The 144,179-nt window shown below is 47.4% G+C and overlaps 5 protein-coding genes and 3 pseudogenes across 11 annotated transcripts; 6 read left to right on the top strand and 2 right to left on the bottom strand.

The window, feature by feature from the left end:
* Window positions 1-22,723: 22,723 nt before the first annotated feature.
* On the bottom strand, window positions 22,724-29,523 carry LOC147978454 (putative trehalose-phosphate phosphatase 4). Its single transcript, XM_087514757.1, has 9 exons — window positions 29,485-29,523; window positions 29,190-29,261; window positions 29,040-29,105; window positions 28,903-28,959; window positions 26,207-26,308; window positions 24,083-24,160; window positions 23,402-23,551; window positions 23,232-23,324; window positions 22,724-23,141 (listed from the first exon to the last, which is right to left on the bottom strand). The coding sequence occupies exons 1-9, from the start codon at window positions 29,521-29,523 to the stop codon at window positions 23,082-23,084; spliced, it is 717 nt and encodes a 238-aa protein (XP_087370883.1). The 3' UTR covers window positions 22,724-23,081.
* On the top strand, window positions 26,362-28,775 carry LOC147978455 (uncharacterized; annotated as a pseudogene).
* A 664-nt stretch (window positions 29,524-30,187) lies between the features above and the next one.
* On the top strand, window positions 30,188-31,111 carry LOC147978453 (uncharacterized). Its single transcript, XM_087514756.1, has one exon. It carries the CDS (start codon window positions 30,218-30,220, stop codon window positions 31,109-31,111), a length of 894 nt encoding a protein of 297 aa, XP_087370882.1. The 5' UTR covers window positions 30,188-30,217.
* A 15,174-nt stretch (window positions 31,112-46,285) lies between these two features.
* Window positions 46,286-87,814, bottom strand: LOC125542747 (uncharacterized). Of its 7 annotated transcripts, XM_087546303.1 has the most exons (17): window positions 87,439-87,814; window positions 87,145-87,215; window positions 79,689-79,772; window positions 79,118-79,171; window positions 77,964-78,047; window positions 77,754-77,837; window positions 74,958-75,686; window positions 74,784-74,875; window positions 63,953-64,093; window positions 52,749-52,820; window positions 52,599-52,664; window positions 52,462-52,518; window positions 49,769-49,870; window positions 47,645-47,722; window positions 46,964-47,113; window positions 46,794-46,886; window positions 46,286-46,703 (listed from the first exon to the last, which is right to left on the bottom strand). In XM_087546303.1, the coding sequence occupies exons 6-17, from the start codon at window positions 77,773-77,775 to the stop codon at window positions 46,644-46,646; spliced, it is 1,662 nt and encodes a 553-aa protein (XP_087402429.1). In that variant the 5' UTR covers window positions 77,776-77,837; window positions 77,964-78,047; window positions 79,118-79,171; window positions 79,689-79,772; window positions 87,145-87,215; window positions 87,439-87,814; the 3' UTR covers window positions 46,286-46,643. The 7 variants fall into 7 exon arrangements, 3 of the variants coding, with proteins under 3 accessions (XP_087402429.1, XP_087402431.1, XP_087402432.1); XM_087546305.1 differs by lacking the exon at window positions 77,964-78,047 and having other exon boundaries at window positions 87,439-87,813; XM_087546306.1 differs by lacking the exons at window positions 77,964-78,047; window positions 79,118-79,171; window positions 79,689-79,772 and having other exon boundaries at window positions 87,439-87,813.
* LOC147978452 (uncharacterized) lies at window positions 49,924-52,441 on the top strand (annotated as a pseudogene).
* Window positions 53,771-55,043, top strand: LOC147978451 (uncharacterized). Its single transcript, XM_087545748.1, has one exon. It carries the CDS (start codon window positions 53,771-53,773, stop codon window positions 55,034-55,036), a length of 1,266 nt encoding a protein of 421 aa, XP_087401874.1. The 3' UTR covers window positions 55,037-55,043.
* Window positions 66,163-67,037, top strand: LOC147978450 (uncharacterized; the record flags this gene model as incomplete). The annotated part of the gene is made up of 1 exon (XM_087545747.1): window positions 66,163-67,037. A coding segment is annotated over one exon (867 nt), but the record flags the coding sequence as incomplete, so codon positions are not given.
* On the top strand, window positions 81,592-82,911 carry LOC147978449 (uncharacterized; annotated as a pseudogene).
* Window positions 87,815-144,179: the final 56,365 nt, after the last annotated feature.

Raw genomic sequence — 144,179 nt, 5'->3', positions numbered from 1 at the left:
ATTATCAGTTTGGTTTGGCCTACTAGATTGATCTTTCTTGCTGACGGTGTCCTGGACTAGGGGGTACTCACCACGTCATCTCCCGATCTATTAGATTGGGCCGAGGACCCCCGTGGCCGTATACTCATGGGCCAGTTCGGACGGCTCCGCATACAAGGAAGATTTCACAAGACTTGGCGATCAAGACAAGGACTTCTCCCCACCGGCGTATTCGGCTAGAACTCTTGTTATCCTAGGCCTCCGGTGCATTATATAAACCGAGGTCAGGCTAGTCGATAGAAATACAATATATACAACAATCATACCATAGGCTAGCTTCTTGGGTTTAGCCTCCTTGATCTCGTGGTAGATCTACTCTTGTACTACCCATATCATCAATATTAATCAAGCAGGAGTAGGGTATTACCTCCATCGAGAGGGCCCGAACCTGGGTAAAAACATCGTGTCCCTTGTCTCCTGTTACCATCCGGCCTAGACGCACAGTTCAGGACCCCCTACCCGAGATCCTCCGGTTTTGACACCGACATTGGTGCTTTCATTGAGAGTTCCGCTGTGTGATCGACAAAAGGATCGATGGCTCGCATGCAGATCAACTGCGACTTCGGCATCTTCGTCACCAGCTCGACTGGTCACCTTGGTTCGACCAAGAATTGCACCCCGTGTTCGGATCACCATGTTTGGACGAGGGCCTTCATCAAACATCAACTCCGATCTCTATCAAGATCACGGAGGAATCATCCATGGAGCTCAGGGGCTCAACGTCAACATTGCCCTCAAGCGACCGTGCTGTTTTTCTGGACAGCGAACTCGTATCTGCTGCCACCACCTCCTCAAGTATCGCTTTGACGATCGCTTTGGTGGAATTATGTGGAATTGAGTCTACAACAACCCTGGAAAATTTCGTCGAGTTCCGATGGAGGAATCTCTGGCAATCCACGATATACCAGAGCCCTGTCAAATCTGGACGGGAATTTGGATGTGTTTAGGGCGTGGTGTCCAGCTTCTAGCTCGGACATTTTTTGGAAGATCCAACCGTTGATCAGCTGCGGAATTCCTGTACCTACCACCTCTCAAAATTTCAGCTCGATCCGACCGTCCAAACTCCGGGAACCTTCCGATTAGTGCATCACTTTTCGGATCTGTTTTCTGCGCGAAAACGAATCTGATCCGAGTTCATCTTTTCTATGAACGGGATTTCGGACATCCCTTTTGAAGGAAGTTTTGTATGGGGTATTGTGTTTTGTTTCCGAACACATCCCACTAACTTTAAAATCTTTTGAACATGATCTTCAACATCATGCTGGTGTCAAACCAGTCCGGCAATATTACTCCACGGCTGCCGACCTGCGCTAAGACACGGCGTCACTTTGTTGAGCCGAGCTCAACTTCTTCGGATCATCATCTCGGCAAGCCGAACAAGAGTCCGGCGTCGCGAAGGATAAAACATCACCAACATCACCACCCCACGGATTACACGGAGCTGGCATACCGGCATCGTCGCACGGTCGCTTCATCAAGCCGGCATCGACCACGTCACAACCTGCATCGACAGGGCCGCACTATTGCTTCTTCAAGCTGGTGTCCATCACGCCGACCTACTTCGACTCATCGGCTGACGTCGAGGCTTCGACATCTCGGCCGAACCGGGGGCTTCGCCATCTCTTCATCAACCTACTCCGGACACTTCGGCGTCACTAGCCGACCAGCTCCGTCACGTTAGCTGGGCCGAGGGCTTTGCCTCGGCGAGTTAACCTTTACCAGCATTGCCATGCCGTCGTTTTATTGCCCATCAGGCAATGGGTGTGCGGAGGGAGTCCCAATTTTGGGAATCACCTTCCTTCGGATTGCTACAACAAATAAACCAGGTGCTATTAATCCCAGTATTTTTTGCTTGTTTGGGTTCATTTTTCCCAAGGAATTATTACTCTGGTTTGTCCATGATATGTACACAGGTCTATCAAATGGTGACCGCATTAACGACGGTCACGTGGTGGTTCGATCAGTTTCCGTACATAGTTCGGCAAACGCCGCATCCGGAGCTCAGACCGACCTGTGAATTCAGGCTTTGCCACACCTTTACTACATCACGCCGACGCCCTGCATCGACATTGACTTCGGCGCCAGGCCATATTTCTTCTATTCCTCACTTCGCATAAATTATTTATTATGCAACACATTTTTTTAATTATCATTATTACTATTATCTCCGGTTTGCACTATTTTTTGTGCACAGGAAAATGATCCGGGGACTTCGGCGTCACTCTGCCGGTCTGCATTGACCGTGCTATGTCACCACTTCGGCGTGTCGAGCTCTCCGCTCCGCCACCTCAGGACCAACTTGGGGGATGGAACCTTGCCCCGCATCAAGCTCGGACCGCGTCATCAATACCGAACACATTAACCAGCTAAGTCGCTTTCATGCTCAAAGCTTTAATTTCTAACTTGTGTTCGGTTCGACCAAGCATTATACTTTTTTGGAAAAAAGTTGCTTGTAAAAAATTTCCTTGTCCAAACTTTGTTTGTGACACACAAATTCAAGGACCCAATTCACTTGGGGGCTTCATTTATGAAGCTTTTCCACTTGCATATGATTATACTTGTACGGCTTCGTTCCTTGTTCGTGTACTATGCCACAATATGCACCACATTGACTTAAGCGATTTGCAAGCTGGGTTGCCTCGCTCCTGTGTTTACCCCTACGTTCCCGATTGTTCGGCTAGGGAGTAAAGGGAGCACCTCTGCGATTGTCACGATCGGGTCGCCCGAGCCGGACCTCAGACTGGGTGAAGCCGAAAGCTAGCGCTCTTATAGTTATTCAATGATGGTCGGCACACAACGGAACTCATGAGTACAAAAAATCTATTGCACAAGTCTCATAATAACAATGAGCACCGAAGAAAGGTATCGGTGTGGGGTACTATTTTCTTCAAAGATGCTTCTTACACCTCACGGTAATATAGCATAAGTTCCCTGAGCGCGCTTTGTCTGTTATAGCCTTATGGCCTGATTGCCTGGTTATTGGAAACACCATCGATATTCTTGAACCGATGGAGTACATAACACTTTTCGGTCCTTGACCGAAGAGGGAGAAGCTGACGGTCGGTTAAGACGCGTTTAAAGTTCGGTTGAACATAGATATGATATAAGTACTTCGGTACATGCAATCATTCTTCTACCCAAGTCACTTGGGGGCTCTTAAGTTTATTTGAGCCATTTTGTAATAAGTGTTCTTCTTCTTAGTCGTTGCAAAGTTTTATTATTATTTACCACTCCTTTTTCGACACGAGTGTGCGGTCACTAGCCGGGGAGCCTAATTTCTCTCTCAAAGCCGCTAGAGTTTAGTTTGCTAAACTGGCCTAATGAGAAGTACTCCGCCCTCGGGATAGGAGGTTGAAGCTGTAGGCTGACCCGCTCGAAGTCTTGAGATAGGATGTATCATGTTAAAGCACGACAGAAGCACTTCTTTTTTCTCAGACCAACTTTCGGATTGGCACCGAACACTTGATCTTGTTCGGACGTCATGTTTTTACTGACATTTCTTGGTTTTCCAAGCTTTTGGGCACTTTTAAACTATTTATGCTTTTCTAGCATTAGTCTCGCAGTGCAACGCCGGACACCTTTACGGATTCGGCAAAAACATTCTCAGATATTGCTATATATGCATCGGTTTCGAATTGTGTGTTCGGCCAATAGTTGGGTTGCCCGGCTCCTGCACTTGCTTCCTACGTTCCATTTTGTTCAGCTAGGCGTGCAAAGGGAGAACCACTGCGATTGTGCTTCCAGCTCACATGGTTAAGCACCTTAGTGGAGAAAGCCGAAAACTGACTATCACAATAAGCATAAACTGGTCAGCGATCCGATGACTATGACGGGCCGTTCATAACATTGGCCGAAGTGTTTACGGCTTGACCCCGACTGTCGCCGAACACTACCAGGGGCTATTAACTGGCCTCCCAAACTAAATCCTCAATATTTTGCTCTTACATTAGAGCTGAGGTTTAATGATCATGCTTAGCATGACAACCGAAAGAAAGGAACCGATAGCGGGACTATTTTCTTTGGAAGACATTTCTTCTGTTAAACAGTGATATAACTCTCTGCGTACCTTTGTTTATAAAACCGTATGGCCAGATTGCCTTGTTTGTTGTAAATCTTTGCCCTTATAAAGGCTTTATAAAGTAGGACAAACACTCCTCGGCTACTGGCCGAGGAGGTGGAAGCCGATGGTCGGTCAAACAAAGTTTTGTACAATGCGGATCCGAGCATTAATGACGTAAAGTACTTGGATACATAGAGTCATTACACATAATTTGTGATTTTACTATGGATATTGATCCTTAATTCGGCCACCCGTGCCCGCATTAAGGCTCGGGGGCTACTGGGCTTCGGGCTTATTATTTACAAATATTAAAGGGGCACATCGATCCCCTGATCTGGTGTTGCCACCCGACCAGTGTCTCGGGGGCTACTGCATTGCCTGTTCAATGCAGAAAATTTTAAGTGCAATACAGTTGCCGAGGAGATTTTGATCCTCAGGTTGGTCGGCCGCACCCAACCTGAGTCTTGAGGACTGAGCACGCCACTTTTAGTGTCCCGAAGTATTCTGTCGAGCTTGGACTTGATCCTCAGGCTGATTTTGCAAATCAACCTGAGTCTCAGCGGCTACTAGGATCAGCGGTCTTACGTCATCCTTCAGGTGCATCTTGGGTTTTAGACCGATACACACCTTGAGGGCTACTGGCTATATATCTCGGCAGAGAATAAATTGCACCGATAAAAAATATTGATGAAAAATCGGCCCATAGTCGGGGTGGTGCACCACCTCGGAAGCAGCCCGGCATAAAGCTCGGGCGCTAGTGGCTGGCTCCATAGAGGGCATTTCCGGCATTAAGCTCGGCTAAACTCCTTCAACTTTTTTTGAACCAAGGTGATATGACACCTGCGGATATAGTCCGGCATTGAAGCCTGGACACAGTCCGGTGCTGGAGCTCGGATATATTTCAGCGTTGGAGCTCAGATATACAGTCCGGCGTTGGAGCTTGGATACATAGTCCGGCGTTGGAGCTCGGATACATTCCGGTGCTAGAGCTGGGAAGCGGTCCGGCGTTGGTGCTCGGCTGCAAAAGATACCTCGAATGCAGTTCGGCGTTGGGAACAATTTCAAACCCGAGGTGTGGCATAAAAATAACAAGGCATTGATAAAGGCCAGAAACTTAAAGGGGCTCCTCGGATACCCGACGTGTAAACTCACCGAATGCATTTCGGCGATCCTCAAGATCGAAGATAAGAAGATTTGTTGAACCAGTTTTCAAGACCGTCAACCGAAGATGAAGAACAATTCGGAAGAATCGAGGAGCATCCCTAACTTGAAGACCGGTTCAGGGGGCTACTGACGGTGTCCTGGACTAGGGGGTACTCACCACGTCATCTCCCGATCTATTAGATTGGGCCGAGGACCCCCGTGGCCGTATACTCATGGGCCAGTTCGGACGGCTGCCGCATACAAGGAAGATTCCACAAGACTTGGCGATCAAGACAAGGACTTCTCCCCACTGGCATATTTGGCTAGGACTCTTGTTATCCTAGGCCTCCGGTGCATTATATAAACCGAGGCCAGGCTAGTCGATAGAAATACAATATATACAACAATCATACCATAGGCTAGCTTCTTGGGTTTAGCCTCCTTGATCTCGTGGTAGATCTACTCTTGTACTACCCATATCATCAATATTAATCAAGCAGGAGTAGGGTATTACCTCCATCGAGAGGGCCCGAACCTGGGTAAAAACATCGTGTCCCTTGTCTCCTGTTACCATCCGGCCTAGACGCACAGTTCGGGACCCCCTACCCGAGATCCGCCGGTTTTGACACCGACACTTGCCATGGGAGAAGTGCTTAGCTTTGGGTTCAATCTTGTGGTGTCCTTACCCAGTGACAGAAAGGGTTGCAAGGCACGTATTGTATTGTTGCCATCGAGGATAACAAGATGGGGTTTATATCATATTGCTTGAGTTTATCCCTCTACATCATGTCATCTTGCTTAATGCGTTACTCTGTTCTTATGAACTTAATACTCTAGATGCATGCTGGATAGCGGTCGATGTGTGGAGTAATAGTAGTAGATGCAGGCAGGAGTTGGTCTACTTGTTATGGACGTGATGCCTATATACATGATCATGCCTACATAATCTCATAATTATTCGCTTTTCTATCAATTGCTCGACAGTAATTTGTTCACCCACCGTAATACCTATGCTATCTTGAGAGAAGCCACTAGTGAAACCTATGGCCCCTGGGTCTATCTCTTATCATATTTGCTTTCAATCTACTTTTATTTTCATCTTTACTTTTTGCATCTATATTATAAAATACCAAAAATATATTTATCTTATCTTACTATCTTTATTAGATCTCACTTCCGCAAGTGGCCCTGAAGGGATTGACAACCCCTTTATTGCGTTGGTTGCGAGTTCTCAGTTTGTTTGTGTAGGTGCGTGGGACTTTTGAGGAGCCTCCTACTGGATTGATATCTTGGTTATCAAAAACTGAGGGAAATACTTACGCTACTATTGCTGCATCACCCTCTCCTCTTCGAGGAAAACCAACGCAAGCTCAAGATGTAGCAGTGCGCCCGTCCCGCCGCACGAGGCGGTGCAGTGATGAGGCCTGCTGCTCATTCCCCGCCGGGCCAGTGGCGGCGTTGGCAGCAGATGATGGAGAACGACGTGGAGGCCCGCCGACGGGCGTCGTCTAGGCGACGCGGGCGTTGAGAGCGGCTCGGCACTCGGCGCGGGCTCGGCGAGCGTCGGCCATGGAACTGGTGGAACAGTGGAGCGTGGATCAATGGAGGGAAAGCTTTGGCGCACCCCTACCTGGCGCGCCAAATGTCGGATTTCGGGTTCCGGCAAACCTTTGAGGTTCGAACACTAGGGTGCGCACAAAGAACTCTCTCTCTCACTAGCTCGCTCGCTCAACGATCCGCGGCCTAGCTCGACGAACCCGAGGAACAAGAGACACGAGGGTTTATACTGGTTCGGGCCACCGTTGTGGTGTAATACCCTACTCCAGTGTGTGGTGGTGGATTGCCTCGTGGGTTGAGGATGAACTAGTACAATGGTCGAACAGCCTCGGGAGGAGAGGTGTTCTTGGGCTCAGAGAGCTGGTGAGAGTTCGGATGGAGTGGTTCCAATCCAAGATAAGTCACCCCTTCTATGGTGGTGGCTAGTCCTATTTATAGAGGCCCCGGCCCTCTTCCCAAATATCAGGCGGGAAGGGATTCCCCAACGGCCAATTTGAAGGGGGGCAGCTAGTACAAGTTATCCTGACAAAAGTAGTCTTCTCCTGCCAAAGGCTCTGGTAGTGACGCCGCCCTGGGCTCCATGATGACCTCCGTCCTGTCGTCCTGCTGGTCTTGGTCTTGTTGCACCGATATGGAAACCTTTCCCTGATGCCTCGGGACTCCGCGCCTACGCTTGCCCCTTGGCACCGAAGGGAAAGCTGGTACACTACGCCTGCTGGCGCCCGCCTGGCCTTGATCGTCATGTCTCAAGTCACGTGAACCTTGCGAGGTGCCCCTTACATAGATATCTCCGCTCCTCGGGAGCCAGCCTAGCGAGGCTACCCCTAGGGAGGTCTTGGTGTCGTCCGCCTCGCGAGGCTTGGCCCCTCGCGAGGGTCTTGAGCTGCTACTGTCGATGTTGGGCCGTACCAGGCCGTTGGTGGAGCCACGTCGTGGGCCGCAGGCAGGCAAGTCTGGGGACCCCCATTCCCAGGACGCCGACAAATGTGGCCCTGCTTGGCATAGAACAAATTAACTCGTATTACAAGGAATAAGGGTACAAGGGTCTGACGTTACAAAGGATCACATCAACACGGCGACACTACGCCTGCTAGGGTAGCTCTATGCCAGCAGCAGAACAACTCGTAGTAGCGGAATAACTTCTAGCAGCAGAACAATGGCGACGGTGGTGAACTCCACTCCGCAGGGACTCTGGCTGGGACACAGTCTAGCTCGCACGATCGGACTCCTCGACAAGCAATCAATCACGGCATCACCTGCAAACTGGCATGGCACACTAGGTGAGTACTTTGAATGTGCACATTACCAAACTTGGGCTCACAAGGTTATAGTCATGGGTGGCCCCGGATGCCACTCTGGACATCAAACGGCCACCGTCGTGGCAAAAACAAAAACAGTCCCAAACAGGGACATGTGCACATTACCAAACTTGGGCTCACAAGGTTATTGCCACCTACCGGGCCAGGGCAGCACGAGCACATAACCTGTTGGGTTTCGTAGTAATTTCAAAAAAATTCCTACGCACACGCAAGATCATGGTGATGCATAGCCACGAGAGGGGGAGAGTGTGATCTACGTACCCTTGTAGATCGACAATGGAAGCGTTAACTTGGTTGATGTAGTCGTACGTCTCCACGGCCCGACCGATCAAGCACCGAAACTACGGCACCTCCGAGTTCTAGCACACGTTCAGCTCGATGACGATCCCCGGACTCCGATCCAGCAAAGTGTCGGGGAAGAGTTCCGTCAGCACGACGGTATGGTGACGATCTTGATGTTCTACTGTCGCAGGGCTTCGCCTAAGCACCGCTACAATATTATCGAGGACTATGGTGGAAGGGGGCACCACACACGGCTAAGAATATGATCACGTGGATCAACTTGTGTCTATGGGGTGTCTCTTTCCTCCGTATATAAAGGATCCAAGGGGGGGTGCGGCCGGCCCTAGTAGGAGGCGCGCAGGAGGAGTCCTACTCCTACCGGGAGTAGGACTCCCCTCCCTTTCCTTGTCCAAGTAGGAGAGGGGGAAGGAAGGGAGAGAGGTGAGGGGGGCGCCGCCCCTCCCTCCTTGTCCAATTCGGACTAGGGGGAGAGGGGGCACGCGGCCTGCCCTGGCAGCCCCTCCTCTTCTCCACTTTAGGCCCATGAGGCCCATTAACCCCCTGGGGGGTTCCGGTAACCCCCCCCCCCCCCGGTGCTCCGGTTTTATCCGAAACTTCCCCGGAACACTTCTGGTGTCCGAATATAGCCGTCCAATATATCAATCTTTATGTCTTGACCATTTCGAGACTCCTCGTCATGTCCGTGATCACATCCGGGACTCCGAACTAACTTCGGTGCATCAAAACTCATAAACTCATAATATAACTGTCATCGAAACCTTAAGCGTGCGGACCCTACGGGTTCGAGAACAATGTAGACATGACCGAGACACGTCTCCGGTCAATAACCAATAGCGGAACCTGGATGCTCATATTGGCTCCTACATATTCTATGAAGATCTTTTATCGGTCAGACCGCATAACAACATACGTTGTTCCTTTTGTCATCGGTATGTTACTTGCCCGAGATTCGATCGTCGGTATCCCATACCTAGTTCAATCTCGTTACCGGCAAGTCTCTTTACTCATTCCTTAATACATCATCTCACAACTAACTCATTAGTTGCAATGCTTGCAAGGCTTATGTGATGTGTATTACCGAGAGGGCCCAGAGATACCTCTCCGACAATCGGAGTGACAAATCCTAATCTCGAAATACGCCAACCCAACATGTACCTTTGGAGACACCTGTAGAGCTCCTTTATAATCACCCAGTTACGTTGTGACGTTTGGTAGCACACAAAGTGTTCCTCCGGTAAACGGGAGTTGCATAATCTCATAGTCATAGGAACATGTATAAGTCATGAAGAAAGCAATAGCAACATACTAAATGATCGGGTGCTAAGCTAACGGAATGGGTCAAGTCAATCACATCATTCTTCTAATGATGTGATCCCGTTAATCAAATAACAACTCTTTTGTTCATGGTTAGGAAACATAACCATCTTCGATTAACGAGCTAGTTAAGTAGAGGCATACTAGTGACACTCTGTTTGTCTATGTATTCACACATGTATTATGTTTCCGGTTAATACAATTCTAGCATGAATAATAAACATTTGTCATGATATAAGGAAATAAATAATAACTTTATTATTGCCTCTAGGGCATATTTCCTTCAGTCTCCCACTTGCACTAGAGTCAATAATCTAGTTCACATCGCCATGTGATTCAATACTAATAGTTCACATCACCATGTGATTAACACCCATAGTTCACATTGTCATGTGACATATACCCAAAGGGTTTACTAGAGTCAGTAATCTAGTTCACATCATTTATGTGATTAACACCCAAAGAGTACTAAGGTGTGATCATGTTTTGCTTGTGAGATAATTTTAGTCAACGGGTCTGTCACATACAGATCCGTAAGTATTTTGCGAATTCTATGTCTAGAATGCTCTGCACGGAGCTACTCTAGCTAATTGCTCCCACTTTCAATATGTATCTAGATCGAGACTTAGAGTCATCCAGATCTGTGTCAAAACTTGCATCGACGTAACTTTTTACGATGAACCTTTTGTCACCTCCATAATCGAGAAACATATCCTTATACCACTAAGGATAATTTTGACCACTGTCCAGTGATCTACTCCTAGATCACTATTGTACTCCCTTGCCAAAATTAGTGTAGGGTATACAATAGGTCTGGTACACATCATGGCATACTTTATAGAACCTATGGCTGAGGCATAGGGAATGACTTTCATTCTCTCTCTATCTTCTGCCGTGGTCGGCTTTTGAGTCTTACTCAATTTCACACCTTGTAACACAGGCAAGAACTCCTTTTTGACTGTTCCATTTTGAACTACTTCAAAATCTTGTCAAGGTATGTACTCATTGAAAAACTTATCAAGCGTCTTGATCTATCTCTATAGATCTTGATGCTCAATATGTAAGCAGCTTCACCGAGGTCTTTCTTTGAAAAACTCCTTTCAAACATTCCTTTATGCTTTGCAGAATAATTCTACATTATCTTCGATCAATAATATGTCATTCACATATACTTATCAGAAATGCTGTAATGCTCCCACTCACTTTCTTGTAAATACAGGCTTCACCGCAAGTCTATATAAAACTATATGCTTTGATCAACTTATCAAAGCGTATATTCCAACTCCGAGATGCTTGCACCAGTCCATAGATGGATCGCTGGAGCTTGCATATTTTGTTAACACTTTTAGAATTGACAAAACCTTCTGGTTGCATCATATATAAGAAATCCATTAAGGAATGCAGCTTTGTTTATCCATTTGCCTGATTTCATAAAATGCGGCAATTGCTAACATGATTCGGACAGACTTAAGCATAGATACGAGTGAGAAACTCTTATCGTAGTCAACACCTCGAACTTGTCGAAAACCTTTTTGCGACAATTCTAGCTTTGTAGATAGTAACACTACTATCAGCGTCCGTCTTCCTCTTGAAGATCCATTTAATCTCAATGACTTGCCGAACATCGGGCAAGTCAACCAAAGTCCATACTTTGTTCTCATACATGGATCTCATCTTAGATTTCATGGCCTCAAGCCATTTCACGGAATCTGGGCTCATCATCGCTTCCTCATAGTTCGTAGGTTCGTCATGGTCTAGTAACATGACTTCCAGAACAGGATTACCGTACCATTCTGGTGCGGATCTCACTCTGGTTTACCTACGAGATTTGGTAGTAACTTGATCTGAAGTTACATGATCATCATCATTAGCTTCCTCACTAATTGGTGTAGTAGTCACAAGAATAGATTTCTGTGATGAACTACTTTCCAATAAGGGAGAAGGTACAATTACCTTATCAAGTTTTCTACTTTCCTCCCACTCACTTCTTTCGAGAGAAATTCCTTCTCTAGAAAGGATCCATTCAAAGCAACGAATATCTTGCCTTCGGATCTGTGATAGAAGGTGTACCCAACAATTTCTTTTGGGTATCCTATGAAGACGCACTTCTCCGATTTGGGTTTGAGCTTATCAGGTTGAAACTTTTTCACATAAGCATTGCAACCTCAAACTTTAAGAAACGACAGCTTAGGTTTCTTGCCAAACCATAGTTCATACGGTGTCGTTTCAACGGATTTAGATGGTGCCCTGTTTAACGTGAATGCAGCTGTCTCTAATGCATAACCCCAAAACGATAGTGGTAGATCGGTAAGAGATATCATAGATCGCACCATATCTAATAAAGTACGGTTATGACGTTCGGACACACCATTACATTGTGGTGTTCCAGGTGGCGTGAGTAGTGAAACTATTTCACATTGTTTTTAACTGAAGGCCAAACTCGTAACTCAAATACTCTTCTCTACGATCAGATCGTAGAAACTTCATTTTCTTGTTACGATGATTTTTCACTTCACTCTGAAATTCTTTGAACTTTTCAAATGTTTCAGACTTATGTTTCATCAAGTAGATATACTCATATCTGCTCAAATCATCTGTGAAGATCAGAAAATAATGATACCTGTCGCGAGCCTCAATATTCATCAAACCACATACATCAGTATGTATGATTTCCAACAAATCTGTTGCTCGCTCCATTGTTCCGAAGAACAGAGTCTTAGTCATCTTGCCCATGAGGCATGGTTCGCAAGCATCAACTGATTCATAATCAAGTGATTCCAAAAGCCCATCAGCATGGAGTTTCTTCATGCGCTTTACACCAATATGACCTAAACGGCAGTGCCACAAATAAGTTGCACTATCATTATTAACTTTGCATCTTTTGGTTTCAATATTATGATTATGTGTATCACTACGATCGAGATCCAATGAACTATTTTCATTGGGTGTGTAACCATATAAGGTTTTATTCATGTAAACAGAACAACAATTTATTCTCTTACTTAAATGAATAACCGTATTACAATAAACATGATCAAATCATATTCATGCTCAACGCAAACACCAAATAACACTTATTTAGGTTCAACACTAATCCCGAAATTATAGGGAGTGTGTGATGATGATCATATCAATCTTGGAACCACTTCCAACACACATCGTCACTTCACCCTTAACTAGTCTATGTTTATTCTGCAACTCCCGTTTCGAGTTACTAATCTTAGCAACTGAACTAGTATCAAATACTGAGGGGTTGCTATAAACACTAGTAAAGTACACATCAATAACATGTATATCAAATATACTTATGTTCACTTTGCCATCCTTCTTATCCGCCAATCACTTGGGGTAGTTCCGCTTCCAGTGACCAGTCCCTTTGCAGTAGAAGCACTTAGTCTCAGGCTTACGACCAGACTTGGGCTTCTTCACTTGAGCGGCAACTTGCTTGCCGTTCTTCTTGAAGTTCCCCTTCTTCCCTTTGCCCTTTTCTTGAAACTAGTGGTCTTGTCAACCATCAACACTTGATGTTTTTCTTGATTTCTACCTTCGTTGATTTCAGCATCACGAAGAGCTTGGGAGTTGTTTCCGTTATCCCTTGCATATTATAGTTCGTCATGAAGTTCTACTAACTTGGTGATGGTGACTAGAGAATTCTGTTAATCACTATCTTATCTGGAAGATTAACTCCCACTTGATTCAAGCGATTGTAGTACCCAAACAATCTGAGCACATGCTCACTAGTTGAGCGATTCTCCTCCATCTTTTAGCTATAGAACTTGTTGGAGACTTCATATCTCTCAACTCGGGTATTTGCTTGAAATATTAACTTCAACTCCTGGAACATCTCATATGGTCCATGACGTTCAAAACGTCTTTGAAGTCCCGATTCTAAGCCATTAAGCATGGTGCACTAAACTATCAAGTAGTCATCATATTGAGCTAGCTAAATGTTCATAACGTCTGCATCTGCTCCTGCAATAGGTCTATCACCTAGCGGTGCATCAAGGACATAATTCTTCTGTGCAGCAATGAGGATAAACCTCAGATCACGGATCCAATCCGCATCATTGCTACTAATATCTTTCAACACAATTTTCTCTAGGAACATATCAAAATAAACACAGGGAAGCAACAACGCGAGCTATTGATCTACAACATAGATATGCTAATACTACCAGGACTAAGTTCATGATAAATTAAAGTTCAATTAATCATATTACTTAAGAACTCCCACTTAGATAGACATCCCTCTAATCCTCTAAGTGATTACGTGATCTAAATCAACTAAACCATGTCCGATCATCACGTGAGATGGAGTAGTTTCATTGGTGAACATCACTATGTTGATCATATCTACTATATGATTCACGCTCGACCTTTCGGTCTCCGTGTTCCGAGGCCATATCTGTATATGCTTGGCTCGTCAAGTATAACCTGAGTATTCCGCGTGTGCAACTATTTTGCACCCGTTGTATTTGAACGTAGAGCCTATCACACCCGATCATCACGTGGTGTCTCAGCACGAAGAACTTTCGCAACGGTGCATACTCAGGGAGAACACTTCTTGATAATTAGTGAGAGATCATCTTAAAATGCTACCGTCAAACAAAGCAAGATAAGATGCATAAAAGATAAACATCACATGCAATCAATATAAGTGATATGATATGGCCATCATCATCTTGTGCTTGTGGTCTCCATCTTCGAAGCACCATCATGATCACCATCATCACCGGCGCGACACCTTGATCACCATCGTAGCATCGTTTTCGTCTCGCCAATCTTATGCTTCCACGACTATCGCTACCGCTTAGTGATAAAGTAAAGCATTACAGCGCAGTTGCATTGCATACAATAAAGCGACAACCATATGGCTCCTGCCAGTTGCCGATAACTCGGTTACAAAACATGATCATCTCATACAATAAAATTTAGCATCATGTCTTGACCATATCACATCACAACATGCCCTGCAAAAACAAGTTAGACGTCCTCTACTTTGTTGTTGCAAGTTTTACGTGGCTGCTACGGGCTTAAGCAAGAACCAATCTTACCTATGCATCAAAACCACAACGATAGTTTGTCAAGTTGGTGCTGTTTTAACCTTCGCAAGGACCGGGCGTAGCCACACTCGGTTCAACTAAAGTTGGAGAAACTGTCACCCGCTAGCCACCTTTATGCAAAGCACGTCGGGAGAACCGGTCTCGCGTAAGCGTACGCGTAATGTCGGTCCGGGCCGCTTCGTCCAACAATACCGCCGAACCAAAGTATGACATGATGGTAAGAAGTATGACTTATATCGCCCACAACTCACTTGTGTTCTACTCGTGCATATAACATCAACATATAAAACCTAGGCTCGGATGCCACTGTTGGGTTTCGTAGTAATTTCAAAAAAATTCCTACGCACACGCAAGATCATGGTGATGCATAGCAACGAGAGGGGGAGAGTGTGATCTACGTACCCTTGTAGATCGACAATGGAAGCATTAACTTGGTTGATGTAGTCATACGTCTCCACGGCCCGACCGATCAAGCACCGAAACTACGGCACCTCCGAGTTCTAGCACACGTTCAGCTCGATGACGATCCCCGGACTCCGATCTAGCAAAGTGTCGGGGAAGAGTTCTGTCAGCACGACGGTGTGGTGATGATCTTGATGTTCTACTGTCGCAGGGCTTCGCCTAAGCACCGCTACAATATTATCAAGGACTATGGTGGAAGGGGGCACCGCACACGGCTAAGAATATGATCACGTGGATCAACTTGTGTCTATGGGGTGCCTCTTTCCTCCGTATATAAAGGATCCAAGGGGGGGTGCGGCCGGCCCTAGTAGGAGGCGCGCAGGAGGAGTCCTACTCCTACCGGGAGTAGGACTCCCCTCCCTTTCCTTGTCCAAGTAGGAGAGGGGGAAGGAAGGGAGAGAGGAGAGGGGGGCGCCGCCCCTCCCTCCTTGTCCAATTCGGACTAGGGGGAGAGGGGGCACGCGGCCTGCCCTGGCAGCCCCTCCTCTTCTCCACTTTAGGCCCATGAGGCCCATTAACCCCCCGGGGGGTTCCGGTAACCCCCCCCCCCCCCGGTGCTCCGGTTTTAGCCGAAACTTCCCCGGAACACTTCCGGTGTCCGAATATAGCCGTCCAATATATCAATCTTTATGTCTCGATCATTTCGAGACTCCTCGTCATGTCCGTGATCACATCCGGGACTCCGAACTAACTTCGGTGCATCAAAACTCATAAACTGATAATATAACTGTCATCGAAACCTTAAGCGTGCGGACCCTACGGGTTCGAGAACAATGTAGACATGACCGAGACACGTCTCCGGTCAATAACCAATAGCGGAACCTGGATGCTCATATTGGCTCCTACATATTCTACGAAGATCTTTTATCGGTCAAACCGCATAACAACATATGTTGTTCCTTTTGTCATCGGTATGTTACTTGCCCGTGATTTGATCGTCGGTATCCCATACCTAGTTCAATCTCGTTACCGGCAAGTCTCTTTACTCGTTCCGTAATACATCATCTCACAACTAACTCATTAGTTGCAATGCTTGCAAGGCTTATGTGATGTGTATTACCGAGAGGGCCCAGAGATACCTCTCCGACAATCGGAGTGACAAATCCTAATCTCGAAATACGCCAACCCAACATGTACCTTTGGAGACACCTGTAGAGCTCCTTTATAATCACCCAGTTACGTTGTCACGTTTGGTAGCACACAAAGTGTTCCTCCGGTAAACGGGAGTTGCATAATCTCATAGTCATAGGAACATGTATAAGTCATGAAGAAAGCAATAGCAACATACTAAACGATCGGGTGCTAAGCTAACGGAATGGGTCAAGTCAATCACATCATTCTTCTAATGATGTGATCCCGTTAATCAAATAACAACTCTTTTGTTCATGGTTAGGAAACATAACCATCTTCGATTAACGAGCTAGTTAAGTAGAGGCATACTAGTGACACTCTGTTTGTCTATGTATTCACACATGTATTATGTTTCCGGTTAATACAATTCTAGCATGAATAATAAACATTTATCATGATATAAGGAAATAAATAATAACTTTATTATTGCCTCTAGGGCATATTTCCTTCATTACCTTCCTAGTTGGAGGCACCGGCGCGAGGCATGACAATAGACCGCATTAGGGCCTTCCCATAGAGGCAAATGTGACTGCACTGGAAAAGCCAGGTTCGGTGGCACCTGATCAACGAAATGACAGAATTTGTCGCCAAAGTATAACGGTGATAACTGATACTCCGATATCAAATATCCACCTGCAATCCAAGTAATATTAATATCCATCGAATATTCTATGAATAATATAGTTGCATCGAAATAAACTCCAAGGGTAGCATAACTAGTATCCTGATGAATCCAAAGACTACAATGATGCTACTATCAGGATGTAAGCCCACTATCAGATCCAAACAATATCAATCAAATCCAACATAATACTCAAAATCAAAATATCCCATATGATCATGATGAAAATAAGCATTACTCCTAATAATCCAATGGTAATATAATATCATCAAACTAGCAATGCATAACCCTTAAAGAATCCAAGCATAATCATGACAGTAGCAAGAACAAAAGTACTCCAAGAAATGCCATGAAGAAATCATTTCTAAATAATGCAAAATTAAGCAATTGAATTAAATAAGCCATATCATTGCATTGCAATCATGCAAATGGAGGGTGTGTCTTGCCTGGGGTGGGTGGATTCACCGAGAAGAGATGTGAGGAGTTCGCGGAAAGATTTGCCGGAAAGGTTCTCTCTCGGAGGAGTTGAATATAGGGCAGGGGCAAAATGGTCATTTTTAGAATGTTACAGCATCATGAAAATGATACCAATGGAATGGACTCGACGAACAGAGAACGTGGGCTTTTGAATCACCTGAATCGGGGTTGCGGTTGCAAAGATACGGCCGTTCGTTTGTTAAGTAGAAGGAGACTTTAATGAGATCTTGTTCGCAAATGAGAAGGAGGGAGGACCGGCTCAGGCCCAGCCTTGTATGGATGCTTTTCAGAACACCTTGGAGGGTTGTGGTCTCGAGGATTTGGGCTTTGTTGGGGACCCGTTCACGTGGCGGAACAATTGGCACTCACTGGAGGGGTATACTAGGGAGCGGCTGGATCGAGCAGTAGCAAATGCGGGTTGGCGTGGTCTCTTTCCTTTGCACAAAATTATAAATGGGGACCCAAGACACTCTGATCATCGGCCTATAATCGCAGAGCTGAATGGTATGTCTGATCGATATGAACATATGGCAGGCCCAAATGTATTCCGGTTCGAAGCCCGCTGGTTGCAAGAGGAAGAATGTGTGGGAAGGTTGTAGAGGAGGCATGGAATAGTGCTTTTCAGGAGGGAGGACGAACAATGATGGAAGGGTTAAGGCGGGTGGGGACCGAGCTGTCAAGATGGGATAGGGAGGTGCTGGGGGAGTTGAAGGGTCGTATAAGGAATGCTAGGAGGGATCTGGAGAGGTGTCGGAGGAGTCCTTTGAGCCAGTACCATGTAAATCGAGAGCATTTGCTGTGATACAAGTTGAATAGACTAGAAGATCAATATAACCTGTATTGGAGACAGCGTGCACATGCTAATTGGTTGACGAAGGGAGACCGTAACACAAAGTTCTTTCAAGCCTATGCATCAGAGAGGAGAAGGAAAAACATAATCACAAGGCTGCGGAAGGAGGATGGGAGTGTAGTGGAGGGAGAGGAGGCGTTAGGGAATTATATAGCTAACCACTACAAAAGTTTGTTCACATCCTCTGCAGGTATTCTCACAGATGATCTCTTATCAAGGGTTCCCGCCGTGGTCACCCCTGAGATGAATGTGCGGCTCATCAGGCCTTATTCAGGAAAGGAGGTAAAAAAAGCTCTTGAGTCAATTGGTGACCTGAAAGCACCAGGACCGGACGGTATGCCTACTGTGTTTTATAAGAAGTTCTGGGAGCTGGTGGGAATGAAGGTGCAAGAAGAGGTGTTGGGGGTGCTTAATGGTAATCCTATGCCCGAGTCCTGGAATGAAACCACCATCGTATTAATACCAAAGAAGAATAATCCTGATAGGATAACGGAGTTCAGACCGATCAGCCTTTGCAACGTTCTGTACAAGATGATCTCCAAGGTCCTAGCAAATAGACTGAAGGAAATGCTCCCGGAGATTATCTCACCGACCCAATCAGCCCTTGTACCGGGAAGGTTGATTACTGATAATGTGTTGTTGGCTTATGAGATCAACCACTTGATGCATAAGAGGAAGGGGGGGCGTGATGGGTTTGTGGCGGTCAAGCTTGACATGAGCAAAGCATATGACCGTGTTGAGTGGGAATTCCTGGAGTGCATGATGCGCAAGATGGGGTTTGGAGAGGTGTGGATTGGCACTATTATGAAGTGTGTTAGATCAGTAAAATATAGAGTGAAAGTGAATAGAAACCTCACCGATCTATTCGTGCCAGAGAGAGGGCTGCGCCAAGGGGATCCTTGGTCCCCATATCTGTTCATCATGTGTGCTGAAGGCTTCTCAGCCCTGCTGCGACAAGCGGAGGAAGATGATATTATTCAGGGCATCCAAATCTGTAATGGGGCGCCAAAGATAAACCATCTCTTCTTTGCGGATGATTCCCTTATAGTGATGAAGGCAACTGCTCAAGGTACAGCTAGACTGTAGTCTATCTTGGCTTTATACGAGTCCCAATCAGGTCAAATGATAAACAAGAATAAGTCCTCGGCAACCTTCAGCAAGGGCACAACATCAGCAGTTAAAAGTGAGGTCCTACATATCCTCGATATCCCCCACGAGTCGTGTTGTAAAAGATATTTGGGGTTACCAGTTCACATTGGTGCTGCCCCAAGTAAGGAATTTGAATACATCAAGCAAATGATATGGCAGAGAATGCAGGGCTGGATCGAGAGGTTACTATCTAAACCGGGCAAAGAAACCTTGGTAAAATTGGTAGCCCAGGCGATCCCTACATTCGCGATGTCATGCTTTGATCTAACAAAGAAGCTATGTGAGGAAATTGGTACCCTAATTAATCGATATTGGTGGAGCTAGCAAGACAAGATGGACAAGTGCCATTGGATAGGTTGGGATAAACTTACGAAATCCAAGGAGGGCGGCTTGGGCTTCCGAGAGCTGCACATCTTTAACCTCGCGATGTTAGCACGACAAGGTTGGCGTCTCCTGCAGGAGCCGGATACGCTTTGTGCACAAATCCTAAAGGCTCGCTACTACCCAGAATGCTCGGTACTTGATGTTGTGGCAAAGACAGAGATGTCCTATACATGGCACAGCATATTAAAGGGGATCGAGCTGCTGAAGGAAGGTATTGTTTGGAGGATTGGGTCTGGTGAGAATGTTAAAATCTGGGACGATCCGTGGGTTCCGAGGGGAGAGACGAGGAGGCCGCGAACTCGTCGGGGCAGCGTGTTGATTGATCGAGCTAGCGATCTAATGGATCCAGTCACTGAAAATTGGGATGAAGAACTAGTCAAGGAGCTGTTCTGCCAGGAGGATGCAAAGGAGATATTGGCAATCCCAGTGAAGCATGGAATGGATGACCAAGTTGGCATTTTGACTGAAAAGGAGTGTTCTCTGTTAAGTCTGCCTACCACTTGGGGATCAAGCTCAGGGAGACAAAGAAAAACAGAGATGCGAGCCCCTCGGCACCGGCACCCGCGGATGCGCAGAAGTGGAACAGGATTTGGAACTTAAACCTCCCTCCAAAAATCTGTATGTTTCTTTGGAGACTTGCGTATAATAGCTTGCCTGTGAGGATGAATATTAAACGCAAGCATGTTGAGCTGGATACTAGGTGCCCGATGTGCATGCGTCTTGACGAGGATGGCGGACATCTCTTCCTTAAATGCAAACAAGTAAAACAAGTCTGGAGAGCCTTACTGATTGAGGACATCAGGTTGAACCTCCTCTAGTCAAACAATCCCATGGCAATGTTTGACCAATTGTGGGCTCTAGAGAGTGAACGACGTGAGCTAGCGCTCACCATGTTGTGGGAGTGGTGGAATGTTCGAAATAAAACTAATGCAAGGGAAAGTACTCGTACATGCGAGGAAATCTGTTTTACTGTCAGGAAGCTTGTGACTGATCTTGCAACACTAGGAAGCAAGGCTGGCGTGCAGGTAACACCAGACCCGGCATCTTGGAGCAGACCAGAGGAGGGATTCATTAAAATCAATTTTGATGTAGCTTTTCACGTGGCTGTGGGGCACGGGGCTTGGGGCTGTGTTGCCCGCTCGGACCATGGTGAGGTTATCTTTGCTTGTGCTGGAAAACTTGAGTTCCTTGCCTCACCACTCTAGGCAGAAGCTACTGCATGCATCAAGGCCATTGAAGCTGCTAGCGAACTGGGCATCCATCAGGTTATTTTTGAGTCAGATTCGCTGCAGCTGGTTAATGCTCTGAAGACAGGCGAGTATGACAGGTTCTCCATTGGAGTCCTGCTACGAGAAGTTCGAAGCATCTGCTGTGCGTCCTTCGACGCCTTTGATTTCACTTTTTGTAAACGTTCTTGTAATAGGGTTGCCCATAGCCTGGCTGCTTTCGGATTCAGGGCGGGCGTGCCTAACTCCTGGTGGATGGAGCAGGTCCCGGACTGTGTTGTTGACTCGGTTGCCATCGACAACGCGTGGTTAAGTAAATTGGAACGTGTGTTCCCAGCTCAAAAAAAAAGTATGAGGTGTGAATTGCTATGGCCTGGAAGTGGCATGTGACTTGTAGTTTCTATTGCTCTGTTGTTTTGGTTCCAATGACATCTATCTAGCTACAGTGCAAAACACGCTGACCCAGAATAATAAGACAACATCAAACATTATCATAAATAAGAAATAACTATATGCAAGTTCAAGAAAAATCGGATTGGATGCAGTTTCAGAGGCTTACAACTGAGACATACTATTTATTAAGAGGCATGCGGCGGCGTGGGCTTGAAGGAGAGGTGAAATTTGTGCTAGGCCTCTCCACCTCCACAACACTGCAAAACAACTACTAGCACTCGTGGAAATGGACTGGATCCGCAAAAATGCTGATATTCCACACATATTCAGATTAACTTTCTTGAATCTCTTACCTGAATAATTGATGTCTGCATATTTCTGTCAAAAGAAAAACAAAGGGAGATGGTTGTGAAATCCGGTAGTTTTTTTTTGAGAGTACGTCAATGGGGCAAGTATGAAATTCCAAAATAAGACGAATGATATGTGGCAGCTGACGGTAGTACCATGGTTATAGATCTAAAAGTAGCAAGCAAATAGGGGCGTTCCTTGTCCTGAACCGCGGCGGAGTACCATCCACGCGCGTGCCGAGCGAGAGGGACGCGTGTGACGAAGAGGAGCTGCCAGCCACCGCAGAATAGCCAGCCATCGCCGCCGGCGGACTAAGAGAAGTGAGCCGGCCGGCGGCAACCCGGTTTGGCTACGGGGGTTTGTTTTTGCCACGCTGGACAGACAAAGGTCCACTCCCCTCCGATTTTGGGAAACAGAGAGAGAGGGGGGGGAATGGGCCCAATGTGGTGGGTGCCGCGACCGGACAGGCGAGTGTGTGGTTCGGTCGGCGGCGCGGCGGCCGGCGGAGGCGACGAGACTGGGGTTCGGTCGGTGGCTCGGCGGCCAGCGGAGGCGGCGAGACTGGGACTAGTCCTCCCTCGGAGGACATCCCCGCCCCACTGTCTCTCTCTGCTCCGAGGGAGGGCCACCCCACCCGACCGGGGGGCGCCAGGAGGGAGTGCCACGCCCGCGCCCGGCGGCTGGCCTCAGCTACTTCCGGCCGATAGGTGACGCTCGCTCTCCTCCTTTTTCCCTCCCTTCTCGCTTAGTCCCCTTCACTCTGGCGTGGCACATTGCATTGCACTGCATACTGTATTTTTTTTTTGTAACTTCCCCAAAGAGAGGGCATTCTGAACCAAATTCAGAAATATTTGCAGGATTTATTTGATAACTTCTTTAGCGATTTAGCACATTGCATTGCTTCTTATCTTAGGAGAGCAGAAAAATTGTCACACAAAAAAGAGCACAACTGTCCTATAGGCAAAGCCAAAGGGCTTTAGATATCGGACGGATAAGTAACTTGCCATGTGTGGAGAAACAAAGAATCCACACAGATCCAACTCAATTATGTACTTATTACACACAAAAGGGCTTTATTTTATTTACTAGTGCTTTCTCGCTTCTCGTTTAGGTTCTCACGGTTTTCTGTTGGGTTGCATCTCTAGCCTCTACCCAACTTGCTTGGAACATAAACTAGTACTTGTTATTCAGAAGTTTTATATAACAAGTTAACAACCGAATGACATGTATCAAAGCTGCGCTCAAACTTCAGCCTCTGCCTTCTTCTTCCAGCTCAGGAGCATTTGAAGAAATTTTTGCACCTGAATCAAAGTTAAAATATTAGTAGTTATTTTACTGGGTACAACTAACAAGACTACACAATGCAATGCATTTGAGGTTGAATACATTACCTGAGCCGGGTCTTCAAGGGAATACGAGGCTTTGGTCCACTTGCATTTCTTGTTGACAAGGATCCCCAGTCCGCCAACTCGTTTCCAAAGCACCTAATCGCAAAATAAGTGGAGAGATTATTTAAATAATGATTTAACAAGATTGGGTTTCCGCGTTTAGATGATATTACCTTGAATGCATCTTCATCTGTCTTATCGTCACCGATAAAGATAGCGACCACCTGAGAACTGTCCCAGTTGTTTTTGCGGGCTAGCTGCTCGAGTATATACTTGACTGCAAACCCCTTGTTGAATTCAGCCTTAGGACGAATTTCAACAACCTATATAATTGCATACAAGTGTAAATGTAATGAATATGATCAAAGTTAACCTTCATGCACTAGCCAACGCAACCAAAAGTCCGAACTGGTGGAAAGGGCTAGGCAATCCACATATGCACTTCAACACCACCTCTCGCGTGTGACGCGGGAAGTCAACACGTGAATAGACTTAGAGGCCTATACGTGGACACAGAGTGAGGAAGCAGCAATTTTTAGATAAATTGCGAAAGCCAGGACTTGCACTCAAGCTTGACATGGTATCAGGGTCTTGAGTTCAAGTCTTGACTTTCGCAGTTTATCCAAAAATTGATGTTGCCCCGCTCTGTGTCCACGTTTAGGCCTCTTGAGCCATACCTCTGAGTCTATTCATGTGTTGACTTCCCGCGTCATACATGAGAGGGGGTATTGAAGTGTACATGTGGATTGCCTAGCCATTTCCATTAGTTCAAAATTTTGGTTGCATTAGCTAGTGCATGAAGCTTGACAATCAAAACATTTAAACTTGATTGATGTCCAACCAAATCTACTTACCTTGTCACCCTTAGTTACTGTGAGCTCAGAGAAACCTTTAATGGTTTGCTTGGCAAGCTTCTTAACCAGTTCCTGTTCCTGCAAAATAAAAAAACGAACGTTAGGAAAATTATTTCAATATAGCAAAGAGGTGGAAGAACTCGAAATCCATGCTTATTCATCGTGATCAAGTCCTTTCTTATAGGTGAATTAACTTGGCCATCAAGGCAAAACTAAACTGATTACAATCCGGACTCTTTATCTCTTTACCTAAACTGACTCTGCAATCTTTTAACTAATTTGATTCTGACTCAAACTAAAGGCTTTGGTAAACAGTCTCCCTGCTACTCACGCCTTAAAGGAGATATTAAACATGATGTCTGTGGGCAAAAACCTACTGGAATGATAGAAGCCTATTGGTACTCAAAGATATATGAAAAAGCAGCTGCTGCCAAAAGAACTCTAACCACAAATCAATTTAGGCCAAGAGGACAATACAATCAGCCCTTCAGAAATAATTTTCCCTTGGCTCCTCTCCCACAGCAAGTTCAACAAGATAAAGTGAACAATCCCCTACCAAATGCTAGGGCCTGCCGGTATTGCAGAGAACCTTGGTCCAGACAACATAAATGCAGAATTTGGGAAAACCCTCCATATTCTACAAGAAGTGGAAGATGACAGTGACACTGATACTTCCCTGGAAGAAGTGCAGTCACCTGAGCAAACCTTTCATACAGCCCCTAATACCCCTGAACAGGAACAAACAAAACAGGCCATGTATATTTCTTGCCATGCAGCAGAGGGAACTACTGGTCCTAGCACATTTTCCCTTCTGCTAATGATTGATGGCAAACAGGCTGTTGCCCTAGTGGACAGTGGATCATCTGATACTTTCATGAGCAATACATTTGCAGTTAAAAGTAATTGCCACCAGAAAGCTATGTCACCAAAGAAAGTTACAGTAGCTGGAGGTGCTCAACTAATCTCCAACAGTATAGTACCTCACAGAAATTTCTCTATACAGGACAAGTCCTTTTTCTAGTTCCTTCAAGCTACTAGACCTGGGCAGCTATGACATCATCCTAGGAGCAGATTGGATTTACAGCTACAGTCCTATTTGTTTGGATCTGGTGGAAAGAATACTGACTGTCACTAAGAATGGGTCTCCTGTTACATTATTTGATCACACTGTTCCAAAGGAGAAGTGTATTATCTCTGTTCTCAAACTGGACAGGATGCTACAAAAGGGTGTAATGGGATACATTCGACACTGAAACACTACAGACAGCACCAGCAGTTCCTGCTGAACTTGCTCCCTTACTGGAAAAGTGTAAGGCAGTATTTACTGAATCCACAGTCCTTCCTCCTTCAAGAGATTGTGATCATCAAATTCCTCTTAAACCAGGAGCACAACCTCCATACCTGAGACCATACAAAGTCCCTCACCACCAGAAAGCTTTTAATAACTTTGTGAAAACTTTTGCTAAGACTATATGGAGCAAAGCTTTCCAGATCAGAATGGCTACTGATGATATTCCTAAGACAGCTTTTAAAACTCACTTAGGCCACTATGAATACACAGTGATGCCTTTTGGGTTGACAAATGCTCCAGCTACTTTTCGAAACCTCATGAACTGGATATTTGGGAAATACTTGAGGAAATTCATCTTGGTTTTCATTGATGACATTCTGATATTCAGTCAATCAATAGAAGAACACATTGAGCACTTAGACCAAGCTCTGAAAATTCTGCAGGAACACCAGCTCTCTGTTAAACTGTCCAAATGCTCCTTTGCTGTTCCACAAGTCTCTTACTTGGGCCATGTCATTTCTGAGCAAGGAGTTTCTACTGACCCTAGCAAGATCCAAGAGGTGTTAAACTGGAAAGAACCTGACAATGTCACTAAACTCAGGATTTTTGGACCTCACAGGGTATTGCAGACGATTTGCTAAAGATTATGGCAAAATCTGCAGACCTCTACATGATGTCCTTAAGATTTTGGATCTGACAAACAGGAAACAGTCTCCCTGCTACTCACTCCTCCTATGGTCGTTCCTTTGCTGTACTGTTGTGGGCCCTACGGCTATAAGTCTGACCCCACATAACAAGAGGCAAAAACAATGAAGCTTTAGCTTTAGTTATACCTCCTCCTCAACACACCGGTAGTGCACGGAAATCCCGAATTTCTTATGTTCAATGCTTGCACCCTTTATTTCTTTGATAGCCTCCTCCAAACGCTCTCTTGCCTGTCATGCAAGTAATGCATTAGCATTTCTGGAATGTAATGAAATTGATGTAATGAAATTGACTAACAGATTGTTATAACCGGCATGTTAGGGGCTTAGCCCAGTGGGTTGTGACCCAAGTTATCTTATTGTTATTAGGGGCTTAGCCCAATTATCTTATCATTATTAGGATCGTTTGCTTAGGAGTCAAGTAAACCTCTCTATTTAAGGAGAGGAGATGTATCAATCTAATCAAGCAAGAAGCAATCATTATTTGCTCGGCTTCCCGAAGGGAGTCGGGAGACCTAACCCTAGCCGCCTCTTGCGCAGCCGCCGCCTCCTCTCCCTCGCACGACGGCGCCCTGCCACCGGCGACCGCGAGCAGCACCACGCCCAGCCCCTTCCTTCCCCTACAACCTACGCCCTAGACAAGGTAGGATCATAGCTCCTACCAATTTGGTATCAGGTAGCTCGGTTCCGATCATGTCTGCACCACCACCCAACCCGTCACTGCCCGTCACGACCGCGCCGCTGCCCGTCACCACCACGTCGCTGCCTCTCTCCACCGTGCCGCTGGCTCTCCCCACCGCGCCGCTGGCTCTCCCCACCGCGCCGCTGGACTCCGCCGCCGGCGCCTCCACCGGCCAGACACCGCCGCCCTCCACCGCGCCGCCCGTCGCCGTCTACTCATTGGCGGATATGACCGGGATCCTCAACGACCTCGTCATCGCCGTCCAGGGCATACACCTCTACCTGGCCGGGCCCTACAGGCAACCCCCCCTTGCAGCCAGCCACCGTGACCGGGCCAGTTGCCCTGCCCTGGTACGCGGCCACCACGGCGCCGATCGGGCCTCTACACCACCACTGGCCCGGTCAGCCTCCGCCCGCCGTCGCCCCCCACTGGCCGCAATGGCCGGCTCCGGCGATCGCCGCGCCCCCGACGCCTCCCAGGTCCGGGCAGCCACAGCCCCAGCTGCCGGCCCCACCGCCGCCCGCTGCCGCGCCTCAATGGCCACAGTGGTCGGCCCCGGCCCTCGCGGCGCCCCCCACGCCACCCGGGTTCGTGCCGCCACAGCGGCAGCTGCCGGCCCCACCACCGCCCAGCACGGGGCTCGGGTCACCCTCGCATGGAGGCGTACTGATCCAATAAGTGCGCTTCCCGCCGTCGCCATCCCCAATACCGGCCTGGCTGACCGGATCATCACCGCCACCCGTCTACACGTCGGCTGGAGACCCGCCGGCACCCACTCTGCAGTGCGGCGATCCCTCCGGCTCGGCGGGGCACTCCACGGGCCACGGCCATACTGACCGGGCGCCCCAATCATTGCTGATTCGCACCTTCGAGCCAGCCGGCCACGACACTCCGACTCAGACACCTCCGCGGTTTGCCAAACTGGACTTCGCCACTTATGACGGCATGGAGGACCCCCTCAACTGGCTCAACCAGTGCGAGGAGTTCTTTCACGGGCAGTGCACCCTCGCCTCGGAACGTACCTGGCTCGCCTCTTACCACCTCCGCGGCGCGGCACAGACCTGGTACTACGCCCTCGAGCAGGACGAGGGCAGCATGCCCCCTTGGAAGCGCTTCCGCGAGTTTTGCCTCCTTCGTTTTGGGCCATCGATCCGCGGGAGCCGCCTGGCAGAGCTAGGCCGCCTTCCCTTCACCTCCATGGTTCAGGACTTCGCCGGCCGTTTCCAGGCCTTGGCATGCCACGCGTCGGGCGTGACGGCACAACAGCGGGCCGACCTCTTCGTCGGTGGACTTCCGGATCACATCCGCGTGGACGTGGAGTTTCGGGGACCCCAGGATCTCCAGACGGCCATGTACTACGCCCGCGCGTTCGAGCGCCACGCGGTGGCCATCCAGCAGGCATCACCGCCCCGAGCCGCTGGGCCGTTACCCTGGCCGGATGTTCCCGCGAAGGGCCAGCCTGCTCAGGCTTCCACGGCAACCCTAGCCGCGACCGCGGCGCGCCCGTTCCGCCAGCTCACCTCGCCCGAGCTACTCGAGCGTCGCCGCTAAGGGTTGTGCTTCAACTGCGACGAGCCCTACACGCCCGGCCACGTCTGCCCGCGACTCTTCTACCTGGAGGTTGCAGACCACATTGAGGAGGACGCCGTCGCCGCTGACCTGGCCGCCCCAGCTGTCGCGAAGGTGTTTGACGCTGGTTGATCAACTTGAGGAGTTCAGCAAGCGCTTCCCCACCTTACAGCTCGAGGACGAGCTGTTTGTGCAGGCAGGGAGAAGTGTTATGACCGGCATGTTAGGGGCTTAGCCCAGTGGGGTGTGACCCAAGTTATCTTATCGTTATTAGGGGCTTAGCCCAATTATCTTATCATTATTAGGATCGTTTGCTTAGGAGTGAAGTAAACCTCTCTATTTAAGGAGAGGAGATATATCAATCTAATCAAGCAAGAAGCAATCATTATTTGCTCGGCTTCCCGAAGGGAGCCGGGAGACCTAACCCTAGCCGCCTCTTGCGCAACCGCCGCCTCCTCTCCCTCGCACGACGGCGCCCTGCCGCCGGTGACCGCGAGCAGCACCACGCCCAGCCTCCTTCCCCTACAACCTACGCCCTAGACAAGGTAGGATCATAGCTCGTTGTATTTTATACCTGATTTATAACAGGCACATACTCGCGGGCAGGTTCGTAGGCTTCTGTTTCGTCAATCTGCAGATTAAATATTTAGAGCGCGTCAAAGAGGAAGAATAAACTACATATAGGCATTGCTAAATTTAATAATGGCTTACGAGTTTGATTTCTGCTCCGTGGCTCCCTGCATAGTGCAGGTTTTCGATCATTATGAAACTTTCCGCCTGCAGATGAATAGCAAAACAAGTGAGTCGCTAATTACAAATGTATAGAACGTCCAAATTAAGATACCCATTAGTCGGTAATACCTTATCGCGAGCCCTTCCACTGACGACTGAAGTGGCGCACAAGGAGGCAAGTTCTTGAACAACTTCGCGCATCTGAATATATGGATCAGGGATAAGAAAGATGTTATGACCAGCATCACTTATAGCCGGAGAAGGCCCAATGGGCGCGTCTAGTTAGGGGCTTAGCCCAACATTATCTTATTTTTATTAGCAAGGATTATATAAACAGTTGTAAGGCTACCTTTTGGAATTAAGCAATAAGTCATAAACTATTGCCCGGCTCCCCCTAGGAGCCGGAACTCTAAACCCTAGCCACCTCTCCCTCACCGCCGCCGCCTTCCTCCCGCGCGATCATGGCGCCGACGCGCCCCCGGCCGCGCCAACCTCTCGCCACCCAACCTTCCACCCCTACAACCTGCGGTCCAGGCCTGGTAGGACCCTAGCTCCTATCAATCTGGTATCAGGTAGCTCTGGTTCGATCATGTCTACGCCGCAGCCCACCCCGTCCCTCCCGCTGTCGACCACCTCATCGCCCCCGGTGACCACCACGGCCGTCGCCCCGCTCCTGCCCGCGCCAGGCTCCTCCGTCGCGCCCGCCCCCGCTGTCCTCACACTGGAGGAGGTGACCGAGGCGCCGCGGGATCTCACCCAGGCGGTCCAGGGTATCCGGCTGTTCCTGGCCGGGTCCTACGGGCCGCAACCGGCCGCGCCGCCACCACGCCGTCGTGGCTACCGTGGCAGTCGCCGCCCCTGGCGGCCTCCGCCGCGTCCGTTGGGCCGCTGCAGGAGCCGCCACCACCACCTACCAGCTCCGGGCCGGCCCTTACTGCGCCGGCGGGGGTCCTGATTCACCAAGTCAGGTTTCCACCCTCGTCGTCCCCGTTACCGGCCTGGTTGGCCGGGTCGTCGCAGCCGGTCTACACGATGGCTTCGGGGCCGCCGCACGTGTAGTCACCGCCGGCGCCACCCCCACAGTACGGCGGGCCCTCCAGCTCCGCCGGCCCTTACGCTGGCCTCGACGGGCCTCCGTTCCACGGGGGGGGGGGGGCATGACCACCGACCTGGCGCCGCCCTCCTTGCTGCTCTGCGCTGACGAGGTGTACCCCCACGGCGGCCATAACCACACGCCGCCGCGCTTCGCCAAGCTCGACTTCGCCACCTATGACGGCATAGAGGACCCCTTGAGCTGGCTTAATCAATGTGACCGGTTTTTCCAGGGGCAACGCACGCTCGCGTCAGACCGCACCTGGCTCGCTTCGTATCACCTCCGAGGCGCCGCACAGACTTGGTATTACGCTCTCGAGCAGGACGAGGGCGGCATGCCCCCATGGGAGCGTTTCCGCGAGCTCTGCCTCCTACGCTTCAGGCCACCGATACACGGGAGCCGGCTGCCGGAGCTGGGCCGCCTACCCTTCACCTCCACGGTGCAGGACTTCATCGACCGCTTCCAGGCCCTGGTGTGCCACGCGCCCGGTGTGATGGCTCGCCAGCGGGCTGTGCTCTTTATGGGCGGTCTGTCGGATCATATCCGCGTGGACGTTGAGCTGCGGGGACCTCAGGACCTCCAGACGGCCATGTATTATGCCCGCGCCTTTGAGCGTCGCGCGCAGGCCTTGCAGCAGGCGTGGCCGTCTCGGGGTGCCCGACAGGCCGCCAGACCGCCCCTGACACCACGCGTGCCGGGGCGTCCGCCTCCGGCCTCTGCAGCGACCACCACTCCGGCCGCGACGCGGCCCTTCCACCGGCTCACCTCGGCCGAGCAGCTCGAGCGCCGTCGCCAGGGGTTATGCTATAACTGCAACGAGCCCTACGTGTCGGGCCACGTCTGCCCACGGCTCTTCTACTTGGAGGCGGCCGACTACATCGAGGAGGACACTGCTGCCGACGGGCTCCACGACTTGCTCGCCCCAGTTGATGCGGAGGTCGCACCGGAAGTCACGTGAACCTTGCGAGGTGCCCCTTGCATAGATATCTCCGCTCCTCGGGAGCCAGCCTAGCGAGGCTACCCCTAGGGAGGTCTTGGTGTCGTCCGCCTCGCGAGGCTTGGCCCCTCGCGAGGGTCTTGAGCTGCTACTGTCGATGTTGGGCCGTACCAGGCCGTTGGTGGAGCCACGTCGTGGGCCGCAGGCAGGCAAGTCTGGGGACCCCCATTCCCAGGACGCCGACAAATGTGGCCCTGCTTGGCATAGAACAAATTAACTCTTATTACAAGGAATAAGGGTACAAGGGTCTGACGTTACAAAGGATCACATCAACACGGCGACACTACGCCTGCTAGGGTAGCTCTATGCCAGCAGCAGAACAACTCGTAGTAGCGGAATAACTTCTAGCAGCAGAACAATGGCGACGGTGGTGAACTCCACTCCGCAGGGACTCTGGCTGGGACACAGTCTAGCTCGCACGATCGGACTCCTCGACAAGCAATCAATCACGGCATCACCTGCAAACTGGCATGGCACACTAGGTGAGTACTTTGAATGTGCACATTACCAAACTTGGGCTCACAAGGTTATAGTCATGGGTGGCCCCGGATGCCACTCTGGACATCAAACGGCCACCGTCGTGGCAAAAACAAAAACAGTCCCAAACAGGGACATGTGCACATTACCAAACTTGGGCTCACAAGGTTATTGCCACCTACCGGGCCAGGGCAGCACGAGCACATAACCTGTTGGGTTTCGTAGTAATTTCAAAAAAATTCCTACGCACACGCAAGATCATGGTGATGCATAGCCACGAGAGGGGGAGAGTGTGATCTACGTACCCTTGTAGATCGACAATGGAAGCGTTAACTTGGTTGATGTAGTCGTACGTCTCCACGGCCCGACCGATCAAGCACCGAAACTACGGCACCTCCGAGTTCTAGCACACGTTCAGCTCGATGACGATCCCCGGACTCCGATCCAGCAAAGTGTCGGGGAAGAGTTCCGTCAGCACGACGGTATGGTGACGATCTTGATGTTCTACTGTCGCAGGGCTTCGCCTAAGCACCGCTACAATATTATCGAGGACTATGGTGGAAGGGGGCACCACACACGGCTAAGAATATGATCACGTGGATCAACTTGTGTCTATGGGGTGCCTCTTTCCTCCGTATATAAAGGATCCAAGGGGGGGTGCGGCCGGCCCTAGTAGGAGGCGCGCAGGAGGAGTCCTACTCCTACCGGGAGTAGGACTCCCCTCCCTTTCCTTGTCCAAGTAGGAGAGGGGGAAGGAAGGGAGAGAGGTGAGGGGGGCGCCGCCCCTCCCTCCTTGTCCAATTCGGACTAGGGGGAGAGGGGGCACGCGGCCTGCCCTGGCAGCCCCTCCTCTTCTCCACTTTAGGCCCATGAGGCCCATTAACCCCCTGGGGGGTTCCGGTAACCCCCCCCCCCCCCGGTGCTCCGGTTTTATCCGAAACTTCCCCGGAACACTTCTGGTGTCCGAATATAGCCGTCCAATATATCAATCTTTATGTCTTGACCATTTCGAGACTCCTCGTCATGTCCGTGATCACATCCGGGACTCCGAACTAACTTCGGTGCATCAAAACTCATAAACTCATAATATAACTGTCATCGAAACCTTAAGCGTGCGGACCCTACGGGTTCGAGAACAATGTAGACATGACCGAGACACGTCTCCGGTCAATAACCAATAGCGGAACCTGGATGCTCATATTGGCTCCTACATATTCTATGAAGATCTTTTATCGGTCAGACCGCATAACAACATACGTTGTTCCTTTTGTCATCGGTATGTTACTTGCCCGAGATTCGATCGTCGGTATCCCATACCTAGTTCAATCTCGTTACCGGCAAGTCTCTTTACTCATTCCTTAATACATCATCTCACAACTAACTCATTAGTTGCAATGCTTGCAAGGCTTATGTGATGTGTATTACCGAGAGGGCCCAGAGATACCTCTCCGACAATCGGAGTGACAAATCCTAATCTCGAAATACGCCAACCCAACATGTACCTTTGGAGACACCTGTAGAGCTCCTTTATAATCACCCAGTTACGTTGTGACGTTTGGTAGCACACAAAGTGTTCCTCCGGTAAACGGGAGTTGCATAATCTCATAGTCATAGGAACATGTATAAGTCATGAAGAAAGCAATAGCAACATACTAAACGATCGGGTGCTAAGCTAACGGAATGGGTCAAGTCAATCACATCATTCTTCTAATGATGTGATCCCGTTAATCAAATAACAACTCTTTTGTTCATGGTTAGGAAACATAACCATCTTCGATTAACGAGCTAGTTAAGTAGAGGCATACTAGTGACACTCTGTTTGTCTATGTATTCACACATGTATTATGTTTCCGGTTAATACAATTCTAGCATGAATAATAAACATTTGTCATGATATAAGGAAATAAATAATAACTTTATTATTGCCTCTAGGGCATATTTCCTTCAGTCTCCCACTTGCACTAGAGTCAATAATCTAGTTCACATCGCCATGTGATTCAATACTAATAGTTCACATCACCATGTGATTAACACCCATAGTTCACATTGTCATGTGACATATACCCAAAGGGTTTACTAGAGTCAGTAATCTAGTTCACATCATTTATGTGATTAACACCCAAAGAGTACTAAGGTGTGATCATGTTTTGCTTGTGAGATAATTTTAGTCAACGGGTCTGTCACATACAGATCCGTAAGTATTTTGCGAATTCTATGTCTACAATGCTCTGCACGGAGCTACTCTAGCTAATTGCTCCCACTTTCAATATGTATCTAGATCGAGACTTAGAGTCATCCAGATCTGTGTCAAAACTTGCATCGACGTAACTTTTTACGATGAACCTTTTGTCACCTCCATAATCGAGAAACATATCCTTATACCACTAAGGATAATTTTGACCACTGTCCAGTGATCTACTCCTAGATCACTATTGTACTCCCTTGCCAAAATTAGTGTAGGGTATACAATAGGTCTGGTACACATCATGGCATACTTTATAGAACCTATGGCTGAGGCATAGGGAATGACTTTCATTCTCTCTCTATCTTCTGCCGTGGTCGGCTTTTGAGTCTTACTCAATTTCACACCTTGTAACACAGGCAAGAACTCCTTTTTGACTGTTCCATTTTGAACTACTTCAAAATCTTGTCAAGGTATGTACTCATTGAAAAACTTATCAAGCGTCTTGATCTATCTCTATAGATCTTGATGCTCAATATGTAAGCAGCTTCACCGAGGTCTTTCTTTGAAAAACTCCTTTCAAACATTCCTTTATGCTTTGCAGAATAATTCTACATTATCTTCGATCAATAATATGTCATTCACATATACTTATCAGAAATGCTGTAATGCTCCCACTCACTTTCTTGTAAATACAGGCTTCACCGCAAGTCTATATAAAACTATATGCTTTGATCAACTTATCAAAGCGTATATTCCAACTCCGAGATGCTTGCACCAGTCCATAGATGGATCGCTGGAGCTTGCATATTTTGTTAACACTTTTAGAATTGACAAAACCTTCTGGTTGCATCATATATAAGAAATCCATTAAGGAATGCAGCTTTGTTTATCCATTTGCCTGATTTCATAAAATGCGGCAATTGCTAACATGATTCGGACAGACTTAAGCATAGATACGAGTGAGAAACTCTTATCGTAGTCAACACCTCGAACTTGTCGAAAACCTTTTTGCGACAATTCTAGCTTTGTAGATAGTAACACTACTATCAGCGTCCGTCTTCCTCTTGAAGATCCATTTAATCTCAATGACTTGCCGAACATCGGGCAAGTCAACCAAAGTCCATACTTTGTTCTCATACATGGATCTCATCTTAGATTTCATGGCCTCAAGCCATTTCACGGAATCTGGGCTCATCATCGCTTCCTCATAGTTCGTAGGTTCGTCATGGTCTAGTAACATGACTTCCAGAACAGGATTACCGTACCATTCTGGTGCGGATCTCACTCTGGTTTACCTACGAGATTTGGTAGTAACTTGATCTGAAGTTACATGATCATCATCATTAGCTTCCTCACTAATTGGTGTAGTAGTCACAAGAATAGATTTCTGTGATGAACTACTTTCCAATAAGGGAGAAGGTACAATTACCTTATCAAGTTTTCTACTTTCCTCCCACTCACTTCTTTCGAGAGAAATTCCTTCTCTAGAAAGGATCCATTCAAAGCAACGAATATCTTGCCTTCGGATCTGTGATAGAAGGTGTACCCAACAATTTCTTTTGGGTATCCTATGAAGACGCACTTCTCCGATTTGGGTTTGAGCTTATCAGGTTGAAACTTTTTCACATAAGCATTGCAACCTCAAACTTTAAGAAACGACAGCTTAGGTTTCTTGCCAAACCATAGTTCATACGGTGTCGTTTCAACGGATTTAGATGGTGCCCTGTTTAACGTGAATGCAGCTGTCTCTAATGCATAACCCCAAAACGATAGTGGTAGATCGGTAAGAGATATCATAGATCGCACCATATCTAATAAAGTACGGTTATGACGTTCGGACACACCATTACATTGTGGTGTTCCAGGTGGCGTGAGTAGTGAAACTATTTCACATTGTTTTTAACTGAAGGCCAAACTCGTAACTCAAATACTCTTCTCTACGATCAGATCGTAGAAACTTCATTTTCTTGTTACGATGATTTTTCACTTCACTCTGAAATTCTTTGAACTTTTCAAATGTTTCAGACTTATGTTTCATCAAGTAGATATACTCATATCTGCTCAAATCATCTGTGAAGATCAGAAAATAATGATACCTGTCGCGAGCCTCAATATTCATCAAACCACATACATCAGTATGTATGATTTCCAACAAATCTGTTGCTCGCTCCATTGTTCCGAAGAACAGAGTCTTAGTCATCTTGCCCATGAGGCATGGTTCGCAAGCATCAACTGATTCATAATCAAGTGATTCCAAAAGCCCATCAGCATGGAGTTTCTTCATGCGCTTTACACCAATATGACCTAAACGGCAGTGCCACAAATAAGTTGCACTATCATTATTAACTTTGCATCTTTTGGTTTCAATATTATGATTATGTGTATCACTACGATCGAGATCCAATGAACTATTTTCATTGGGTGTGTAACCATATAAGGTTTTATTCATGTAAACAGAACAACAATTTATTCTCTTACTTAAATGAATAACCGTATTACAATAGACATGATCAAATCATATTCATGCTCAACGCAAACACCAAATAACACTTATTTAGGTTCAACACTAATCCCGAAATTATAGGGAGTGTGTGATGATGATCATATCAATCTTGGAACCACTTCCAACACACATCGTCACTTCACCCTTAACTAGTCTATGTTTATTCTGCAACTCCCGTTTCGAGTTACTAATCTTAGCAACTGAACTAGTATCAAATACTGAGGGGTTGCTATAAACACTAGTAAAGTACACATCAATAACATGTATATCAAATATACTTATGTTCACTTTGCCATCCTTCTTATCCGCCAATCACTTGGGGTAGTTCCGCTTCCAGTGACCAGTCCCTTTGCAGTAGAAGCACTTAGTCTCAGGCTTACGACCAGACTTGGGCTTCTTCACTTGAGCGGCAACTTGCTTGCCGTTCTTCTTGAAGTTCCCCTTCTTCCCTTTGCCCTTTTCTTGAAACTAGTGGTCTTGTCAACCATCAACACTTGATGTTTTTCTTGATTTCTACCTTCGTTGATTTCAGCATCACGAAGAGCTTGGGAGTTGTTTCCGTTATCCCTTGCATATTATAGTTCGTCACGAAGTTCTACTAACTTGGTGATGGTGACTAGAGAATTCTGTCAATCACTATCTTATCTGGAAGATTAACTCCCACTTGATTCAAGCGATTGTAGTACCCAAACAATCTGAGCACATGCTCACTAGTTGAGCGATTCTCCTCCATCTTTTAGCTATAGAACTTGTTGGAGACTTCATATCTCTCAACTCGGGTATTTGCTTGAAATATTAACTTCAACTCCTGGAACATCTCATATGGTCCATGACGTTCAAAACGTCTTTGAAGTCCCGATTCTAAGCCATTAAGCATGGTGCACTAAACTATCAAGTAGTCATCATATTGAGCTAGCTAAACGTTCATAACGTCTGCATCTGCTCCTGCAATAGGTCTATCACCTAGCGGTGCATCAAGGACATAATTCTTCTGTGCAGCAATGAGGATAAACCTCAGATCACGGATCCAATCCGCATCATTGCTACTAATATCTTTCAACACAATTTTCTCTAGGAACATATCAAAATAAACACAGGGAAGCAACAACGCGAGCTATTGATCTACAACATAGATATGCTAATACTACCAGGACTAAGTTCATGATAAATTAAAGTTCAATTAATCATATTACTTAAGAACTCCCACTTAGATAGACATCCCTCTAATCCTCTAAGTGATTACGTGATCTAAATCAACTAAACCATGTCCGATCATCACGTGAGATGGAGTAGTTTCATTGGTGAACATCACTATGTTGATCATATCTACTATATGATTCACGCTCGACCTTTCGGTCTCCGTGTTCCGAGGCCATATCTGTATATGCTTGGCTCGTCAAGTATAACCTGAGTATTCCGCGTGTGCAACTATTTTGCACCCGTTGTATTTGAACGTAGAGCCTATCACACCCGATCATCACGTGGTGTCTCAGCACGAAGAACTTTCGCAACGGTGCATACTCAGGGAGAACACTTCTTGATAATTAGTGAGAGATCATCTTAAAATGCTACCGTCAAACAAAGCAAGATAAGATGCATAAAAGATAAACATCACATGCAATCAATATAAGTGATATGATATGGCCATCATCATCTTGTGCTTGTGGTCTCCATCTTCGAAGCACCATCATGATCACCATCATCACCGGCGCGACACCTTGATCACCATCGTAGCATCGTTTTCGTCTCGCCAATCTTATGCTTCCACGACTATCGCTACCGCTTAGTGATAAAGTAAAGCATTACAGCGCAGTTGCATTGCATACAATAAAGCGACAACCATATGGCTCCTGCCAGTTGCCGATAACTCGGTTACAAAACATGATCATCTCATACAATAAAATTTAGCATCATGTCTTGACCATATCACATCACAACATGCCCTGCAAAAACAAGTTAGACGTCCTCTACTTTGTTGTTGCAAGTTTTACGTGGCTGCTACGGGCTTAAGCAAGAACCAATCTTACCTATGCATCAAAACCACAACGATAGTTTGTCAAGTTGGTGCTGTTTTAACCTTCGCAAGGACCGGGCGTAGCCACACTCGGTTCAACTAAAGTTGGAGAAACTGTCACCCGCTAGCCACCTTTATGCAAAGCACGTCGGGAGAACCGGTCTCGCGTAAGCGTACGCGTAATGTCGGTCCGGGCCGCTTCGTCCAACAATACCGCCGAACCAAAGTATGACATGATGGTAAGAAGTATGACTTATATCGCCCACAACTCACTTGTGTTCTACTCGTGCATATAACATCAACATATAAAACCTAGGCTCGGATGCCACTGTTGGGTTTCGTAGTAATTTCAAAAAAATTCCTACGCACACGCAAGATCATGGTGATGCATAGCAACGAGAGGGGGAGAGTGTGATCTACGTACCCTTGTAGATCGACAATGGAAGCATTAACTTGGTTGATGTAGTCATACGTCTCCACGGCCCGACCGATCAAGCACCGAAACTACGGCACCTCCGAGTTCTAGCACACGTTCAGCTCGATGACGATCCCCGGACTCCGATCCAGCAAAGTGTCGGGGAAGAGTTCTGTCAGCACGACGGTGTGGTGATGATCTTGATGTTCTACTGTCGCAGGGCTTCGCCTAAGCACCGCTACAATATTATCAAGGACTATGGTGGAAGGGGGCACCGCACACGGCTAAGAATATGATCACGTGGATCAACTTGTGTCTATGGGGTGCCTCTTTCCTCCGTATATAAAGGATCCAAGGGGGGGTGCGGCCGGCCCTAGTAGGAGGCGCGCAGGAGGAGTCCTACTCCTACCGGGAGTAGGACTCCCCTCCCTTTCCTTGTCCAAGTAGGAGAGGGGGAAGGAAGGGAGAGAGGAGAGGGGGGCGCCGCCCCTCCCTCCTTGTCCAATTCGGACTAGGGGGAGAGGGGGCACGCGGCCTGCCCTGGCAGCCCCTCCTCTTCTCCACTTTAGGCCCATGAGGCCCATTAACCCCCCGGGGGGTTCCGGTAACCCCCCCCCCCCCCCCCCCCCGTGCTCCGGTTTTATCCGAAACTTCCCCGGAACACTTCCGGTGTCCGAATATAGCCGTCCAATATATCAATCTTTATGTCTCGATCATTTCGAGACTCCTCGTCATGTCCGTGATCACATCCGGGACTCCGAACTAACTTCGGTGCATCAAAACTCATAAACTGATAATATAACTGTCATCGAAACCTTAAGCGTGCGGACCCTACGGGTTCGAGAACAATGTAGACATGACCGAGACACGTCTCCGGTCAATAACCAATAGCGGAACCTGGATGCTCATATTGGCTCCTACATATTCTACGAAGATCTTTTATCGGTCAAACCGCATAACAACATACGTTGTTCCTTTTGTCATCGGTATGTTACTTGCCCGTGATTTGATCGTCGGTATCCCATACCTAGTTCAATCTCGTTACCGGCAAGTCTCTTTACTCGTTCCGTAATACATCATCTCACAACTAACTCATTAGTTGCAATGCTTGCAAGGCTTATGTGATGTGTATTACCGAGAGGGCCCAGAGATACCTCTCCGACAATCGGAGTGACAAATCCTAATCTCGAAATACGCCAACCCAACATGTACCTTTGGAGACACCTGTAGAGCTCCTTTATAATCACCCAGTTACGTTGTGACGTTTGGTAGCACACAAAGTGTTCCTCCGGTAAACGGGAGTTGCATAATCTCATAGTCATAGGAACATGTATAAGTCATGAAGAAAGCAATAGCAACATACTAAACGATCGGGTGCTAAGCTAACGGAATGGGTCAAGTCAATCACATCATTCTTCTAATGATGTGATCCCGTTAATCAAATAACAACTCTTTTGTTCATGGTTAGGAAACATAACCATCTTCGATTAACGAGCTAGTTAAGTAGAGGCATACTAGTGACACTCTGTTTGTCTATGTATTCACACATGTATTATGTTTCCGGTTAATACAATTCTAGCATGAATAATAAACATTTGTCATGATATAAGGAAATAAATAATAACTTTATTATTGCCTCTAGGGCATATTTCCTTCATTACCTTCCTAGTTGGAGGCACCGGCGCGAGGCATGACAATAGACCGCATTAGGGCCTTCCCATAGAGGCAAATGTGACTGCACTGGAAAAGCCAGGTTCGGTGGCACCTGATCAACGAAATGACAGAATTTGTCGCCAAAGTATAACGGTGATAACTGATACTCCGATATCAAATATCCACCTGCAATCCAAGTAATATTAATATCCATCGAATATTCTATGAATAATATAGTTGCATCGAAATAAACTCCAAGGGTAGCATAACTAGTATCCTGATGAATCCAAAGACTACAATGATGCTACTATCAGGATGTAAGCCCACTATCAGATCCAAACAATATCAATCAAATCCAACATAATACTCAAAATCAAAATATCCCATATGATCGTGATGAAAATAAGCATTACTCCTAATAATCCAATGGTAATATAATATCATCAAACTAGCAATGCATAACCCTTAAAGAATCCAAGCATAATCATGACAGTAGCAAGAACAAAAGTACTCCAAGAAATGCCATGAAGAAATCATTTCTAAATAATGCAAAATTAAGCAATTGAATTAAATAAGCCATATCATTGCATTGCAATCATGCAAATGGAGGGTGTGGCTTGCCTGGGGTGGGTGGATTCACCGAGAAGAGATGTGAGGAGTTCGCGGAAAGATTTGCCGGAAAGGTTCTCTCTCGGAGGAGTTGAATATAGGGCAGGGGCAAAATGGTCATTTTTAGAATGTTACAGCATCATGAAAATGATACCAATGGAATGGACTCGACGAACAGAGAACGTGGGCTTTTGAATCACCTGAATCGGGGTTGCGGTTGCAAAGATACGGCCGTTCGTTTGTTAAGTAGAAGGAGACTTTAATGAGATCTTGTTCGCAAATGAGAAGGAGGGAGGACCGGCTCAGGCCCAGCCTTGTATGGATGCTTTTCAGAACACCTTGGAGGGTTGTGGTCTCGAGGATTTGGGCTTTGTTGGGGACCCGTTCACGTGGCGGAACAATTGGAACTCACTGGAGGGGTATACTAGGGAGCGGCTGGATCGAGCAGTAGCAAATGCGGGTTGGCGTGGTCTCTTTCCTTTGCACAAAATTATAAATGGGGACCCAAGACACTCTGATCATCGGCCTATAATCGCAGAGCTGAATGGTATGTCTGATCGGTATGAACATATGGCAGGCCCAAATGTATTCCGGTTCGAAGCCCGCTGGTTGCAAGAGGAAGAATGTGTGGGAAGGTTGTAGAGGAGGCATGGAATAGTGCTTTTCAGGAGGGAGGACGAACAATGATGGAAGGGTTAAGGCGGGTGGGGACCGAGCTGTCAAGATGGGATAGGGAGGTGCTGGGGGAGTTGAAGGGTCGTATAAGGAATGCTAGGAGGGATCTGGAGAGGTGTCGGAGGAGTCCTTTGAGCCAGTACCATGTAAATCGAGAGCATTTGCTGTGATACAAGTTGAATAGACTAGAAGATCAATATAACCTGTATTGGAGACAGCGTGCACATGCTAATTGGTTGACGAAGGGAGACCGTAACACAAAGTTCTTTCAAGCCTATGCGTCAGAGAGGAGAAGGAAAAACATAATCACAAGGCTGCGGAAGGAGGATGGGAGTGTAGTGGAGGGAGAGGAGGCGTTAGGGAATTATATAGCTAACCACTACAAAAGTTTGTTCACATCCTCTGCAGGTATTCTCACAGATGATCTCTTATCAAGGGTTCCCGCCGTGGTCACCCCTGAGATGAATCTGCGGCTCATCAGGCCTTATTCAGGAAAGGAGGTAAAAAAAGCTCTTGAGTCAATTGGTGACCTGAAAGCACCAGGACCGGACGGTATGCCTACTGTGTTTTATAAGAAGTTCTGGGAGCTGGTGGGAATGAAGGTGCAAGAAGAGGTGTTGGGGGTGCTTAATGGTAATCCTATGCCCGAGTCCTGGAATGAAACCACCATCGTATTAATACCAAAGAAGAATAATCCTGATAGGATAACGGAGTTCAGACCGATCAGCCTTTGCAACGTTCTGTACAAGATGATCTCCAAGGTCCTAGCAAATAGACTGAAGGAAATGCTCCCGGAGATTATCTCACCGACCCAATCAGCCCTTGTACCGGGAAGGTTGATTACTGATAATGTGTTGTTGGCTTATGAGATCAACCACTTGATGCATAAGAGGAAGGGGGGGCGTGATGGGTTTGTGGCGGTCAAGCTTGACATGAGCAAAGCATATGACCGTGTTGAGTGGGAATTCCTGGAGTGCATGATGCGCAAGATGGGGTTTGGAGAGGTGTGGATTGGCACTATTATGAAGTGTGTTAGATCAGTAAAATATAGAGTGAAAGTGAATAGAAACCTCACCGATCTATTCGTGCCAGAGAGAGGGCTGCGCCAAGGGGATCCTTGGTCCCCATATCTGTTCATCATGTGTGCTGAAGGCTTCTCAGCCCTGCTGCGACAAGCGGAGGAAGATGATATTATTCAGGGCATCCAAATCTGTAATGGGGCGCCAAAGATAAACCATCTCTTCTTTGCGGATGATTCCCTTATAGTGATGAAGGCAACTGCTCAAGGTACAGCTAGACTGTAGTCTATCTTGGCTTTATACGAGTCCCAATCAGGTCAAATGATAAACAAGAATAAGTCCTCGGCAACCTTCAGCAAGGGCACAACATCAGCAGTTAAAAGTGAGGTCCTACATATCCTCGATATCCCCCACGAGTCGTGTTGTAAAAGATATTTGGGGTTACCAGTTCACATTGGTGCTGCCCCAAGTAAGGAATTTGAATACATCAAGCAAATGATATGGCAGAGAATGCAGGGCTGGATCGAGAGGTTACTATCTAAACCGGGCAAAGAAACCTTGGTAAAATTGTTAGCCCAGGCGATCCCTACATTCGCGATGTCATGCTTTGATCTAACAAAGAAGCTATGTGAGGAAATTGGTACCCTAATTAATCGATATTGGTGGAGCTAGCAAGACAAGATGGACAAGTGCCATTGGATAGGTTGGGATAAACTTACGAAATCCAAGGAGGGCGGCTTGGGCTTCCGAGAGCTGCACATCTTTAACCTCGCGATGTTAGCACGACAAGGTTGGCGTCTCCTGCAGGAGCCGGATACGCTTTGTGCACAAATCCTAAAGGCTCGCTACTACCCAGAATGCTCGGTACTTGATGTTGTGGCAAAGACAGAGATGTCCTATACATGGCACAGCATATTAAAGGGGATCGAGCTGCTGAAGGAAGGTATTGTTTGGAGGATTGGGTCTGGTGAGAATGTTAAAATCTGGGACGATCCGTGGGTTCCGAGGGGAGAGACGAGGAGGCCGCGAACTCGTCGGGGCAGCGTGCTGATTGATCGAGCTAGCGATCTAATGGATCCAGTCACTGAAAATTGGGATGAAGAACTAGTCAAGGAGCTGTTCTGCCAGGAGGATGCAAAGGAGATATTGGCAATCCCAGTGAAGCATGGAATGGATGACCAAGTTGCCATTTTGACCGAAAAGGAGTGTTCTCTGTTAAGCCTGCCTACCACTTGGGGATCAAGCTCAGGGAGACAAAGAAAAACAGAGATGCGAGCCCCTCGGCACCGGCACCCGCGGATGCGCAGAAGTGGAACAGGATTTGGAACTTAAACCTCCCTCCAAAAATCTGTATGTTTCTTTGGAGACTTGCGTATAATAGCTTGCCTGTGAGGATGAATATTAAACGCAAGCATGTTGAGCTGGATACTAGGTGCCCGATGTGCATGCGTCTTGACGAGGATGGCGGACATCTCTTCCTTAAATGCAAACAAGTAAAACAAGTCTGGAGAGCCTTACTGATTGAGGACATCAGGTTGAACCTCCTCTAGTCAAACAATCCCATGGCAATGTTTGACCAATTGTGGGCTCTAGAGAGTGAACGACGTGAGCTAGCGCTCACCATGTTGTGGGAGTGGTGGAATGTTCGAAATAAAACTAATGCAGGGGAAAGTACTCGTACATGCGAGGAAATCTGTTTTACTGTCAGGAAGCTTGTGACTGATCTTGCAACACTAGGAAGCAAGGCTGGCGTGCAGGTAACACCAGACCCGGCATCTTGGAGCAGACCAGAGGAGGGATTCATTAAAATCAATTTTGATGTAGCTTTTCACGTGGCTGTGGGGCACGGGGCTTGGGGCTGTGTTGCCCGCTCGGACCATGGTGAGGTTATCTTTGCTTGTGCTGGAAAACTTGAGTTCCTTGCCTCACCACTCTAGGCAGAAGCTACTGCATGCATCAAGGCCATTGAAGCTGCTAGCGAACTGGGCATCCATCAGGTTATTTTTGAGTCAGATTCGCTGCAGCTGGTTAATGCTCTGAAGACAGGCGAGTATGACAGGTTCTCCATTGGAGTCCTGCTACGAGAAGTTCGAAGCATCTGCTGTGCGTCCTTCGACGCCTTTGATTTCACTTTTTGTAAACGTTCTTGTAATAGGGTTGCCCATAGCCTGGCTGCTTTCGGATTCAGGGCGGGCGTGCCTAACTCCTGGTGGATGGAGCAGGTCCCGGACTGTGTTGTTGACTTGGTTGCCAGCGACAACGCGTGGTTAAGTAAATTGGAACGTGTGTTCCCAGCTCAAAAAAAAAGTATGAGGTGTGAATTGCTATGGCCTGGAAGTGGCATGTGACTTGTAGTTTCTATTGCTCTGTTGTTTTGGTTCCAATGACATCTATCTAGCTACAGTGCAAAACACGCTGACCCAGAATAATAAGACAACATCAAACATTATCATAAATAAGAAATAACTATATGCAAGTTCAAGAAAAATCGGATTGGATGCAGTTTCAGAGGCTTACAACTGAGACATACTATTTATTAAGAGGCATGCGGCGGCGTGGGCTTGAAGGAGAGGTGAAATTTGTGCTAGGCCTCTCCACCTCCACAACACTGCAAAACAACTACTAGCACTCGTGGAAATGGACTGGATCCGCAAAAATGCTGATATTCCACACATATTCAGATTAACTTTCTTGAATCTCTTACCTGAATAATTGATGTCTGCATATTTCTGTCAAAAGAAAAACAAAGGGAGATGGTTGTGAAATCCGGTAGTTTTTTTTTTTTTTGAGAGTACGTCAATGGGGCAAGTATGAAATTCCAAAATAAGACGAATGATATGTGGCAGCTGACGGTAGTACCATGGTTATAGATCTAAAAGTAGCAAGCAAATAGGGGCGTTCCTTGTCTTGAACCGCGGCGGAGTACCATCCACGCGCGTGCCGAGCGAGAGGGACGCGTGTGACGAAGAGGAGCTGCCAGCCACCGCAGAATAGCCAGCCATCGCCGCCGGCGGACTAAGAGAAGTGAGCCGGCCGGCGGCAACCCGGTTTGGCTACGGGGGTTTGTTTTTGCCACGCTGGACAGACAAAGGTCCACTCCCCTCCGATTTTGGGAAACAGAGAGAGAGGGGGGGAATGGGCCCAATGTGGTGGGTGCCGCGACCGGACAGGCGAGTGTGTGGTTCGGTCGGCGGCGCGGCGGCCGGCGGAGGCGACGAGACTGGGGTTCGGCCGGCGGCTCGGCGGCCAGCGGAGGCGGCGAGACTGGGACTAGTCCTCCCTCGGAGGACATCCCCGCCCCACTGTCTCTCTCTGCTCCGAGGGAGGGCCACCCCACCCGACCGGGGGGCGCCAGGAGGGAGTGCCACGCCCGCGCCCGGCGGCTGGCCTCAGCTACTTCCGGCCGATAGGTGACGCTCGCTCTCCTCCTTTTTCCCTCCCTTCTCGCTTAGTCCCCTTCACTCTGGCGCGGCACATTGCATTGCACTGCATACTGTATTTTTTTTTGTAACTTCCCCAAAGAGAGGGCATTCTGAACCAAATTCAGAAATATTTGCAGGATTTATTTGATAACTTCTTTAGCGATTTAGCACATTGCATTGCTTCTTATCTTAGGAGAGCAGAAAAATTGTCACACAAAAAAGAGCACAACTGTCCTATAGGCAAAGCCAAAGGGCTTTAGATATCGGACGGATAAGTAACTTGCCATGTGTGGAGAAACAAAGAATCCACACGGATCCAACTCAATTATGTACTTATTACACACAAAAGGGCTTTATTTTATTTACTAGTGCTTTCTCGCTTCTCGTTTAGGTTCTCACGGTTTTCTGTTGGGTTGCATCTCTAGCCTCTACCCAACTTGCTTGGAACATAAACTAGTACTTGTTATTCAGAAGTTTTATATAACAAGTTAACAACCGAATGACATGTATCAAAGCTGCGCTCAAACTTCAGCCTCTGCCTTCTTCTTCCAGCTCAGGAGCATTTGAAGAAATTTTTGCACCTGAATCAAAGTTAAAATATTAGTAGTTATTTTACTGGGTACAACTAACAAGACTACACAATGCAATGCATTTGAGGTTGAATACATTACCTGAGCCGGGTCTTCAAGGGAATACGAGGCTTTGGTCCACTTGCATTTCTTGTTGACAAGGATCCCCAGTCCGCCAACTCGTTTCCAAAGCACCTAATCGCAAAATAAGTGGAGAGATTATTTAAATAATGATTTAACAAGATTGGGTTTCCGCGTTTAGATGATATTACCTTGAATGCATCTTCATCTGTCTTATCGTCACCGATAAAGATAGCGACCACCTGAGAACTGTCCCAGTTGTTTTTGCGGGCTAGCTGCTCGAGTATATACTTGACTGCAAACCCCTTGTTGAATTCAGCCTTAGGACGAATTTCAACAACCTATATAATTGCATACAAGTGTAAATGTAATGAATATGATCAAAGTTAACCTTCATGCACTAGCCAACGCAACCAAAAGTCCGAACTGGTGGAAAGGGCTAGGCAATCCACATATGCACTTCAACACCACCTCTCGCGTGTGACGCGGGAAGTCAACACGTGAATAGACTTAGAGGCCTATACGTGGACACAGAGTGAGGAAGCAGCAATTTTTAGATAAATTGCGAAAGCCAGGACTTGCACTCAAGCTTGACATGGTATCAGGGTCTTGAGTTCAAGTCTTGACTTTCGCAGTTTATCCAAAAATTGATGTTGCCCCGCTCTGTGTCCACGTTTAGGCCTCTTGAGCCATACCTCTGAGTCTATTCATGTGTTGACTTCCCGCGTCATACATGAGAGGGGGTATTGAAGTGTACATGTGGATTGCCTAGCCATTTCCATTAGTTCAAAATTTTGGTTGCATTAGCTAGTGCATGAAGCTTGACAATCAAAACATTTAAACTTGATTGATGTCCAACCAAATCTACTTACCTTGTCACCCTTAGTTACTGTGAGCTCAGAGAAACCTTTAATGGTTTGCTTGGCAAGCTTCTTAACCAGTTCCTGTTCCTGCAAAATAAAAAAACGAACGTTAGGAAAATTATTTCAATATAGCAAAGAGGTGGAAGAACTCGAAATCCATGCTTATTCATCGTGATCAAGTCCTTTCTTATAGGTGAATTAACTTGGCCATCAAGGCAAAACTAAACTGATTACAATCCGGACTCTTTATCTCTTTACCTAAACTGACTCTGCAATCTTTTAACTAATTTGATTCTGACTCAAACTAAAGGCTTTGGTAAACAGTCTCCCTGCTACTCACGCCTTAAAGGAGATATTAAACATGATGTCTGTGGGCAAAAACCTACTGGAATGATAGAAGCCTATTGGTACTCAAAGATATATGAAAAAGCAGCTGCTGCCAAAAGAACTCTAACCACAAATCAATTTAGGCCAAGAGGACAATACAATCAGCCCTTCAGAAATAATTTTCCCTTGGCTCCTCTCCCACAGCAAGTTCAACAAGATAAAGTGAACAATCCCCTACCAAATGCTAGGGCCTGCCGGTATTGCAGAGAACCTTGGTCCAGACAACATAAATGCAGAATTTGGGAAAACCCTCCATATTCTACAAGAAGTGGAAGATGACAGTGACACTGATACTTCCCTGGAAGAAGTGCAGTCACCTGAGCAAACCTTTCATACAGCCCCTAATACCCCTGAACAGGAACAAACAAAACAGGCCATGTATATTTCTTGCCATGCAGCAGAGGGAACTACTGGTCCTAGCACATTTTCCCTTCTGCTAATGATTGATGGCAAACAGGCTGTTGCCCTAGTGGACAGTGGATCATCTGATACTTTCATGAGCAATACATTTGCAGTTAAAAGTAATTGCCACCAGAAAGCTATGTCACCAAAGAAAGTTACAGTAGCTGGAGGTGCTCAACTAATCTCCAACAGTATAGTACCTCACAGAAATTTCTCTATACAGGACAAGTCCTTTTTCTAGTTCCTTCAAGCTACTAGACCTGGGCAGCTATGACATCATCCTAGGAGCAGATTGGATTTACAGCTACAGTCCTATTTGTTTGGATCTGGTGGAAAGAATACTGACTGTCACTAAGAATGGGTCTCCTGTTACATTATTTGATCACACTGTTCCAAAGGAGAAGTGTATTATCTCTGTTCTCAAACTGGACAGGATGCTACAAAAGGGTGTAATGGGATACATTCGACACTGAAACACTACAGACAGCACCAGCAGTTCCTGCTGAACTTGCTCCCTTACTGGAAAAGTGTAAGGCAGTATTTACTGAATCCACAGTCCTTCCTCCTTCAAGAGATTGTGATCATCAAATTCCTCTTAAACCAGGAGCACAACCTCCATACCTGAGACCATACAAAGTCCCTCACCACCAGAAAGCTTTTAATAACTTTGTGAAAACTTTTGCTAAGACTATATGGAGCAAAGCTTTCCAGATCAGAATGGCTACTGATGATATTCCTAAGACAGCTTTTAAAACTCACTTAGGCCACTATGAATACACAGTGATGCCTTTTGGGTTGACAAATGCTCCAGCTACTTTTCGAAACCTCATGAACTGGATATTTGGGAAATACTTGAGGAAATTCATCTTGGTTTTCATTGATGACATTCTGATATTCAGTCAATCAATAGAAGAACACATTGAGCACTTAGACCAAGCTCTGAAAATTCTGCAGGAACACCAGCTCTCTGTTAAACTGTCCAAATGCTCCTTTGCTGTTCCACAAGTCTCTTACTTGGGCCATGTCATTTCTGAGCAAGGAGTTTCTACTGACCCTAGCAAGATCCAAGAGGTGTTAAACTGGAAAGAACCTGACAATGTCACTAAACTCAGGATTTTTGGACCTCACAGGGTATTGCAGACGATTTGCTAAAGATTATGGCAAAATCTGCAGACCTCTACATGATGTCCTTAAGATTTTGGATCTGACAAACAGGAAACAGTCTCCCTGCTACTCACTCCTCCTATGGTCGTTCCTTTGCTGTACTGTTGTGGGCCCTACGGCTATAAGTCTGACCCCACATAACAAGAGGCAAAAACAATGAAGCTTTAGCTTTAGTTATACCTCCTCCTCAACACACCGGTAGTGCACGGAAATCCCGAATTTCTTATGTTCAATGCTTGCACCCTTTATTTCTTTGATAGCCTCCTCCAAACGCTCTCTTGCCTGTCATGCAAGTAATGCATTAGCATTTCTGGAATGTAATGAAATTGATGTAATGAAATTGACTAACAGATTGTTATAACCGGCATGTTAGGGGCTTAGCCCAGTGGGTTGTGACCCAAGTTATCTTATTGTTATTAGGGGCTTAGCCCAATTATCTTATCATTATTAGGATCGTTTGCTTAGGAGTCAAGTAAACCTCTCTATTTAAGGAGAGGAGATGTATCAATCTAATCAAGCAAGAAGCAATCATTATTTGCTCGGCTTCCCGAAGGGAGTCGGGAGACCTAACCCTAGCCGCCTCTTGCGCAGCCGCCGCCTCCTCTCCCTCGCACGACGGCGCCCTGCCGCCGGCGACCGCGAGCAGCACCACGCCCAGCCCCTTCCTTCCCCTACAACCTACGCCCTAGACAAGGTAGGATCATAGCTCCTACCAATTTGGTATCAGGTAGCTCGGTTCCGATCATGTCTGCACCACCACCCAACCCGTCACTGCCCGTCACGACCGCGCCGCTGCCCGTCACCACCACGTCGCTGCCTCTCTCCACCGTGCCGCTGGCTCTCCCCACCGCGCCGCTGGCTCTCCCCACCGCGCCGCTGGACTCCGCCGCCGGCGCCTCCACCGGCCAGACACCACCGCCCTCCACCGCGCCGCCCGTCGCCGTCTACTCATTGGCGGAGATGACCGGGATCCTCAACGACCTCGTCATCGCCGTCCAGGGCATACACCTCTACCTGGCCGGGCCCTACAGGCAACCCCCCCTTGCAGCCAGCCACCGTGACCGGGCCAGTCGCCCTGCCCTGGTACGGCCACCACGGCGCCGATCGGGCCTCTACACCACCACTGGCCCGGTCAGCCTCCGCCCGCCGTCGCCCCCCACTGGCCGCAATGGCCGGCTCCGGCGATCGCCGCGCCCCCGACGCCTCCCAGGTCCGGGCAGCGACAGCCCCAGCTGCCGGCCCCACCGTCGCCCGCTGCCGCGCCTCAATGGCCACAGTGGTCGGCCCCGGCCCTCGCGGCGCCCCCCACGCCACCCGGGTTCGTGCCGCCGCAGCGGCAGCTGCCGGCCCCACCACCGCCCAGCACGGGGCTCGGGTCACCCTCGCATGGAGGCGTACTGATCCAACAAGTGCGCTTCCCGCCGTCGCCATCCCCAATACCGGCCTGGCTGACCGGATCATCACCGCCACCCGTCTACACGTCGGCTGGAGACCCGCCGGCACCCACTCTGCAGTGCGGCGATCCCTCCGGCTCGGCGGGGCACTCCACGGGCCACGGCCATACTGACCGGGCGCCCCAATCATTGCTGATTCGCACCTTCGAGCCAGCCGGCCACGACACTCCGACTCAGACACCTCCGCGGTTTGCCAAACTGGACTTCGCCACTTATGACGGCATGGAGGACCCCCTCAACTGGCTCAACCAGTGCGAGGAGTTCTTTCACGGGCAGTGCACCCTCGCCTCGGAACGTACCTGGCTCGCCTCTTACCACCTCCGCGGCGCGGCACAGACCTGGTACTACGCCCTCGAGCAGGACGAGGGCAGCATGCCCCCTTGGAAGCGCTTCCGCGAGTTTTGCCTCCTTCGTTTTGGGCCACCGATCCGCGGGAGCCGCCTGGCAGAGCTAGGCCGCCTTCCCTTCACCTCCATGGTTCAGGACTTCGCCGGCCGTTTCCAGGCCTTGGCATGCCACGCGTCGGGCGTGACGGCACAACAGCGGGCCGACCTCTTCGTCGGTGGACTTCCGGATCACATCCGCGTGGACGTGGAGTTTCGGGGACCCCAGGATCTCCAGACGGCCATGTACTACGCCCGCGCGTTCGAGCGCCGCGCGGTGGCCATCCAGCAGGCATCACCGCCCCGAGCCGCTGGGCCGTTACCCTGGCCGGATGTTCCCGCGAAGGGCCAGCCTGCTCAGGCTTCCACGGCAACCCTAGCCGCGACCGCGGCGCGCCCGTTCCGCCAGCTCACCTCGCCCGAGCTACTCGAGCGTCGCCGCTAAGGGTTGTGCTTCAACTGCGACGAGCCCTACACGCCCGGCCACGTCTGCCCGCGACTCTTCTACCTGGAGTTGCAGACCACATTGAGGAGGACGCCGTCGCCGCCGACCTGGCCGCCCCAGCTGTCGCGAAGGTGTTTGACGCTGGTTGATCAACTTGAGGAGTTCAGCAAGCGCTTCCCCACCTTACAGCTCGAGGACGAGCTGTTTGTGCAGGCAGGGAGAAGTGTTATGACCGGCATGTTAGGGGCTTAGCCCAGTGGGGTGTGACCCAAGTTATCTTATCGTTATTAGGGGCTTAGCCCAATTATCTTATCATTATTAGGATCGTTTGCTTAGGAATCAAGTAAACCTCTCTATTTAAGGAGAGGAGATATATCAATCTAATCAAGCAAGAAGCAATCATTATTTGCTCGGCTTCCCGAAGGGAGCCGGGAGACCTAACCCTAGCCGCCTCTTGCGCAACCGCCGCCTCCTCTCCCTCGCACGACGGCGCCCTGCCGCCGGCGACCGCGAGCAGCACCACGCCCAGCCTCCTTCCCCTACAACCTACGCCCTAGACAAGGTAGGATCATAGCTCGTTGTATTTTATACCTGATTTATAACAGGCACATACTCGCGGGCAGGTTCGTAGGCTTCTGTTTCGTCAATCTGCAGATTAAATATTTAGAGCGCGTCAAAGAGGAAGAATAAACTACATATAGGCATTGCTAAATTTAATAATGGCTTACGAGTTTGATTTCTGCTCCGTGGCTCCCTGCATAGTGCAGGTTTTCGATCATTATGAAACTTTCCGCCTGCAGATGAATAGCAAAACAAGTGAGTCGCTAATTACAAATGTATAGAACGTCCAAATTAAGATACCCATTAGTCGGTAATACCTTATCGCGAGCCCTTCCACTGACGACTGAAGTGGCGCACAAGGAGGCAAGTTCTTGAACAACTTCGCGCATCTGAATATATGGATCAGGGATAAGAAAGATGTTATGACCAGCATCACTTATAGCCGGAGAAGGCCCAATGGGCGCGTCTAGTTAGGGGCTTAGCCCAACATTATCTTATTTTTATTAGCAAGGATTATATAAACAGTTGTAAGGCTACCTTTTGGAATTAAGCAATAAGTCATAAACTATTGCCCGGCTCCCCCTAGGAGCCGGAACTCTAAACCCTAGCCACCTCTCCCTCACCGCCGCCGCCTTCCTCCCGCGCGATCATGGCGCCGACGCGCCCCCGGCCGCGCCAACCTCTCGCCACCCAACCTTCCACCCCTACAACCTGCGGTCCAGGCCTGGTAGGACCCTAGCTCCTATCAATCTGGTATCAGGTAGCTCTGGTTCGATCATGTCTACGCCGCAGCCCACCCCGTCCCTCCCGCTGTCGACCACCTCATCGCCCCCGGTGACCACCACGGCCGTCGCCCCGCTCCTGCCCGCGCCGGGCTCCTCCGTCGCGCCCGCCCCCGCTGTCCTCACACTGGAGGAGGTGACCGAGGCGCCGCGGGATCTCACCCAGGCGGTCCAGGGTATCCGGCTGTTCCTGGCCGGGTCCTACGGGCCGCAACCGGTCGCGCCGCCACCACGCCGTCGTGGCTACCGTGGCAGTCGCCGCCCCTGGCGGCCTCCGCCGCGTCCGTTGGGCCGCTGCAGGAGCCGCCACCACCACCTACCAGCTCCGGGCCGGCCCTTACTGCGCCGGCGGGGGTCCTGATTCACCAAGTCAGGTTTCCACCCTCGTCGTCCCCGTTACCGGCCTGGTTGGCCGGGTCGTCGCAGCCGGTCTACACGATGGCTTCGGGGCCGTCGCACGTGTAGTCACCGCCGGCGCCACCCCCACAGTACGGCGGGCCCTCCAGCTCCGCCGGCCCTTACGCTGGCCTCGACGGGCCTCCGTTCCACGGGGGGGCATGACCACCGACCTGGCGCCGCCCTCCTTGCTGCTCTGCGCTGACGAGGTGTACCCCCACGGCGGCCATAACCACACGCCACCGCGCTTCGCCAAGCTCGACTTCGCCACCTATGACGGCATAGAGGACCCCTTGAGCTGGCTTAATCAATGTGACCGGTTTTTCCAGGGGCAACGCACGCTCGCGTCGGACCGCACCTGGCTCGCTTCGTATCACCTCCGAGGCGCCGCACAGACTTGGTATTACGCTCTCGAGCAGGACGAGGGCGGCATGCCCCCATGGGAGCGTTTCCGCGAGCTCTGCCTCCTATGCTTCAGGCCACCGATACACGGGAGCCGGCTGCCGGAGCTGGGCCGCCTACCCTTCACCTCCACGGTGCAGGACTTCATCGACCGCTTCCAGGCCCTGGTGTGCCACGCGCCCGGTGTGATGGCTCGCCAGCGGGCTGTGCTCTTTATGGGCGGTCTGCCGGATCATATCCGCGTGGACGTTGAGCTGCGGGGACCTCAGGACCTCCAGACGGCCATGTATTATGCCCGCGCCTTTGAGCGTCGCGCGCAGGCCTTGCAGCAGGCGTGGCCGTCTCGGGGTGCCCGACAGGCCGCCAGACCGCCCCTGACACCACGCGTGCCGGGGCGTCCGCCTCCGGCCTCTGCAGCGACCACCACTCCGGCCGCGACGCGGCCCTTCCACCGGCTCACCCCGGCCGAGCAGCTCGAGCGCCGTCGCCAGGGGTTATGCTATAACTGCGACGAGCCCTACGTGTCGGGCCACGTCTGCCCACGGCTCTTCTACTTGGAGGCGGCCGACTACATCGAGGAGGACACTGCTGCCGACGGGCTCCACGACTTGCTCGCCCCAGTTGATGCGGAGGTCGCACCGGCGCCCGCTTCGGTGACGGCTCTCATGGTATCCCTCCATGCCCTCCCGGGTATACGAGCAGAGCAGACTATGCTCCTGCCAGTGATGATCCACGGCGAGCGCCTCATGGCCCTCCTGGATACGGACTCCACCCATAACTTCCTGCCCGAGTCGACCATGCGCCGCTTGGCGCTTCAGCGACGGGCGGGGAGCAACTCCGGGTCACCGTGGCTAACGACGACCGCCTCCGGTGTCATGGGATTGCGTGGAACGTCCCCGTCACCATCGGCGACGAGCACTTCACCATCACGTGCGTCGACATCGACTTGGGCTACTTCGACTTCATCCTCGGTGTCGACTTCTTGCAGACCCTGGGTCCCATCCTCTGGGACTTCGACGCCATGACGATGACCTTCTGGCGCCTGGGCCACCGCGTCCGGTGGGAGGGCGTGGGTGGCGCCTCACCAGCGACGCCGCATCTGCAGCTGATGGCGACTGCTGCAAGGCCCGAGCACCCCCTGTTGGACCATCTCTTGCAGCAACACCGCGACCTCTTTGACGAGCCACATGGCCTTCCGCCAGCCAGGGCGTACGACCACCGCATTCACCTACTGCCGGGCACAACCCCTATTGCGGCGCGCCCCTACCGCTACCCCCAGCTGCAGAAGGACGAGCTGGAGCGGCAGTGCGCGGTCATGCTAGCCTTGGGCATCATCCGGATCTCTACCTCGCCATTTTCGGCGCCGGCGGTCCTCTTCCGCAAGGCGGACGGCACGTGGCGTTTCTGCATCGACTACCGTGCTCTTAACGCACAGACGCTACTACCGTGCTCTTAACGCACATACGCTCAAGGACAAAATTCCCATTCCAGTTGTCGACGACCTCCTGGACGAGCTACATGGGGCACGCTTCTTCACCAAGCTCGACCTCCGTTCAGGCTACCACCAGGTGCGGATGCACCCGGACGATATCGCGAAGACGGCGTTTCAGACTCATCACGACCACTTCAAGTTCTTGGTGATGCCCTTTGGTCTATCCAATGCACCAGCGACCTTTCAGGACTTGATGAACGATGTTCTCCACCCCTACTTGTGTCGGTTTGTGCTCGTTTTCTTTGATGACATTCTTATCTACAGTGCCTTGTGGGCGGAGCACCTTCAGCATGTCGCCATCTTCTTCCACGAGCTTTGAGCGCACCATCTTCACCTCAAGCGCTCGAAGTGCTCGTTCGCACGCCTTCGGTCGCCATGTACGCCGACAAGGTGGCGGTTGTTGCGGCCTGGCTGATGCCACACTCGCCGTGGGCCCTACGAGGCTTCCTGGGCCTCGCGGGGTACTACCGGAAATTCATCGGGGAGTTCGGCCTCATCGCGCCCCCGCTCACGCGACTTTGCGCCGCGATGCCTTCGCCTGGGATGCTGAGGCGACCGAGGCGTTCGAGAGCCTCGAGCAGGCCCTCACTACGAGCCCGGTCCTCCAGATGCACTTCGACAAGCCGTTCATGGTGGGTTGTGATGCCTCGGACGTTGGGTTTGGCGCCGTCCTTCATCAGGGCGACGGGCCGCTTGCGTTCTTCAGCAGGCCCTTCGTCGCGCGCCATCATAAGCTCGTGGCCTATGAGAGGGAGCTCATTGGCTTGGTGCGGTCGTGCGCCATTGACGGCCGTAACTCTGGCGGAGGCCGTTCCGTATTCGCAGGGATCACTACAGCCTCAAGTTCTTATTGGACAGAGGCTCTCCACCGTGCCGCAGCATCAGTGGATCAGCAAGCTCTTTGGCTTCGACTTCACCATCGAGTATCGTCCGGGCCGCCTCAACACCGTGGCCGATGCCCTGTCGCGCCGCGACGCCGACCCCGACTCGGACGCCATCGACCCCGCGGGCGCGGCCCTCTGCATCTGCTCGCGGCCCTCCTTCGCCCTCATTGACGACATCCGCAGGACCACCGCGGACGCTACGGATGCTCAGCTCCTTCGGCAGTGCCCCGACGCTGGCGACCTGGAGGAGCCATGACGCTTGGCGGATGGCTTGCTCCTGCATGGGCGCCGACTTTTCATGTCGGATCACGGCGACCTCTGTCACCAGGTCCTGCTGCTGGCACACTCAGCCGGCCACGAGGGCGTGCAGAAGACCCTCCACCGTCTCCGCGCCGATTTCTACATCCTCGGTGACCAGGCCCTGGTACGAGATTGGGTGCGGTCTTGCCTGACGTGCCAGCGCAACAAGACGGAGACGCTGCGACCGGCCGAGCTGCTACAGCCCCTGGAGGTTCCCTCTCAGGTTTGGGCCGACATCTCCATGGACTTCATCGAGGGCCTTCCCAAGGTGGGCGAAAAGTCTGTCATCCTTACGGTGGTCGACCGCTTCAAGTACGCGCACTTCATCGCGCTCGGCCATCCCTACACTGCCGCCTCTGTGGCGTGTGCCTTCTTCGACGGCATCGTCCGCCTCCACGGGTTCCCCTCTTCGATCGTCAGCGACCGGGACCCGGTGTTCACTGGGCATGTCTGGCGCGATCTCTTTCGGATGGCGGGCGTGAAGCTGTGCCTGAGTACGGCCTTCCATCCCAGACGGACGGTCAATTTGAGGTGGTCAACAAGGTGATTGCCATGTATTTGCGTTGTGTTACAAGTGATCGTCCCCGTGCTTGGGTGGACTGGCTCGCGTGGGCGGAGTACTGCTACAACACTTCATACCACTCTGCCCTGCACGCCATGCCTTTTGAGGTGGTCTATGGCCGACCGCCCCCGCCCATCCTACCGGTTGACCCCGAGATGGCTAGGACGGAGGCGGCTGGCGACCTTCGCAGCAGGGATGAGATGCTTGCGGAGGTGCGCCAATGACTTCTCCAGGCCCAGCAGCTGTCCAAGCACTACTACGATGCCCACCACCACGAGGTGGAGTTTGCGGTGGGCGACTGGGTGTGGCTGCGCCTCCTTCACCGCTCCACGCAGTCCTCGACCCGCGCTCGAAGCGCAAGCTGGGTCCTCGCTACGCAGGGCCGTTTTCCGTGCTGGAACACATCGGAAAGGTGGCCTGCCGTCTTCAGCTTCTGGCCGATGCCCGCATCAATGACGTCTTCCATGTGGGGTTGTTGAAGCCCTTCCGCGGGGAACCGCCGGCAACCATGCCGGTGCTCCCTCCGACCTCCGACGGGCGCCTTCTTCCAGGACCGGCGAAGGTGTTGCAGGTCCAGCAACGTCGTGGGGTGTGGCACTTGTTGATCCAGTGGCAAGGCCTTCCGGAGGAGGATGCCACTTGGGAGCAGCTTGACGAGTTCCGCCAACACTTTCCAGACTTCTAGCTCGAGGACGAGCTGTTTGCGCAGGCGGGGAGAGATGTTATGACCGGCGTCACTTATAGCCGGAGAAGGCCAATGGGCGTGTCTAGTTAGGGGCTCAGCCCAACTTATCTTATTTTTATTAGCAAGGATTATATAAACAGTTGTAAGGCTACCTTTTGGAATAAGCAATAAGTCATAAACTATCGCCCGACTCCCCTTAGGAGCCGGAACTCTAAACCCTAGCCGCCTCTCCCTCACCGCCGCCGCCTTCCTCTAGCGCGATCACGGCGCCGACGCGCCGCCGGCCGCGCCCAACCTCTATGTTGGATAAGTCTTTGTACTAGGGTCTTTGTGGGGCTGCAGCACATGGTCCTTGTGGCAGTTAGGATAGAGTTCCTGACCATAAGGACTGGCAGTTAGGATAGCATCTTAGACCAGCATCTTAGACTAGCATCTTAGACCGGCATCTTAGTAGCATCTCAGCATATGCTTGGCTGGCTAGCAGCCTATAAGTATGTATCCCCAACCCCTCAGGTTGGCATGGCATTGTGTGAGAAATAAACCAATGAAAATTGTCCCAACTCTCCTAGTGTCATCCACAACTATCAATGCTCAGGTTCAAAGGTCTAACAAGATATTGTCCCAACTCTCCTAGTGTCATCCACAACTATCAATGCTCAGGTTCAAAGGTCTAACAAGTGGTATCAGAGCCTCGTTATCTTGTACCCTGAGCATTTCCTGTGAGCAGCCCAAGTCGGTAGCAGCAGCTGCTCCGTCTGCCTCTGGTTACATTCCTCCCTCCGGACTGTCGAGCAACAGTTCGTCTTCAACAACCTCCTCTTCACGCAACAGCCCCCCTGCAGCGAGCCATGTCTGCAGGTCGCTCTCAGCACACGGCTACCTCGAGCATGCGGCGCCGGCAGGAGTCCGAGCGCGCCGTGGCTGAGGAGCGTGAGCGAGCAGCTGTAGCAGCAGCTGCAGCGGCAGCAAGGGTGTCGAGGCTGGCTGCAGCGGAGCTGGCAGCAGCCAAAGCGGAGGTAGAAGCAGCCAGGGCGGAGTTAGAAGCAGCAGCAGCAGCGGACGCAGCACGTGAGGCTACGGCAGATGCCAAAGCACTCCGCGGCGGCTCCGGCAGCTCCAACAGCTCCGCGCCTGCGGACGACGGCGCTGACGCAGACCGCGCCAAAGTGGCGCAAGAGCGGACGGCGCAGTGGGCAGTCGAGCACGCCCGCGCTCCAGGTGGAGGTGTGCACCGCGACGGCGGCTGCAATGACCAGGACCGCGGCCTCTACGAGGTCCGGACTGTGGTCAGGGATGTTGGTCCCAGTGCTGGGTGGCCTACCCTCACTAAAACCAACTACGTCGAGTGGGCCGGGATCATGAAGGTCAGGCTCCAGGTGCGGCGCATGTGGGAGGCAGTCCAGGACAGCAACGTCGACCACCAAGAGGACCGACGGGCGCTGGACGCCCTCATCGCCGCAGTCCCGCCCGAGATGCAGTTCTCGCTTTCCAGCAAGCGGACTGCCAAGGAAGCTTGGGACGCCATCGCCGCGGCACGCATCGGCAGCGACCGTGCTCGGAAGTCCACTCTGCAGGCACTTCGTAAGGAGTGGGAGAGCCTGGCTTTCAAGCCAGGTGAGGACGTTGATGACTTTGCTCTCCGTCTCAACATTCTGCTGCAGAAGTTGGTGAAGTTTGGTGATGCCACCTACACCGAGGAGAGAGCTGTCGAGAAGCTCTTTCGGTGCATCCCCGAGAAGTACAAGCAGATGGTCGGTCGATCGAGTCCTTGCTGGCCCTCTCCACGATGACAATCGAGGAGGCGATAGGTCCCCTCAAGGTCGTCGACACCGATGAGCCACATCCTTCCTCGGGGCCCATCACCACCGGCGGGAAGCTGCTCCTAACTCGGGAGCCGTGGGATGCCAGCCTTGGTGACAGGAAGAAGGGGGAGCCTTCTTCCACGACGGGCGGCCGCAAGCGTGGCAAGCAGCGTAAGACGCGAAGAGGCCCCCCGGGCAGGGCACAAGGACGTGCCGAAGGGGACGCCCGCGGAGGCGCCAAGGACGGCGCCGCTGGCAAGCCCAAGCTGGCACAAGACAACAGCTGCCACAACTGTGGCCGGTTTGGCCATTGGGCCAATGAGTGTCGGCAACCACGACAAGGCCAGGCTCACGTCGCACAGGCGAAGGAGGAGACGGCTCTATTCATGGCGCATGCAAGCATTGAACTATCTTCAGCGACACCAGTCGCAAAAGCTCTCATCCACCTCGACGAGCCAAAGGCGCACGCTCTTCTCGGCGATGCCTCCGGGAAGGACAAGACTACGGGGTGGTGCCTCGACACCGGCGCCACCCACCACATGACCGATCGAAGGGAATTATTCGCCGAGCTCGATTCCGATGTGCGAGGCTCCGTCAAGTTTGGGGATGCCTCCGCTGTGGAAATTAAGGGCGTCGGCTCCGTCATCTTCACCACCAAGACGGGAGAGCACCGGCTGCTCACCGATGTCTACTACATCCCCGCGCTAAGGAACTCCATCATCAGCTTGGGACAGCTAGATGAGAACGGCTCACGCGTGCTGATTGAGCATGGGGTCCTACGCATCTGGGATCGCCAGGGTCGCCTTCTCGCCAAGGTACCCAGAGGTGGAAATCGACTCTACGTCCTTGATGTGCAGGTGGCACAACCGGTTTGTCTCGCTGTCCGTCGGGACGACGAGGCGTGGCAATGGCATGAGCGCTTTGGGCATCTTCACTTTGAGGCCCTGAAGCGTCTAAGTGCCAAGGAGATGGTACGAGGCCTGCCATGCCTCGACCATGTGGAGCAGTTCTGCGACATCTGCGTACTGACGAAGCAGAGACGACTCCCCTTTCCCCAACAGGCGAGTTTTCGGGCCAAGGAGAAGCTGGAGCTCGTGCACGGAGACTTGTGCGGCCCGGTGACGCCAGCCACACCAGGAGGTCGACGCTACTTCCTGCTGCTCGTCGACGATCTCTCGTTACATGTGGGCGATGATTCTCGGCAGCAAGGGAGAAGCGGCGGACGCCATCAGGCGGAGAGCGGCCGCAAATTGCGCGTGTTGCGCACTGACAACGGTGGCGAATTCACGGTGGCTGAATTCGCGTCGTACTGCGCCAATGAGGGCATCCAGCGCCACTACTCCGCGCCGTACAGCCCGCAGCAAAACGGAGTCGTCGAGCGGCGCAACCAGACGGTTGTGGGGATGGCTCGGGCTCTCCTCAAGCAGCGAGGGATGCCGGCTGTTTTCTGGGGAGAGGCGGTGCTGACGGCCGTCTACATCCTCAACCGCTCGCCTACTAAGGCACTCGACGGCAGGACATCGTATGAGGCCTGGCATGGGCGGAAGCCGGCGGTCTCCCATTTGCGGGTCTTTGGCTGTCTTGCGTTCGCTAAGGAGCTTGGCCACACCGGCAAGCTCGACGACAGGAGCACTCCGGGAGTCTTCATCGGCTACATGGAGGGCTCAAAGGCCTACCGCATCCTCGACCCAAAGACACAGCGTGTGCGCACGGCGTGAGACGTTGTGTTCAACAAAGGGCGAGGGTGGCAATGGGACAAGGCGGTGGACGACGGCGCGACGCCGACGTATGACGACTTCATTATCGAGTACGCTCACTTCAAGGAAGCCGGGGGAGCAAGCAGCTCCTCTCCGCCGGGCACGTCTACCCCGGCCCCCAAAACTACATCGACTGCGGTGCCCGCTACGCCGACGGCACCACAACTGGCGACGCCGCATACTCCAGCCCCGGCGGTCGCCACTCCGGGTTCGTCTTCATCAGCACCAGCTCACGCAGAGCACAACCCGATGAAGTTCGCTTCCCCGCTCACTCACGACGAGGAGCGGGTCGACGCGTGGTATGGAGGTGAACAGCTGCGGTATCGCACGATGGATGATCTACTCGGTGACCAGCCGGTGCCGGGACTGATGCCACGTGACCTGGAGGCGCAGCTACAACTCGCGTGTGAGGACGGCGAACCACGGTCCTTTGCAGAGGCCGAGAGAGATGCGGCATGGCGCGCCGCGATGCAGTTGGAGATGGATGCGGTCGAGCAAAACCGCACCTGGGAGCTCGCTGACCTCCCCCGTGGTCACCGCGCAATCACCCTTAAGTGGGTGTTCAAGCTGAAGAGGGATGGAGCCGGCGCCATCATCAAGCACAAGGCTCGCCTGGTGGCCCGAGGCTTCTTGCAGCAGGAAGGAGTCGATTTCGACGACGCCTTTGCTCCCGTGGCACGGATGGAGTCCGTGCGACTCCTTGCGCTGGCTGCCTAGGAGGGCTGGCGTGTCCATCACATGGATGTCAAGTCGGCATTCCTCAACGGTGACTTGAAGGAGGAAGTCTACGTGCATCAGCCACCGGGTTTTGCGATTCCCGGCCAGGAGGGCAAGGTACTCCGCCTGCGCAAGGCCCTCTATGGCCTACGGCAGGCACCTAGGGCATGGAACGCCAAGCTGGACTCCACGCTAAAGAAGATGGGCTTCGAGCAAAGCCCGCATGAGGCCGCTGTCTACCGACGGGGCAGTGGAGGAAATGCCCTGCTGGTGGGCGTCTATGTTGACGACTTGGTGATCACCGGCACCAAAGATGCAGAGGTAGCGGCATTCAAGGAAGACATGAAGGCCACCTTCCAGATGAGTGATCTGGGGCTCCTCTCCTTCTATCTAGGGATTGAGGTGCACCAGGATCACTCCGGGATCGCGCTTCGACAGTCTGCCTACGCCAAGCGCATCGTTGAGCTAGCTGGGCTCACCGGTTGCCATCCAGCTCTCACTCTGATGGAGGAGAGGCTGAAACTAAGCCGCGACAGCACGACGGAGGAAGTGGATGCTACGGAGTACCGACGCCTTGTGGGGAGCCTTCGCTACCTCACCCACACACGGCCGGACCTATCATTCTCCGTCGGCTATGTCAGTCGGTTCATGGAGCGACCGACGTCGGAACACCAGCAGGCAGTGAAGAGGATCATCCGCTACATAGCAGGGACCCTCGACCACGGCCTCCACTACCCTAGGTGTCCGGGGGCAGCACACTTCGTCGGGTACAGCGACAGCGACCACGCCGGCGACATCGACACCAGCAAGAGCACGAGCGGGATCCTCCTCTTCCTCGGCAAGTGTCTCGTGAGCTGGCAATCAATCAAGCAGCAGGTGGTGGCCCTGTCCAGCTGTGAGGCTGAGTACATAGCGGCCTCCACCGCCTGCACTCAGGCGCTTTGGCTCGCTCGACTGCTTGGTGATCTTCTCATTCAAGACACCAGAACGGTGCAGCTCCTGGTGGACAGCAAGTCCGCCCTGGCCCTGGCAAAGAACCCCGTGTTCCACGAACGGAGCAAGCACAGGCTGAGGTATCACTTCATCCGCAGCTGTGTGGAAGAAGGGAGCATCGAGGCGAGCTACATCAACACCAAGGATCAGCTCGCAGACCTGCTCACCAAGCCTCTTGGGAGGGTCAAGTTCCTTGAGCTTTGCTCCAGGATCGGGATGATTCAACACTCCCACAAGACGACGTACAAGACTTAGGGGGAGAATGTTGGATAAGTCTGTGTACTAGGGTCTTTGTGGGGCTGCAGCACATGGTCCTTGTGGTAGTTAGGATAGAGTTCCTGACCATAAGGACTGGCAGTTAGGATAGCATCTTAGACCAGCATCTTAGACTGGCATCTTAGTAGCATCTCAGCATATGCTTGGCTGGCTAGCAGCCTATAAGTATGTATCCCCAACCCCTCAGGTTGGCATGGCATTGTGTGAGAAATAAACCAACGAAAATTGTCCCGACTCTCCTAGTGTCATCCACAACTATCAATGCTCAGGTTCAAAGGTCTAACAAGATATTGTCCCAACTCTCCTAGTGTCATCCACAACTATCAATGCTCAGGTTCAAAGGTCTAACACTCTCACCACCCAACCTTCCACCCCTACAACCTGTGGTCCAGGCCTGGTAGGACCCTAGCTCCTATCAAAAGATCTACAAATATCAAGTAACATGCAAGAATTTTTCTTTTCATTATACTTACCTCGCTGGACATGTATGCCTCGTCAGGATTATCTACTTTTGGCGCCAGGGTTCCGTCGTAGTCCAAGAAGAGGGCTATCGTCTTGCCCTGCCAGTTGGCTGTGATTTTGTTGAAAGAATCTATCGCAGAAGGACGTTTAGCCTGCAATAAACATACATTAGAAAATGCTTTGCATAAGTCAGTCAAAAAAAACTAAAAAGTATGATTATGTAAATGTAGACTTTTAGAAGACACATTTTCATTCAAATTCAGAAAATCACAAGTAGGAATGTATGGTAACATGAATAAAAAGTAACAAATTTGAAACACAAGTTTAACAGATAGTATATAACTTATTACACGCTGATGGTTTTTCTAAGAACATCGAGAACCACAAGCGTGTGACTTTCTGAAATTATATGCAGCTACCTGTGTAACTGCATTTTTTTGTAATTATTTGATACACAAATTCATCTCAACTTAAAAAGATGTCTGTTATGACCGGGCAGACTTATGCCCGTAGGAGGCCCACTGGGCAGATTTAGTTAGGGGCTTAGCCCGCAAGTTATCTATTTTATTTTCCATCGTGGTTATATATACTAGTTGTAAGACTCTTCCATGAGGACCCTAACCCTAGCCGCCTCCTGCTCTTTGCGTCGCCGCCTCCTCCCTTGCGCACAACGGCGCCCTGCCGCCGGCGACCGCGAGCTCCGCCACGTCCAGCACCCTCCTTCCCCTACAACCTCCATCCTAGACCCGGTAGGGTCCTAGCTCCTACCAATTTGGTATCAGGTAGCTTGGGTCCGATCATGTCTGCTCCACCACCCACCCCGCCGCTGCCCACCTCGCCGATGTCCACCACCACGCCACTGGCGCTTCCCACCGCCGCTGCCGACCTCCCTGCTCGGCTCCACTGCGGGGGCCTCCACCGGCCAGTCGCCGCCCCTCACCGCGCCGCCTGCCGCCGTCTACTCCCCGGCGGAAATCACCGGAGTCCTTAATGATCTCGTCATCGCCGTCCAGGGCATACGCCTCTACCTGGCCGGGCCCTACGGGCAGCCGCCGCCCTTGCCGCCGGCCGCCACGACCGGGCCAGCCGCCTTGCCCTGGTACTCGGCAACTGCGGCGCCGATCAGGCCTCTACATCACCCCTGGCCGCATCAGCCGCCGCCCGTCGTCGCGTCCCAGTGGTCGCAATGGCCGACCCCGGCCCTCGCCCCCCCCCCCCCCCCCCCCCCCCCCCCCCGCCGCCCGGGTCCGGGCAGCCGCAGCTGCCGGCCCCGCCGCCGCTCGCGGTCGCGCCCCAATGGCCGTAGTGGCCGGCCCCGGCCCTCTCCGCGCCCCCCACGCCACCCGGGTCCGTGCCGATGCAGCCGCAGCTGCCGGCCCCGCCACCGTCCAGCACGGGGCCCGGGTCTACCATACAGGGAGGCGTACCGATCCAGCAAGTGCGCTTTCCGCCGTCGCCGTCCCCAATACTGGCCTGGCTGACCGGATCATCGCCACCCCCCATCACAGTGGCCGGCCCACTCTGCAGTACGGCGATCCCTCCGACTCGGCGGGGAACTACACGGGCCGCGGCCATGCTAACCGGGCGCCCCAGTCCTCGCCGCTTTGCACCTCCGAGGCAATCGGCCACGGCGCCCCACCACAGACACCGCCGCAGTTTGCCAAACTGGACTTCGCCACTTATGACGGCACGGAGGACCCCCTCAACTGGCTCAACCAGTGCGAGCAGTTCTTTCGCGGGCAGCGCACCCTTGCCTCGGAGCGTACCTGGCTCGCCTCTTACCACCTTCGCGGCACGGCATAGACCTGGTACTACGCCCTCGAGCAGGACGAGGGCAGTATGTCCCCTTGGGAGCGCTTCCGCGAGCTCTGCCTCCTTCGTTTTAGGCCATCGATCTGCGGGAGCCGCCTGGCAGAGCTAGGCCGCCTTCCCTTCACCTCCACGGTGCAGGACTTCGCCGACCGTTTCCAGGCCTTGGCTTGCCACGTGTCAGGTGTGACGGCGCAGCAGCGGGCCGACCTCTTCGTCGGTGGACTCCCGGATCACATATGCGTGGACGTGGAGCTCCGGGGACCCCAGGATCTCCAGACAGCCATGTATTACGCCCACGCCTTCGAGTGCCGCGTCTAGGCCGTGCAGCAGGCAGCCCCAGCTCGAGGAGGCCGACGGGCCGCCCGACAATCCCCGGCACCGGCCCGGCCACCCCCGGCCGCTCCGGTGACTACCACCCCGGCTGCGACGTGGCCTTTCCGTCGCCTCTCTCAGGCGGAGCAGCTGGAGCGTTAGCGCTTGGGGCTTTGCTTTTAACTGCGATGAGCCCTACGCGTCGGGCCATGTCTACCCGCGACTCTTCTACTTGGAGACGGCCGACTACACTGAGGAGGACGCCTCGGGTGAGGGGCTCGACGCCGCAGCTGCCGAGGCCGCGCCCGCGGCCGCCCCAGTGACAACACTCGTGGTCTCGCTCCATGCGCTTGCCGGCATCCGCGATGAGCGGACCATGCTCTTGCCAGTGATGATACACGGCGAGCGCCTGGTGGCCCTTTTGGATACGGGCTCCACACATAACTTCCTGCCCGAGGCTACCATGCGCCGCTTAGCGCTTCAGCCGACGGGCGGGGAGCATCTTCGGGTCACGGTGGCCAACGGCGATCGTCTCCGGTGTCATGGGCTCGCGCGAAACGTACCCATCACCATCGGCGACGAGCACTTCACCATCACGTGTGCAGGCATCGACTTGGGCTGCTTCGACTTCATCCTTGGTGTCGACTTCTTGCGGACCCTCGGTCCCATCCTTTGGGATTTCGACACCTTGACGATGTCCTTCTGGCGTCTCGGCCGCCGCGTCCGGTGGGAGGGCGCCTCACCGACGACGCCCCAACTTCAGCTGGCGACGACCACTACCGAGGCTGAGCACCCACTCTTGGAGCACCTCCTGCAGCAGCACAGCGACCTCTTCGACGAGCTGCGGGGCCTTCCGCCTGCCCGGGTGTACGATCACCGCATTCATCTCCTGCCGGGCTCGGCGCCGGTGGCGGTCCGGCCATACCGCTATCCGCAGCTGCAGAAGGACGAGCTGGAGTGCTAGTGTGCACTCATGCTCGCCGCGGGCATCATCTGGATCTCCACATTGCCGGTACTCCTCGTCCGCAAGTCAGACGGCACGTGGCGCTTCTGCATCGACTACCGCGCCCTCAATGCCCTGACACTTAAGGACAAGTTTCCTATTCCGGTGGTCGATGAGCTCCTGGATGAGCTACATGGGGCCCGCTTCTTCACCAAACTCGATCTCCGGTCGGGTTACCACCAGGTGCGCATGCACCCGGATGATATCGCCAAGACGGCGTTTCGGACTCATCACGGCCACTTCGACTTCTTGGTCATGTCGTTTGGTCTCTCCAATGCACCCGACGACTTTTCAAGCTCTGATGAACGATGTCCTCCGCCCTTACTTGCGCCGGTTTGTGCTCGTTTTCTTTGATGATATTCTTATCTACAGCGCCTCGTGGACGGAGCACCTTCATCACGTCGCCATCGTCTTCAACGAGCTTCGAGCGCATCTTCACCTTAAGCACTCGAAGTGCTCATTCGGGACGCCTACCTCGGTCGCGTCATCTCGGCCGAGGGGGTGGCCATGGACGCCGACAAGGTGGCGGCCGTCGCCGCCTAGCCGAACCCGCATTCACCGCGGACTCTTCGCGGGTTTCTGGGCCTCGCGGGCTACTACCGGAAATTTATCCGGGAGTTCGGCCTCATCGCGTCTCCACTCACGCGCCTGCTCCATCGCGACGCCTTTGCCTGGGATGAGGAGGCGACCGTGGCGTTCAAGGCCCTCAAGGGGGCCCTCACGACAGGGCCCGTCCTTCAGATGCCGGACTTCGACCGGCCATTCATTATGGACTGCGACGCTTCCGGTGCAGGGTTCGGTGTCATCCTTCATCAGGGCGATGGACCCCTCGCATTCTTCAGCAGGCCCTTCGCCGCGCGCCATCTTAAGCTCGCGGCGTATGAGCGAGAGCTCATTGGATTGGTGCAGGCAGTGCGCCATTGGCGGCCCTATCTGTGGGGTCGGTCTTTCCGGATTCGCACGGACCACTACAGCCTCAAGTTCTTGTTGGACCAGAGGCTCTCGACCGTGCCGCATCACCAGTGGATCAGCAAGCTCTTGGGCTTCGACTTCACCGTCGAGTACCGCCGAGTACCGCCCAGGCCGCCTTAACACCGTGGCCGACGCCCTGTCTCGCCGCGACGCCAACCACGACACTACCGGGGGCGACTCCGAAGGGGCGGCACTCTGCATACGCTCGGGGCCTACGTTCGCTCTCTTCACCGACATCCACCGGGTGACAGCCGCCGCGCTAGACGCCCTCCTCCTTCAGCAGCAACTGGCTGCGGGTGAGCTAGAGGAGTCGTGGCGCCTTGCCGATGGATTGCTCCTTCATGGGCGCCGGGTCTTCGTGCCGGCGCACGACGATCTCCATCACCAGGTGCTGCTACTGGCCCACTCAGCGGGCCATGAGGGTGTGCAGAAAACCCTCCATCGTCTCCGTGCCGACTTCTACATCCCAGGTGATCGGGCCCTGGTCCGTGACTGGGTCCGGTCTTGTGTGACGTGCCAGTGTAACAAGACAGACACTCCTGCCGGCTGATCTGCTCCAGCCCTTGGAGGTGCCGTCTCAGGTCTGGGCGGATATCTCCATGGACTTCATTGAGGGCCTCCCCAAGGTGGGCGGCAAATCGGTCATTCTCACGGTGGTCGACCGCTTCTCCAAGTATGCTCACTTCATCGCGCTCGGTCATCCCTACACTGCTGCATCTGTGGCTCGTGCCTTCTTCGACGGTATCGTCCGCCTCCACGGGGTTCCCTCTTCGATCGTCAGCGATCGAGACCTGGTGTTCACTGGCCATGTCTGGCCGATCTCTTCCGGTTGGCGGGCGTGAAGCTCCGCCTGAGCACGGCCTTCCATCCTCAGACGGATGACCAATCTGAGGTTGTCAACAAGGTGATTGCCATGTATTTGCGTTGTGTCACAGGTGATCATCCTCGCGCTTGGGTGGATTGGCTCTCGTGGGCGAAGTACTGCTACAACACCTCCTATCACTCCGCCCTGCGCGCCACTCCATTTGAGGTGGTCTACGGCTGGCCGCCCCCGCCCATACTGCCGGTTGATCCGGCGACGGCTCGGACAAAGGTGGCCGGTGATTTCATGCGGCGCCATGACGAGATGCTGGCCGAGGTCCGGCAACGCCTCCTTCAGGCCCAGCAGCTGGCCAAGCACTACTACGACGACCACCATCGCGAGGCGGAGTTCGCGGTGGGTGACTGGGTTTGGCTGCGTCTCCTTCATCGCTCTACGCAGTCGCTGGACCCATGCGCGAAGCGCAAGCTGGGCCCTCGCTACGTCGGGCCCTTTGCTGTTTTGGAGCGCATCGGGAAGGTGGCCTACCGTCTTCAGCTTCCGGCGGGTGCCCGCATCCACGACGTCTTCCATGTGGGGCTGCTGAAGCCCTTCCGCGGGGAGCCACCCGCGGCCCCTCTGGCGCTTCCTCCGACCTTCGACGGGCGCCTCCTTCCGGAGCCGGAGAAGGTCTTGAAGGCGCAGCTTCGTCGCGGGGTGTGGTATGTGTTGATTCAGTGGGCTGGCCTCCCAGAGGAGGACGCTACTTGGGAGCAGCGCGACGAGTTCCGCCAACACTACCCCGACTTTCAGCTCCAGGACGAGCTGTTTGCGCAGGCGGGGAGAGATGTTATGACCGGGCAGCCGTAGGAGGCCCACTGGGCATATTTAGTTAGGGGCTTAGCCCGCAAGTTATCTATTTTATTTTCCATTGTGGTTATATATACTAGTTGTAAGACTCGTTCATGAGGAAGCAATAAGAATAATTCTATTGCCCGGCTCCCAGAGGAGCCGGACCCTAACCCTAGCCGCCTCCTGCTCTTTGCGCCGCCGCCTCCTCCCTCGCACAGCACGACGGCGCCCTGTCGCTGGCGACCGCGAGCTCCGCCACGTCCAGCACCCTCCTTCCCCTACAACCTCCACCCTAGACCCGGTAGGGTCCTAGCTCCTACCAATATCCATACTCCAAATTTTGGTTTATTTTTATAGATATAGATATATGTTCCAGCATAATCAGTGTTGCAGTTTTCAAAATGAATGGGTTGTAACCAAATGCATTGCTCGAAAAGAATTGGATAGTTAAATATTTCAGTTGTCCTCTAATAGAAAACTTGTTGACTGTCAGCTAACAACACTAGTGCTACTTTTGATGGAAATCTCTGACAGGCCCAAATGGCACAGGCCCGGGAAGGTCCAGGACCATGCATCCACAAAGTGTACCAGCGGGCTGAATTTTGAGGACAGACATTTAAGAAGGGGTTCTTTGCAAACTGCAGAATGTGGTTTGCAGGTAGTTTTCTGCAAAATGACTGGGAGGGGGCTGAGATGACATCAAATTGACCACAACAAAAATTTCCAGATTTTCAGAAGATAGTGTTTTCCACCTGATACCCCCTGCTATCCTGGTGGTGTATGTTGATGATATAATGGTAACTGATGATGATGTTGAAGAAATTAAATACCTCAAGGAGAGATTGGGGAAAACATTTGAAGTGAAAGATCTTGGGCCACTTCGTACAAGTATATACAAAGAGAAAGAAAGGGGTTGTACAAGGGCCTAGGCCAGAGAGTTGAGCCAGCAGCCAAGAGGAGCAGCAAGCTCAGAGGAGAGCCTAAAAGATAAAGATGTACATTCCTTTCTAAAGAGGAGAAACCAGGGTTAGTATTCTCAAAAATCTTTCTATTCCTTCTGCTTCCAAATGCACCAGACAACCAAGACGAATACCTCCATGAAGAATGGCTTGGCAAAAGCAGCTTTGGCAGCAATGATGGTGTCATGCTGTTTGCTGCTATCTGAAGAAACACTACAGAATATCCCCTGTTTCTGCGTGCCAGATTCATTCTCAGCCATCGATGCATCATCCTGTGGTTCCCTCATCATCGATACACCCAAGATTAAAGTAGTTGTGGCCAGTGGAGGGGTCCTATGGAGTGATTTCACAGCCCACAACTGTCCATATACCATACAAGGTCATCAGTTTACAGACACTTTCAGGGTTCTGAATCTTAAGGGTATGACATGATCTTAGGGGTGGATTGGCTGAGGAAACATAACCCTTTACAAATGGATTTCATCTTAATGGAAATACGGATTACAACACCAAAGAAGACACTAGTGACCTTTGTGGATGAGACTGTACCCTGGGAAAGACCTCCTGAGATTGTAGACACTGCTGATAAGGTCATGGACCAAGCTGTTTGTGGTTTCTTCTTGTTTACTACTGCCTGCTCTGAACCAATTGCAGCAGCCCAGCAAGTACCTCAAGAGCTCCAACCAGTACTCCAGAAATATGAGAAAATCTTCTCTTCCCCTACTGGCTTACCCCCTAGCAGGCCCTGTGATCATAGAATTCCATTGGTTGAAGGAACAAAGGTTGTAAACCAGAGACCTTACAGAGTTCCTCACCACCAAAAAGAGGTACTTGAGAAAATCATCCAGGACCTCCTAAAAGCTGGCCTCATTAGGCCCAGGTACCAGCCCATTTTCTTCTCCTCTTCTCTTAGTGAAAAAGAAGGATGGTTCATGGAGACTATGCATTGATTATAGGAAGTTGAACTCCATCACAATTAAAAACAAGTACCCAATACCTATGATAGAAGATCTCCTAGATTAGCTAAAGGGAGCTCAGATTTTCTCCAAGATTGATCTCAGAAATGGCTATCACCAAATTAGAATGGCAGAGGACGATATCCACAAAACTGCTTTCTCCACACTTCAGGGGCACTTTGAATTTCTAGTACTGTCTTTTGGCCTTTCAAATGGCCCTCCAACATTTCAAGCTCTCATGAACTTGCTGTTTGGTCCTTTCAAATTTGTGGTAGTGTTCTTTGACGACATCCTAGTGTTCAGTCAGACCCTAGAACACAAAGTCCACTTGTCCAAAGTATTTGCTACACTCCAAGAAAACCAACTGTATGCCAAACTGGACAAGTGCTCCTTTGGTCAATCTAAAGTAGAATATCTAGGCCATGTTATCAGCAAGGATGGAGTAGCCACTGACCCTGCAAAGATCACAGCAATTCAAGAATGACCAGCACCCACAAATGTCACTGAGCTCAGAAGCTTCCTTGGACTAAGTGGGTATTACAGAAGGTTTATCCAGGGATATGGCCTTATTTGCAGACCCCTGTTTGACTGCTTGAAGAAGGATGCATTTGTTTGGCAAGAACAACAAGAGCAAGCATTCCTCACACTTAAGGACAAGTTAACAAATGCACCTTTCCTAGCCCTACCTGACTTCACTAAGCCCTTCATTTTGGAGGCAGATGCTTGTGGCTATGGACTAGGAGCTGTCTTAATGCAAGAGGGGAGGCCCGTTTCCTATTTCAGCAGAACTATTGGACCAAAAGCAGCAGCCATGTCTACATATGACAAGGAAGCTTTAGCAATTATTGAAGTAGTAAAGAAGTGGAAGCACTACTTAGCAACTTCTCTAGTGATTAGAACAGACCGAGAGAGCCTCAAATACATTCAGGAGCAAAAGTTGACTGAAGGCATACAACATAAATTACTGCTCAAGCTTTTGGGATACAATTTCACAGTAGAATACAAGAAGGGGAAAGAAAATAAAGCTGCTGATGCTTTATCCAGAGTCAAATACATGGTGTCCATGCTCACTGTGAGTACCAACACTCCTACTTGGATAAAAGAGGTAGTCAAGAGCTACAAGTCTGACACAAGGGTGCAGGAACTCATAGCTGAATGTGCTGTCAGTAAAGACAGTCCAAGCTCTTACTCCTACAAAAATGGCATATTGAGATTCCATAACAAAGTTGTGGTTGGCACATCAACTTCCCTCAGAACAGACATTTTAAAAACCTTTCATGCTTCGGAATTAGGAGCCCATTCTGGTGAAAGAGCCACCTACCAACGGGTCAAACTTGTCTTTCATTGGCAAGGCCTCAAACAAGATGTAATTACCTTTGTCAAGGAATGCCCAGTCTGTCAGCTCAACAAAGCAGAGCACTCCCCTTACCCTGGTCTCCTAAAACCCCTGCCTGTTCCTGATTTCGCATGGGCACACATCAGCATGGACTTTGTGGAAGGATTGCCCCTATCTGAGAACAAAAGGTTCACCAAGTATCCACACTTTATAGCCATGAAACACCCCATCACAGTGCAATCTGTGGCAAGAGCCTTCTCTGATACAGTTTTCAAGTTGCATGGCATGCCCTTGGTCATTGTAACTGACAGGGATAAAATCTTCACTAGTCACTTGTGGCAGAAATTGTTCAAGTCCCTCAAGATCAAGCTGCACATGAGCACAAGCTACCACCCACAATCGTATGGACAAACGGAAAGAGTAAACCAATGCCTGGAAAATTATCTCAGATGCATGTGTTTTTAACAGCCTAAAAAGTGACATGGGTGGTTATCCTTGGCTGAATGGTGGTACAGCACCAGTTTCCACACTGCATTGCAAATGACACCCTTCCAGGCCTTATATGGATTCCCTCCCCCCATGATTTGCAGAATCAGCCCTCCCTGACACTATCTGTGAGGACAGTGACAATCTTCTTCAGAACAGGGAAGGGGCCCTCGAAGTTATCAAACAAAATCTCCTCAAAGCACAAGCTAGGATGAAACACTATGCTGACAAAAGAAGGAAAGAAAGGGACTTCTCTGTGGGAGATATGGTATATTTGAAGTTACAGCCTTATAGGCATACATCCCTAAGCTTGCACAGGCACCTCAAACTGCACTCCAAGTTTTATGGTCCCCTCAAAATTCTTCAGAAGATTGGCAAGGTTGCTTATAAATTGCTCCTACCAGAAGGCTGCCAATTGCACCACACCTTTCATGTGAGCCAGCTCAAGAAGCATATTGGTCCTCTGGTGGTTCCCTCCAAGCACCTGCCCTTGGTAGGATCAGATGGTATGATTCGAATGGAACCTGAAGCAGTTTTGGACAGAAAACTCATCCCCAGACCACAAGGCAACATAAGTACACCAGTAGTCAGATGGCTTGTTAAATGGGTTAACCTGCCCCTTGTAGCTGCTACCTGGGAGGACTCGGCGTTCATTCAAAAGGTGTTCCCATCATTTCAAGCTTGAGGACAAGCTCAGTCTTAATCAGGGGGAATTGTCATGCTGTTTGCTGCTATCTGAAGAAACACTACAGAATATCCCCTGTTTCTGCATGCCAGATTCATTCTCAGCCATCGATGCATCATCCTGTGGCTCGCTCGTCAGGATAATGGTTCGCCAACGGCTGATTGCAGTCGCTCGTCGATCTTCAATCTAACGGCTACGAGTCTCGCTCCTGTCACTGTTTACTTTCCAGAGCGGCATATGCTCTGTTTTATTTCCTTCGCTGCATTCTTGCTGTAATGGCTATAAAGCCAACTCGTTCCTCTCCATTCTGGACATGATTGATGTATCTGGGTGTATACCCTAGCCACCTGTGGCGTGCTGAGCTACTTTCCCCAGTGGCGTGCTGAGCTACTTTCCCCATTTTAAGCAGTATAAACCCTAGCCGAAATTCCCCAATTCTTCTCTGAATTTGTGACAATTGAGTGCTAGATTAGCTCGATTACAGTTCGGTTCCTGACAGATGGCTGGGGTGATAACATCTAGCCACCATTTGTAGCAAGATGGGCATGATTATATCTTGAGGGGGAGTGTGTGATATTAACATTGTACGTGTACTAAATTGAGCAAAGGGTGTCCAGGGTAAGATGCAATACATCATTAGTTGGATTACTGAGAATCGGGAAAAACTTACCAGAAGCCAGCACCAAAGTAGCAAGGCGATTGCCAGTAGCACTGCGCCTCCCGCTACACCCACCACGATCCAAACAGTCTTGTTCTTGTGTCCTGTATGTAGTTGACACATTATTCAAGGAAAGCATATGACCAACAGAAGAAGCATTCAATTCTGCATCTCATGGTAACTCACCTTTTGTATCCCTGAAGAACTGATAAGGCTCCAAACGGTAACTGCACAACAGGGTAGCCTTTCGCTCACCCATTTGCCCACCACTCAGGCCTGGTGTAGAGGTTAGATCTTCCAAACAGACCTGACACTGAGCAGCTGAAATTCCAGGTAGACAGTCAGCAAGAGTGTATAGTGTGTAGTTGCAGGCACGCTCATCACGACCCTTTTCTCCCGTGGCATATCTTTGAGAAGAATCTGATGCCTTCCTCGCCACATCTGCGATAAGTGTACTGGCATCGTTCTGGAAGGCCTTGCATTGGGTAGGTATAGGGGGACCATCCGCCCTAAGGACTGACTGCGAATCTCCAAGATGAATTTTGATCTTCTTCTCAGCGAACCAGAGGCTGCACGTGTCGTAGTAGATGGAAATACCCTTCCTGAACGTGCAAACAGCCCGGGCATCCTGGAGGGCCTGTGTAAGGCATCTCCTGCAGTCGTCGGCCTCTGTGTCACCGCGGCATCTTGCCAGAGCATATGCTCTATCGTGGCTGGAGCCAACTGCCTGCGTGTGGAACAAAGTGGGGGAGGAGGCGACTGCTTCAGGCAGCGTGGCGGAGAGCTGTTCAAGGTTCTGCTGGTACTTGCTGGGCGCACTGTAGTTCCCACCATCACAGAGGTAACCCCAGTAGCCAGTTGGGCTTGCTGCAGTGACGGTGGTAAGCAGAACCAGTGCAGCCACGACGGCGTGACCTGAAAAGGATAGATGAGCAGCAAGTTAGTGACATATGAAAAGTGATGCAGTTCAAGAAGCAAGAACTGAAATTTAGCCTTATTTACATAATCATTTCTCTACGACTCTACACCCTAAGCACAAACATGAACTCAACAAATGTAGCTAGTAATCTTGTAAAAATGAGATTTTCAGTCATTCCCGTATGCCGCTTCTCAGTTTTATTCAAATAGATTCTAAATGAGCTAGTTAAACTGGCAGTTTCCAGAAACAATATTCTTGGCTATTTAAGAGGCAAAAAACAATCCTAAAGAAACACTACTGGGACTTGGATGACCAGAAGACAGATTCTGTAGGAGTTTGGTGTTTTAGCTTGTTCAACTTGCTTATGTACTTGCAGGTTGATTGAGCGAGTCATTTTCCCGTAATATGTATTTACGTGATTAATCATTATAATTCACATTAATTGGGTGGAGTAACTGATAAAACAAAGCTTAGATTTGACAGGCAAGCAAGCTTGTGAAAATATATAAATAATTCTTGTCTTAAGAGAAATCATGCATGTTAGGAATCAAGGGAAAGCTAGTATGCCTTCATAAGTTGCTAGCAACACACAGCACAGTAGAAATCTCTGAAGGTCACACAAAAATCACAGAAAAACGTGGTGAACTATGCGCCTGGCATGCAAGAAATTTCAGTATCCAGATTTAACCCTTTCTCGAAAAACAAAAGATGCAAGAAGTTAACCAGATCTTCTACCCGTTTGATGCGGAGGCAATATGTAACATTAAAATTCCAAGGGAGAATGTGGAGGATTGTCTGGCTTGGAACTATGAAAAAACAGGTATGTTTACTGTTAAGAGCGCCTACAAATTGGCATACTCTCTCAAATCTCAAAGTGGAACTCGTGCTTCTTGTTCGTCTAACGAGCCGTATGACTGAAGTATTTGGGACATTATTTGGAAGTCCAAAGTTCCTGCAAAAGTTAGAGTATTCGGCTGGAGGGTTGCTACAGGCACACTGGCTACAAAGAAGAATAGGTGGAAGCGCTCGCTGGAGATCAGCAGCGTTTGTAGTATTTGCGGCTGTGTGGAGGAAAATGAATTTCCTGCTGTGGTGGCATGCACAAAAAGCAAGGAATGAAATGAGAGCACTGTGGGAGCTCCCAGGTGAAAATATATTCCAGGAGTCGGGAGAGGATTGGCTGCAGAATCTGTTATCTACATGCAGCACTGAAACCCGGGCAAAAATTCTACTTCTTCTCTGGCGTTGTTGGCACCTGAGAAATGACTGCATTTTTAAGTCTGGGAAAGAGACAGTAGGCCAATCGGCAGCGTTTCTGGAGCAACATGTTGCTGAACTTGGTGTTGGTGGCCATGGTTCGCTAGCAGGTTCAGGGAAAGAGGCTGTGCAACAGTGGTTCAACACCCCCTGTTTCCCAGATGATCGGCACCAGGAGAACAAGCAATCTCCGTCAATACAGACTGCAAAAGCTTCCACACACAATATTACTAGATGGATTCCCCCTGAGGATGGTTGGGTTAAGTTAAATATGGACGCTGGTTACTCGGCTGACTCCGGGGTGAGTACTGCTGGGCCTATTGCAAGAGACCGCAGGGGGCAGCCGTTTTTTCTCATTGGCAAGGCAGGTCAATTCGAGTGTGACACTGGAGGAAGCAGAGGCGCAAGCTATGCTGGAGGTGGAGGTGGAGACATGTATATGGTGGCTGCTGTGCCAGAAGTGATTAGGGATATCCTAATTACTGATTGTAATGTGCCATCTGAGTGATCTGTATCACTCTTTTCCTCAAAAAAAAATTTGAAAAACAAAAGAGAAAAGGTCATTTTGTAGACAGTAGGAATTTCAAGTCTCGTGTGAATAGTGACTTTCTCTATTTCATAGCAGGATATGTATTATTATTATTATTTGGTTTTTTTATGGTGTGAGTTGAATCTAACTTTATACATGACAGATGTACCTTCTATCAATATTATCAAATTTTGCCAAAAACAAATTCTGAATTTTGGGGGGTATCGAGAACATGATTGGATAAGCATTTTACATATTACAGGGTGGTCCTCCTCACCTCTATACATTTGCATGTCCATTTGTGCCCTGCCTCTGTATGCCCCTCCTCCCCTGGTAACCCTTCTTGGAGAAGAATCAGTACCTATAAAATCATATTAAATTAGTGAAGTGGATACTTTGATCTTTAATAGGGAGAGCTAAAGAGCAATAATTTGAGGAGGCCAACTTTCATGCTCATTTGTCTGATATTTATACATGGCAGATGTACCTTAAACTATTTGCGTGCCCATTTGTGCCCTGCCTCTGTATGCCCCTCCTCCCCTGATAACCCTTCTTGGAGAAGAATAAGTACCTGCAAAATCATATTAAATTAGTGAAGTGGATACTTTGATCTTTAATAGGGAGAACTAAAGAGCAATAATTTGAGGAGGCCAACTTTCATGCCCATTTGTCTGATATTTATCCTTCCAATGTGTTTTAATGCGCAAACTCGCAATAGCAGAATATGTACTCCTATTTGATAAGCAAACAAGCTTTCGCAGAGACACAAATATGGCCTCTATGAGCAATAGAATCATGTCTGAATGCTACTACAGCATCCATGCTATTGATCCTAACTGTCAAGAAAAAAAACAGCGATCATGGCCAGTCATTCACTTAGCAGTATATATAGCTTATATAGTAACTATGTAACAGTACCAGCATTTGAGATACTGTTAGGGCACTTTTAGGACTTTCACTGGGATATGAGAAAAGGCAGTGTAATGGAAAAGAAAACTTGCTCGGAGGACCAGTTTGCCATACTAAAATTTTACACTCAAATATAGGATGCCCTACTTAATTTTTTATAATTCTCCATCACAGTATCATATAGAACACACAAGATCATTTACCTTTACTTAAATATAGGATACCCCTATTTAAGATAATTTTTAAGCTAATGGGCTGGCTTAAATGAGGCCCACTGGCCAATTTAAAGTCAAACAAACTAAAACATCAAACTCTAACTTCAACTAGCCAATTTGATTGAGGGAATCATTTTCGCATAATACATTTTCAGAGGTGGTGGTTCACCCTATAACAGGTGTCACTGATTTGGTTCCGCTTACCTCTAGTCATGAACATGGTGGGTATATGATAGCACCAAATTTATTCAATTCAGCAATTTGATCCATGTTTTCATAATTGTAATTATTTCTAAAAGGTGAGGTCTTAGCGCTGTTTTACAGGTATACCCACGAAAACTTTGCTTTATCGTTGACAAGTGTGTGCCTTTTTCATTTTTCGTAATGTCTTTCATTTATTGTTTACAACATTTATTGTCGACTAATTCACTAGACAGCTCATGACTTATGTTGCGCTAACATATTATATATAGACATGCACAATAGAGATAATGAAAAGAGAGGAGGTTGAGCTCACCTGCCCGTACAGTCCTGTGCAGTCCTAGTTCACAAACTCTACAGAAAAATCAACCTGCAAGTACATTTAAGCAAGTTGAACAAGCTAAAACACCAAACTCCTAAAGTAACCATTTTGAGCGAGTCATTTTCCAGTAATATGTATTTACGTGATTAATCATTATAATTCACATTAATTGGGTGGAGTGACTGATAAAACAAAGCTTAGATTTGACAGGCAAACAAGCTTGTGAAATATATACATAATTCTTGTATTAAGAGAAATCATGCATGTTAGGAATCAAGGGAAAGCTAGTATGCCTTCATAAGTTGCTAGCAACACACAGTACATTAGAAACCTCAGAAGATCACACAAAAATCACGGAACAACGTGGTGAACTATGAGCCTAGCATGCAAGAAATTTCAGTATCCAGATTTAACCCTTTCTTGACAAACAAAAGAGAAAAGGCCATGTTGTAAACAGTAGGAATTTCAAGTTCTCATTTGAATAGTGACTTTCTCTATTATTCATAGCAGGATATGTTTTTTTTAGGGTGTGAGTAGAATCTAACTTTATACATGGCAGATGTACCTTAAACTATTTGCGTGCCCATTTGTGCCCTGCCTCTGTATGCCCCTCCTCCCCTGATAACCCTTCTTGGAGAAGAATAAGTACCTGCAAAATCATATTAAATTAGTGAAGTGGATACTTTGATCTTTAATAGGGAGAGCTAAAGAGCAATAATTCGAGGAGGCCAACTTGCATGCTCATTGTTCTGATATCTATCCTTGCAATGTGTTTTAATGTGCAAAGTCACAATAGCAAAATATGTACTCCTATTTGATAAGCAAACAAGCTTTCTCAGAGACACAAATATGGCCTCTATGAGCAATAGAATCATGTCTGAATGCTACTACAGCTTCCATGCTATTGATTCTAACTGTCAAGAAAAAAACCGCAATGATGTCCAGTCATTTACTTAGCAGTATATATAGCCTATATAGTAACTATGTAATAGTACCAGCATTTGAGATACTGTTAGGGCACTTTTAGGACTTTCACTGGGATAGGAGAAAAGGCAGTATAATGGAAAAGAAAACTTGCTCGGAGGACAGGTTTGCCATACTAAAATGTTACACTCGAATATAGGGTGCCCTACCTGATTTTTTATAATTCTCCATCACAGTATCATATAGAACACTCAAGATCGTTTTCCATTACTTAAATATAATAGGATACCCCTATTTAAGATCGTTTTTAAGCTAATGGGCTAGGTTAAATGCGGCCCACTAAATAGATAAGCCTTGTTTTTTATTTTTACATATGTAGAACTAAAAACTAATTTTGAACAATAAATACAATAATAATTCATATGTTATAAAATATAAAATGTTTGTGTATTTTAGGGAAAATGTTCATGTAACTAATTTTGTGTTTTCTAAAAAATGCTTCGTGTTATTTGAAAAATGTAGGAAAAAGGAAGACGAAAAGAGAAACAAAAATAGAAGCGGAGGAACAAAAAAATAACATATTACTCTGGCCCACGCCGGATCAAAATACTCCAGTTCGAGGGGGGTTGGAAAAAAGCGGCAACTTGGACGAGTACTACGCATCGTTCGCTATGTGTGATTCATGGCATTTGCGTCAGGCCATGGTCAGTCATGTCGCTCATCAGGCCACGGGGTTTACGCCCATGAGATATAAATAAGATTTTTTTTCCCTTTTGCATACATTTACCATTAAACAGTTATGGCAAGAGTTGGAGAAAACAAGTAACTCAAGAGATAACAAAAAGCATAATTCCAGGGGCAAAAGGATGCTAGGATAAGCAAGTGAGATGTATCTGATGAAGCCCTCGTCTAGATGAACCTGACATTAAGAAGGGATCGTGGCTTGGTTTTATGCTTTGCTATTCAAAATATTTTCAGTATTTTATTAAGAAATTTAGATTTACCTAAAAATTATTAGAAAATAATCAAAGATATAGCCTAATTTCCATACATGAGCACAAATTACGACATGCTCTTGCTCCTCTATAAATGACACATATTTTTGAAAGAGAGCAAGAACTAACATGTGTACTTGCTATAATGGTGAGATGGATTTTCTATTTACTTCCTTCGTCCCAAAATTCTTGTCTTAAATTTATCTAGATATGGATGTATCTAATACTACTAAAATGTGACTTGATGCATCCGTATTTAGACAAACCTTAGACAAGAATTTTGAGACGAAGGGAGTACTTATTTTCAGAAATATTTGAATCGTTGAGAACAGAATCAGCACGCATAAATATGACCAAACAGAATTAAAGAACAAATAAGAGAAGTAAGATACACAGAGCAAAAATCTGTAGGATGAATGAGATTGGCCCTCTTGTCCATTTTATGTCCGGTTCGACCCATTTCAAGCGCAAATTTACGTCGGGTTTGGGTCGCGGCAGACGGCAAACGGACGCGCGCTCATCTGCGTCGGGGCCGTGTAGCAGGCGGCCACCTACCTCCCACCGCCCAACATCAATGCGCACGCGCGGGTGGCCCCATCTGTCATCCGGCCATTAAACGGCCGCCATCCTTCTTAAATGGGAACCCGTGGACCGGTCGTCGTCCACACTTCCCACTCCGGCCCCTCTTTGCCTCCTCGAAAATCGACACCCCCAAACCCTAGCCGCTCCCCGTCCTCGAAGTCGTCGGCCGGCCGCAGCCATGGGGCTATGGAACTACGGCCGCAAGGGGAAGCACGACCGCGAGGCCGGCTCCTCTTCGGGCCGCCGCCGCGGCTCCATGAAGGAGGAGCCCGCGTCACCGCCGCGCTCCTCCCGTCGAGCCCCCGCGTCGGCCCCCTTCACCATCGCCCCTAGGCCTGCCGGCGAGCGCGATCGGCAGTACCTCAGCGCCGACGCGTGACGACGCTACTGGGAGACGAGGACGTCGGTCCCGTGGAGCGACGTCCACCTCCCCAACAACTGGCACATCAGCGCCGACTGGGTCCCGATCCCGCCGGTGCCGACGAGCGGCCGTGCACGCCGCGATGAGATCGAGCGCCGCTGCCGCCTCCTCCCCGACGACCTCTACTTCGACGATAGGTACGCCCCCGATTCCGGCCTCTAGGACACCTGGCTCCAGGACGAGCACGACACGCGGCGCGCGTCCTACTTCGTCGGCACAATGTCGGGGCCGCGGCGGCCACGTCTGGAGGTGCGCGGGCGTACGCGGGTGTGCGGCCTCACGCCCACGCCGTCGCCTTCCCCGTCTCCGTCACCACCTCCACCTCCTCGCATGACAGCGGAGGAGGAGGCACGGCTCATGCAGCGTGTCATGGAGGACTCCATGAACACGCATGATGAGCGCCAATGGCCGGGCCTCGAGGAGACGATGGCCCTCTCTGCGGCCGGCGACGTTGCCATCCCCGAGTTGGACATGGTGGCGGCGAAGGAGCCGATGCAGGACGCGCCGGTGGCCGCGTTCCACCCGGATCTGGTGGGCCAGCACTGGAGCTGGTCATGCACGGCTCCGGAGATGGCTGACGCCATGGGGGGCGTGAACTGGTGCCCCACGCCGCCGTGGTCACCGGAGCGGGAGGCCTCGCCACGGGAGGAGGTGGTGCAGGCACCTCCAGCCTTCTAGGCCGCCCCCGTGTACCACGCGCCGCCGGCCTACGTCGACCTCGTCAGCGACGACGACGACACCGGCGGCCACTGAAGACGGCGAGGGCCACGGCATCGACGGGCGCAGCAGAAGAACGCGGGCGACGTTTTTTAAATTTTTTATGTCAATTATGGCACTGGGCCGTCAAGTGAACTGCTAAACTGGACCGTTTTCCGTGACCCCCTAACTATGTTTTATGTTTTTTTAACTGAGTTTATTTACTTTTTTAGTCATTTTATTTACGTTTTTCTGTTTTTTTTTAATCATGTCCAACGCAGACGTGATTTGGGGTGCGGCCGCACGGTGGGCGTACGCACAACCCAACGGACAAGACCGGACACGGACGAACCCATCGCCGTTCCAAAGGAACAAAATCCGGCCAAACCGGATGTCCGTTTGGGATCGTGCGGTGGAGGTGGCCTAACCGAAACACTCCTGACAATGAAGTGTAGCTGGGTTGTGCGGGTACAGGCTGTGCATCGATGCACTTCTCGTCAGCCCTGATGTAACTTCATTCAGCGTTCACGTGCAGTGGCGGAGCTTTGTGTAGACCAACGGGGGCAATAGCCCTCCTTAACTTTTACAACCATTTGAAGAATATGCTCTATTTTAGGCCTAACTAGTGTTTAAACTAGAGATTAGCCCCTCCTTCCCTATTAATTTGCCTCCCTTCAGCTAATGGCCCCGTCTTGGATTATGCTCAAACTCCGCCTCTGTTCACGTGCAGCATCTATATATACCTCTAAATGGAGTATAAATAATTACATCTCTTGTTCTTTTGCCAAGAATGGCCAAACATCACCACCAGGCATCAATAAATAAAAAATAAAAAATATACAACATATAGCATCGTGGGCCCCTCCACCTCCATTGGAGTTGCATCTCTTCCTTCTTTTGCCAACAATGGGCACATTGTGGGCTGCTCCACCTCCATTGGAGTTGCATCACTTCTTCCTTTGCCAAGAATGGGCAAACACCATGGATGGAATGGATGTACTCAGCAGCTGTTGTGATGATGGATGGGCGCATGGACGCCCATCTCAAGCACCTTGCTCTGAAGAGGCGCCCTTTATGGCTGCTGCCTGTCATGGGCTGCACCATGGCAAATGGTGCAGCCGCCCAAGCTTGATGAAGATTGTTGAGGGGACTGATGGATGGGCGCATGGGCACCCATCTCAAACACCTTGCTCTTCTGAAGAGGCGTCCTTTATGGCTGCTGCCTGTCATGGGCTGCACCATGGCAAATGGTGCAGCCGCCCAAGCTTGATGAAGATTGTTGAGGGCACTGATGGATGGGCGCCTGAAGAGGCGCCCTTTATGGCTGCTGCCTGTCATGGGCTGCACCATGGCGGCCCAAGCTTGATGAAGATTGTTGAGGGCACTGATGGATGGGCGCATGGGCACCCATCTCAACCACCTTGCTCTGGAAAGGCACCCTTTGCTGCTGCCTGTCATGGGCTGGGCCATGGCAAAAGGTGCGGCGGCCTAGGACCCATCCATAGTATTGAGTGGCACGTCCCCATTGGACCTTGACAAGTCTTATGGTGGCAAGCTTGTAGCAGCATGAGACAACAAGATGAGTGGAGGCACCACCTTCCTTGTAGATACATTATATTGATGACTTTCCTGCAATTTAGGAAGGCAAAGTTTCCGAACTACTCCCTCTGTCCCAAAATATAAGAACGTTTTTAACACTACACTAGTGTAAAAAACGTTCTTATATTATGGGACGGAGGGAGTAGTAAAAAGAGAGAAAACTAAAACTTGAGATCCAACCTGTGCACCTTACCGGTAGTGCTAGTGATGGTAAAGTTCAACCCATCAGCCCTTCAGAACTCTGTAAGGGTGGTGAGTGTGACAGCCTAGGGCCCATCCAAAATAAGGGCATGACTGAACAATCTTCATCAAGCTCCGCCACTGAGTGGTGGAACATGACTGAACATTAACTGCCCATAAGAAAGCCGCCGTGTTATTTGCAGAAGCAGATCGATGTAAGAACCAGAGCCTCACATGTGCTTGTTGATCTCTAATTTTGGATCTTGGTTTTTAATTCTGCTTGGTTTGTTTGGAACTACAGGAGTTGTGCCCAGGATTGACTCTCGCAAACTTAGACCTGACACTAAAAGATGGATGTGGTAAGATGACATTCAATTTGTTTAGTGATGTACTTTTTCCGCAAAGTTGTTTGTTCTCTTTATTTGTGTCTTCCCCTTGTAGATGTGATCGTTGTTGTGAAGAAGGTGCAAATGGTGGGGGGGGGGGGGGGGGGGGGGGGGACGTTCCCTTTTTCCTTTGAAAAGATAGTGATTTTTTGTTGATATCTTTCGGTTTGGAGTATGGTTCTTGTAGCCTAGGAAGTGATAATACTCGCAAGGAATGGGAAACAGACATGTTATGTACATGTTTTAGATTATGAAATAGTTTCATTAAAACTAATCTATGAAACAGTGTTTGGTTCAGGTTGCTTCAAAAAGTTGTAGAGTATCAAACATTACTGGGGTTCTGCATTTCTTGAGGATATTTAAATGTTTCTTGAAGGAAATGGACTGCAAAGGAATATTTTAACTTGTTTCTTTTCTTTTGGTTGACTCTAACTTGTTTTAACATAAGATTCATGCCCATTGTTAAAGGGCATTCTTATAATGCGATGTGAAACTATGTGTCTTCTTGTAAAGCTATCATATGGCCTTTTTAGAGTTCGAATGAAGGGAAATATAATTCATATTAAAATGCAGGTTTTAACAGTTATGACATATAATTAATATATTATTGGCAGAACCGGTGCTTAAATGTAATCAAGAAAAACAAGTGGTCATGGAAATAGGGATGGAGGAGTAACATGCTTTTCCATTGTAAAGGGACAACTCTTCATCCCCAAGAGAACATTATTCTGTTCATAGTACTGGACGGAAACCTTTGCTGAAGGCCATAGGAAGGTAGCTTATTCAACAATAAGGTCGATTGTGGTAGCGAAAAGGGGAGGGCGGAGGGGATGAGGGGGTGTTCTGTTAGGATCCCGATAACGCCCGAACGTTTGGGATTTGACGATGGCAAATCAAACGTTTTCGATGGCAATTATAGTGACACGAGGATGTCAATTTTAGTTGGCAAGCATGGCAACTCCATGCTCAGTGTATTTTTTTGCCAGAAAATTGTCTTGCGTGTCAACTAAACTTGCCATCCTCGCGTCACTAAAACTGCCATCGAAAACGTTCGATTTGCCATGGTAAAATCCTGAACGTTCAGGATTTGTCATTTCCGTTTTGTTAACATGCTGTGTGGAAACATATAACTTATTCTTCGGGACTATCCATACTATATTTTTTTCCTTCATATATTAATTTGGGACTAAAGGTTTATGTTAGGGTTTGCAAACTATTCTAACAAAAGTCATCAGAACTAAAGAGAAAGACCAGGCATATGAAAACAATATCTTGAAGAGGTAGAGAGGACACTGCAGAAAGGACGGTGGACACAAGCGAGGCGTTGAACCTCATAGTGGCTGAAGTTGAAGAGTGCATATGGTATGTGAGGACCACAAGAGTGTGTGCTAAGTCATTTGTTCGTGGACAAGCATTTCTTTCTACGAATGTTCCTTTTAGTTCAGCTAGTATAATTTCAAGAGGCAAAACAGTGCCAACTAAGGTATGCAACTATGACAAGGTAAAACATTTTTATTTCCAAGATGAACACTACCAGAATCTGAAATATTTCTGTGGGCTGAAAACAGACAGGAAAAGGGGGGAACCCGACAGGGAAAGTATTTCCTGTCGGTCACCCTTCAGGGAAAGACGACAGGGATAGCTTGATAGGGAAATTCGCTTTTTCCTGTCAGTCGGCCGTATTGAAGAGTAGATGCCAAAGGCATGCTAGCTTATGACAATCCACCCGTATTGAAGAGTAAATGCTTTGGAATCACTCATGCATTCAGGGCATGCTAGCTTGCCATGGGTGCTCCACCCAGCAAACATACCAAAGGCAGGAAAGTCGTGGACTGACCATAGAAATGCCGCTTTCATTGGGAAGTTTACCTTGTGATAAGCATCCCATGTTTCAGCCCCCGCCCACAATTGCATCAGTTCATCAGCTAAAGGTTGCATTAGGACACTCAAATTTTACCAAGATGTTCAGGACCAGGGATAACAAGGCTAAGGAATATATACTCTGGTTTCAAGAGAATACCAGGTGGAAGGTTTAATAGAGCTACAAAAACAGGTCAGCAAGTATATGGAGCAGCATTCAACTAGTATGGTGTAAAACCATCACCAGCTATGACAAGACGGACCATCTTATCACTGTGCGACTGCATATGTAAAAGAAAGAAAGAGCTAAAACCAACAGGAAAATAATGAAATCGGTCAAATATTAAACGGCATCAAGCATACAGTACTGTTCATTACCTTGACAATCAGCAGTTTAACTCTGTTTTCTTTCTGGTAAACAAGTGAAATAACTTCAGAAGTGTTGTAACCTGGGAGATGTAAGAAATAGATCTGACTTAGCCTTTATAAAACCATTGTGGCTGTACATAGTACTAGTAAGGGCCAGTTCTTAAACATGTCATCAAACTCATAAACACGGAGAGATCTCATAAACATGTCATCAGTCTCATAAACATACAAATTATATAGTACCAGAGAGATAAACACGGAGAGAGCATGAGGGAGAAGAGAGGCAGGGGCCGCGGAGCTTACCAGCAAATAGAAGGGAGGGCCGGCCGTGAGGGTGCCTCCTGCTGCCGGGCGGAGGGAAGAGAGGGCCGGGCAGGCGGGCGGCCGGTCGAGTCCTGCTGCCGGGCGCGTCCTGCTGCACGGCACTGGAGGTCGGCCCGGGCGGGGAGGAGTCGAGGAGGGGCGGCCCGGCGGGGAGGATTCGAGGAGGAGGGGCAGCCGGGTCGGGGCGCTGTAGCAGGGGGCTCCCGCCGGCGGATCTGACGACGCCGGAGGAGGTTGGGGACGAGGTGAAATGTGTGGACGTGTGTAGGCAAATGGGTGGACTAGGGAGTTTTTAGATCCAGGAAAGAGCAATATGCACCGGAAGTTCTAAAACTATCGGAAATGGGTGAACGGGAGTGCTTTAGATTGGGGGAAGAGTAATATGCACTGGAAGTTTTAAAACTATCGGAGGTGTGTTAGTTTAGTCCTATAATTTTGGTATTGTGGTTTTATATTCTAAAACTATTGGACGTGTGTCATTTTAGTCCTATAACTTCGAAATTGCAGTTTTAAGTCCTAAAACTATTGGAGGTGTGTCAAATTAGTCCTATGCATCACTCTTGCCAACCTTTGCGCCAGCTTCACGGTTTTCTCACACTCCTCGCGTTGTCCGGCGACAACAACAATTATCTACCTATCGCCATGATCGTGCCCAAACAACAACTTGTAGAACTAGCTCTACTGCAAGGGTGTCGGGGGAACAACAATGTCATGAGAGAGATCAAGAGGTGGGATGGCATCCTCCATCCCGATTGGCTTGAGGTCTCCCTATTGGCCCGATGAGGAAAAGGGATGTCGTCCTCCATGTCGACTGCCTTGGGGTCTCCCACGCGGCCGGGCCAAAGCTCTTAGCAAGGCTGCATTGCAGCTCATGGGCATGCAGGTGATGGCGTGCAGGTTGCAACGCACACTGCGACATGGAAGCATATGGACCAGTTTTAGGGAAGTAAACACATATAAAGGGATCAATTGAAAAAAATGCACCATAGATGCTGGCCTTGCAAGCTTAGGACCTGAGACGAACAAACTTGCATAGTTTTGGGACCAAAAATTGCGGTTTTATAGTTATAGGACTAAATTGACACATCTCCAATAGTTTTGGGACAAAAACTGCAGTTTCAAAGTTATAGGACTAAACTGACACATCTCCAATGGTTTTAGGTCTTATGATGCATTTTACTCTTAAATCTTTTATGAATACCGATGATTTTCACAAGTTTAGCACTAAATATGGACTTGACTCTAGGATATTAGCCTCTTTTTATGAATCACTTGCTACTCATGTTGATCTCCCTAAGGAGAAGTGGTTTAAATATCATCCCCTTATTAAAGAAGAAATTAAGGAATGGGTTATAGCTAAAGGTAAAACTATCATTTACAATGTTAATCCAGTTGTGCCTACTGCTTATATTGAAAAATCACATTTCCCAATTAGGATAAATGAACATGCTAAGGTATCAACCGTGGTTCGCAAAAGTGATATTAAAGCACCTAAAACCTCTGAACAAATCAAAGTAAAACCTAGTGTTGCTATGGTAATAGATCTCTTGGTCGAAAACATTGATGGGCATGTTATTTATTTTTGTGATGAAGCTGCTATTGAACAATTCTAAGCCAATGGTATTAATGTTATTGAAAAATCTCTGACACTAACTATTGAAAGTTTTCAACTACCTCTACCTACTGCCAAAAAGAAATATGACATACTTATTGTTGGGGATATACATATCCCCGTTGAGATAACTTAGTGTTTTACGAAAATTCTTCAGTTTCATGCTAATCGAAAATGGTTGTTAATAAGACTTGATCAACCTTGTTAATAAATCATTTTTGAGAGGTATAAAGTTGATGAATTTAGTAGGCACAACCTTCTGCTTCCACCTTTTGTTTTTTGTTTTTCTTGGTTAAATAAAATAAATTGTGATGTTTAGTCAGTTTTTTGAATTTTCCATGCAATAAAAAAGTGGTCAAAAATAAAAAGTACTCAGAATGTCCTGAGAATTTAATATGATTTTTTCTGATTATTTCTGAATTTCCGGTACAAATAACATTAGAGGGGGTGCCCCTGGTGACCACAAGACACCAGGGCACACCAGCAACCCCAGGCATGCCCTAGCTAGTGGGTTGTGGTCCCCACATGGGTCCCCTCACTTATCCCTTTAGCCCATGTCATCTCCTACCTCCAGAAAAAAATCACCATAGCTCTCTCTCTCTTTCTCTCTCTCTCTCTCGTGTTCTTGCTCTCAAACCCGCGGATTTCAATCTCTTTGCTCGAAGCTCCGTTTCTGAAACTGTTTTGGGGGATTGCTACTTGGTATGTGACTCCACTATTACTCCACTTAGTTTTTGCTTTAGTGGTTTATAGTTTGAATAATTAGCTACTCTTCACTAGTGGAAAAACAGCTAGCCACAACTATCATTGGTGGCGCGCCATTTCCCATCAACGCCAGCAGTATTTTTTCTAAATAGTGCTAGCATAGGACAAATCAACATGCCAGTTGTATATGATTAGTGTTGACGTTGCTTTTCTTTGAAATTCCACAAATCTTTTGGCCCGTATATGCACTCACCGTTTGGAATGCACTGGTGGCGTTGCTTTTATTTGTGTTAATTTGTCAGTACTGGCGTCCGTCTGCTTTGTACGCCAAAACAATTTTCCATTTGATCAAGTGTTTTAAGTATTTAATTATTAAACTAGTCACAAAATAATAGAAATTTTATATTATGCCTTTTGTGATAATTAATTTTACTGTTTTATCAATTTAGGAATTTTATTTCTTTACTAGCTACCCGTCCAAATTTATGTAAACAAAGTGTTGGTATTATATCATGATTGTTTTGACAAAGTGTTGGTATTTGATATATCTTATTATTGCTCTCTAGTTGATTATGCTATTGATATGAGTTAATATAATTTCTAAGAGTTATTGTTAACATGGTTAGTCATAATCTTTGCTGAAAACCTGGGTGCTACTTAAGCTTATTTATGTAAACAAGAACAAAAGAGTTTGTTAAAGTTTTTCTTTATCACTTTCAGTTTGTCAACTGAATTTCTTGAGGACAAGCAAAGGTTTAAGCTTGGGGAAATTGATACGTCTCCGTCGTATCTACTTCTCCTAATGCTTTTGCTCTTGTTTTGGACTTTAATTTGCATGATTTGAATGAAACTAACCCAGACTGGCGCTATTTTTGGCAGAACTACTATGGTGTTGTTTTTTGTGCAGAAATAGAAGTTCTCGGATTTGGATGAAACTTTTTGAAGAATTATTTCAGAATATATAAAAAATAATAGAACCAAGAACCACCGGAGGGGTGCCCTAGCTGGGCAAGATACACCAGGGCGCCCCCCCCTTTGGCGCGCCCTGGTGGGTTGTGGTCCCCTCGTGGGCCCCCTGACCCTAATTCCAACTCCATAAATAACTATTTTCAGAGAAAAAAAGGAGAGGAAGTTTCATCAAGTTTCACGATACGAAGCCGCCGCCACCTCCTGTTCTTCATCGGGAGGCCAGATCTGGAGCCTGTTCGGGGCTCCGGAGAGGGGAATCTTTGGTCTTGTCATCACCACACCTCCTTCATCACCAATTCCATGATGCTCCCCACCAGGAGTGAGTAATTCCTTCACATGCTCGCTGGTCGGGTGAGGAGTTGGATGAGATTCATCATGTAATCGAGTTAGTTTTGTTAGGGCTTGATCCCTAGTATCCACTATGTTCTGAGATTTATGTTGTTATTACTTTGCCATGCTTAATGCTTGTCACTAGGGCCCGAGTGCCATGATTTCAAATCTGAACCGTTTATGTTTTCACTATTATATCTATGTTCTAGATCCGATCTTGCAAGTCATATTCACCTATTACGTGTTATGATCCGTAAACCCCGGTGTGACAGTAATTGGGATACTTTTTGGTGATGGTCGTAGTTTGAGGAGTTCATGTATTCACTATGTGTTAATGCTTTGTTCCATTTCTCTATTAAAGGGAGGCCTTAATATCCCTTAGTTTCCTTATGGACCCCGCTGCCACGGGAGGGTAGGACAAAAGATGTCATGCAAGTTCTTTTCCATAAGCACGTATGACTATTTACGGAATACATGCGTACATTATATTTATGAATTGGAGCTAGTTTTGTATCGCCCTAGGTTATGACTGTCATGTGATGAATATCATCCAACAGATTCACCGATCCAATGCCTACGAGTTTTCCACATATTGTTCTTGCTAAGTTACTATTGCTACTAGTTTTGCTCACATCTCTACAAAACTCGATCAAGGTTGCTTAAGTAGTCATCAAAAGAAGTTCCATACACAGAAAAATCATCCATGAAAACCTCAACAATCTTTTCACAAAAATCAGAGAATATAGCAGTCATGCATCTTTGAAAGGTAGCAGGTGCATTGCATAAACCAAAAGGCATACGTCTATAAGCATAAGTTCCAAAAGGGCAAGTAAAGGTGGTTTTTTCTTGATCGGGTTGTGAAAAAGGTATTTGAGAAAAACCAGAATATCCAACAAGGAAACAAAAGTGTGTGTGCTTAGATAGTCTTTCTAACATTTGATCAATAAAAGGCAAGGGGTAATGATCTTTTCTAGTTGCTTTATTTTTTTTAAATCAATTGCCATTCTATAGCCAGTAACAATTCTTTGTGGAATGAGTTCATTCTTATCATTAGGAACAACAGTAATGCCTCCCTTCTTAGGGACACAATGAACGAGACTTACCCATCTACTATCAGCTATGGGATAGATTATACCTGCTTCCAGAAGCTTTAGTATTTCAGTTCTTACCACTTCTTTCATCTTAGGATTTAAACGTCATTGATGATCAATAACGGGTTTAGCATCAAGTTCCATATTAATCTCATGCTGACAGAGAGTGGGACTAATGCCCTTGAGATCATTAAGAGTATATCCAATAGTAGCTCTGTGTTTCTTTAGAATTTTCAATAATCTCTCTTCTTCATGTTCTGAAAGGTTAGCACTAATAATAACAGGATATATCTTTATTTTCATCAAGATAAGCATATTTCAAAGTGTCAGGCAATTGTAATTCGAACACAGGATCACCTTTAGGTAGAGGTGGACCTCCTAGATTTCAATAGGCAAATTGTTTTTAAGCATAGGTCATTGTTCAAAGAAAATTTTATCTATCTCATTTCTTTCATGCATATGCATATCATTTTCATGGTCTAGCAGATATTGTTCTAAAGGATCAGTAGGAGGCACGGCAATAGAAGCAAGACCAATTATTTCATCCTTACTAGACAATTCTTTCTTATGATGTTTTCTACTGAACTTAGAAAAATTAAACTCATGAGATTCATTACAAAAACTAACACCAACGGTTTGTTTCTCACAACCTATTTTAGCATTAATGGTGTTCAAGAAAGGTCTACCAAAGATAATGGGACATAAGTCATCTTGTGGGGAACTAAGGACTAGAAAATCAGTAGGATATTTTATTTTCCCACACAAGACTTCAACATCTCTAACGATCCCAAGTGATGTGATGGTGTCTCTATTAGCAAGTTTAATAGTAATATCTATGTCTTCTATTTTAGCGGGTGTTATGTCATTCATAATTTCTTGATATAAGGTAAAAGGGATAGCACTCACGCTAGCACCTAATTCACATAAACCATGATAACAATTATCCCCTATTTTAACTTAGACCACAGGCATGCCAACAACAGGTATATATTTATCTTTCTCATCGGGTTTGGCAATTCTAGCAGCTTCATCATAGAAGTAAATAGGATGCCCATCTATATTTTCTACCAAGAGATCTTTAACCATAGCAACAGTAGGTTCACTTTGATTTTTTCCGATGGTTTAATTTAGGTGCTCTAATATTGCTTTTATTGACCACGGTTGAAACCTTAGCATGTTTCTTTATCCTAACAGGAAAAGGTGGGTTTTCCATATAAGCAGTAGGTATAACGGGATCAACATGATAAATAATACTCCCTCTGTCCCAAAATTCTTGTCTACCGGTTCTTTAATTTCATCTTTAATAGGTGGGTGATATTTAAACCACTTCTCCATAGGGAGATCAACATGAGTAGCAAATGATTCACAAAAAGAGGCTACTATCTCAGAGTCAAGTCCATATTTAGTGCTAAACTTTTGAAAAGCATCGTTATTCATAAAAGATTTAACACAATCAAACTGTAGCTTAATACCTAACTCTTTACCTTCACCAAGTTCCCAATCTTCAGAGTTGCGTTTAATTCTTTCTAAAAGATCCCACCTGAATTCAATAGTCTTCTTCATAAAAGAACCAGTACAAGAAATATCGAGCATTGATGTTTGCTAGAACTACGTCAGTATTTCCCCAAAGAGGAAGGGATGATGCAGCACAACAACGGTAGGTATTTCCCTCAGTGATGAGACCAAGGTTATCGAACCAGTAGAAGAACCACGCAACACCACGTAAACAGCTCCTGCACACAAAGAACAAATACTTGCAACCCGACGTCAGAGAGGGGTTGTCAATCCCTCACGGGTAAAAAGATAGATAAAATTGCAGTAGATTGGATAAATAGATCTCACGGGAATACGAGATAAAATAAATAACAATAAATTGCAGCAAGGTATTTTTGGATTTTTGGATTAATAGATCTAAAAATAAAAGCAAATAAAAATAGATCGCAAAGGCAAGTATAATAAAGAAGAGACCCGAGGGTCGTAGATTTCACTAGTGGCTTCTCTCGAGAAAAATAGCAAACAGTGGGTAAACAAATTACTGTTGGGCAATTGATAAAACTTCAAATAATCATGATGATATCCTCGCAATGATCATTATATAGGCATCACGTTCAAGATTAGTAGACTGACTCCTTGATAACCCACAAATATAGGGGATCGCAACAGTTTTCGAGGGTAGAGTATTCAACCTAAATTTATTGATTCGACACAAGGGGAGCCAAAGAATATTCTCAAGTATTAGCAGTTGAGTTGTCAATTCAACCACACCTGGATAACTTAATATCTGTAGCAAAGTGTTTAGTAGCAAAGTAGTATGGAAGTAACGGTAACGGTGATAAAAGTAATAGTGATAGTTTTGTAGTGATTGTAACAGTGGCAATGGAAAAGTAAATAAGCGAAGAACAATATGTAAAAAGCTCGTAGGCATTGGATCGGTGATGGATAATTATGCTGGATGCGATTATTCATGCAACAGTTATAACATAGGGTGACACAGAACTAGCTCTAATGCATCAATGTAATGTAGGCATGTATTCCGAATATAGTCATACGTGCTTATGGAAAAGAACTTGCATGACATCTTTTGTCCTACCCTTCCGTGGCAGCGGGGTCCTATTGGAAACTAAGGGATACTAAGGCCTCCTTTTAATAGAGTACCGGACCAGAGCATTAACACATAGTGAATACATGAACTCCTCAAATTACGGTCATCACCGGGAGTGGTCCCGATTATTGTCACTTCGGGGTTGCCGGATCATAACACATAGTAGGTGACTATAGACTTGCAAGATAGGATCAAGAACTCACATATATTCATGAAAACATAATAGGTTCAGATCTGAAATCATGGCACTCGGGCCCTAGTGACAAGCATTAAGCATAGCAAAGTCATAGCAACATCAATCTCAGAACATAGTGGATACTAGGGATCAAACCCTAACAAAACTAACTCGGTTACATGATAAATCTCATCCAACCCATCACCTTCCAGCAAGCCTACGATGGAATTACTCACGCACGACGGTGAGCATCATGAAATTGGTGATGGAGGATGGTTGATGATGACGACGGTGACGGATTCCCCTCTCCGGAGCCCCGAACGGACTCCAGATCAACCCTCCTGAGAGAGATTAGGGCTTGGCGGCGGCTCCGTATCGTAAAACGCGATGAATCCTTCTCTCTGATTTTTTTCTCCCCGAACGTGAATATATAGAGTTGGAGTTGAGGTCGTTGGAGCACCAGGGGGCCCACGAGGCAGGGGGCGCGCCGAGGGGGGGCAGGCGCGCCTCCCCACCCTCGTGGACAGGGTGTGGGCCCCCTGGCCTTGATTCTTTTGCCAGTATTTTTTATTATTTCCAAAAATAATCTCCGTGAAGTTTCAGGTCATTCCGAGAACTTTTGTTTCTGCACAAAAATAACACCATGGCAATTCTGCTGAAAACAGCGTCAGTCCGGGTTAGTTCCATTCAAATCATGCAAGTTAGAGTCCAAAACAAGGGCAAAAGTGTTTGGAAAAGTAGATACGACGGAGACAAATCAACTCCCCCAAGCTTAAACATTTGCTTGTCCTCAAGCAATTCAGTTGATAAACTAAAAGTGATAAAGAAAAACTTTTACAAACTCTGTTTGCTCTTGTTGTTGTAAATATGTAAAGCCAACATTCAATTTTTCAGCAAAGATTATGACTAACCATATTCACAATAACACTTAGGTCTCATGTTTACTCATGTCAATGGCATAATCAACTAGCAAGCAATAATAATAAATCTCGGATGACAACACTTTCTCAAAACAATCATGATATGATATAACAAGATGGTATCTCGCTAGCCCTTTCTGAGACCGCAAAACATAAATGCAGAGCACCTTTAAAGATCAAGGACTGACTAAACATTGTAATTCATGGTAAAAGAGATCCAGTCATACTCAATTTAAATTAATAGTAATGGATGCAAATGATAGCAGTGCCCCCAACTGGTGCTTTTTAATAAGAGGGTGATGACTCAACATAAAAGTAAATGGATAGGCCCTTCGCAGAGGGAAGCAGGGATTTGTAGAGGTGTCAGAGCTCGATTTTGAAATAGAGATAAATAATATTTTGAGTGGTATACTTTCATTGTCAACATAACAACCAAGAGATCTCGATATCTTCCATGCTACACACATCATAGGCGGTTCCCCAACAGAATGGTAAAGTTTATACTCCCCCACCACCAACAAGCACACTCCACGGCTGGTCCGAAACAACAGGTACCGTCCAACTAACAACAATCATGGGGGAGTTTTGTTTGCAATTATTTTGATTTGATTTGCTTAGAGCATGGGACTGGGCATCCCGGTGACCGGCCATTTTCTCGTGAGTGAGGAGCGGAGTCCACCCCTCTTGAGAATAACCCGCCTAGCATGGAAGATACAGACACCCCTAGTTGATACATGAGCTATTCGAGCATACAAAACAGAATTTCATTTGAAGGTTTAGAGTTTGTCACATACAAATTTACTTGGAACGACAGGTAGATACCGCATATAGGAAAGTATAGTGGACTCATATGGAATAAATTTTGGGTTTAAGGGATTGGATGCACAAGCAGTATTCCCGCTTAGTACAAGTGAAGGCTAGAAAAAGACTGAAAAGCGACCAACTAGAGAGTGACAACAGTCATGAACATGCATTAAAATTAATAGACATTGAGTGCAAGCATGAGTAGGATATAATCCACCATGAACATAAATATCGTGAAGGCTATGTTGATTTTGTTTCAACTACATGTGTGAACATGTGCCAAGTCGAGTCACTCGAATCATTCAAAGGAGGATACCACCCTACTATACCACATCACAATCATTTTAATAGCATGTTGGCATGCAAGATAGACCATTATAAAATCCTAGCTAATTAAGCATGGCATAAGTGTTGGGGAACGTAGTAATTTCAAAAAAATTCCTACGCACACACAGGATCATGGTGATGCATAGCAACGAGAGGGGAGAGTATGTCCACGTACCATCGTAGACCGAAAGCGGAAGCATTGGCACAACGCGGGTGATGTAGTCATACGTCTTCACGATCCAACCGATCCAAATACTGAACGTACGGCACCTCCAAGTTCAGCACACGTTCAGCTCGATGACATCCCGCGAACTCCGATCCAGCAGAGCTTCACGATAGAGTTCCGTCAGCACGACGGCGTGATGACGGTGATGATGTTGCTACCGACGCAGGGCTTCGCCTAAGCACCGCTACGATATGATCGAGGTGGAATATGGTGGAGGGGGGCACCGCACACGGCTAAGAGATCAAGAGATCAATTGTTGTGTCTAGAGGTGCCCCTGCCCCCGTATATAAAGGATGGAGGGAGAGCCCGGCCCTAGAGGGGGCGCACCAAGTGTGGGGAGTCCTACTAGGACTCCCAAGTCCTAGTAGGATTCCCCTTTCCTTTCTAGAGTAGGAGAGAAGGAAAGAGGGGGAGAGGGTGAAGGAAAAGGGGGCTGCACCCCTTGTCCAATTCGGACCAGAGGGGGGGGCGCCTCCTTCCTTTTGGCCTCTCTCCTCTATTCCCGTATGGCCCAATAAGGCCCAATACTTCTCCCGGTGAATTCCCGTAACTTCTCGGTACTCCGAAAATACCCGAATCACTCGAAACCTTTCCGATATCCGAATATAGTCGTCCAATATATTGATCTTTACGTCTCGACCATTTCGAGACTTATCGTCATGTCCCCGATCTCATCCGGGACTCCGAACTACCTTCGGTACATCAAATCACATAAACTCATAATACAATCGTCACCGAAACTTTAAGCGTGCGGACCCTACGGGTTCGAGAACTATGTAGACATGACCGAGACACGTCTCCGGCCAATAACCAATAGCGGAACCTGGATTCTCATATTGGCTCCCACATATTCTATGAAGATCTTTATCGGTCAAACCGCATAACAACATACGTTGTTCCCTTTGTCATCGGTATGTTACTTGCCCGAGATTCGATCGCCGGTATCTCAATACCTAGTTCAATCTCGTTACTGGCAAGTCTCTTTACTCGTTCTGTAATACATCATCCCGTAACTAACTCATTAGTTACAATGCTTATAGTGATGTGCATTACCGAGTGGGCCCAGAGATACCTCTCCGACAATCGGAGTGACAAATCCTAATCTCAAAATACACCAACCCAACAAGTACCTTCGGAGACACCTGTAGAGCACCTTTATAATCACCCAGTTACGTTGTGACGTTTGGTAGCACACAAAGTGTTCCTCCGGTAAATGTGAGTTGCATAATCTCATAGTCATAGGAACATGTATACACTACAAAAAAAATACACTTCCGTGATGATACGTGTTTGTCACAGTAGGTCGCGTTTTTTGTCATGCATGTACATCCATGACAAATTTATGACAGAATCAAGATAGTCATACATGTGCTGTCGTAGAAGTGTTCCATGACATTACCAAAATTATCATCACGGATTGTCCACTTCCATGACGATAAATCACGCGTCACAGAAGTGCTTTCGTCAAGGGTGACCGACACGTGGCATCCATCGTAACGGAACACCGTTAAGCTATGAGGTCGGGTTTTGGATCCGATAACCCGTTAAAAGCCCCGACCAATGGGGATTTTCCACGTGTAAAATCATCATTGGCTGGAGGAAACACGTGTCGGCTCATCGTTGGGATAGATGTCAGCCACTCATTAGACAGAAGACGCCTATGATACGTCGACACGTGGCACAGCCCAACAGAGGCCCATTCCTGTGAAAAGGCCGACCCGTTTGACTTGGTCAAAAGGTGGCGGGCCGGGCCATGTAAAGCCTGTTAACGGCATGTTCGCATATAGCCCATTTATAGCCCGCTAACCCAAGGCCCGTTACGCCCTATCCGAATTAGGCCCAGTAGCATCATCTGGGCCACCCAATATGATTCCAGCCCGTTTTCACTTCTGGCCCATGTATGGCCCATGACGTCTTTCGGCCCATATGAGGCCCTACGTAACTCTTGGCCTATTAACGGCCCGTGGTGAAACTGGCCCATAATGAACAGTGTATCATTTTACACCCATTAACGGCCCGTGGTGAAACTGGCTTGTAATGAACAGTGTATCACTTTATACCCATTAACGGCCCGTTATTCCGTTGGGCCGTTTCCATCCCATGTTATCTTTCAGCCTTCTCAGAGCCCATTTATTCTTGGGCTCATTTCCAGCATTTATTTACTTACGGCCCGTTACTGTCATTTTTTGCTTGTGGGCCAAATTCAGCCCGTGGTTACAGTCGGCCCGTTTGTGGTCCGTTAATACGTTGGGCCATTTTCATAGCGTCATCAAATACGGCCTATTAACGATGGCCCGTTATGGTCGGCCCATGAACGGACGATTCCAACTCTAGCCCGTTTACGGCCTGTTATTTGCCCATGTTTGGCCAATCGATCATACTGCCCGTATAAGACCCATTGATGATACGGCCCGTAGAAGGCCCATTGTTTCTACAGCCCGTAGAAGGCCCATTGTTTCTACGGCCCGTAGAAGGCCCACTGTTTCTACGGCCCGTATAAGGCCCACTGTTTCTACGGCCCGTAGGAGGCCCAGTGTCACTACAGTAAATATTAGCCCATGGTTATTGTGGCCTAGTTTTAAAAAATAGGTTACTGCAGCCACTAGCAAACCGCGGAAAAAGAACTGCAATGACTACAAGCAAACAAATAAACAAGACAACAAGGAAATAAATAAGCAAGCAACTTACGCTAGGCTATCACGGCTATCACACATATTACATCCACTGGGCATCAAAGTTCGCCACCAGTGCTAATAAACGCGCCGACAAAAGAATATACAAAACTGAGAGCACTTCAGAAGGCACTAGGCCTGGCTAGGTCGGGCCCCCCAAACAGCTAAAGAAGCTGAGTAGACCTCAGTTGTGTCAACCATAGATGCATCAACACTATATTTAAGGCATGATGGTGCGCACGACAGTCCTCTGACATCTTCATTGCATCTTTGACTTCAAGTCAGAGCTGAGCTGAAGCAAGCCTTTCCGCTTTAAGTTGAGACTGAAGAAGTCGAACTGATTGAGGCAGCGACTGCACAGAGGTTGTCTCACATCTGCTGGTTAGTAGCTTCAACTCACTGTCTTCATCAAGACAGGACCTTGGGGTCATCTCACTATCCTCAAGATGGTTTGGCTCACTATCTTCCCTAAAGTTCTGCCTGGCGTAAGAGATACGAGTATGAAAGAGAAACAAGGAGACACGTAACAGGTTTCACAATTATATAAGAAAATAAATGGATCTGTTCTGCATAAGGAACATGTTTTTACAACTACAATTTGAAACTGGTAGTTGTTGCAAACATCCAATCAGATGTAAACAGCAAAGCAAACAGCAGTGGAGGCAATGTTGCCTATCCAAATTTGTACTAGAACAAAGTTTGAAGGCTTGAGAAGGATGAACTTACATTACATGTTAACACGGGCTGGACAAAGCCCTTCTCCATGTTGATGGAAGGATAATTCAATAAATTCCCGAAAGAAAATTCTTTATAAGCGTTGCCATTATTCTACATTTTGCAAAGAGTAAATATAGATCAAATAATATTGGAAGAAACAGAGGATAATGAAGCTCAGGTGCAGACTGGTGATACATAATCAAATAGCAATTAATTAAGTACAGCATTACAAGGCAAAAGGGAGAGAGGTACTGACAAGAGCAATGCAGAGCCCATTATTGTTTTGAGATCGTATGATCCTTTGAGCAAGGAGATTCATCTGAAATTAGTTTTCATACAAGAGAGAAGGTAAGGCACAAGCAGAAATTTAGGAGTTCAAATTTTGAATTGATATCATAGACAATACCTGATGCTGGGCTCCCAGCAGTTCTAATAGGGGTTTGGCCACTGGAGTAGGGGTAAAGTGTGGTACAGTTGGGCCTGTGTTTTCTGTGGCTGCTGATCTATCTGATTTAACAGGTATCACTACCTTTTCCAAATACCTAGTTTGTACTCCTTGAGGACCTGCACTCACCCTCTTCCTTTTGGACATCTATTACGAAAGAACAACATTTGACTGGAAAAACATAGTGTGACGACACATGGAATAGGTACAGAAAATGGATAGGTATGGCATATACTCATATATGATGCTTAAACTAAGCAGATGGTGTAACAAAGTAGAAGTAATGCAAGAGGTCAGATGCAAAATATGTGCGACCAATACAACTTTGCAAAGTTAGAGCAAGCACCTTGATGGGTGAATAAGATAGGCCATCCTCCACCATGCCAAGTTTGTTAGCCAGTGGATCATTCCGCAATATTCCTCTCGTGCGCCCATTCTCATATTCATTTTGATAATGTTCAATATCTGACATGCATGAAAACATAAAAACAAGTGAGATTTTCTTTGTAATGCAGAAGTGATTCTAATCCAATACTGCCTCCCTGTAAACCCCTTTGTGCTATCTCTGCAATTCTTTTAAAAGATGCCATGCATGCTGTAATTTGTTGTGTGCATTAATATAATGTGGCCTACTACTCAAAATATGAGAGCTCCAGAAGTGATGACACTTTGCAGATGATAGCTTCAACATATAGTAAAGAAGAACAAGTCGACCTGACCTGACAGATTCAAAATATACTAAGGGAGAACAACTCGACCTGACCAGTCGACCGCAAGAGAAGAGTATCATCTTAAAGAAGAGCAGAAGAGCAAGCAGATTGAAGATATTACAACTCTTTCAATACAATGTCGGTTGGCCACCCATGATGAATCAGAGCGCACAGAGAAATACTATTCTTTCCGGTCTCTCCATATGTGGCTCACATGCATTTCGAAACTAAAGTAGGAACATTTAGCTAACCAATTAAACATCTCTCAGTTTTACTAATATCAGCAATAATATCAGATATGAATTTGTACAACTAAGCTTGTTTAGCTCGATGGGTGGAGCAGTGCTATTACGACACGAACCACGTAGGTTGATTGTGGTCATCATAAAATGGGGAAAACATAAGCATGATGAGTACAGTGTTGACCGTGGTAGTGGGATGGCAGATCTGAAGCTGCAAACCACGCAAAGGGTAGTTAGCAACCAATGTTTGCTTTGAAATAACAACTAAGATTTGGTATGGACAAGAAAGTACGGTCAACAAGTGACAAAGAAATGCAATTATGCTGTCTCTCTATATGTCGCGACATGCATTTGGAAACTCAAGTGGGACCTTTAGCTAACCAATTAAATGTGTCGGTTAACTAATATCAGTATCATATCACAATCATATTTGAACAACTAAGCTTTCAAATTCTGAGTGTTGTGTTGTTTAGCTTGAAGGGTGGAGTAATGCTAGTACGACAGAAAGCACCTACGTAGATCATAGTAGAGTAGATAAAAGGGGAAAACCCTAAGCATCAAGAGAAAAATCAGGAAAGTGGAACTAGCTGGACCAGTGGGTGGCGCACATGCTTTTTGAAACGAATATAGGAACATTAGGTAACCAATTAAAGGTTCTCTGTTTTAGTGATATGAGCATCATATCAGATCCGTATTTCAACACGTAAGCTTTGGGTTGAGGTCTTGAGGAGCAGCGCTAGCACGACACGAAGCACCTACGATGATGGTAGTGAATATAAAGGGGAAACCATAAGCTTTACGAGTATAGTGCCCGTGCCATGGCGGATCTGAAGGTGCAAACCGGACAAAGCTACTTCGCAACCAATGTTTGCTTTCAACTAGCCACTACGATTTGGTACGGACAAGAAAAGTACAATAAACAAATTACGATCTATTTTCCGGGTGAGATCAATAACTTAAGCACATATGGAAGAGTACCACCTCTCTTGCGACGCCGTGTAGGCCTATGCTGATATGTTGAGGGTGCTGCGGGTGCGATGGCTGTCGGCGGCAGGGAAGAAGACTTCAGACGGCAGACGATCGGGTCGGGGGATATATCCTGTTGCCATGGACGAGGCGGTCGTAGGAGTGGCAATGGCAAGGTGGACGATGGCGCCGATGAAGCGAGAGGAGGCGATGAAAGGATCCTGGTCCAGCGCCGTGGATGAGAGACGTCCATCTCTTGCAGTGGACGACAGGGTAGGGGTAGCGGCTCCGGCAAGGTGGAGGATGGGGTGGCGGACGGAGGAGGCTGGCCGCAGTGCGGAGGTTGTCGTGCCGCCGACGGTGTATGGATGGGGAAATGGAGGGGAGGGGGATCTCAAACTTTGGGACGCGCTTCTCTGAATTGGGGGAAAGTTACGAACTTATCCCCCGTTTAAAATTTCGGACATCGCGTCGATTGGGGTTAGGACGGTAATCTCGCATCTCCCAAATATTTGCCGGTAACTATTTCGGGCGAGGAGAGGGTGTTTTGCCGCCCACAGTTGGTGCCCATGGTGTATGAACGGGGCTCGCAGGTAGGGTAGTTGTGTCACGTCTGATGGAAGTTACACATCTGCCCCTATTTAAAATATTAGCCTACATCGATTTCGGACGAGGAGAGTTTGTTTTGCCGCCCACCGTGTATGAATGGGGAAATGGAGGAAGAGACACATGTCTTTCGGACGAGCTTGAATCAAATGTGTTTTTCCGCCCACGTTTGGCGCCCACCGTGTCTGAATGGGCTCAGAGGCCGTCGTGTCACGTCTGATTGAAGTTACTAGTCTACCCCTATCGACAGCAGTGTAAATCCGGTCGAAAAGGATGTCAAGTGTCAGGGGTAGACAATAATTTCCATCTAGCAAACACTTGCTTCGGGCAGCCCACAAATTATAGTGGGTGTTTAGCCGCTTCGTTCAAAACTTGGGAGAATTAGCATTCACGTTTGCCCTGGGACCTGGCAAACTAAATTCAAATCCAATTTGTATTCGATTACGAATATCCACAGATAATTATACATTTTGTTATTTATTTCTTCAAAACCACAACAAAGATTTATTCCACCTTTATATATGATTATGATTTAGAAATGCCATGATCTTCGAATTCAGTAGGTTGGATACACTTTGAGTCAAACAGTTATTTCATCCAATACAATATGCTCACACGGAAAACAGTTCACCTTATGTCAATCATACAAGTACTAAGGATTACCTTGCCTAAAAAATTCGGATCATTACAACACATGGACATCATAGGGGGTCTTGCAACATAATCCATTCAGAGACATGACACAACATGCAAGTACAAAAATCTAATGACAATTTCAACTGGTATCTAAAGAAGAACCGGGATTACCTTGGGCTTCAGATAGCAGAAATAGCAGGACCTCCTCCGTATTCAAATGCAACATTCTTACTTCCTCCAATTCTTGGGTTGCTTGCATAATGCGTGCCGCTAATTCCGTAATTTCCAGCCTCAAGATAAAGATTACCTCATTCATGGCAGCCACACCATCTCTTTCTGCCTCTAGTAGAGCCTCAAGCACCATAATATCTATGCTTAGACTGCTCTCCGGTGGTGTTGCCTCTGAACTGCTACCATCTGGTAACATGGATGGCGCACTGCTTCCACAAATAGATTCTGGGGTTGTACATTGTGTCCTAGTGTGAACAGCATCCTGAAAGGTTTCCGCTGGACATGAGTAAGAGATAGTTATCGTATGATCCAGGCAGTAAGCTTACATGGTAAACGACGGACGAATTATTGTCGAGCATGGCAAACTATATTTAAATGGTTCGAAGCAGCATCAGCCGAAAAGAAATTAAAATGGTAAGATGAAACTAGGGATGTAAGTGGCAAATAAACGACATCTACCAGTCCCATCTAGTTAGTTTTTGCTACCTCCCTAGTTCATTTTCCTCAAAAAACAAAAACTCTTTTGAACTATCATACCACTAGTGGACTTTAATCGGGATTAAACCGGACCCAGTTGACATCCCTAGTTGAAAGGGAGTGTACAACCGCTATATTTAAGTTGCCAAGGCATCTAAGCAGTTGAAATAATCTGAGAAAACACTTAACAGTGTGGCCTCATATAAACTACGAAGACGGTCTTGTGATGAAGTTGAGAGGAAAAGTTAAGGAATCAAATGAAATAGGCATGCATTTCTTTACGATAGTACAGCAGGCACTGCTGACATATTGGCCAACTCACATATAGCGTAACAATAAATAAGCATTCGAATCAAGCAATACAGCAAAACAGACAACTGAACTATTTGTAATTCGGTAGGATTACACGTTGAGGGCACAAGCCAAGAAAGCAGCCCACTCGCATTACATTTCACATGTACTAAAACACACTGGCTTACCATATGTTGATGTGAAGCCTAGCTGCTGTTGCAATGTTCTTTGAAGATATCGTCAGCATCCCGTGGTTGCAAATCTAGTTGTTGTAGTTTATTCTGCACCATCTATTTAGGTAAAATTAATTTTAATCGCATGCACTGGTCCGAATTGATCATCAATGGTTCATCTAAACTAATGAAAGAAGGGTGTGTGCATACACGACAATATATCTGCTTCCCTCTATTTTTATGCTTGTTCGAGGTGCCAGCCCCAAAAGAACAAATATTTTGCTTGATGGGGTTGGCAGCTCCATAATTAATAGAAGCATCAAATTAGTCATGCAACTTGGGAAGATCAAGAACACACAAACAAGTAATGAATAGAGGCTCGGAGTAGTGATGTAATAGCTAGCATCAGAAAATGTAGGGTAAAACGAACAAAAAGCAGCGGAACCACATGCTAGTTTGTGATGTGTAATTAAGCATAGAGAACATTAAGCAGTCTGATGGAACCAACAGGTGGCATCAGAACAAAACTAAAGCATATTAACTATATGTGCACTGGTATGTAATTTAGCACATGCAACATGTTCACTGCCAGAAGTATGGCCCTACAGGTGCAAGCAGAATAACGCGTCTCATGAAAAATTGAATGATGCCCTGAAGAAATTCAAAGGTGTGGTGCTTATGCTAGGAAAGTGAACATAGGCGCCGGCCGTTGGATAATAGTACCTGATTCTTGGCGGCGTATGGGTATCGTTGTCATACTTGATAGCCAAGGATCGTCGATGGTGCTCGTGTTGCGGTTGAGTTTAGGCCGGCTGTCGCCGGCGCTGAAGCAGCTCCGGTGCTATGGTTGCGGCGCCTGTCGACATACAAGAAAGCTCATCTGTGGTAAGTGAACAGTTGCACGATAAAGAGAAAAACCGAAGGAGTACAAATCGAAATAACCTGATGAGGCTGCAGCATCGGTAAAGCAGGGCCGGTGGAGTTGAATATGGCATCCGTGGAGCGGGTTCGGTGCAGTGGACGAAGGCTTCGGCGGGCGCGTTGTACAGTGCTTTCGGTGAGGCGGATCTATTGCGGCGGACGAGGGCTTGTATGAAGGGCCAGCGAAGGGGTGGACGAGGGAGTCAGTGAAGGGCCTATGCTGTGGTGGACGAGGGCACCGGTTAAGCAGATCCGGTGCAGTGGACCATGATGGCGGTCAAGGAGATCCGGAGCGGTGGACAAGCCAGTCGCTGAAGCGGCTCCGGTGAAGTGGTGAGTTGGCAGTTGGGGGTTCCAAGGTGCGGAAGGTAGATCCGGCGGGGTGTGAGGTCCACCGCTGCAGCGGAGGACTAGATTCGGCGGCTTGCCGTGGTTGGGGGGGTCGGGGAGGGGAAGGGGAGGGGCTCTGGGGAAGAATGTTGGGGGCAACGAGGGGAAAACAATGGAGTTACCAAAGCAGCCCTTTTTCATTCATGTGGCAGGGGTAAAACAGGAATATCACAGGGCTAAACATTCGGGCACATGATATTTCGATGTGAGCGGGAAGTTTGAAAGCTTTTGGCGCCTAAAATTATAAGTATTCTGCTCTCGTACGGCTGACTATGATATCATGGCCGACAATTTGTTTGTTTTGCACGCAAAAAAATGTGCAAGTTTTGAAAATCAATGTCTCCAACTCGAAACTTAGATTGTCCATTCAATTCAAATATGGATCATTGAGCTACTACAAGCAAATACCATCATACGGTCCAATTCAAATGAAATTCCAAATGTTTTTATCCTAAATATGATGACAAAATAAAAAATGTGTATGTGTATGAATAAAGTGCATGATTATAAAGTTTGAACATGCTCGTATGTGTATATCTCTAGGTTTGATATATGAATTTGAAATCACGAAATCCCGGCTTAAAAAATGTACCTCCGTTTAAATGAATTACAAAAGCTAATGATGGAGTCGAATTCCAAAATTCCAATCTTAGGTTTGTAATTCTGGTACATCAAGGTATATCACGCATGTTCAAAAGTATCGTTATCTCATAGTACAAACTGTGAAACAAATTGATCAACCATGAGTGCACAATATCTCAATTACGCTAAAGTCCCTCAAATATAGACACCTCACTCTTTATCTGAAGTCAACCCCCCCCACCACACACACACATAGAGAAGTCGTTCTCTCCCCCAAACACCAATACACGAGCACATTAACACCCCTCTGTCTTGTAAAGTCCGGACCCCAACATAGGTCTCTATCACTTTGTCTCTCGGGCATGGACACATCTCTTCCCTCACTTTTTAGGTCTCCCGCTATCTCTCTTACCCAAGAACACGCACTATGTAGAGTGTATATTTCCCATACACACAAAACGTCGCCCCCAAACGTCTATCTCCCTAGTTATGTGGTTCTCGCGCACTCACCTCACACACCACCCCCATTGCAAACAAGCACACTTTGTCTCCTTGTGCACCACTCTCCTCTTTCTATCTCTCCCACATGCGGACCCGCCCCAGCTCCTTCCCTGTATACATATATGTCGTGACTCTTTGCATAGCTCCCTAATGTATAATCGTTCTCGATTTCGCACATTGTTCTCTACACCATCTATTCTAGATCTCTCATGAAGTCCCTATCACACACACGATGACTCGCTTCCCTTGCGTCTCCGTTCATAGGCCAATTTCGGACAACATCAACATTGTCTCCCTATCTATACGCCATTTATGGACACAAACGACCCCTCTCGCCCCCTCTCTTCCTCTCTCTCTCTCTCTCTCTCTCCGTCGCTAGCTCTCTCTTTCTCTCGCTCTCACAACCCTCTCCCACACACACACTCGATTTCTCTTCCAAATAGTCTGCTCCCCCCACCCACACTCGTGCTATCTCGCTACTACACATGTCACACCATTCCCCCTTCCCTTATACTAGGTTTACATCATCAGTGGTCTCTCTACTCCACATACACTCTCTCCCTCTCACACACAAATGCGTGCACAAACACACACAGACACGCACAAACACCCATTTATCTGGATCCTCATCTCTCCTCATGTCCGCATGTGTATCTTACACACTCACTCTCTAATTATGTATATGTGTCTCCACGTTACACAACACAAAGCCCCATGTACATGTCTCTCTCTATCCTCCACACACATAGACACAAAGAATATGTTCTCATTGCCTCAGTCTCTAACATATCACACACGCACACTGTCTCTCTCTCTCGCAAACACGCTCAACAAGGGTTTCCCCGTGAATAACTTACCGTCTATTCATCAACAGTCGTGGCAGTATGGCGAACACGAGACGTGAAAAAGAATAAATCTACACGTGCTTAGACCACCTAGTATGACTACTAGGACTAGAGCAAGCCAAAAAGCGCGCCGCCGTCACCCCCTCCTTGTCGGTGATGGGAAAATCTTTGTTTTACACAGTCGAGAAGTCATTGTGCTAAGGTCCGCATTGAATAGAATGTAGATGCTAGTTTACGGAAGCAAGTATCGATAATACGTTTGTATCTCCATACTTATATTTCTTCTCTTATAAAAAACCGAGTTGGTGATGATGGTACGTGTGCCATCTTGCAATATAGATCGTCTGATCTATATCTGACGGATGGAAATTAAACTAAAAGATACCCGCACCCCTCTCCACATTTGCAGACAAGGCCTTCCCTCGTTCATCCTTATATCCAACAAACCTCATTGTTGAGCAATTAAGAAAGGAAGCCTCTGGAACAAACTGGCCTGGTGGCCGCTGCCGGCATCGTCAATCCCCATGCCTCCGCTCAGTCCGACCACCAACCACCACCACACCCCACTCCTCTTCACCTTATCTCATATTTCTCAAGATATCATTAGTTTTTACACATGGGATTACTCCCGCAAGGGTCAACCACAACAAGTGTTTTATAAAAAATTGCATCTTGATGTTCCGTGCAATGCACGGATCTTGCTAGTATTCCTACACAAGACTAAGTTGGTGATGCTGGTGTGTCTGCCATCCGTCATTTCTGACCATTAGATCTACATCTAACGATTGTGAGGTAAGTTGTTGCCTTTTCTCACCAACATCCCACTTGTCTACCAATTTGCAGAAAAACCCATAATTAGTATCTTAAAACCAACCACATCCCTCCCCGACCTCACCAAAACAGCCCAAGGAATATATTCTAATTGAAACATAATATATCTCTTGTGACATATGTATATCAAAATTATAGTGTTTTGTCCCAAGTTTGTGAATAAGTATTATTCTAATTATGATTCGTTGCAACGGACATGAGCATTGGTAGTATTTCCAACCATGCATTTTTTCCTAGTATTCCATAGTTTCGAGTTTTCCATCAAGATATTAGTCACTCATGGTTGATATTTACTTTCAATCATGTACACATATGCACTATGTAACTAGCCTTGCTTATTGGCTTCCAAAGCTTAACTTTCACTCCTACTTACAATATGTAGAGTATTTAACAAAAAACTACCACTTTCAACCAGCCCTAGGAAGAATCTATTGTACAAAAAATAGCAAAAACATACCCAAAATTTATTAATCCACGCCAAAAACTACCTAGTACTCCTACCGATTAGGTTCGTTTAAACCCATTTATGACAGGGTTGGCCCACACGTCCGTGCTGACGAGGCAGCTTAAACCAACACATTTTGTTTGACCGTTGACACGAGGGACCCACATCTGACCTTCTATCCTGTTATTCCCCCTCAAATCATTATTTTTCCTGAACATTACTTCAAACAGTACTGATGCATGTTCGTCGGTGGCGCCGGTGATGAGCGAGTTGGCCGCCGCTCCACCGGACGGGCCGGACGCCGCGCTGGCCTCCGCACGGGTTGGCAGGCTGGCCCGAGCGTGACTCACGAGCGAGAAAGCCGCCGCGCTGGCCTTCGCTCAATCCAGATGGCTGGCCTTAGCGCGGCACGCGCGAGCAAGCCGCCGCGCTGCCGTGCCAATCTAGCTAGCAAACCTTGCAGACAAGCAGCTGGACAGAGCTATCTTGGCTAGCTAGCGGCCGCGAGCACCAGACGGAGCTGGCATTCGGGCTGCCGCAACATGGGCTCCGCACCGCCGGCGGTTTTGACCTCGCCTTCTGCCGGCGGCGGTAGCTGCTGTTGGAAATATGCCCTAGAGGCAATAATAAATTGGTTATTATTATATTTCCTTGTTCATGATAATCGTTTATTATCCATGCTAGAATTGTATTGATAGGAAACTCAGATACATGTGTGGATACATAGACAACACCATGTCCCTAGTAAGCCTCTAGTTGACTAGCTCATTGATCAATAAGATGGTTACGGTTTCCTGACCATGGACATTGGATGTCGTTGATAACGGGATCACATCATTAGGAGAATGATGTGATGGACAAGACCCAATCCTAAGCCTAGCACAAGATTGTGTAGTTCATTTGCTAAAGCTTTTCTAATGTCAAGTATCATTTCCTTAGACCATGAGATTGTGCAACTCCCGGATACCGTAGGAGTGCTTTGGGTGTGCCAAACGTCACAACGTAACTGGGTGGCTATAAAGGTACACTACAGGTATCTCCGAAAGTGTCTGTTGGGTTGGCACGAATCCAGACTGGGATTTGTCACTCCATGTAAACGGAGAGGTATCTCTGGGCCCACTCAGTAGGACATCATCATAATGTGCACAATGTGACCAAGGAGTTGATCACGGGATGATGTGTTATGGAACGAGTAAAGAGACTTGCCGGCAACGAGATTGAACAAGGTATCAGATACCGACGATCGAATCTCGGGCAAGTACAATACCGCTGGACAAAGGGAATTGTATACGGGATTGATTGAATCCTCGACATCGTGGTTCATCCGATGATATCATCGTGGAACATGTGGGAGCCAACATGGGTATCCAGATCCCGCTGTTGGTTATTGGCCGGAGAGTTGTCTCGGTCATGTCTGCATGGTTCCCGAACCCGTAGGGTCTACACACTTAAGGTTCGGTGATGCTAGAGTTGTTATGGGAAATAGTATGTGGTTACCGAAGGTTGTTCGGAGTCCCGGATGAGATCCGGACATGACGAGAAGCTCCGGAATGGTCCGGAGGTGAAGATCGGTATATTGGACGAAGGGTATTGGAGTCCGGAATTGTTCCGGGGGTACCAGGTGATGACCAGCGTGTCCGAAAGGGGTTTCGGAGGCCCCGGCAAGCGTTGGGGGCCTTATGGGCCAAGGGGAGAGGGCACATCAGCCCACTAAGGGGCTGAGCGCCCCTCCCACCCCATCTCATGTAACCAGGAGAGGTGGGGGCGCCACCCCTAGGGCAGCCGCCCCTCCCGGCTTGGGGGGCAAGTTTCCTAGGGGGTGGGGGCGCCCAAACCCATATAGGGTTTCCCCTGTGGCCGCCGCCCCTCCCCTAGGGAACCCTAGGGCGCCTCCCCCTCCTCCCTTCCCCCTATATATAGTGAGGGAGAGAGAGGGCAGCCGCACCCTTCCCCTGGCGCAGCCGTCTTCCTCCTCCAACACCTCATCCTCCTCCGTAGTGCTTGGCGAAGCCCTGCCGAAGAACCACGAGCTCCATCACCACCACGCCGTCGTGCTGTTGGAGTTTTCCCTCAACTTCTCCTCTCACCTTGCTGGATCAAGAAGGAGGAGACTTCTCCCAACCGTACGTGTGTTGAACGCGGAGGTGCCGTTCGTTCGGCGCTAGGATCATCGGTGATTTGGATCACGACGAGTACGACTCCATCAACCCCGTTCACTTGAATGCTTCCACTTAGCGATCTACAAGGGTATGTAGATGCACTCTCCTTCCCCTCGTTGCTAGATTACTCCATAGATTGATCTTGGTGATGCGCAGAAAATTTTAAATTTCTGCTATGATCCCCAACAGTGGTATCAGAGCTAGGTCTATGCGTAGTTTCTATGCACGAGTAGAACACAAAGCTGTTGTGGGCGTCGATATTGTCAATTTACTTGCCGTTACTAGTCTTATCTTGATTCGGCGGCATCGTGGGATGAAGCGGCCTGGACCGACCTTACACGTACTCTTACGTGAGACTGGTTCCACCGACTGACATGCACTAGTTGCATAAGGTGGCTAGCGGGTGTCTGTCTCTCCCACTTTAGTCGGATCGGATTCGATGAAAAGGGTCCTTATGAAGGGTAAATAGAAATTGGCATATCACGTTGTGGTTTTGGCGTAGGTAAGAAACATTCTTGCTAGAAACCTATAACAACCACGTAAAAACTTGCAACAACAATTAGAGGACGTCTAACTTGTTTTTGCAGCATATGCCTTATGATGTGATATGGCCAAAAGGATGTGATGAATGATATATGCGATGTATGAGATTGATCATGTTCTTGTAATAGGAATCACGACTTGCATGTCGATGAGTATGACAACCGGCAGGAGCCATAGGAGTTGTCTTAATTTATTTATGACCTGCGTGTCAACATAAACGTCATGTAATTACTTTACTTTATTGCTAAAGTGTTAGCCATAGTAGTAGAAGTAATAGATGACGAGACAACTTCAAGAAGACACGATGATGGAGATCATGGTGTCATGCCAGTGACAACGATGATCATGGAGCCCTGAAGATGGAGATCAAAAGGAGCAAAATGATATTGGCCATATCATGTCACTTTTAGATTGCATGTGATGTTTATCATGTTTTACATCTTATTTTCTTAGCACGACGGTAGCTTAAATAAGATGATCCCTCGTAAAAATTTCAAGAAAACTGTTCCCCCTAACTGTGCACCATCGCGAAGGTTCGTTGTTTCGAAGCACCACGTGATGATCGAGTGTGATAGATTCTAACGTTCAAATACAATGGGTGTAAGCCAGATTTACACACGCAATACACTTAGGTTGACTTGACGAGCCTGGCATGTACAGACATGGCCTCGGAACACGGAAGACCGAAAGGTCGAGCATGAGTCGTATAGAAGATACGATCAACATGAAGATGTTCACCGATGTTGACTAGTCCGTCTCACGTGATGATCAGACACGGCCTAGTTGACTCGGATCATGTTTCACTTAGATGACTAGAGGGATGTCTATCTGAGTGGGAGTTCATTAAATAATTTGATTAGATGAACTCAATTATCATGAACATAGTCTAAATTGTCTTTGAAAATATGTTGTAAATAAATAGCTCACGTTGTAGCTCCCTGTTTCAATATGTTCCTAGAGAAATATTAAGTTGAAAGATATTGTAAGCAATGATGCGGACTAGGTCCGTAGTCCGAGGAGTGTCCTCACTGCTGCACAGAAGGCTTACGTCTTTGATGCACCGCTCGAAGTGCAAACCCTTACAACGTCGTCTGTGGATGTTGTGAACACCTGACAGACACATCCTGATGACTACTTGATAGTTTAGTGCACCATACTTTACGGCTTAGAATCGGGATTCCAATGACGTTTTGAACGCCATAGAACATATTAGATGTTCCAAGAGCTGAAATTGGGATTTCAGGCTTATGCCCGTGTTGAGAGGTATGAGACCTCTGACAAGTTCTTTTGCCAACAAGATGGAGGAGAATAGCTCAGCTAGTGAGCATGTGCTCAGAATGTCTGGGTGCTACAATCACTTAAATCAAGTGGGAGTTAAACTTCTGGATAAGATAGTGATTGATAGAGTTCTCTAGCCACTATCACTAAGCTACTAGATCTTCGTGATGAACTATGACATGCAAGGGATGGAGTTGATCCCGGAGCTGTTCGCAGTGCTTAAGACCGCAAAAGGTAGAAATCAAGAAGGATCATCAAGTGTTGATGGTTTAACAAGACCACTGGTTTCAAGAAGGGCAAGGGCTAGAAGGGAAACTTCATGGATGGCAAACCAGTTGCCGCTCCAGTGAAGGAACCCAAGGTTGAACCCAAACCCGAGACTAAGTGCTTCTATTGTAAGGGGAACGGTCACTGGTAGCGGAATTACCCCAAATGCATGGTAGATAAGAAGGCTGGCAATTTCAAAGTATATACGTGTTATTAATGTGTAACTCACTAGTACTCCTGGTAGCACCGGGGTATTGGATACCGGTTTAGTTGCTATTATTGGTGACTTGAAGCAAAAGCTACGGACTAAACGGAGACTGGCTAAGGGCGAGGTGACGATGTGTGTTGGAAGTGTTTCCAAAGTTGATGAGATCACCATCGCACGCTCCATCTGCCTTCGGGATTAGTATTGAACCTAGATAAATGTTATCAGGTGTCTACGTTGAGCATGAACATGATTAGATCATGTTCATTGCAATACAGTTATTCATTTAAGTTAGAGAATAATGGTTATTCTGTTTACATGAATAATACCTTCCATGGTCATGCACCCTATGTGAATGGTTCAGTGAATCTCGGTCGTAGTAATACACATGTTCACGCCAAAAGATGTAGATAGTACCACTTTCTTGTGGCACTGCCGCTTAGGTCATATTGGCGTAAGATGCATGAAGAAACTCCATATCGATGGATGTTTGGAGTCACTTGATTTTGAATCGCTTGACACATGCGAGCCATGCCTCATGGGCAGGATGACTAAGACCCCGTTTTCAGGTACAATGAAACGGGCAAGTGACTTGTTGGAAATCATATATGCAGATGTGTGTGATCCAATGAGAATTGAAGCGTGTGGTGGATATCGCTATTTTCTCATCTTCACTGACAATTTGAGTAGATGTAGGTACATTTACTTAATGAAGCACAAGTCTGAAACATTTGAAAAGTTCAAGCGATTTCAGAGTGAAGTTAAGAATCATCATAACAAGAAGATCAAATTCCTACGATCTGATCAATGAGAATTTCTGAGTTATGAGTTTGGCAAACACTTAAGACATTGTGGAATTGTTTCACAGTTGAAGCCACCTGGAACACCACAGGGTAATTGTGTGTCCGGACGTCATAAATGAACCTTATGAGATATGGTGCGATCTATGATGTCTCTTACCGATCTACCATTTTCATTTTGAGGTTATGCGTTAGAGACAACTGCATTCACTTTAGATAGGACACCATCTAAGTCCGTTGAGACGACGTCGTAAGAATATGGTTTGGTAAGAAACCAAAGTTGTCGTTTCTTAATGTTTGGGGCTGCGATGCTTAAGGCTTCAGCCGGAGAAGCTCAAACCCAAAGCGGACAAACACATCTTCATAGGATACCCAAGGGTGAAAGTTGGGTATAGCTTCTATCTCAGATCCGAGGGCAAATTGTTTGTCGCTAAGAACGGGTCCTTTCTCGAGAAGGAGTTTCTCTCGAAATAATTGAGTGGGAGGAAGATAGAACTTGATGAGGTTGTCGAACCTTTACTTCAACCAGAGAGTGACGCAACACAGAAAGATGTTTTCTGTGGCGCCTACGTCTGTTGAATAGGAAGTTAAAGATAGTGATCATGAAGCTTCGGATCAAGTTGCTATCGAACCTCGTAGGTCGACAAGGATATGTACTACTCCTAAGTGGTACGGTAATCCTGTCTTAGATATCATGTTGTTAGACAACAATGAACCTACGAGCTATGGAGAAGCGATGGTGGGCCCGTATTCCGACAAATGGTTAGAAGCCATGAAATCCGAGATAGGATCCATATATCAGAACAAAGTATGGACTTTGGTGGACTTGCCCGATGATCAGCAAGCCATTGAGATAAATGGGTCTTTAAGAAGAAGACGGACGTGGGCGATAATGTTACCATCTATGAAGCTCGACTTGTGGGAAAGAGTCTTTTCACAAGTTCAAGGAATTGACCACGATGAGAATTTCTCACTCGTAGCGATGCTTAAGTCCGTCGGAATCATGTTAGCATTAGCTGTATTTTTCGATTTTGAAATCTGACAGATGGATGTCAAAAGAAGTTTTCTTACCAGTTTTCGTAAGAAAAAGTTGTATGTGATACAATAAAAGGTTTTGACGATCCTAAGGATGCTAAAAGGTATGCTGTCTCCAGCAATCCTTCTATGGACTAGAGCAAGCATCTCGGAATCGGAATATATGTTTTGATGGAGTAATCAAAGCTTTTAGGTTTATACAATGTTTGCTAGAAATTTGTATTTACAAGAAAGTGAGTGGGATCACTACAACATTTCTGATAAGTATATGTGGATGACATATTGCTGATTCAAAATAATGTAGAATTTCTGGAAAGCATAAACGGTTGTTTGAAGAGTGTTTTTCAAAGGAAGACCTGGATAAAGCTGCTTACAAATTGGGCATCAAGATCTATAGAGATAGATCAAGACGCCTGATGATACTTTCAAAGAACGCACACCTTGACATGTTTTTGAAGGAGTTCAAAATAGATCAGTCAAAGAAGGGGTTCTTACCTGAGTTGTAAGGTGTGAAGTTGAGTTAGACTCAAAGCTTGACCACGGCAGAAGAAAGAGGAAGGACGAAGGTCGTCCCCTATGCTCTTGTCATAGGCTCTATACGGTATGCCATGTTGAGTACCGCACCTGATGTGTGCCTTGCCACATGTCTGGCAAGAGGGTACAAAGGTGATCTAGGATTGGATCACCAGATAGCGGTCAAAATTATCCTTAGAAGAATAAGCAAATGTTTCTTGGTTATGGAGGTGATAAAGAGTTTGACGTAAAGAGTTACGTCGATGCAAGCTTAACACCTATCCGGATAGCTCTGAGTAGAGATACCGGATACGTATAATGGAGCAACAATTTGGAATAGCTCCAAGTGGAACGTGGTAGCAGCATCTACGATATGACATAAAGTTTTGCAAAATACATAGGGATCTGAATATGGCAAGACCCGTTGACTACAACCTCTCTCACAAGCATAACACGATCAAACCCAGAACTCTTTGAGTGTTTATCACATAGTGATGTGAACTAGATCATTGAGTCTAGTAGACTCTTGGATGTTGGTCACATGGCGATGTGACCTGTGAGTGTTAATCACATGGCGATGTGAACTAGATTATTGACTCTAGTGCAAGTGGGAGACTGTTGGAAATATGCCCTAGAGGCAATAAATATTAGTTATTATTATATTTCCTTGTTCATGATAATCGTTTATTATCCATGCTAGAATTGTATTGATAGGAAACTCAGATACATGTGTGGATACATAGACAACACCATGTCCCTAGTAAGCCTCTAGTTGACTAGCTCATTGATCAATAAGATGGTTACGGTTTCCTGACCATGGACATTGGATGTCGTTGATAACGGGATCACATCATTAGGAGAATGATGTGATGGACAAGACCCAATCCTAAGCCTAGCACAAGATCGTGTAGTTCGTTTGCTAAAGCTTTTCTAATGTCAAGTATCATTTCCTTAGACCATGAGATTGTGCAACTCCCGGATACCGTAGGAGTGCTTTGGGTGTGCCAAACGTCACAACGTAACTGGGTGGCTATAAAGGTACACTACAGGTATCTCCGAAAGTGTCTGTTGGGTTGGCATGAATCGAGACTGGGATTTGTCACTCCATGTAAACGGAGAGGTATCTCTGGGCCCACTCGGTAGGACATCATCATAATGTGCACAATGTGACCAAGGAGTTGATCACGGGATGATGTGTTATGGAACGAGTAAAGAGACTTGCCGGCAACGAGATTGAACAAGGTATCAGATACCGACGATCGAATCTCGGGCAAGTACAATACCGCTGGACAAAGGGAATTGTATACGGGATTGATTGAATCCTTGACATCGTGGTTCATCCGATGAGATCATCGTGGAGCATGTGGGAGCCAACATGGGTATCCAGATCCCGCTGTTGGTTATTGGCCGGAGAGTTGTCTCGGTCATGTCTGCATGGTTCCCGAACCCGTAGGGTCTACACACTTAAGGTTCGGTGACGCTAGAGTTGTTATGGGAAATAGTATGTGGTTACCGAAGGTTGTTCGGAGTCCCGGATGAGATCCCGAAATGACAAGGAGCTCCGGAATGGTCCGGAGGTGAAGATCGGTATATTGGACGAAGGGTATTGGAGTCCGGTTTGTTCCGGGGGTACCAGGTGATGACCAGCGTGTCCGAAAGGGGTTTCGGAGGCCCCGGCAAGCGTTGGGGGGCCTTATGGGCCAAGGGGAGAGGGCACATCATCCCACTAAGGGGCTGAGCGCCCCTCCCACCCCATCTCACGTAACCAGGAGAGGTGGGGGCGCCACCCCTAGGGCAGCCGCCCCTCCCGGCTTGGGGGGCAAGTTTCCTAGGGGGCGGGGGCGCCCAAACCCATCTAGGGTTTCCCTTGTGGCCGCCGCCCCTCCCCTAGGGAACCCTAGGGCGCCTCCCCCTCCTCCCTTCCCCCTATATATAGTGAGGGAGAGAGAGGGCAGCCGCACCCTTCCCCTGGCGCAGCCGTCTTCCTCCTCCAACACCTCATCCTCCTCCGTAGTGCTTGGCGAAGCCCTGCCGGAGAACCACGAGCTCCATCACCACCACGCCGTTGTGCTGTCAGAGTTTTCCCTCAACTTCTCCTCTCACCTTGCTGGATCAAGAAGGAGGAGACTTCTCCCAACCGTACGTGTGTTGAACGCGGAGGTGCCGTTCGTTCGGCGCTAGGATTATCGGTGATTTGGATCACGACGAGTACGACTCCATCAACCCCGTTCACTTGAACGCTTCCGCTTAGCGATCTACAAGGGTATGTAGATGCACTCTCCTTCCCCTCGTTGCTAGATTACTCCATAGATTGATCTTGGTGATGCGCAGAAAATTTTAAATTTCTGCTACGATCCCCAACAGCTGCGTCCCATGGCCGAGGATGACTAGGTGGATGGGCCGGAGGTAGGAGGTCACTCGAGGATTTTTGTTGGTAAGAGCATGTACAATGGTTGATAAGGTAGTCTTATCTTAAGTCTGCCACGTATGCAAGTGGTAGTAGTTTCTTGACATTTTAGTGGTTTCTTGCATTATTAGAGCAAGTACAATAGAGCTGAGTTGGCGGGCTATAAGAAATAAACTAGTATATTTCTGCTTAGTTGGAGGAAAGAGAAGAGGATAGAGAAGGTAAGCGGGCTCTTCGTGAAGAGCCAGCTCTAGCACGTGCTCCTAGGCACTTTGTGAGAATGAGAAGTGGGCCACATAATAAAAAAGTAGTACACTCTTTTGATCTATTATTGTACATGTTGGCTATAAGATGGGGTGTAGATGACATGGCACTGGCTTATAGCCCAGCTGGCTATACTATTAACCATGCTCTTAGGGGTTTCTTGTAAGGAACAATGTACATACTACTACCGACAAAAGGCGATCGTTGTACTCCAACGAGTACTACTAGTGGTCGCGGGAGTGTATACCTCATTTTGTGGGTTCGATCCCGGCCGAACGCACGCACTACAAGAAATATGTCAACTTATGACCTTCTGTCAGTGACCCTGGAAGAATTGGTAATAAATTTATGACCATTTTAGACCAATTGGTCAAAAGCTGTTCGGGGGGCTCCAAACCCTAAACTATTGCGACCATTTTGGTCAGAAAGGTCGTAATTTCCTTACATGAAATGGTCATAAAGCAGACAGCACTAATCCGCTGCCTTATTTCTAGCTGATCATAACCAATATAGATGGTCATAACCTTGTAAATTGTGGTGGATTGGTATGACTTGGCGCCACCTCATCAGTTTTGCTTATGTGTCATGTCCATGTGTCAATTTTTGCCCTAGGTTGTGAAGCAACCTATATTTCTGTCATTCCAAAAATTCCCAAAAAAATCTCATAAATTCTTTGGGTGATATCTTCTTCAAATATGTAAAAATCCTTCCTTGCCTAGTTCAGAAATAATGCAACAATATTCATTTTCCTATTCTGTTCACAACAGCACTTTATGAAGGAAGTGCTATTTATATATTCTTGATTGACCTCGGAATTATTGGGCACTCTTTCCTATCCAAATCATTACTGCATGACAAAATTCAGCTCCATTTGCCTAGCAAATCTTCCTTGGCAAATTTCCAAAGTTTTTGTCCACCTAGAAGCATTGTTAAGGAAGTACCTTTTTTATATATCCAAATGACATGAAATTTATACAGTTCCTTCATATGCCCAAATTATCACCCTCCTCCAAATTCAGCTCTGTCAAATCATCTATGTGAGCCCAGGTTCAATTTATATTTTATGGCAAGATTGGCACGTTGCAAAGCAAGTGTTATCTAGACCCCTCCTATTACCCTCAAACTCTTTGGGCACTCTTCCATACCCAAATCATTGCCACATGATAATATTCAGCTCCATTTTCCTAGTAAATCTTTCTCAGGAAATTTCCAAAGTTTCTACCTCGAGAGAAGCTTTGTGAAGTAAGTACTAGCTAGGCTTACCCAAATTATCTGAAAATCTACCAAGGCATGAGCATACATATGTAACTTACCTACACCAAATTTGAGCTCATTTCATTCATCCAATTTCTCTCACTAGTTTTCCCAAGTTTCTGTCCGTAGAAGAGCATTGTGAAGGAAGTACCACTTTGGCATGTCCAAATAGTATCAATTTTCTAGGGTGCTTTCCAATGCCCAAATAACCATCCTCCACCAAATTTCAGCTCAATCCATTCATTATTTTGAGCCCAGCTTCAACATTCATATTTCTGTCCAGTGTGGTACTTTGCAAAGCAAGTACCACCTAGGATCCTCCTTTTGATATGAAAATTTCTGAAGAAATTCTTCTTAGTAGATGATCATCCTCAGCCAAAACTCACTCCCATTGGCCATGTGCATTTCCCGTACTGCCAATCAAACACTTGGCTGCTAATTCATCTTTGAGCATAGGTCGGTCTCCTCGTGAGATTCTTCTGTTGTAATTTTCTTCCTAGCACCTACCTGGGGAGTTCCCAACCCGCTAGACATGCCTAGGCCTCCCAGAACGCATGTCAACGCCAAGGTCACGCGGTGACCACGCACCAGGCATGCGAGTTCACGCGCTTTGGAGTTGGGGCCCTGGGCCACCATCCAAACCTCGACGTATCGCCACCAAACCATGTATTTATGCTTAAATAGATACTTATGTAACTAGAAATGATTTTTGGAAAAAATAAAGAGCAAACAATAAGGTAGCTGCAGTTCAAATTTGACCCGCTTCCAACTGAATCGGTGGAAATTTGTCTTTTTCACCAAAGGTGGATCAAAACTTTTGACACCCAACCATTTTGTCAATTGTGCATTAAATATGGCCTAGTATTTTAGAAAATTAATTTGGTCCAATTTTGCAACAAATATATGGTAGGTCCTTCACAAAAAAACTCATTTCGGGCACTCGGAAAATGGAAAATGAATTTTCCGTGCAAAGAAAATGAAAACTCCCTTAGGCAACATTGTTTGGAATTCCAAGATGCACCCTTGTGCACAATATGAGATCGTTTGAACAAACTATGCCACTAATGTGGCCATAAGATTGATCATTTGGCTTGAAAACCCCGAATCTTCACGCGTGATAGCTCATTTGTGAGAACACTTTTTAAAACTAATTTCTGTATTACAAGTTTATTATTTTTCCTGGAAACTTGGTCACATATAATGACACAATGCGAAGGTTTCCCAATTTTTTTTGATTTTTTTGAATTTTTTATGCCCGTTTAAAAATACGGTCAAAACGGCGGGCATGACCGTTCCTAGCTAGTGGTTAAATCTTGGAATTTTTTTGGTGTTTCTCTGATTAAATAGATACTTATGTACCTAGAAATGATTTTTTTAAAAACTAAATAGCAAACTATGAGGCAGCTCGAGTTCAAATTTGACCCGCTTCTTGCTGAATCGGTAGGAATTTGTCTTTTTCACCAGAGGTGGATCAAAACTTTTGACACCCAACCATTTTGTCAATTGTGAATCAAATATGGCCTAGTATTTTATAAAAATGATTTGGTCCAATTTTGCAACAAATATATGGTAGGTCCTTCACAAAAAGAACTCAATTCGGGCACTCAGAAAATGGAAAATGAATTTTCGGTGCAAAGAAAATGAAAACTCCCTTAGGCAACATTGTTTGGAATTCCAAGATGCACCCTTGTGCACAATATGAGATCATTTGAATAAACTATGCCATGAATGTGGTCATAAGATTGATCATTTGGCTTGAAAACCCTGAATCTTCACGCGTAATAGCTCATTTTTGAGAATACTTTTTTTAAATAATTGTCATATTACAAGTTTATTATTTTTCCTGCAAACTTGGTCACATATAATGACACAATGCGAAGGTTTCCCAATTTTTTGATTTTTGTTGAATTTTTTATGCCCGTTTCAAAATGCGATCAAAACGGCGGGCTTGACCGTTCCTAGCTAGTTGTTGAATCTTGCAAAATTTTTGATGTTTCTCTGATTAAATAGATACTTATGTACCTAGAAATGATTTTGGAAAAAATAAAGAGCAAACTATGAGGCAGCTCCAGTTCAAATTTGACCCGCTTCCTACTGAATCGGCATGAATTTGTCTTTTTCACCAGTGGTGGATCAGAACTTTTGACACCTAACCATTTTATCAATTGTGAATCAAATATGGCCTAGTATTTTAGAAAAATGATTTGGTCCAATTTTGCAACAAATATATGGTAGGTCCTTCACAAAAAGAACTCAATTCAGGCACTCAGAAAATGGAAAATGAATTTTCCGTGCAAAGAAAATGAAAACTCCATTGGGCAACATTGTTTGGAATTCCAAGATGCACCCTTGTGCACAATATGATATCATTTGAACAAACTATGCCATGAATGTGGCCATAAGATTGATCATTTGGCTTGAAAACCCTAAATCTTCACGCGTGATAGCTCATTTCTAAGAACACTTTTTTTTAAAATAATTGCTGTATTACAAGTTTATTATTTTTCCTGGAAACTTGGTCACATATAATGACACAATGCGAAGGTTTCCTAATTTTTTTTGAATTTTTTATGCCCGTTTCAAAATGCGGTCAAAACGGCGGGCTTGACCGTTCCTACCTAGTGGTTGAATCTTGCAAAACTTTTGATGTTTCTCTAATTAAATAGATACTTATGTACCTAGAAATGATTTTTGGAAAAAATAAAGAGCAAACTATGAGGCAGCTCCAGTTCAAATTTGACCCGCTTCCTGCTAAATCGGTGGGAATTTGTCTTTTTCACGAGAGGTGCATCAAAACTTTTGACACCCAACCATTTTGTCAACTGTGAATCAAATATGGCCTAGTATTTTAGAAAAATTATTTGGTCCAATTATGCAACAAATATATGGTAGGTCCTTCACAAAAAGAACTCAATTCGGGCACTCAGAAAATGGAAAATGAATTTTCTATGCAAAGAAAATGAAAACTCCCTTAGGCAACAATGTTTGGAATTCCATGATGCGCCCTTGTGCACAATATGAGATCATTTGAACAAACTATGCCATTCCAAAATGCACCCTTGTGCAAAAAATGCAAGAGACACAAATAGAAAAAAACACAATAACATAAGCTTGAAAAAGTATTTGATGTGCTCCACATGTGCTATGATTGTGAATTATAAAATTGATGTGCTCCAAATTTGCAACAAATATTTGCTAGGTTCTTTATAAAAATATCATTTTGGACACTCGCAAAAATGATTCTCTTACAAAAAACTCATATCTTAGAACACTTTTTTAATGATATTAACATTATTCAAAGTTTGTTATTTTTACTGAAAAGTAGGTCACACTTGGTGACACAATGCGAAGGTTTTTTTCTATATTTTTATAAATTTCTTAGGTCGTCAAATAGCAGACATGATTCAAAATCTTATTTTCAATCAATTACGACCAATTTAAATGGTCTTAACATCATCAAAGGGGATACTGTGTTCTGATTGGTCTAAAATGAGCTCACGCGGTTCATGGATTAAGCACCGTCGGATGCGCCCGGATCCAACGGCAGCCCACACCCCTCGCCGCTCTCACCCCGTATCCCTCTCAAGCGTGTTTGGTTCAGGGGAATTAGAGATGGGGAATGGGAGTTGAGGGGTAAGGAGATTAAAAATCCACTGTTTGATTAGAGGGAATGGGAGTTTAAGTGAGAAGGGGACTGGGAGTTGGGGAAGCCAATTCCCACGGATTTCTTCCCAGGGGTACCCTGTTGATTCGTGAGGAGAGTTTTATCCCACGCCAATTCCCATCATATGCCAAACAAGGGAATGGAAGTAAAAATCTACTTCCCATGCCTAATCCCTTCATAAACACCCTTGTGTAAACTCCCATTCCCTTGCCCAAGTGTTTACCAAACAGGCTGCTCATCCTCGTCCACCCACGAAACCCTAGCCCCCTTCTCCCAATCGTCGCTGCCGCCTTCTCCCTCCCAGATCCAATCCAAGTTAGAGCTCCGAGCCTCCATCTCCATTCCTGCGCGCGTTGGCCACCTCCCTCCGGCGGAGCTCGACCCCCACCCCCCAAGCGCCGCTGCTCCACCCTCTCCCGTGAGGATCTTGAGTTTACCCACCCCCTCCACTGGCGAGCCTCTCTGCTTCCCGCGCGCGCACAACCTCTGTCCCCTGTTGCTCTCCCCGCTGGCCCTCCTCCCTCGCCCTGGCTCCCTGCTCTGCCTCGACCAGCCAGCGCGCCGCCATGACCGGCCAGCCCATGCTCGCGTCGCCCGCTTCGTTCGTCGGATCTGGCCGCCTCTCTCTCTCTTCCCGTACTCTTTATTTGTCATGATTTCTCTATCTGAATCTCTCTCTCTGCAGGCACCCATGAAGGCAAAGATGGATCCTCACCGGCGATGAGGACGCCTAGACTACTCGGGTGGTAGCAGCCATGGCTTCTTCTTCTCCAAGCATCGGCCCCGGCCATGGCGTCGATGATCCAGTCCGTGAAGGCCCGCCAGATCTTCGACAGCCGCGACAACCCCACCGTCGAGGTACGCCCGCACGCGCCCATCCCCCGTCCATCTCTCGTTGAGCCAATTATTGTTCATGTGCTTATTGGTTCGTGTGCTTATTGGTTCTTCTTCGGTAGGATATGGTTGTCCCTCTGAGCCAATTATTTTGCTACCTTTTTGCATTGCTATTGGTGGTAGTCGGGTAGGAGGATATCTTGTTTTTTGTCATATATATGAGCTGCTGGAAATCCTCGAAACTGTACCTGCCTGATATGTCCTAGCTTCAGCTTCATCAGTTTAGTTTTGAAGCACATCAGTTTTTTGTATACTTTGATGTTCTGACCAAATTGAGAGTTGATGTGAACATTGTTAGTGCTGGGTGGTCTATATATTAGTGATGATTTCCTCGTCATGAGATTATGGTGCGTTCAGCTCTTGCCAATGCAGATGCCCTGCTATGTATCTTCTTCTGGATGAACTGCTACGTTTTTTAGTTTCTAATCTATCTGCAAATTCGCCCGAGCGGATTGTCAGTTTTGACTATGCTTTGGACGTAGTGTAGCAGGTTTGTCCTTGAGTGAAGCAAATCACTTGACTTGTCTGGTTCATTTTTGTAGGGTAATTCTCCTAGTACTAGTAGAGTTCTGCATCTCCTAGTAGAGGAGCCTGTAACTTTTGGCCCCATGTGTAGTGTCGTGCTGCCATGGATCTTGTCGGTGTTCAGTTTCAGTATCCTATGCCATCACATGGTCAGGAGCTCAGTTAACTTCGAGTTCAGTTGCAAATTTCATGATGTCTGAGTCAACGATTTGCTTCCCTCGACACTGCGAGTTATTAGTGCTCATGCCCCAATGAATTATCTTCCGTATGCTCTAGGCAGTCAACTATGGTCGATGTTAGAGTATTGTAACGACAAGTTGACATATTTCTTGTAGTGACGGCGGACTTTTTTGTAAAATAGTACTACTACACTTCGCTGTGAGCCAATATTTTACATGGGTAGTTTGAGTTTTGAAGTCAAACGGACGTGCGGCCCCACAATCTGGGTGCACTGGACAGCCTAGCCACGTGAACGGGTTTTCCTTCCCAGCATCCCGTGGCTCGCGTGCTCGCCCTAGCCGCAGCTCGCTTGCAGCTTCCAGCTAGTAGCATATTTAAACTAGCGCCTCCCAATTAAGCCCGAGGAGCCGAAAAAGCCTGGCGGGGCATTGGGAACTGTGCAATATGGCTCTGTACGTAAAGTGCTCTACTACTACTCTATAGCTTGTGGCGTTGCACGCATGGACTTCACTCCATTATCGGCTCTACTATAAAAGAAATTCCTCTTGACGTGTTTTTTTTTGAAACGGAGGCAAAAGCTTTGCTTCATCTCATTCATAAAGAAGGAACTACTAACAAAGTTTGACGAGATCCATTACACCTCCACAAATGGAAGAGAAAAGCCTAGTCTTGCTGTATCAAATAACTCAAATGTTCTGCCCCCGCAGTAACCGTCGCTGATAAACATGTTGCTAGTGTGTGCGTGAGAGGAGCGACTGAGTAGGCCCGCTACGTGAGAGGAGCGGATGAATAGAGCACCGAGAGTACCCACTAGGCCACTACGCAGGTGTACTTCCCCTGCATTGATAGTACAGCGATGGTTCTAGAGAACAGTAGTACCCTCCACTTCCAACTGTAGCTCCTTGGCCCTGAGATTCAAGAGTTCAAAACTGGTGCACTATACTAGACTAGACTAGAAGTACAGTACATCGCACTACTAGTTGAGAAAAGTAGTACTAGTACTGCTACAGTACGAGTACGTACTCCTCCGTCACATAATGTAAGACGCTTTTTGACACTAGTTGGCGTGTACAAAAAATGGCAAAAACATACCCAAAATTTCTTAATCCACGCCAAAAACTACTACTTAGTGCCAAAAATTTCTTACTAGTGCTATGATTTACAATATAATGCAATCCCATAACGTTCCATACTGCTAGTACTAGTAGTAAATAATAGCCTCACCCCTTCGCTAAGGAATGATCTACAGTTGGAACGGACGAGGCCCTGCGGTTACTACGCTCTTATCTCCCCCTCGCCAGTTCCCCTCCCCCCGAAGAGAAGGTAGTTCGTCGCTGCTCCCATGGATTCGCCAGGCGGTTCTCCTCCTCGTCGGGGCTGGGAGACCTTGGACGACGATCCTCTGGGAGAAATCGCACGCCGCTCCGACGTCCTCACCGCCGCAAGACTCGGTGCTTCCTGCACCAACTTTTTCAAGACGCTGCTTAAACAGGCTTGGGAAAAGGCCATGCTTGTTGGTCTTCCATGCGTCCTCGAGGAGAAGGTTCTTCTATGGGACAATCCTTCGAATAGTCCACCGCTCCCTAGCCATGGTTGCACGTTGACTCCGCTAGAGTTGACGACGTTGAGAGGTAGTCGGGTTTTGTCCGATGAGCAGGTCAGTAATGGAGTTTGATCATGTAGTACTTAGTTATTCCATTTCCATCCCGTAATTTCTGCGCTGCCCACCGTCTTATATATAGGTCTGGGTCGGTGCCAACGAAGATTGGCTTGCATACCTCCGGACGGATACCACCATGATTTTGCACAACATCCACAGCAGTGCGACCGTTTCGGTAGACCCCTTCTCCACCATTGGGATCGGCCTTCCTGACTGGCTGGGCAAGAATACGTATGATGATGCCTACATGAGATTGAAGAAGATAGAAATTGCGGACCCGCCGACAAAGCGACGCGGCTACGACGATTACTATCTCATCGCGGTGTTCGACATAAGGATTGCCATCAATGCAGGAGGCAGTAACGGCAGAGGCTGGCGCATGTTGGCGGCGGCAGATTTGTACCCCTACACGTTCGAAGACGCCGTGCGCCATCTAGGCCGCATCTTCGCGGTGACAAGCCAGGGGACTCGTTTCATCTGGTTGACATCCTACGGCACGGGAGATTACAAACGGAATGCACAAACCATCATTTGCATCCCTAACGGTACTCCATTATTTTGCAGGGACCAGTCATCCCCCGATCAAAATAAGATCGCCGATCCTCGATGTGCATTTGCATCCGCGATTCGGTCTAACCTGGAACCTTGTAGCTGACTTTGGCATATTGGGATCAACTATCTTAGCAGTCGTTACCCATGGTACCACTGATGTGCAACATGGTCACACAATCTACCACGATCGGACCGTCACCATCTACCCAGGTATTCCATTTTTTAACCCTCTCGCCTTCTCTTTCATTGTTGTACTAGTAGTATACTTTGTAGTACTAGTAGGAGTACTTTTTACCTTGGATGACGCGTATAGCTAGCTAGGCCCTTGAAGACTTGAACCCACTAGCTGCCACCATTTTTGTTTTTCCATGTCTTACTATCTCATCCGTGTAGCCAAGAGTGGTTATATATAATAAGCCGGTTATTTTACTTCCTCTATACCGGAGTAGTACTATTTGCTGCACAGTATTACTGACAGCCATATTTGAGCACAACATTATTATGCATGGACCTTGAATGTATGTCACCATGTGTCCAGATCTGGGATGCCGCGTGTACCAGATGAACGGCGCCGAGTTCGACCCCCGTGATGCTACGTGGGTGCCGAGGAACACTCTTGGAGAGTACTCGCTTTTCATCGGGGACAGCTACCCCATTGTGAAGCGGATGCCACCTTCCGTGCATGACACGGAAGGCCTGCCGTTCATGAAGCATGGTTGTGTCTTCAGTGCGGACCACCGGATGAACGACATGCTGGGACACGCTATCCCTGATTTATGCCGCTTCAGCTTGGATGAGTCTCCATTGTGTGGAACCGGACTAGAAAGCTACGACAATGATTCCCGTTGCCCACCGCTATGGATCGTGCCATCCATGAAGAACACCTGGGACTGGAACCTGGAGGAGGACATGTAGCCCATCTATAACGTGTAAGTGGAGTATGGTAATTGTGAACGGTAGCGCTGTGAATATATGTAGACTAGTCGTGTTCAAATTTATCACACGAATTGGAGATGAACTTGTGTGGCATACTGGCATTTGTCCTTTAGGATTTATTACTAGTAAATGTGTTATGTGTACGTGCAACTTGTGTGGTTGTTGCACGGGCTCCAACATGCTCTTTGAGAAAAAAAGGTAGCACAACTTTGGATATACGTGATGTGGCGGCATCATACAGTAGCATCGTTCGCTATGGTTGTACTAGTACACTCCTACTAGGACGACAACTCCTATAAAACCTTGCGCTTGGCTCTTTGCCTCTTCGGGAGGTTCAACAGTTCGTACTCATGTGAACCTTGCACTTGGCTCTTCGCCTCTTCGGAAGGTCCAACAATGATGATACTATATTACAATATGCTTCTGGCAATCTGACACTGATTGAACTGTTGCACGTCCACCGCAAGGGCGAGGGCGAGGGCGAGGGAGAGGGAGAGGGAGAGGGAGAGGGCGCTGTAGTCAAAACCCTCTCCTCGTCCTGCGAACCACCGCGCGCGTGGGCGAGGAAGAGGCGTAGTAAGCAAGCTTCTCCTCGTTCGGCGAGTTGACGGGACACATCAAAGCAGTACTAGTACTAGTAGTAGTAGTTCATACTGCGTCCTTTCTGATTAATATGGCTTAATTTGAAACGAGAAAAATACACAGGCGGTCAGCGTATGTAACAATACGCTCTTTACGGCCACTATATATAGTTTTGCGGCGATTATACGATCACTAGCTCATCGTAGAGCACCGTATTGCACCCTACTGACCGGCCACATAGTCGACGTGGCACTTTGTTGACTGGTTAAATTGTCACCTGGTTTCTAGGTCCCACCTGTCAGTTGGCAGAGCAAAGAAATCAGTTAAACAAAACTTTATGCAGGCGCGACACGAGTCCAACCCTTGCGTGCGAACCGCCCTGGCTGTGTATGTGAGTGCATGCACGTGTCCTCCCTCAGTATTCCAACAAAGAGTGTACATCGGCTATAAAACAAAGAGTGTAGTACATGATGTACATCTACACTTCCAATGCATTTAGCCTTTAATCTAAATCGATATTGATTGACTAATGCACCAACTTGTGCTGTAGGTATAGGCTACATGTCCATCCTTAATTACAGCATGCAACGGCCTTCATTTAATCTTCTTATCTCAATGGTCACATGCACACATAAGTCTGCTACTTTTGGGCGTTAATTATGCCCTAGTCAATGTGTAAATCTCTAAATGTACAGTCTTTCACGGACGTAGGGAGTAGGTTGAGCACTTGAGCGTGAGAGTGTGTGTTGCGTCGTGTATTGTGTGCCGCATGGGTGTGTGAGTGTTGCGTGCGTCCATGTGTACGTGTGAGTGTTGCATGTTGCATGCATGCATGCATGGGGCTTACTCCCTCCCATTGACATGTTTATATTTCAAGCTTCCTCTGTTCCCTCCATATGGTGATACTCCCTCTGTTCCCAAATAGTACGGAGTAAAAGCCTCCCTCTATTCCCAAATACGGAGTATTTGTCTTTCTACAGATTTCAACAAGTGACTAGGTACGGAGCAAAATGAGTGAAGTGAGCGTAGAGGCATAGGGATACTGTAGAAAGGAAGTCCTCGCGATCCATTATTCCCCATCTCGGTCAGAGAGAACTATTCAACTAGTCTTCGCAGTGAAGTGACAATACACGCTGCAGCAGATGGGACACATAATTAATAAGCTGAACCAGCGTGTTGGTGTTACTAAATCAGCCTTACCCAATACTGCCATCATGTTTGCCAGTAGAGCACGCTTTCGCAAATATGCCTACGCACCTCTGTCCTCCATTAACTGACATATGGGCCCTATTGTGGTAGACCCACATGTCATCGGTGTAACTATTTACACTCCAAAGGACGGTATATCCTGGTAGTAGTACTAGTAGAATTGAGATTGAATGCACTTTCTTCCCCGTCTTCCACTCTTCTTCCTCCTCTCTTCTTCTTCCTCCTCTCTTCCCCATCATCGGCCGCAAACCATTTACCCCCACTCACTGCTCGCCCGCCCGCGCCATCTTCCTTGGTAGATCGCGTGTACCATATCCCCCCGCTCACTGCTCGGCCACACGAGGAGAAGCTTCTTCACTCGCTCGCCCGAATCCACTTCCCCGCTGGCTCGCATGCACCGAAAACCCCAATGGCAGAACCGACTGACACACAGAGCCGCGATTGGAATTCCGTCCCTGATGTTCTCTTGGAGCAGATCTGTAGTCGTATGGACCTGCTCAGCACCGTCCGTCTGGTCGCATGCTCGGTGTCTTTGTACTGTCTACTCATCTGCAACCGGCCGGCTCTTTTCAAGACACCCTGCTTACTGATGCCCGATCCTCGCAGGTGGCCCAGACACCGACTTGACGATCCTACGGAGGTTGCCGTGGTGCCCCTCGACATGCTACCACTACCCGTCCACCTGTCCTTCATGCGCGACCACTACTGGGCAGGCATGAAGGCCAACTGGATCGTCCTCATCCACCACACCGATAGTCCGTGGCATCTCGTGGATATCTACACCCAGCGAGAGATCACCCTTCCATCATTGGATATCGCCGACATCGAGCCTCGCGGCCCGCCGGACACTCCTGCCTACTACGCACGAGACGCGTCAGGCTTTTGGCTCGACCTCTGTTTGCAGAAAGTTGTAATCTGCGAAGTGCCCACACCATCAGAAGACTACATGGATTACAAGCTCATTGCCTTGTTCAACATGGGATTAGTCTATCTGGAATCCGGTCGCCATACATGATTATGGCTCATCATCAATCCTGTTGAGGCAACATTTCTGTCTGATGCTATAGTGCATGATGGCATCATTTATGCGGTCGATGCACATATTGGCTGCCTATATTGGTGGAATCTATCGTCGTGTAATTGTTCTATCTCATCTCATCTTTACCTTATGAATACGACTGCATATTCATTTGTTACAAATTTAGAATGCATAGCATGTTTATAACCACATCATTGCTATATGTTCCTCTCATTTCCTAGATTTTTATGACCACACATGTTATTGTTAGAGTTGATATGAGAACAATTGGCATCTAATGATTGTTAGAATACATATTATGAGCATAACATCATGATTGCTATATGTTACTCTCGTTTGCAAGATTTTTATAACAACGCATGTTATTGCTTAGAGTTGATATGAGAACAGTAGTAGTAAGTGCTATTGTAGAATATGAGTAGGCGCTGTCATAGTTGTTTTTCTCTCATTGTTACATGATGTTTGAACCATGACATATTGCTAGAATATGAAAGCCATTGGCTTATTTTTTTAACTTGGGGTATGATTATGACCACGACATTGCAATTCTCTCTCTATGATATGTGTCACTGTTATAATAATCTTAATTCCACACATACTCTGAACATGATTATTTATTTTTTTCCTTTTGGTCTCCAATTTGAATTGTTCCAGCAGACGCAAATGCGCTGGCCTTCATGATTCCAGGACCTGGAATCATACCAGCCGATGGGTGGTGGTTTATTGCTCGTTCAGCTGACGGCGGTCATTTGATGCTCATTCGCACGTACCAAATTAACCAAACCATTACATCAAACCACATGCAGTACAATGCGTGGGGCGTTCGTGACATTGATGACTATGGCTGCTTCGTGTTCGAGAAAGATCCCAGCTCCGTTGGGCCAGGCGTATTCAACTGGAGGCGGGTTTACAGCCTCGGCAACCACTCCTTGTTCCTCGGGCTCAATTATCCGATCATCCAACCAATCATCGAGCATATCACCGGCGATGATTACTGTGCTATGCAACTTCCATTCGTGAGGGGGGGGGCTGTGTTTACACATCATACCATGGGTTTCATGAATCACCATATCCAGAGATTCGTCGACACGGCTTGTTGCCAGATAATCTTCAGTGTGTGAAAGGCATCAAGCTTCCATGCGATGGATGGCTTTTGCAAACCCAACATGCAGCGATGTGGTTCATGCCAACAGCAAATATGCACAACTTGATTCGTGCTGATATCTAGACTGAGCCATGTATTCTGCTGCTGTAGCACGACCCTCTTTTGTTGGATATTATGTACTGTTGTTAGTTTGAAGCACTCCTCTGGTTTGAAGGATAGATACCTTCCTGGGAGCAAGTGCATCCTAACTCACCTGCGTAGGATGTACTGATAATGATGATGGAGATGTTGTGCAGAAGCCATATATATATATAAATATAAATTGTGACACTATATAATAGTGATGATGGATGTACTGATAATGATGATGACTCAGTTAGGCTTCAAGTGCGTACTTGTTAGTTAAACCTATGTATAAATTGTGACACTAAATACGACTAGTAAGTAGTATAGTAGTAGTACTAGTATACGTCAGTCAAATTATTCATCATGTCCACACATTGAATTGACGTGACAACACGCTGCGCGTGAGGTGACACAAGAATCCCGGCGGCGTGTTCGGGTATTCTGGACTTCAGATTTGGAGTAACACTTATCTGTCGAAATCTTTCATCATTCACTTAAAACAGTCGATTGATCATACATTGAGTACCATATAACTGGAATTACCGATGCAAGTCGAAGAAGGATTGGCCGGTGCTGCCGGCTGGCGTCAAGTTCGATCCCATGGATCAGGAGCTGATCGAGCACCTTGAGGCCAAAGTGAGTGCTGACAGCGCGAGATTTCAGTCTCTCATCGATTTGTTCATACCAACCATCGACAGCGAGCACGGCATATGCTACACCCAACCTGAGAAACTTCCAGGTAAGACACCGATCAGCCGTCTACTTGCACAAACATATTCCTTTGTTTATAGCTCTATTTTTCTTTTTAGACGCAGACCTGGTGAAGCAATTACAATTTGATAGTTAATAAAAAGTGAAACAAGTGACTGCAACATGCCAAAGATGTTATGAAAATGCCAACTAGGTACACTAAAACCTGTATTCCACAATACTGCAGGTATCACATTGAGTGGCCTAAGGAAGCATTTCTTCCAGCGCAATTCCAGGGCGTTCAAAAGGGGCACGTGGACGCGTCGCAAGATACAGTCGGAGTGCGGCATGCACGCGATGTGGCACAAGACCGATAATACCTTGCCGGTGATGGTCAACGGCTGGCAGACAGGCAGCAAAAAAGGTTCTGGTGCTGCACACCAACAAGAACTTCGACCAGCAGAGGACCAACTGGGTGATGCACCAGTACCACCTCGGGGACCTGGAGCAAGAGAAGGAGCGGGAGCTGGTCCTCTGCAAGATTTTCTACCAGACGAACACTAGGGCCAGGAGTAAAAAGATTATAAGTTAGTTTGGTATTGGTAGTTGTACTACCTTGTCGTCCGCAAGTTGGTATTGTTGTTAATGATCTTTTGGTATGAACTTGCATTTGCTTCCAACCATCATGCCGAGGGTCGACGTGAATATAAAGCTGAATCATTTGTTTCAAAACGAATTTTTAGGCACCTGATTTTTATTTGATGGGTAGCATAAGCACCCACCGTTCGAATTCCTAGTTCTCCAATTTTTTCTAAACAAGTGCATGCACTTATTATCACGATAAAAAAACAATATCCATGCTGCATCCCAGTTATCAGTCTGTACTTGCAGAATTCTCTCGTTTATTGAACACGTATATTGTTTTTTCAGGTCGAGCAAGTTTCAACTGGGCTGTAGACTGCCCAGGGTTGGTTTTGTTTTTAACAGGCCCAGCCTATGACGACAACAGGGCACAAAGATCCAGCAGGTATCTACTGGCCTCTGGCCCGCCAGCATTAGTTATATTTTGTCTTACAACATCCGCAGGCAGTTTTTTTACTGAATCAAACACACAGCCCAATTCTATTTTCCTCTTGAAACGCATGTCCTACATCCGTTTTCTAATCTCTACCTATAGTTTTACTAGTTCATATACACGTATCATTATATTGAAAACACATAAAATTCCCTTTTCATATTTACAGCCTTATTTTTGTTGTTTTTTCCCACCCAGCGCTGATTTTTTTACCACTGGTTTTCCCTTAAACCAACTCAATTGTCCCACCTCTTATTTGCTTACAAAAACAAAATGATTTTTTTGGCAAATCAATAAGTTCTTAAAAAAATGTTTATCATTTCGGGATTACAACAGTTTGGACTCCACCGAAATATGCAAAATAAGTTTGAACTTTTTGACCGTGGTCCTGGGCAGAAAATGGGCTGTAATAAATTACTTAAGAATTAGCAAATGGGCTGCAAATTATAAAAAATAGCAAATGGGCTTTATGTTGTCTGCCACAGATTTGGAGGCTGACTTGTGGGCCTACTAAGTTCATGCGTACCCAAGGTTTCTCAAAAAAGAAACTTAGTCAACAATCGACTCTATCAGTGTCAGACCGTTAGATGTCAATCTAACGGCAATCGTGCTTCTTCAGTCTCTGATCTTCCTGCCCCAGCCGCCCAAACTAGCGCCGTCGAAACCGCCTGCTCCCGCCTCCCGTGGCCGGCAGTGCTGCCGGGCAGGCCTCACGGCCCCATCATACTCGCATCCATGGCCTGTCTATCCCTCTACTCACCCACACCTCCTGTTATTTTCCGGCGACGGCAGCCGAACCAGTCAACCAGTCTTCCCCAGCTCCGTGTCTTTCCCTTCGTAGGCCTCGCCGTCGTCCATCGCCCTGGTGCTCTCAGCGCGGCGTGGTCAATGATGTCCATCCAACGGCCGTAGTTCTTCTTCAACCTCTGGTCTTCTTGCCCCAGCCACCCAAAGCAGTGCCGGTCGTGCCGCATGCTCCTGCCTCCCGTGGCCGGCTGTGCTGCCGCGGAGGCCTCACCGTCCCCATACTACTTCCACCGCTGGCTAGGCCATCCCTCCACTGACCCACTCCCCCTGTTATTCTGCGGCGACAGCAGCCTCACACCGCAGCCGAACCAGTGAACCCTCATACTCCTCTCCGCGTGGGCATCCACTGCCGCGTCTTCCCCGGCTCCGCATCGTCCCCTTCCTAGGCCTCGCCGTCATCCACCGCCATGGTGCTATCGGCGCGGCGTGGTCAATGTGGTCAACGACCGACTTCCATCGGAAGAGTACTGTATGTGGAGAGACTGACAGCTGGGTCCATGGCCACAGCCCAGTTTTTTGTGATTTGCCAAGTAAGTCGCTTTGTCAGGCCTGTTGGGCTGCAAATCTTTCAAGACGAGGAGAGCTTTATTCGGTTGGCCGAGAAAATGGCCTATCAGTAATGAGAAATGGGCTGTACATTTTTCAAACACATCAAACCGGCAATTAGTTTCAAATATCTTTTTTCCATTTCGAGATTTTAAAAATACATTAATTTTTATGCGTGGAGAATTTGTTAGATTTTATATTGAGATACATTTATTTTAAAAATCAGTTTGAATGTGAGTCGAAATTTCGGGATTAAAAACAGTTCGGACTGCACCGAAATATGCAAAATTTCGTATAATTTTTTAACCGTGGCCATAGTATGGATTGTAATGCTAACAAAAAGAATATGGGCTCCAAAGAAACCTTAAGAAGTAGCAAATTTGCTGTAAATTATTAGAAATAATAGCAGATGGGTTGTATGTTGTTTTCCACAGATTTGAGGCTTTGCTAAAAAAAAGGTTGACGCACAAGCAGTGACTATTGGATGTCCATCGAACGGCCGTCGTGCTTCTTCAATCTCTGCTCTTGCTGATTCAAAATAATGTAGAATTTCTGGAAAGCATAAACGGTTGTTTGAAGAGTGTTTTTCAAAGGAAGACCTGGATAAAGCTTCTTACAAATTGGGCATCAAGATCTATAGAGATAGATCAAGACGCCTGATGATACTTTCAAAGAACGCACACCTTGACATGTTTTTGAAGGAGTTCAAAATAGATCAGTCAAAGAAGGGGTTCTTACCTGAGTTGTAAGGTGTGAAGTTGAGTTAGACTCAAAGCTTGACCACGGCAGAAGAAAGAGGAAGGACGAAGGTCGTCCCCTATGCTCTTGTCATAGGCTCTATACGGTATGCCATGTTGAGTACCGCACCTGATGTGTGCCTTGCCACATGTCTGGCAAGAGGGTACAAAGGTGATCTAGGATTGGATCACCAGATAGCGGTCAAAATTATCCTTAGAAGAATAAGCAAATGTTTCTTGGTTATGGAGGTGATAAAGAGTTTGACGTAAAGAGTTACGTCGATGCAAGCTTAACACCTATCCGGATAGCTCTGAGTAGAGATACCGGATACGTATAATGGAGCAACAATTTGGAATAGCTCCAAGTGGAACGTGGTAGCAGCATCTACGATATGACATAAAGTTTTGCAAAATACATAGGGATCTGAATATGGCAAGACCCGTTGACTACAACCTCTCTCACAAGCATAACACGATCAAACCCAGAACTCTTTGAGTGTTTATCACATAGTGATGTGAACTAGATCATTGAGTCTAGTAGACTCTTGGATGTTGGTCACATGGCGATGTGACCTGTGAGTGTTAATCACATGGCGATGTGAACTAGATTATTGACTCTAGTGCAAGTGGGAGACTGTTGGAAATATGCCCTAGAGGCAATAAATATTAGTTATTATTATATTTCCTTGTTCATGATAATCGTTTATTATCCATGCTAGAATTGTATTGATAGGAAACTCAGATACATGTGTGGATACATAGACAACACCATGTCCCTAGTAAGCCTCTAGTTGACTAGCTCATTGATCAATAAGATGGTTACGGTTTCCTGACCATGGACATTGGATGTCGTTGATAACGGGATCACATCATTAGGAGAATGATGTGATGGACAAGACCCAATCCTAAGCCTAGCACAAGATCGTGTAGTTCGTTTGCTAAAGCTTTTCTAATGTCAAGTATCATTTCCTTAGACCATGAGATTGTGCAACTCCCGGATACCGTAGGAGTGCTTTGGGTGTGCCAAACGTCACAACGTAACTGGGTGGCTATAAAGGTACACTACAGGTATCTCCGAAAGTGTCTGTTGGGTTGGCATGAATCGAGACTGGGATTTGTCACTCCATGTAAACGGAGAGGTATCTCTGGGCCCACTCGGTAGGACATCATCATAATGTGCACAATGTGACCAAGGAGTTGATCACGGGATGATGTGTTATGGAACGAGTAAAGAGACTTGCCGGCAACGAGATTGAACAAGGTATCAGATACCGACGATCGAATCTCGGGCAAGTACAATACCGCTGGACAAAGGGAATTGTATACGGGATTGATTGAATCCTTGACATCGTGGTTCATCCGATGAGATCATCGTGGAGCATGTGGGAGCCAACATGGGTATCCAGATCCCGCTGTTGGTTATTGGCCGGAGAGTTGTCTCGGTCATGTCTGCATGGTTCCCGAACCCGTAGGGTCTACACACTTAAGGTTCGGTGACGCTAGAGTTGTTATGGGAAATAGTATGTGGTTACCGAAGGTTGTTCGGAGTCCCGGATGAGATCCCGAAATGACAAGGAGCTCCGGAATGGTCCGGAGGTGAAGATCGGTATATTGGACGAAGGGTATTGGAGTCCGGTTTGTTCCGGGGGTACCAGGTGATGACCAGCGTGTCCGAAAGGGGTTTCGGAGGCCCCGGCAAGCGTTGGGGGGCCTTATGGGCCAAGGGGAGAGGGCACATCATCCCACTAAGGGGCTGAGCGCCCCTCCCACCCCATCTCACGTAACCAGGAGAGGTGGGGGCGCCACCCCTAGGGCAGCCGCCCCTCCCGGCTTGGGGGGCAAGTTTCCTAGGGGGCGGGGGCGCCCAAACCCATCTAGGGTTTCCCTTGTGGCCGCCGCCCCTCCCCTAGGGAACCCTAGGGCGCCTCCCCCTCCTCCCTTCCCCCTATATATAGTGAGGGAGAGAGAGGGCAGCCGCACCCTTCCCCTGGCGCAGCCGTCTTCCTCCTCCAACACCTCATCCTCCTCCGTAGTGCTTGGCGAAGCCCTGCCGGAGAACCACGAGCTCCATCACCACCACGCCGTTGTGCTGTCAGAGTTTTCCCTCAACTTCTCCTCTCACCTTGCTGGATCAAGAAGGAGGAGACTTCTCCCAACCGTACGTGTGTTGAACGCGGAGGTGCCGTTCGTTCGGCGCTAGGATTATCGGTGATTTGGATCACGACGAGTACGACTCCATCAACCCCGTTCACTTGAACGCTTCCGCTTAGCGATCTACAAGGGTATGTAGATGCACTCTCCTTCCCCTCGTTGCTAGATTACTCCATAGATTGATCTTGGTGATGCGCAGAAAATTTTAAATTTCTGCTACGATCCCCAACAGCTGCGTCCCATGGCCGAGGATGACTAGGTGGATGGGCCGGAGGTAGGAGGTCACTCGAGGATTTTTGTTGGTAAGAGCATGTACAATGGTTGATAAGGTAGTCTTATCTTAAGTCTGCCACGTATGCAAGTGGTAGTAGTTTCTTGACATTTTAGTGGTTTCTTGCATTATTAGAGCAAGTACAATAGAGCTGAGTTGGCGGGCTATAAGAAATAAACTAGTATATTTCTGCTTAGTTGGAGGAAAGAGAAGAGGATAGAGAAGGTAAGCGGGCTCTTCGTGAAGAGCCAGCTCTAGCACGTGCTCCTAGGCACTTTGTGAGAATGAGAAGTGGGCCACATAATAAAAAAGTAGTACACTCTTTTGATCTATTATTGTACATGTTGGCTATAAGATGGGGTGTAGATGACATGGCACTGGCTTATAGCCCAGCTGGCTATACTATTAACCATGCTCTTAGGGGTTTCTTGTAAGGAACAATGTACATACTACTACCGACAAAAGGCGATCGTTGTACTCCAACGAGTACTACTAGTGGTCGCGGGAGTGTATACCTCATTTTGTGGGTTCGATCCCGGCCGAACGCACGCACTACAAGAAATATGTCAACTTATGACCTTCTGTCAGTGACCCTGGAAGAATTGGTAATAAATTTATGACCATTTTAGACCAATTGGTCAAAAGCTGTTCGGGGGGCTCCAAACCCTAAACTATTGCGACCATTTTGGTCAGAAAGGTCGTAATTTCCTTACATGAAATGGTCATAAAGCAGACAGCACTAATCCGCTGCCTTATTTCTAGCTGATCATAACCAATATAGATGGTCATAACCTTGTAAATTGTGGTGGATTGGTATGACTTGGCGCCACCTCATCAGTTTTGCTTATGTGTCATGTCCATGTGTCAATTTTTGCCCTAGGTTGTGAAGCAACCTATATTTCTGTCATTCCAAAAATTCCCAAAAAAATCTCATAAATTCTTTGGGTGATATCTTCTTCAAATATGTAAAAATCCTTCCTTGCCTAGTTCAGAAATAATGCAACAATATTCATTTTCCTATTCTGTTCACAACAGCACTTTATGAAGGAAGTGCTATTTATATATTCTTGATTGACCTCGGAATTATTGGGCACTCTTTCCTATCCAAATCATTACTGCATGACAAAATTCAGCTCCATTTGCCTAGCAAATCTTCCTTGGCAAATTTCCAAAGTTTTTGTCCACCTAGAAGCATTGTTAAGGAAGTACCTTTTTTATATATCCAAATGACATGAAATTTATACAGTTCCTTCATATGCCCAAATTATCACCCTCCTCCAAATTCAGCTCTGTCAAATCATCTATGTGAGCCCAGGTTCAATTTATATTTTATGGCAAGATTGGCACGTTGCAAAGCAAGTGTTATCTAGACCCCTCCTATTACCCTCAAACTCTTTGGGCACTCTTCCATACCCAAATCATTGCCACATGATAATATTCAGCTCCATTTTCCTAGTAAATCTTTCTCAGGAAATTTCCAAAGTTTCTACCTCGAGAGAAGCTTTGTGAAGTAAGTACTAGCTAGGCTTACCCAAATTATCTGAAAATCTACCAAGGCATGAGCATACATATGTAACTTACCTACACCAAATTTGAGCTCATTTCATTCATCCAATTTCTCTCACTAGTTTTCCCAAGTTTCTGTCCGTAGAAGAGCATTGTGAAGGAAGTACCACTTTGGCATGTCCAAATAGTATCAATTTTCTAGGGTGCTTTCCAATGCCCAAATAACCATCCTCCACCAAATTTCAGCTCAATCCATTCATTATTTTGAGCCCAGCTTCAACATTCATATTTCTGTCCAGTGTGGTACTTTGCAAAGCAAGTACCACCTAGGATCCTCCTTTTGATATGAAAATTTCTGAAGAAATTCTTCTTAGTAGATGATCATCCTCAGCCAAAACTCACTCCCATTGGCCATGTGCATTTCCCGTACTGCCAATCAAACACTTGGCTGCTAATTCATCTTTGAGCATAGGTCGGTCTCCTCGTGAGATTCTTCTGTTGTAATTTTCTTCCTAGCACCTACCTGGGGAGTTCCCAACCCGCTAGACATGCCTAGGCCTCCCAGAACGCATGTCAACGCCAAGGTCACGCGGTGACCACGCACCAGGCATGCGAGTTCACGCGCTTTGGAGTTGGGGCCCTGGGCCACCATCCAAACCTCGACGTATCGCCACCAAACCATGTATTTATGCTTAAATAGATACTTATGTAACTAGAAATGATTTTTGGAAAAAATAAAGAGCAAACAATAAGGTAGCTGCAGTTCAAATTTGACCCGCTTCCAACTGAATCGGTGGAAATTTGTCTTTTTCACCAAAGGTGGATCAAAACTTTTGACACCCAACCATTTTGTCAATTGTGCATTAAATATGGCCTAGTATTTTAGAAAATTAATTTGGTCCAATTTTGCAACAAATATATGGTAGGTCCTTCACAAAAAAACTCATTTCGGGCACTCGGAAAATGGAAAATGAATTTTCCGTGCAAAGAAAATGAAAACTCCCTTAGGCAACATTGTTTGGAATTCCAAGATGCACCCTTGTGCACAATATGAGATCGTTTGAACAAACTATGCCACTAATGTGGCCATAAGATTGATCATTTGGCTTGAAAACCCCGAATCTTCACGCGTGATAGCTCATTTGTGAGAACACTTTTTAAAACTAATTTCTGTATTACAAGTTTATTATTTTTCCTGGAAACTTGGTCACATATAATGACACAATGCGAAGGTTTCCCAATTTTTTTTGATTTTTTTGAATTTTTTATGCCCGTTTAAAAATACGGTCAAAACGGCGGGCATGACCGTTCCTAGCTAGTGGTTAAATCTTGGAATTTTTTTGGTGTTTCTCTGATTAAATAGATACTTATGTACCTAGAAATGATTTTTTTAAAAACTAAATAGCAAACTATGAGGCAGCTCGAGTTCAAATTTGACCCGCTTCTTGCTGAATCGGTAGGAATTTGTCTTTTTCACCAGAGGTGGATCAAAACTTTTGACACCCAACCATTTTGTCAATTGTGAATCAAATATGGCCTAGTATTTTATAAAAATGATTTGGTCCAATTTTGCAACAAATATATGGTAGGTCCTTCACAAAAAGAACTCAATTCGGGCACTCAGAAAATGGAAAATGAATTTTCGGTGCAAAGAAAATGAAAACTCCCTTAGGCAACATTGTTTGGAATTCCAAGATGCACCCTTGTGCACAATATGAGATCATTTGAATAAACTATGCCATGAATGTGGTCATAAGATTGATCATTTGGCTTGAAAACCCTGAATCTTCACGCGTAATAGCTCATTTTTGAGAATACTTTTTTTAAATAATTGTCATATTACAAGTTTATTATTTTTCCTGCAAACTTGGTCACATATAATGACACAATGCGAAGGTTTCCCAATTTTTTGATTTTTGTTGAATTTTTTATGCCCGTTTCAAAATGCGATCAAAACGGCGGGCTTGACCGTTCCTAGCTAGTTGTTGAATCTTGCAAAATTTTTGATGTTTCTCTGATTAAATAGATACTTATGTACCTAGAAATGATTTTGGAAAAAATAAAGAGCAAACTATGAGGCAGCTCCAGTTCAAATTTGACCCGCTTCCTACTGAATCGGCATGAATTTGTCTTTTTCACCAGTGGTGGATCAGAACTTTTGACACCTAACCATTTTATCAATTGTGAATCAAATATGGCCTAGTATTTTAGAAAAATGATTTGGTCCAATTTTGCAACAAATATATGGTAGGTCCTTCACAAAAAGAACTCAATTCAGGCACTCAGAAAATGGAAAATGAATTTTCCGTGCAAAGAAAATGAAAACTCCATTGGGCAACATTGTTTGGAATTCCAAGATGCACCCTTGTGCACAATATGATATCATTTGAACAAACTATGCCATGAATGTGGCCATAAGATTGATCATTTGGCTTGAAAACCCTAAATCTTCACGCGTGATAGCTCATTTCTAAGAACACTTTTTTTTAAAATAATTGCTGTATTACAAGTTTATTATTTTTCCTGGAAACTTGGTCACATATAATGACACAATGCGAAGGTTTCCTAATTTTTTTTGAATTTTTTATGCCCGTTTCAAAATGCGGTCAAAACGGCGGGCTTGACCGTTCCTACCTAGTGGTTGAATCTTGCAAAACTTTTGATGTTTCTCTAATTAAATAGATACTTATGTACCTAGAAATGATTTTTGGAAAAAATAAAGAGCAAACTATGAGGCAGCTCCAGTTCAAATTTGACCCGCTTCCTGCTAAATCGGTGGGAATTTGTCTTTTTCACGAGAGGTGCATCAAAACTTTTGACACCCAACCATTTTGTCAACTGTGAATCAAATATGGCCTAGTATTTTAGAAAAATTATTTGGTCCAATTATGCAACAAATATATGGTAGGTCCTTCACAAAAAGAACTCAATTCGGGCACTCAGAAAATGGAAAATGAATTTTCTATGCAAAGAAAATGAAAACTCCCTTAGGCAACAATGTTTGGAATTCCATGATGCGCCCTTGTGCACAATATGAGATCATTTGAACAAACTATGCCATTCCAAAATGCACCCTTGTGCAAAAAATGCAAGAGACACAAATAGAAAAAAACACAATAACATAAGCTTGAAAAAGTATTTGATGTGCTCCACATGTGCTATGATTGTGAATTATAAAATTGATGTGCTCCAAATTTGCAACAAATATTTGCTAGGTTCTTTATAAAAATATCATTTTGGACACTCGCAAAAATGATTCTCTTACAAAAAACTCATATCTTAGAACACTTTTTTAATG

This window comes from Triticum urartu, chromosome 3A (assembly GCF_056163025.1).
Source record: "Triticum urartu cultivar PI428250 chromosome 3A, HENAU_Tu73, whole genome shotgun sequence".
Lineage (NCBI taxonomy): Eukaryota > Viridiplantae > Streptophyta > Magnoliopsida > Poales > Poaceae > Triticum > Triticum urartu.
Note: the sequence above shows the minus strand (reverse complement) of the source record. Positions and strands in the feature narration are given on the sequence as shown.

Excerpts from the sequence above, each read along its gene's own strand:
- LOC147978454 (XM_087514757.1), bottom strand. The coding sequence starts at position 29,523 with ATGATCGCGCGGGAGGAAGGCGGCGGCGGTGAGGGAGAG. Across the intron at positions 29,106-29,189 it reads GTGGAAGGGCTCGCGATAAG|GCGGAAAGTTTCATAATGAT; the intron begins GTATTACCGACT and ends ATTCATCTGCAG. Across the intron at positions 24,161-26,206 it reads ACCGGTGTGTTGAGGAGGAG|GAACAGGAACTGGTTAAGAA; the intron begins GTATAACTAAAG and ends TTTATTTTGCAG.
- LOC147978453 (XM_087514756.1), top strand. The coding sequence starts at position 30,218 with ATGACCACCGACCTGGCGCCGCCCTCCTTGCTGCTCTGCGCTGACGAG.
- LOC147978451 (XM_087545748.1), top strand. The coding sequence starts at position 53,771 with ATGACCACCGACCTGGCGCCGCCCTCCTTGCTGCTCTGCGCTGACGAG.
- LOC125542747 (XM_087546303.1), bottom strand. The coding sequence starts at position 77,775 with ATGGACATGCAAATGTATAGAG. Across the intron at positions 75,687-77,753 it reads GGACATGCAAATGTATAGAG|GTCACGCCGTCGTGGCTGCA; the intron begins GTGAGGAGGACC and ends TATCCTTTTCAG. Across the intron at positions 64,094-74,783 it reads TACTTTGGTGCTGGCTTCTG|GCTAAACGTCCTTCTGCGAT; the intron begins GTAAGTTTTTCC and ends TGTTTATTGCAG.